The 144,179-nt window shown below is 44.6% G+C and overlaps 1 protein-coding gene across 1 annotated transcript; it reads right to left on the bottom strand.

Moving 5' to 3' along the window:
- Positions 1-40,994: 40,994 nt before the first annotated feature.
- PECAM1 (platelet and endothelial cell adhesion molecule 1) lies at positions 40,995-131,252 on the bottom strand. The gene is made up of 15 exons (XM_088444178.1): positions 131,055-131,252; positions 130,949-130,975; positions 85,372-85,665; positions 82,719-83,018; positions 81,286-81,549; positions 74,224-74,508; positions 71,319-71,609; positions 64,205-64,492; positions 58,874-58,981; positions 57,507-57,531; positions 57,328-57,398; positions 53,837-53,893; positions 51,529-51,597; positions 45,645-45,667; positions 40,995-42,271 (listed from the first exon to the last, which is right to left on the bottom strand). Exons 1-15 carry the CDS (start codon positions 131,086-131,088, stop codon positions 42,233-42,235), a joined length of 2,175 nt encoding a protein of 724 aa, XP_088300304.1. The 5' UTR covers positions 131,089-131,252; the 3' UTR covers positions 40,995-42,232.
- Positions 131,253-144,179: the final 12,927 nt, after the last annotated feature.

Here is a 144,179-nt window from a genome sequence, read left to right as displayed (position 1 = left end):
TAAATGTTATTGAGGTTAATAATACCATAGGAACAAAAACAGGCCCATTTTATGTGATTTTAGCTGCTTTTATGATTTTTTAAATCCAGATCTAAAACCGGAAAACAAAACACAGAGGTGAGGTTTTGGCAAAACCAATCCAGATCCAAAACCAGGGGGGGTCCAGATCCAAAACCAAAACATCAGGGTCAGCGCACATCTCTAATTAAAAAGAATTGCACCCGTATACTCCACATTTGCAATCATATACTACTTACTTAAATGCAATTAGTACTCTATAAATGCAATTATAAACCCCTCTACTATAGATGTGCACTGACCCCCGTGTTTTGGTTTTGGATCTGGATCTCCCCTGGTTTTGGATCTGGATTGGTTTTGCCGAAACCTCACCTCCGTGTTTTGTTTTTTGTTTTTGGATCTGGATTTTTTCTTAAAAAAATCATAAAAACAGCTAAAATCACATAAAATTGGCCTTTTTTTGTTCCTACAGTATTATTATCCTCAATAACATTTATTTCCACAAAAGGTTGCATCCAGCTAGCTGGCTCAAAAATGAGTGATAACTAGAGTTGAGGACTGTGCAAAAACGATGGTTGGGATACCCCTTGAGGATTGAAGAATTGATAGTTGGCGCAGCCACTGGCTGAAGTAAGAAGAGTTGATAATTGGTGCAGCCACTGGCTGAAGAATTGATAGTTGTTAGTTGGCGCAGCCCCTGGCTGAAGTAAAAATAGTTGATAATTGGTGCAGCCACTCGCTGAAGAATTGATAGTTGGCGCAGCCACTGGCTGAAGTAAGAAGAGTTGACACTTGATAAATTGGCGCAGCCCCTTGCTGGAGAATTGATAATTGGTGCAGCCCGCTGAATAATTGATAATTGGTGCAGCCTCTGGCTGAAGAATTGATAATTGGTGCAGCCCCTGGCTGAAGAATTGATAATTGGTGCAGCCGCTGGCTGAAGAATTGATAATTGGTGCAGCCTCTGGCTGAAGAATTGATAATTGGTGCAGCCCCTAACTGGCTGAAGAATTGATAATTGGTGCAGCCCCTGGCTGAAGAATTGATAATTGGTGCAGCCCCTGACTGGATGAAGAATTGATAATTGGTGCAGCCCCTGACTGGCTGAATAATTGATAATTTTTGCAGCCCCTGACTGGCTGAAGAATTGATAATTGGTGCAGCCCCTGACTGGCTGAAGAATTGATAATTGGTGCAGCCCCTGACTGGCTGAAGAATTGATAATTGGTGCAGCCCCTGGCTGAAGAATTGATAGTTGGTGCAGCCCCTGGCTGAAGAATTGATAATTGGTGCAGCCTCTGGCTGAAGAATTGATAATTGGTGCAGCCCCTGACTGGCTGAAGAATTGATAATTGGTGCAGCCCCTGGCTGAAGAATTGATAGTTGGTGCTGTTGTTTATTGACAACAGTAGCCAGCCAGCCGCTATGGTCAGTGTCAGTAATATATCCCAGCTCCCTTCCTGTGCACGCTCCACAGCCGGAATGAAAAGTGGGCGATCGAGGGACCTTTTATAGAATCCAAAACCCGCGGGAATCCGAAAGTGGGATTTTGATGTTTTGCCTCGTTTTCAGATCCGAGCCAGGCGGGAAAACCCAAGCCAACTCGGATCTTACTCGGATCCCCGATATTCGGGCCGGTTCGGATCTTTGAGAACCGAACCCGCTCATCTCTACCCTCAACATCCACATAATCCCTTAGCACAGTGTCCCCATACACCACTGCCCTCCGTATACTCATACATGCATATCACATATTCCAGTTAACCCCTTGTGCAATCTCCTATAGCGCAGGAGAGGGGAGAGTTAGGGGTAGGGTAAGTGGGGAAGAGATAGATGATATTTCCTCTGTGTCTGCAATCTAGATTGAAGGAGATAACTTTATGGAGGGCAGTATATGGTTATAAAGCCCACCTACCCTCCAAGCATGCTTAGCATTTACGAGTTTGATGATATTAAACACTCATCGCACTTTGGGACATATTTATCACAATACGCATTTTAAATGCAGATGTGATAAATACTCTTTTTATGCAAATTTAGTAAGAAACTCTTGCCGGAGACTCATTTTGGGTCCTAGACACCCACTGCATGCGCCTTTGGTGGATACTCTCCAAACAAATCCCAGATACAGTAGCCCACAGGCTGCTATAAGTAAACGCCATCTTCAGATGGTGTAAGCAGGGCCGGCTCTATGGGTGTTTGACCTGAGCCGTCAAACAGGGGCACCACCCATAGAGGGCGCATCCTTCCCCCAACATCCCGATTTCAGCAGGACAGTACTGTCTCGCTGTTCCACCAGTGGGCCAAAGTGGCCCGCGGGTGGTCAAATCGGGGGGGTTGGGGACCCCGGAGTCTGAATGTATGCTGCGCACATGCGTGCGGCATCCATTCACTGCCATGAGAGGGCTGGCGGAAGCCCAGCTAGTGAGGCTCCACCCAGCCTGACGTTATTTGGAGGTGTGCCATGCGGGCACGCCACTCAGATAACGTCACGTAAGGAGGCATGGCCTATGGTAATTAGGCCACACCCCCAATTTCATAAGGAGCGCAGAGCACTTGGCCGGCACAGGGCGCTATTAGCCCTGAATCCGGCTCTGGCTGGAAGCTATCGGGACCAAGCTCAGGAATGCTTAGCATTCTGGAGCTTGGTAAATCCACCAGCACACCAGCCCCCATAGAAATCTCTGAGATATATTGGAGATGTCTGCTGTGAACCCTCCATTGTACATATTGGGAATCCTTAATATTTCCGGTATCTCTGAAAAAGATATCCCACAAATATTAATTGATAAATAGGCCCCATGTATGTTGGAAAACCTGGCCTATCTGCAAGTACTTTATAATGCATCAAGCATACGCTGTGCATTTCCCACCCACACCACACAATATAATTTGAAATTAAAGTGCTCTAGCATTCGGGATGCATGTCATTGTTTGGTCAAATGTAAACATACTTAGTGAATGTCACTTGCTACTTTCCAAGAAATATGCTTAAAATGCCCATGTACACTATACAATACTTTTCTATATGCTTTTCAGACATGCGTGCCTGCCAAGATGCATTTAAAACTTTTATGGAACAGTTGGCAAACATGAAAAAAAATCAACATCTATGTATACAAGACCTAAAAGATTAAATTACCTCTCATTTTTTAACTAGCTCTCTTGGAAACTCTTGGGTACTAAATCCTTCCTAAGCCACTGTTACTTTGTATAAATTTACAATATCAGGATATTATAAACATTTCCTCTGGCAGTTATCACTGCTTCTAGTTATTGTTTTGTATCCATTTTTTTAAACCACATTTTTAACTTATTTTACACATTTTTTTTTTTTTACAGTTTCAATTATTTTAACTTTTATCTTTAGACTTTTCTACGTTTTTGACATATAATTCACACTGACGCCCTCCACAAAGTGAGACACCGCACACACGGGAACTAATACAAAAAAGGGGTGATATCATAGTTCTCGTTAAGTCTCACTTAAGTCTCACTTTGCGGAGGGTTGTGCTATTTGGCCCCAGCTCTCTACGTGGTTAAAGTGATTCACCGCCTACGGGTTAACAATGCAATTGGTGATTACATATGTTAATATTTTTATAGGAAGTCTTCTTATTACATCTTTATTATGTCCTTCTTAATATGATTTCATAAGTTAATATTTTTATAGGGAGTCTTCTTATTATGTCCTATTTAGGTAAAATTTCTGAAACCTGTAATATGATTTATGAGGGCTAATTTATTTTTCTGTATATGGGTAAAGTTATGAGTTTTTAAAAAAATATGTGCTAAATTTATGTATATTGATGGATTATGGATGGTTATTGAGAATTTTATTAATACCTATAATGAAAGTAAAATTTTAGATATTTTGGGTGTGGAGTTTATATGTGCCTTTTTAAATTTGGTATTATGGTAGTTTTTACTACCCTATTTTATATTAGGGGTGAGTGGGTTCGGTTTTACTCGGTTTTACTCGGATCTTTTTATTGGCTATCGCCGAACATGTGTTTTGGATAGCGAATGAAATCGAGCCGAAATTACGGTAAAGTGGCGAAAAGAACCGAGTAAAACCGAGTAAAACCGAACCCGCTCACCCCTATTTTATATATATGTATAAATAATACATAGTGGTATAAAGTGTTTTTGCACTCTTGTATATATACCTCATTATATATATTTATATATATATATATATATATATAGATAATCTATAGTGGTATAAAGTTTTTGCACTTTTATATATTAAATTTATGGGTGTAATCCCTTTTTCTTGTTTTAGCTAATGTTTTATGATTATATGACCATCCATTTCTATCTTAAATCGATATATGTTTTTAGGGTTATTAATAAAATAGTATGTATATTGTTCATTATTTAATTATGTATGTATTTTCATGGAGTATAATACGTGCAATTGATTGCCTTGGTATCCAGCATTATCTATTTATACACCTGATATAAAAGGGAGGCTAAGACTGGATTAGATCACACCCTGACGAAGTCCTTAGATGGCAAAACTAGTTGGGCATGGTTTGGTGTCTCACGTTGGACGTGGTGTCGTCACGAGCTGAGGGCCTGATTCAGAGCCACTCGCTACATGCGATCGCTTGCACGATGTGTATGCAAATTGCGTAGGCAGTGCTATCGCACATCAATGCATTAGCACGCCCAGTATTTCATAGAGAGCAAGCACATAGTGCATGCAGACACTCACCAGCCTGTTTTAAGATGCCCACTTGTGCTCATCATGTCCAGGAAGTGTATGCAACCATCAGTACATCGGATGCTATAGGAGCGCTTGAGGATGACCATACCCTGCCGCAAGCACTGCGAGCACTTCAGTGTAAAAACAAGCCAGGTGACATGTACTATGATTCTGTCTTTTAATTATGTACACCTCTAAAACGCTGTTGAGACGCTCAGGCACGCTTGCGTTTGCACCTCCATTCCCCCGTTTTAATGGCCAGCCTCTGTTACCACCTACAAACGGCTTCTCCTGTCTCTCACTCTGCTGGGCTGTCTATGTGCAGTGAGCGAATGCATTGTGAACTTTCGATAAGGTATGCACATGTGCACAATGCATGCACACTGCATACCATCGGCAGCAGCGAGAGTATACATCTTAGCGAGCGGGTCTGAATCAGGCCCCGAGTCCCAAGCTGTTTGCTGCACGGAGAGCCGGACGAGACTGCCGCTTTCTATTGTGTGGATATCCATCACCCTGGGTGCGATCCGTAGGCACTGGTGGGTTGAGTGTGAGCTGGCCGCTGTTTACTTTGATGTATGTGAGCTTATTACACTTTAGTAATTGTTATTTTTTACTCACGTGGATGCGCCTTGTCTTCTTCTTTTCATTTCATGATTGATACTATTTGGCCTGTGGTGAGGCAAATAAGAGGACGGCAGCACGTATATCGCTATTATTTGGGACTTTTTGATATTGGACTTTATTTGTATCTATTTTATGCTTTCAAGTGGATATGTTGCGCACTTGTGCATTCTAAATATGGGTAAATATATATTCACATTTTCCATCCTATGATGTTCTTTAAGGAAACTGGACAGACCATTTTACTTTGTATTTCTAAAAGAATAAAAAGTCAGTAAAGCCATAACCCACAAGTGATTACAAAATAATAACTTGTCCTCTTGCAAAAAGTACGACTTCCTCAAGAAGGATTCTCTTTTCATCTCTTGCTGAGAAAACATTTTTTGTTTGTTTGATCACTTCAGACGCACAATGGTTCGAATCCTCTGGTTTTCCCTGTTCGTCTTGACATGTAATACAGAGCATCATATACAGATCTATTTTACATACAATTAGATATTTTTATACAGTATGTTGTGTCCATGTTAGAATACAGAACCGAATTATAGCAGATATATAGAATTAATCATACTTCCTGTGTTAGATCATAAGTAGTTTTAAGTAGAAATATTATGATTTATATTTAACATATGGCAATTATTACATTATATATTATATTATATATATATATATATTTTTTTTTCTTTTTTTTTTTCTTGATTTGAAACTACAAAATATATAATTTTATACATGTAAAGTTTTGCTGTACATTGTTGAGCTCAAAAAATGTGTTTTATTTTTCAGTACTATTTAAAAATATTGGAACTGATATTTTTTTTTCTTTTCTGTTAGCTAAATTCTTTTATTTTTATTCTGCTCTGTTCCTTTGAGCTGATGCTGGTGAAGGACAATTTGCCAGTGATAAGTCATTGTGTTTATCCTTCTTACACTTTTGTTCTCCGTATGTTGTGTAACTATACAAGCAAGTGGAAATGTACTAGTCATCCATTGTGGTTTATACTCCATCAAGTATTAAATAATCTTCTTTATGATTTAAGATGGTTTAAGGGCTTAATATGGCAACTACTGTACAGTCTGGTCATTATTAACAATGTTGTATTAAAGGCAGGGGTGTTTCTAGAGAGGAGGGGGCCCATGTACAGTCTCCGACACGGGCCCCCTCCTCTCTGTCTGGCGGCCGGCAGCGCACTGAGCTGTGTGCGGCCAGCGCCGGAGTTATAGACTCTGGCCACTGGAGTGTGCCCAGAGTCTATAGATGATGCGCAGGTCACAGGAAAATAGCCGCGGCAGCCAGTTTCCAGTCGTTTTTACAGCGCCGGACCCCTGCGCCGACGTGGGACTCCGGAGAGGTAAGTAATACTATAGGTGCAGGGTGTGCGGTGCGGGGCCCCCCTGGACCCAGGGGCCCATGTGCCCCGCACACCCATTATAGATACGCCATTGACTAAAGAGACACAAAGACATTGCGGACACTACAGGGCATATTTAGTAACATGGTTCAAAGACCAATTTTTTACTGTAACCCATAATAATCTATCAGATATCATTTGTCCAGAGCAGTGAAGACCAGGGCTATCTCTTCCATTGGGCTTGTTGGACTGTTGCCTAAGGGCCCGAAGCTTGTAGGGGCCCACCAACCCACCCCCCCTGCAGCCGCAGCCAGTTGGTAAATTTGTGATATTTTTATAAGCCGGCCGCCGGTGCACTGTATTCTGATCTAACCTTCCCCACCCCATCACCCCACCCCCCAGTGACGAGTACTCACCTCAGTCCCAGTTTCACTTCATCCACCGGCTTCAGACCAGTCAGAAAGAGTCTCTCTGCATGTGTGGGAGGTCTGATGGGCATTGACCATTTACATTTTTTTCCTGTGAATTGGTGGGTAGGGGCCCAGTGCATTGCTTTGCCCAGGGCCCACACTGCTGTTAAGACCACCCTGGTCAAGACAAGACCTTGAAAAGTATTTTTTTTTGTTTGGAAAAAGTGTACCAAACCATAATTTCTATATGTCAATTCAGAAGTGTTTAGTCTTTTACTAATATCCTGTATGAGAAAGGGTCATGTTCTGCCAATTTTTAGAAGGAGGGAATGGATGTGTGGAGAGAAACTGAGAGACAAGGGTAACACCAAGGTATCTGGCTTGGGAAGTGAGGAGGGTGTGATGCTGTCAGCTGTTTGGGTGAAGGAGAGGAGTACTGGCACTAGAAGAAGAAAGCTGGGTGCAGGGGAGATAGAGGAGAGCTAGGTGCAAGCATGTGGTGGTGCCTGGAGCTGCCTCATCTAGGGATAGTGATTGTAATGTTGTAGTAAAGGACTGTAGCAGCAGGAGGGCGCAATATGTTAAACAAAGAGAAAGGAGTAGTTGAAGTAAGGCTAAGAAAAAGATCTGATCAAGCTTTTTTAGGTGCCACTGTGTGCACATGAATTTGGATGCAGGTGGCAAGGTGAGGTAAAAGTAAAGGAGACTCTGATGAAGGAGTGGGAAGGCTGAGCTGGAGAAGCTGGAAGTGGTACAGAAATGGATGAACACAAGGTCCAGGGAGTGCCCATCACAATGCCACTAGGGGATACCACATGAGGATGTAAGCATGAGGAATGTGGGGGCAGGAATGTCATTGTAGATGTCAATGGGGATATTAAAGTCCCCTGGAGTGATAATGGAGAGATAAGTGGAAAGGAAATTGAGAAGCAAGGCAGAAAGGTAATAAAAAGATTGGGAGTTTGGGAAGTGATAGATGAAATCAACATGCAGATTGAATTCTGAGAAGAGACAGATAATATGTGTCAGGGTGCAGCCTGAATCATGCTCCTGGTGAACATTGTTCAAGTTTTTAGGAAACTTTCTTGTATTCCTGGATTTTTTTTCTGGGAGGGTATTCTTGTGCATGTTTTTTGGTGTTTTTTGGTGTTCGGAGTCCACCCTGTAAGGGGTGGTACTGTCAGGATGCAGCCTGGGATCGGCCTTTACTCAATGCTGAACTGGTGTCATTAGGCTCTGAGGCATTCAGACGCCAGTTGTAGTGATGAGTTATGGCTGAGTATTCTCCCCAGGTCCTGCTAGGGCTTCCATGAGTGTGTCCTGGTTCCCGTGGTAGCGGGCATGGGCGCAGCCATGTTAGTTCATATCACCTGATCAGTTTCCTCCAATGGCAGCCCTGCGGTCTGTCAGCTGATCTCATGAACCAATGACCAACTGCCTAGGGCTATTTAGGTCTGACTCCTGCAACAGGAAGTAGCCTGATCAACTTCGCTGTTAAGACAGAATGCTGCTGTTTCCTTGTGACATCCTTCCCATATCCCAGTGGCTGTATTACCTTCCTCAGCATTCCTGGCTTCCTGTTGTCTTCTGCGACCTCCGTGTGTTCACCACCCGTGTCTCAGTGCAAGTCCGTTTGCACTCCCCGTGTGCCTCAAGTCGCATCTTAGTGTACTTAGTTACTTTGTCTCAGCGCAAGTCCGTTTGCACTCCTCGTGTGTCTCAAGTTGCATCTTATGTACTTAGGGCATTCGTTAAGCTGCGAACGCACGCTATGGGTGATTATCGCACATTTGCACATGCGTATGTGTCAAAGTACGCATGCATGAACCAGCCACTGCGGCCGGGAATCGTGCGCTCGTAGTACACAGACTGGCCGCTACTTTGAGTGACAGTGCCATTTGTGGGTGGTAACAGGGGAAGGTGCTTGTGAACGGGGGAGTGGTGCTGCGAACGCAGGCGTGTCTAGCCTTCAAAACAAAGTTTTATGGGTGTGCATAATTAGCAAAGAAGCATCATTATACACGTCATTTGGTTGTATTTCAGTCTGCAGTGATCGCAGTGCTTACTGTGTTGTAGGGTCTACCTCAAGTGCTGCATGCAGCTCCGATAGCTCTCAATGTCACGACATTTCCTGGACACACTTCCTGGAGATGATGTGTGCTATGAAAGAAAGGTGGGCGTCTTTATATTCCGGCGTGCGCTCACTGCCGTCGCTCTCTAAGGTATAGATGGCGTACATTCACCAGACCGCACACCCTGCACCCATAGCATTATTTACCTCCATGGAGTCCCACATCGGAGCGGGGGTCTGGAATTCTAAAAACGACTGCACCCCTTGCATTGTTTTGTTCTGGTTCACAGTTGAGAGAGATATCTCACTCTATTCCCAACTCTGTCTTTTACTTCACGGTTATCCTAACCCCCCGGCTCTCGACCTCCACAGAGGTATTCCTAGTGCCCAGGCATGACAATATGGAAGTATGGAGGAAAAGGAGCTGGAGGCTTTTGAAAGGCTGACTGGGAAGGTGCAGTCAGTGTATAGTAGGAAGCCTACCTAACCTTCTTGTTCGATCACTTGGTGGAGTACGGGTGAAGGGGAGACCCCATAGAGAGAGCAACAGAGGAAGCAATGGTGGTGGTGGGCAGGAAATTTCAGTAATGGCAAGGAGGCTGCAGCAATTAGAAAGACATATGTGGTTGATGGATGTGAGATTATTGCAGAGAGATCTGGAGTCGCAGAGTGTCCAGGAAGAGAAAAGTTGGAGAGATGAGATTGGAAGATCTGGAGGTATGTGTGGTGGGTGGGAATTTTTGTGGTAAAAGCAATGTAAACAGAAAGTGGGGATTGTGTTAGGCCTGGGATTGAGGGAGACATCTCCTGCACCCAAGAAGAAGCAGTGGGGGAGAAAAAAGATCAGGGCGGGAGACCTATGGTAAGAGGGTAATTCCATTTAGAGTAGGTGTTAAAGTGAAGGTAGTGAAAGGAGCAATGTTTGAAAATTACAGGCAAGAATTTAAGGGGAATGGTAGAGCTGAGATCATGGAGAGAAGAGATGAGGGAAGTAGGAAAAGGTAGGATAAATGTTTTGCATTGAAGAGTAGAGAGCCTGGCTGGGGGTAGAGCATGGGTGCATCTCCCCATTTCGGGTATATCCCCCACAGCCTCTGCCATGTACCCAGTACTGCTTCTTACTTTAGTGAAATCTTGTACTCTGTCAGTCTAGGAGTGTGATGCTGGGCTGTGATATCATAGATCAGCACCAGGTGCTCAGCATTTTGATGTATATTTTGAGGATGAGTCAGACTTATCTTTAGCTTTCTGGTTAAAATCCTGATTCAGAAGGGATGTGTGAACTTACCTATACCTATTTTGGGTACAAAATTACCCTCACCCCTCCCCTCCCAGTGGCAATGATTCTATTTGCAGAATGAATCTTCCACCCCCAGTGGTCATAGATCTCCCCCAGTAAGCAGAGGCCCTGATTCAGAGCCGGATGCTCTGACAGAGCGCTCGCTCTGAATCAGGGCCGTCCCTCTTACTGTTTGGAGCGGCCTCCTGGCCGCTCGCATAGCTGTGGGCAGGGCCGGACTGGCCATCTGGCACTTCTGGCAAATGCCAGAAGGGCCGATGGCTAAATGGGCCGGTTTGGCTGAGTGCAGGCTTACCGGGCAGTGCAACCTCCCGGGCGGTGCCATGCTCAGCAAGGATTTTTCACTAATGCGCGATCACGCGATTGCGTGATGATGTCATGATGCAATCGCGTCATGATGCGGCCAAGCGTCCAAGCCCCTTGGCAACGGGGGCATTGTAAATCTGGGCGGGAGGGTGAGCGGCACGCAGTATAGACAGTCTGCTGGCCTGGAGGTGGAACCGCACAAGCCACTCCTCATTCAGAGGAGCCGTACTTCCGGGTTATAGTGCCGGCAATGGAATGGTAGAGCTTATTAAACCCGGGCATCAGCGACAGAAGTGCAGCGGGCCGCAGCATCAGAGGACTGCATATGGAGACTGTTTAAAACTTTCTCTGCACACTCAAAAACTACATGAGGTATCTCTCTCTGCCATCTCCACCATTAGTTTCCTTCTGTCTCTCAACTCCATATTCCTCCTTCTCTTACTCTCTCTTCCATCTCCCCTGATTTCTTCTCTCTTTTCTGTTTCCCCTATTCTCCTCTCATCTCCCCCTATACCTAAACTGCCATCTGCCCTTATTCATCCTGTCTCCCCTATTCCTCCTGTATCCTGTCTTTCCCTATTCCTTCCCTCTATCTCCCATCTCCCCCCTATTCCTCCTCTCTCTCTAGCAGGTCCCCCTCTTTCTCCTATGTCTCTCCCATCTCCCCCCTATTCCTCCTCTCTCTCTAGCAGGTCCCCCTCTCTCTCCTATGTTTCTCCCGACTTCCACTATTCCTCCTCTGTCTCTAGCAGGTCCCCCTCTTTCTCCTATGTCTCTCCTGGCTTCCCCTATTCCTCCTCTCTCTCTAGCAGGTCCCCTTCTTTCTCCTATGTCTCTCCCATCTCCCCCCTATTCCTCCTCTCTCTCTAGCAGGTCCCCCTTTTTCTCCTATGTCTCTCCCGGCTTCCCCTATTCCTCCTCTCTCTCCAGCAGGTCCCCCTCTTTCTCCTATGTTTTTCCCGCCTTCCCCTATTCCTCTTCTCTCTCTAGCGGGTCCCCCTCTTTCTCCTATGTCTCTCCCGGCTTCCCCTATTCCTCCTCTCTCTCTAGCAGGTCCCCCTCTTTCTGCTATGTTTCTCCCATCTCCCCCCTATTCCTCTTCTCTCTCCAGCAGGTCCCCCTCTTTCTCCTATGTCTCTCCTGGCTTCCCCTATTCCTCCTCTCTCTCTAGCAGGTCCCCTTCTTTCTCCTATGTCTCTCCCATCTCCCCCCTATTCCTCCTCTCTCTCTAGCAGGTCACCCTCTTTCTCCTATGTCTCTCCTGGCTTCCCCTATTCCTCCTCTCTCTCTAGCAGGTCCCCTTCTTTCTCCTATGTCTCTCCCATCTCCCCCCTATTCCTCCTCTCTCTCTAGCAGGTCCCCCTTTTTCTCCTATGTCTCTCCCGGCTTCCCCTATTCCTCCTCTCTCTCCAGCAGGTCCCCCTCTTTCTCCTATGTTTTTCCCGCCTTCCCCTATTCCTCCTCTCTCTCTAGCGGGTCCCCCTCTTTCTCCTATGTCTCTCCCGGCTTCCCCTATTCCTCCTCTCTCTCTAGCAGGTCCCCCTCTTTCTCCTATGTTTCTCCCATCTCCCCCCTATTCCTCTTCTCTCTCCAGCAGGTCCCCCTCTTTCTCCTATGTCTCTCCTGGCTTCCCCTATTCCTCCTCTCTCTCTAGCAGGTCCCCTTCTTTCTCCTATGTCTCTCCCATCTCCCCCCTATTCCTCCTCTCTCTCTAGCAGGTCACCCTCTTTCTCCTATGTCTCTCCCAGCTTCCCCTATTCCTCCTCTCTCTCCAGCAGGTCCCCCTCTTTCTCCTATGTTTTTCCCGCCTTCCCCTATTCCTCCTCTCTCTCTAGCGGGTCCCCCTCTTTCTCCTATGTCTCTCCTGGCTTCCCCTATTCCTCCTCTCTAACAGGTCCCCCTCTTTCTCCTATGTCTCTCCTGGCTTCCCCTATTCCTCCTATCTCTCTAGCAGGTCCCCCTCTTTCTCCTATGTCTCTCAAGGCTTCCCCTATTCCTCCTCTCTAGCAGGTCCCCCTCTTTCTCCTATGTCTCTCCCGGCTTCCCCTATTCCTCCTTTCTCTTAAGCAGGTCCCCCTCTTTCTCCTATGTTTCTCCCGGCTTCCCCTATTCCTCCTCTCTCTCTAGCAGGTCCCCCTCTTTCTCCTATGTCTCTCCTGGCTTCCCCTATTCCGTCTCTCAAAGCTTCCCCAATATCTTCTCTCTCTCGGCTCTCCCTGTTCCTTCTTTCTCACTCCCTGTGCTCTCTCCCCCTTCTCTCTCTCTCTCTCTCTCTCCCTGCTCTCTCTCTCCCTGCTCTCTCTCTCTTCTCTTGCTCTCTCTCTATCTTCCTGCTCTCTCTCTCTCTCTCTCTCTCTCTCTCTCCCTGCTCTCTCTCCCTGCTCTCTCTCTCTCTCCCTGCTCTCCCTCTCTCTCCCTGCTATCTCTCTCTCTCTCCCTGCTCTCTCTCTCTCCCTGCTCTCTCTCTCTCTCTCTCTCTCTCTCCCTGCTCTCTCTCCCTTCTCTCTCTCTCCCTTCTCTCTCTCTCTCCCTTCTCTCTCTCTCTCTCTCCCTTCTCTCCCTTCTCTCTCTCTCTCCCTTCTCTCTCTCTCTAGGCTATCTCTCTCCCTTCTCTCTCTCTCTCTCTCTCCTCTCTCTCTCAGCTCTCTCTCTGGCTGTCTCTCTCTCTCCCGGCTTTCTCTCCCGGCTCTCTCTCTCTCTCTGTGGGTTCGCTCTCTCTCTCTCTGGGTTTGCTCTCTTTCTCTCTCTCTGGGTTCGCTCTCTCTCTCTGGGTTCACTCTCTCTCTGGGCTCGCTCGCTCTCTCTCTGGGCTCGCTCTCTCTCTCTCTCTCTGGGCTCTCTCTCTCTGGGCTCGCGCGCTCTCTCTCTCTGGGCTCTCTCTCTCTCTCTGGGCTCTCTCTCTCTCTGGGCTCTCTCTCTCTCTCTCTCTGGGCTCTCTCTCTCAGCTCTCTCTGGGCTCTCTCTCTCTGGGCTCTCTCTCGGCTCTCTCTCTCTCGGCTCTCTGGGCTCTCTCTCTCTCTCTCTCTCTCTGGGCTCTCTCTCTCTCTGGGCTCTCTCTCTCTCTGGGCTCTCTCTCTCTCTGGGCTCTCTCTCTTGGCTCTCTCTGCTCTCTCTGGGCTCTCTCTCTGGGCTCTCTCTCTCTCTCTGGGCTCTCTCTCTCTCTGGGCTCTCTCCCTCTCTATGGCTGTCTCTCTCTCTTCCTGCTCTCTCTCTCTCTCTCTCTCTCTCTCTCTCCCTGCTCTCTTTCTCCCTGCTCTCTTTCTCCCTGCTCTCTCTCTCCCTGCTCTCTTTCTCCCTGCTCTCTCTCTCTCCCTGCTCTCTCTCTCCCTGCTCTCTCTCTCTCCCCCTGCTCTCTCTCCCGGCTCTCTCTCTCCCTGCTCTCTCTCTCCCTGCTCTCTCTCTCTCCCTGCTCTCTCTCTCTCCCAGCTCTCTCTCTCTTGGCTGTCTCTCTCTCCCTGCTCTCTTTCTCCCTGCTCTCTCTCTCTGGCTCTGGCTGTCTCTCTCTCTCTCTGGGCTCTCTCTCTATCTCTGAGCTCTCTCTCTCTTACTGCTCTCTCTCTTCCTGCTCTCTCTCTCTTCCTGCTCTCTCTCTCCCTGCTCCCTCCTTTCTCTTTCCTGTCTTTCCTTTTCTTGTGTGTGACCTGCAACAGTGAAGTGCCAGTTTTACCTAAGGCTGTGTACACACTTATAGATATCTGTCCAATCTGTCTGGTGGGAAGGAAAATCTGGTCCAATTTCCAGCATCTGGGAGCAAATTTCTATTGTTATTTGCTCCCATACATTCCCAGATTTTCCTTCCCACCACATGGATTGGACAGATATATCTATAGTTGTGTACACAGCTTAACAGAACCAACGCAATACCAAATGTTTGACTATGGCACTTGTTTGAATCCCCTGCAGGATGTTCTCTGTGTATGTGTGTATGTGTACTTGTATGTTATTCTAATATTAATTATATTTGTAGGAGCATAGATTAAGAAATGGGAGGAGTCAGGAATAGTAAAGGGAGGGGTCTATGCCAGGAGCATGATGTTGACGCGAGGTGGGCCTGTGTGCTCTTAAAATGCCAGGGCCTATTTTTAGTCCCAGTCCGGCCCTGGCTGTGGGTGACCACCCTCATCTATAGCGAGCGGCCAAAATGATGGTCGCGATGGTCAAGACCATCGCGACCATCGGGCTTGCGACGAGACCCCTGTGGTAGGGTCTCGTTGCCGCAAACCCTGGAGTGCTTCTGGCTCTATCAGAGCCAAAAGCACTCCCACTGACATCACTAGTGATGTCAGTGGGGCCGGCCCCAGACGGTTGGCGTTCCCATTGGAACGCCTCCGTCTGGGCAGCCATGCCCCGGCACGCCCACCAAAGGGGGCGTGCTGTCAATCACCATCGACAGCACGCCCCCTTTGGTGCGAGACCCATAACGACGGCTTGGCCATCGTTATTCGGGTCTCGCGCATGCGCAAGACGGAGCCGCCTCCATCGTGCGCATGCGCACTTGGGCAACATCGACCCGCTTGCGAGTGCTCAGCGCTCTCGAGCGGGTCTGAATTAGGCCCAGAGATCGCACCTGTCAACATAGGCAAATTCAGGGGTGTTCTGGTTGCCTGGAAACCCCCCTCCCCAGCCCACACCATGACCACAATAGAAATAGTAATATAATAGAATTGTACTAGTGGTGCATGTTCTTTTCAGCATCACAAATTAAATAATTAGCACCAACTGTGGATCTTTTAACATGTGTCGGCCAGTAATAAATACACCTATTTACCAACTAGAACATCTGGAAAACATGCACGGTTAGGGGTGCACTGCTTTAAACCATCAATAGGGTTAATTATTAATGCTATATAATAATACACTATCCAGTGCATAAGGAGACCAATATGTACATATAGGTTCAGGGCAGTGCTAGCGTCACGATCCGGGCTGTCAGGCTGCCAGGGTCGCGGCTCTTACCTTGCCGGGTGCTCTGGCGCGGTCCCTCTGGCGGTGGATCTGGGTCCTGGGGAGCGTCGCTGGGCACAGGGAGTCTCCATAGACTGAGGGTGCCCATCTGGAGAGAGGTGTGACCAGGTGTGACTGACAGCACTTCTGTGCTGGAGACTGCTGGGTGCGGCCATCTTGGATTCTGGTCAGGTGTCTGGTTGGAGCCAATCAGGTCACAGCTGTCCAGGGTATGCTAGCAACCAATCCTGCACTACCTGAGGGTACTAAAGGGCTATCAAGAGGTCCTCTAGTTGCCAGTGCAACGTCTTTCACAGCGTATGCTGTGAGCTAGTTCCTGTGCTTCCTTGCTCCGTACGTGCTGTAGTTCCAGAGTGTCTCAGGGTAACCACCTCATAGCTCTGTACCACTCCAGCCCTGCATACCAGCTTGCCACCTGTACCCGCTACCAGCAGTGGACCGGTCGACCCCGGTCGCTTAGTACAGTCCGCGTCCCTTCAGCTGAACTGCTCTCCGTGTAACCAGTCACCTCGTGAGTCATACTCCATTAAGACCGGCTGCCTTTCAGTTGCAGCAAACTAGCCTCCATTCCACATCCGACTCCACTCTGGGTCCAAGCCCACGCCAAGCCGTGACAGCTAGGTTCTTCTGCTGCTCCCCCAGACTCCTGACTTGCTCCAATACTCTGGAATGGTGCCCACATCTGAAATAAAAACAATTCAGCTTAGGCAGGATGGCCCTACTGCAGCATTTAATGGCTTACTGTGATCACTGGTCCTGTATATGCTGGAATTATGACACACGATACACTTTGTATGACGCATATTACAGCTGGATAAGTGCTAATTATGCCCGCTTCATGGACTAGCCACACTTCAGTTCAGTTACCTTTTTTGTACTTTTATTTAACTTTAATACTTAGGCAAATGCACTCCAGAATGCCATTTGCACAGCATTCTGGGATGCAAATTTGGCAATGATGCCGGCGGTAAGAGCTACATAACTGCTGGGGCCTGAGAAAGTTCAGCTCATATGCACTATACATGTCTTAAATTGCCAGGAATGGAGGAGTAGATTCGGTTGCATGGGATGTGATCATGTCAATGATCGCCCAGCTGGCTGCATTCACATCACATGCGACCACACCAGGTAAGTGGTTAAGTAAATAAGATGTATAACACAGGGGCGGATCTAGACTGTTGTATTAGGGGGGGCGAGTTAATGATTAATTCCTCCCCCCCTCGCGGCAACCCCCCTCCCCCCCGTGACCCCCCCTCGCGGCAACCCCCCCTTTGCTTTCACTTACCTCCGCTTCTCCGGTGATGTTCGGTTAGCTGCTCTCCCATCCTGCACTGTGACCCAGTCAGCTGTTTAATGCAGCAGCTGACCAGGGTCACAGTGCAGGAGCTGGGAGACCAGCTGACTGGAGGGAGGACATCACCGAGCCTGATCTTCGGTCCCTGGACAGAGGTAAGTTGTTGTTTTTTTTTTTTAGCAGTGATCAGCGTGTGGTCTATTTAGACCACACAGCTGATCACAGGGTGAGAGGAGCCGGCTGTGATCGCTTCCTCCCCGGCTCCCGGGTCAGGTGACAGCCTGTCACTGACACATCCCCCTAACTGGGAGACGGTAGCTCCGTTCACAGCACAGCCCAGGCATTATCATCTCTCTCCTCTGAACTTAATGATGCAGAGGAGAGAGATAATAATGGTCGGACAAACTGTGCTGGGGGGGGGGGGGAGTCGCTCCAAACGCCCCCCTGGATCCGCCACTGGTATGACATTGTTTCCTTACCACTGATTCCTCAAAGATGAGTGATCTGGAAATGATGGTGTTAAAAGTTGGTAGAACAAAATCCTGCAGATTATGTATAGAACCGCTCAGGATGGACACCTCATTAATTAATCTTGTATCTCTTTTCAAGATTGCTCATTTTACAGTGGACATTTTTACTTACCTCTATATTTTTTTTTCAGTTGAAGCCCAAATTGCGTACTCCAGTCACCCTGTGCTATGACATAGGGCCTAATTCAGATGTGGACGCAGTGCCGATGAGAGATGTTTTGCTACTGTGCATTGCGAAAAGTCTTGGAAACCCATAGTTGTGTACAACTTCAGATGGCATCTGCGATCCCTGGACATTTGTGGGTGGAGACTGGGAGGTGACCTGAAGACATTGCAAAAAGAGGTTTCATGGGCGTGTCATGGGAGTTTCATGGGTGTGTCATGGGCGTGTCATGGGAGTGTTATGGGAGTGTCATCGGCGTGTTTTGGCGTGCGGCTGCATTCTCTTTCGCAGCACCACAGTCTCCATCAGTGGCCGTACAGTATTTTAAGAGAGTTATAAGGGTGGCTGTGCGCCAGACAGGGGCTGCTCTAGTAGTTGCTATTGTGACAGATGGTGTGTCGATGGTAGAAAGATCGGTTCCACCAGAGCAGTTGAGCATTGCTCATATACGCAAAGTGGGCTTTGCAGGGGCTTTCAGGTCATCACACGGTGGTATACTGGCATTTGCATATTTTCAAACTGGAGAATCTGAGAGATATCGCAGCTGCGCATGAACTGCGTGCTCCTCTGAATCAGGCCCATAGAAACCTATAGTGCTTACCTCTAACTGTAGTCAAATGATCAATGAAACCTTACATAGTGAATGCAAGAAATATAGGCTATATTGTATTTGTTTTACTTACCACATGGTGGACAAGGCTTTCTGCCTACAAGTATGGGAGCCCAAGGTACACCAGAAAAAAAAGTGTACAGTTCTTGTTGTTATTGCTGGTTTTGATCTAAGCTCTTTCAGAGCCAGAGTAACGTATACATTTGAGCCTCTGGTCTTAACTAGAATTTGAATTTCCTATGTAACTATGTCTCATCCTGGTTATGTGCTTTTCTCTTTTAGAAAGAATGAGAAAAATAAGCCTGATAGCTGAATCTTCCATCACCAGGATTGGGAACAATGAGACGTATTCGCTGTATCTCCCTGGCTGGATTTCTGCCCATCACTTACACCCTGTTACACAATGAAGCAATTAGGGAAATTACTGTGCTAGAGAAGAGAGATGTCTCATTCAACATCATTATTTATATTGAAACAAATCTTGGACCCTATAAATGTGCCGCTGATATCTATGTCACAGAGACTATGTACAGCGATGAGTTTACATATTCATTGGCTGGTAAGTAACATGTACACACCATAAAGTACACTGAGCTTGGATTGGCGATAAGAGAGTCTATTGTTACAAAGTACCACATATATATATTATATACTAAGTTATTACATTTCTTATGTGATGTTGTCCAAATCCATCCAGTGGAAGGCCCAGAATAGGCTCCCCGGGTCAAAGTTCTGTCCAGCGTCGCTGGGTCAAAGTTCTGCCCAGCATACACCAGCAGGAGGTCCGACCGGGGCCTCAACCCTCTAGTATGTCTTCTGGGATTCAATGTTTCCACTCTGAAGTTTTTGTCCAAATTATGTGATGTTGTCCAAATCCATCCAGTGGAAGGCCTAGAACAGGCTCCCTGGGTCAAAGTTCTGCCTGGCGCACTCTGTTGTGAGGTCCAATTGGGATCCCAACCACTCCATTAGGCATTTCAGACCAATTGCCACCTCTCTGTGAAGTTTCATCCAAGTCCATCTAGTGGAAGCTCCAGAACAGGCTCCCCAGGTCAAAGTTCTGCCCAGCATCCCCGGGTCAAAGTTCTGCCCAGCGTACACCAACTGGAGGTCCAACTGGGACCTCAACCAGCTAGTATGTCTTCTGGGATCAAATGTTACCACTCTGTGAAGTTTTCATCCAAATCCATCCAGAGGAAGGTCCAGAACAGACTCCTGGGTCAAAGTTCTGCCCAGCGCACACCAACCTGAGGTCTGACCAGGATCCTAACACCCCTATAACCTGGCCAGGATACAACTGGACCACCTCGCGTTGGTTTCATCCCAATCGGTGAAGGGGTGTTCGAATGCAAAACCGGACAGACAAACAAATAAACAAACAAACAAACAAAAAGATCAATGAATTTTATATATAAGATATATATACTAGCTGGGATACCTGGAATTGCCCAGGTTGAAGTTGGACCCTGAAGTACAACTGCAGCCTTTACATTGTCCTCGCCTATAACCCCATTCCATTGATCCTGAAAAGGAGTCCACTGTTTGCTAACATGCATGCAAGTAGTGGCGTAACTACATGGGTGCACGGGGTGCGGCTGCAATGGTGCCTGAGATGCCTTTGTGGCCCGCCGCTCCCCCTGCACTCAGTCATGCACACAAGGTGGGCCGGTCTTGTCAGGGATGCTGAGGGGGGGCCCGGGTGTCAGCGATGTTGATTTGGTGCAGGCCTGCCAGCTGATTACAGCTGGTGCACTGGCAGGCAGACATGGAGAGACAGTGCCATCGGTCTTGAGGCAATCAGAGCTCGCGCCCGGGAACGCCAATCATCAGTGGCGGCTCCTGATTGACTGCCAGACCATGAGCTTGGATTGACTCGTTACCGGTGCCAGATTCATATTGCACCAGCACTGTCTGTCCATGTCTGCTGCTGTCTGCCGGTACGCCAGCTGTAAGTAGCTGGTGGCCCGGCCCCAAATCCAAACCTGCTGGCTGCTGATGGTACACAGGGGGAGTCGAGAGGCTGCTGGAGGAACGCGTTGCTGGGGGGAGCATATTGTGTAAGGGGCATTACTGTGTGGAATGTTCTTGTAAATGCAGCATCTGGACCTCAGGACATCAGGACCTCTTCAGGGGTTCTTTTGTGCACACAAAGGATCCCGCATTGCATACCTACACCACAGTTGTAGCTCTACAGGTAACTCTTCCCTCCCCTCTTCACCTTGCTCCCAGCACTCTCATTAGGGAGACCCGGTGACATCACCCTGCACAGCTTTATGCAACACACAGGGTTCACTCTAACAGCAGATGCTGGATGCCTCTTATTTTCCTTGTGCCGGTGAGGCTGTGACTCTCATACCTTATTTAATGCTATCGGCCATCAAGGGACAGTAGATCACAGCACAGATCTGATTTCTGACTAGCTCCATGAAGGGAATATAATCTTTGTAATATATTGAATCCTTATGCCTGTACAGTAAGAATCATTCTGAATTTTCCAGTCTTGTGGATTCTTAGAAATTGCTATACTGCTTAATTGCAGAATATAAATGTGGTTATAAGCTTGCAGTGCTGTTCTTAATTGTCTAATTGTGTTCTCTATTTACTCTTTATGTTTACACTTATTTCGCCATATCACATACTTTATCATAATTTAAACACACGCTTTGTATGTTTTTTTGTGTTCCTTCAATTCAATTCAGCTTTATTTGGCCAAGTATATATAAATACATAAATATACAAGGAATTGGATCCGGGTTAACACATCCCTTGAGTTTACAACAACAATACCAAACAATCATACCACAGCAGCAACCCCCCATTCCCTCAATTATTTAACACCATGATAGTCTGTGGAAAAAAGCTATACAGATGTCTAGAGGTTCTCACCCGTTGTGACCTATACCACCTACCCGAGGGCAACATTTGGAACAGGTGACAACCAGGATGTGCGTCATCTGCCACAATATTACCAGCTCACCTATTAATCCTGGCTAAATATAGATCTTGAAGGTGGGGAAGATCAATACCAATGATCTTTTCCGCAGCCCTAACCACTCTCTGCAGTCTGCTCTTCTCACGTTCCCTAATAGAGCTATACCAAACAATAATTGATGTACAAAGAACAGACTGAATTATTGTTGAGTAACTTCTACTGACTATTGTGGAAAGACAGTGTTGTTTCTATAGATTGTGGTAATAGATGCCTTTATGATTATGTCCTATTTATGACCAGTATTACTAAATGCTCACTATACATGTACATGTGGTGACTCCACAGGCGTCCAACTGTTTGGAGAAATCTTTCCCTCTTTTACCCAATATGAATTTGTTCTACATATTCCTATGAGGTGTTGAGATTCATTTTATTGAAATTATTAAAAGTTACATTGTAACTAAAACTAATATTTAGAAATTGAAATAGAGCGTGTCCCTGATAGAGCGTACTTTTCTTTCTTCTCCTTTTGATGTATATATTCTCATTTTCATGTAACTGTTTAGCAGTTCTCTCAGTGAATCAGGAGGAGGAGCTTGATCATCATATTTGTGTGAGCTTGTCACTGAGTTACAGCATAAATGTCTCTTTCTTTCTCTTTGATTATGGAACTGACTGATGAGTTTCAGGATAAGAGGTCTACTCATACCTGTATGTATGTATGCACGCATGTACTGTATGCAGGGCTGATGAGACTCCTGGTGGGCCTTGGTGCTTGTGAAGTATGAGGCCACAGGAGGGGCTGCACCTACTCCCCCTTGTAAAATTGTATTACTACCATCGTGAACCATACAAAAACGTATGTGTTGACTATCAATTACTACAATAACATATAGGGTAAGACACTAGATAATATGCATTCCAGCCTGGAATACCTATGGCTATAGAGGCATCAAAATAGTTAAAGTACCAATGGTAACACCACGTGTCAACCATAACTGAAGTGCTCAAACACTAATGAGATTATTAAATCAAATCTAAATATAGTACCTGCAAGTGCTCTTGTTAGAGCCACAAAATGACGCTAGAGTGACTAAAAAATAGCCATGCTACTAAGCGCTAGGTAAACATTCCACATTCCCAATCAGTTTATGTATAAAGACAATAAATGCTTAATGGTAACAAACAGAGGGGCCCAGGGCCTGCATATACCACAAAGGCAACAAATGAAAGTAGTCAAATCTATTCCCAATGTGAAAGAAAACACACATAGTGCATACTTAACCACTACACATAAATATTACAAATATAGATATTAAATTAAAATAGTCAACACTAGACCTTCCTTATTAAACCAAGAGACATGTACTACCTGTGTATAAACATTTCACAATACAACAAAATGATTATGCATACTGTAACTAGATCAAAATGGTAACTGGAACCAAATATAATATATCTCATAAACCCATATCATCTCAAGAAAATATTTAATGAGTTAGATTCATTCATCCCATTAGGGGCAATAGTGTCAAGACTATTAACCCATCTGCTTTAGAGTTATTGTAACCGCAGGCCATGATCACCACCGCGCATGGGCGGGGGCACCCAATCAATAAGTTTACATATTATTGACGCCACCTGATAACCCATCTCCAGAAAGTGTGATGCATCTGGCTTGTCCAATGTTTTATTGGCCAGTGCTTGTCGAATGGGAGACCTATGATTGGCCATCCTCTCTCTCATGGAGATTTCTTGTATTCATGCCAACACAGTATAATCCGCAGGCTCACATGAGTATGTACACCACATAATCCATCATGCAGTGCAATGTAAAATGAATCCCGATGTTAATTCTACTATGTGGGTGTGAGAAAGTCAGCCTTGTAAGCATCCACCTTTAGGTGACACATCCACTACATCTATAGCAGCCAGGCTGCTGTTTGGTTCATAAAGTAGGTCTTAGAAGCATTTGCTTAAAATTTGGTCTTCATCTGTATGTCATCATGGGTGGACGCGTACCTGTAAGTTTCAATGCAGCATTCGAGGAGATAATAGGCCAATTCTGGTGCAGTGATTTCTGTAGAAAACATGTGACATTATCAAACTTTGTGGCAAAAATGATTCTTCTACCATCACTCTTACATTTACAATCCTGTGACTGATTGGCATTCTAGCTTTCTTCAAGCACCTCTGCACAGTCTTTGGTGAGTACCCTCGCTCATAGGAGCTGTACGATATCTTAGCCAGTTGCAACTCCATTGTATCCTCATTGGAATTATTTCACATCAATCTGAGGAATTGCGAGATGGTTTACAGATGCACAACTCCAACATTACTCATTATATATAATACATTTTGCAATAGCATTTTGCAAATAATAAAAGAGGTTTTGGCATAATCATGGCCATGGTTATGGGCCTACCCACTGCGCCCAGGTAACCTCTTAGGGTTATATATAATGAGTAATGTTGGAGTTGTGCATCTGTAAATCTTTTTTGTATGTTTGCAACAATAGTCTCCATAGGTAGCACCTCCCATTACATATATTTTCAGGGTGTGCAGTCTAGGGCCCCCTTTTCCACATATTATATTTAGTGTGTTCTTATGCACACTTGAAGGTATGAGACGCCTTCAATCTAGGCTAGCACCCCTTCCCACCTGTCCCTAATTGGTTTTAAGCAGGGATCTGGCATTTTGACTGCTCTTTAACAAGAGGCACAATCTAGGTAAGTCCTAAAAATGTTTATACTGTAGTGCAGCTCTGGGTTGATTTTTGGGGCGTGGGTCCCCTGGATTGCTTTGGTTGGGCTGCTTCAGGGCATCGCATTATATACACATTTTTCTTTTCTTTCACTTTTAGCACTTCCATTGTTTGTTTAATATATATGTATTATTTTCACATCTTTATTTCTCACCTCCCTACATGCAGCAGCAGCTGCTCTTATCTATCCTACACCTTTTTACACTCCACCTTTCCTTATTGGAGCGATGCCCTGGGGTGGCTCAGCTGGGCTGGTTTGGGGGTGTCCTGCACTCTGGATTTCAACCCCAGTATGTTAGGGACCTAGCCTCAGAGGTTACCTGGGCGCGGTGGGTAGGCCCATAACCATGGCCATGATTATGCCAAAACCTCTTTTATTATTTGCAAAATGCTATTGCAAAATGTATTATATATAATGAGTAATTTTGGAGTTATGCATCTGTAAATCTTTTTTGTATGTTTGCAACAATAGTCTCCATAGGTAGCACCTCCCATTACATATATTTTCAGGGTGTGCAGTCTAGGGCCCCCCTTTTCCACGAATTGCGAGATGGGTAAACTTTCTTTTAAAGCAGATGGGTGATGGTTAGAGGCCTGCAAAAACATATACCTATCTATGGGGCCTATTCATCATACCTTAAAACTCTCTGGAGGTAATTAAGTTTAGAACTCGCATGGAGTTCTACCTAATTACCGGAGGAATTTATCATTCCTCCTCCCCATAACTATCTATTTAAAAAAGCTGTCATTTTTGCGATGACAGCTTTTCGGGAAACAGATAGTTATCACTCTTTACTCTAACTTACCGCAGCTGGAATCCGTGCTGCACATGCGCTGTTACATTCATAAAGCCAGCGTATGCGCAGCACTGCCTACAGCGGCGGTAAGTTTGTGCCCCCCCATCCCCCTCCCCCCCGCTCACCTCCCCCCCGTCCCCACACTTACCTGCCCACTGCAGCGCCTCCTGCACCAGTGGCTGTGCTGTCATGTGTTCTCCCAGCAGCCCACAGTACAGTTTAGAAAAAAAAAAATATATTTTTTAAACTTTATTGTGTTCTGCTGGGAGAACACGTGTCTGCACAGCTCGAGGAGCCAGAGGACGGACCAGAGTGCTGGAGGAAGATGTCGGGGGACCTGCACACGCTGACACAGGTAAGTGTTACCTACTATATGCCACCTCACAGTGGTGAATATTAACTCCATCAAATTCCGAAAATACATAATTTTCTGAATTTGATGAATACCATAATTTCCATATCCCCATACTAATGTATGGAGAGTGTGGAAATTAAAGCAGGGGGACTTAGCAAGGAGATATCAGTGATATCACCTGTGCTAAGTGTGTTCATGAATACTAAAATAATGTTAATTAAGGAAAATGTCCTTAAAAACGTTAATTTAGTGTTGATGAATAGGCCCCTCAATCCTTTCGATACACTGTGGGGTACAGTCTACCATTTACCATAGACAGGGCCGGATTATAAGGGGGGTGACTGGGGCGGTTGTCCCAGGGCCCCCACACCTAAAGGGCCCTACACAGCAGCAGCAGCTGCACAAGAGCAGGCACCGTTATTAAGCCCCACCCACCTCGCGGCAAAATGCAGTGATTCGCAGGGGTCAATCGGCTGGAGGCGGAGCTAGTATGATGCATTTCCATTACAATTGTGTCATTTGGCTCCTCCCCTTTCCGATTTAGCTTAATAACATGGTGCCTTCCTGCCAGGTCCTCTCCCCATCCACAAAATGCAGTGCAGATGGTGCAAGGTAAGTGTGTGTGTGTGAAACCATGCATGGGAACAGGTAATGTGTGTGGATGAGAGATGCAGATCTTGTGCAGAGCGGAGATGTCGGGTTGGAAGATATTTTGGGAAAAGTGAAGAGATGTATGTTGGTGTGGTTTGCTTAATAGCCTTATGTGTGAGTGTAAGTATTTTATATTGAATATGGTAGAAGACCGGTAACCAATGGAGGGACTGACAGAGTGGATCAGCAGACAATGAACATTTGGCAAGGAAGATCAGCCTCACAGCTGCATTCCAAATGGATTGTAGCGGCAAGAGACTGTTTTTGGGAAGACGAGTAAGGAGACTATTGCAATAGTCAATGCAGGAAATAATGAGTGCATGGATTAGTTTTTGCAGTGTCTTGTGTAAGATAAGATCGAATTTGGCTATGTTTTTTTAGATGTATGTAACATGATTTTGAGACAGTTTGAATGTGGTTAACAAAAGTCAAGGATGACACCTAGGCAGCGGGCTTGTGTGGTGGGGTTGATTGTTGAGTTGTCAACAGTGATAGAGATATCAGGTTGGTAACTACTATTGGCCGGTTGAAATATAATTAATTATGTCTTGGATATATTAAGTTTGAGGTGGCGAGATGCCATCCAAGATGAAATGGTAGAGAGACATTCAGTGACACGGGCCAGCATAGATGGTGACAAATCAGGGGAGGATAGGTAGATTGAGAATCATCAGTGAACCCCAAAGTGAAAACCAAAAGAGCTGATTAGTTTGCCAAGAGATGTGGTATAGATTTAGAATAGCAGAGGACCTAAGACTTAGCCTTGCGGTACTCCAACTGATAAAGGTAGAGAAGAGGAGGCAGAATCAAAAAAGCAATCAGTGAAAGAGCGATTAGATAGGTAAGATGATAACCAAGAAAGGACCGTATCTTGAATACCTAGCGATTGTAGTGTTTGTATGAGAAGAGAGTGGTCAACAGTGTCAAAGGCAGCAGAGAGATTTAATAAGAATAAGAAGTGAGCAATGGCCTTTAGCCTTGGCAGTGACCAGATCATTTACTACTTTAGTCAGTGCTGTCTATGTGAAGTGTTGGGAATGAAAGTTTGACTGAAGTGGATACAATAAGATATGTGAGTTAAGAAAGTGTGTGAGGTGAGTGTAGGCATGTTTCTCCAGTAGTTTGGAGGAGCATGGGAGCTGGGAGACATGACAGTAATTTGAGAGAGGGTTAGGGCCAGAATTTAGTTTTTTCAAAATGGGAGTAATCACTGCAATCTTGAACAGTGATGGAAACATACCAGTAAAGAAATAGAGATTACAGATTTTAGTTAAGGGTGGGATGAGCACAGGAGACAAAGCTTTACCAATTTGTGAGGGTATAGGATCCAGAGGAGAGGAAGTAGAGTTGGAGGATGAGAAGAGTGTAGATACTTCATCTTCATTTGTGGGGTCAAATGAAGAGAATGTGCCAATGGGTTCAGGTAAGGAATTGAGCAGGTCACTGGCTGGGGAACAGCTCACCATTTCATTTTGGATATTACCAATCTTGTCCCTGAAATAGGGAGCAAGATCTTGTGCACTGATAGTAGCAGGTGGGTGGGGGGAGGGAGGTGTAAGAAGTAATTTAAATGTTTTAAAAAGTCGCTTGGGGTTAGAGGCTTGAGCAGAGATGAGAGATTGGAAATATGTTTGTTTGGCAGGGCCAGAGCATTACGATAAGAGTGGTAGATAGTCTTGTATATGAGGAAGTCACTTGGATTACGAGATTTACGCCACTAACGTTCTGCTTTACATGAGTGTTTTTGTAGGTGTCTTGTTAATTTGGAATGCCACGGTTGACATCTAAGTCTACGTGGAGTGTGATGGGTTGCTGGTGCTACTTTATCAAGGGCTATTTATATGGTCTGGTTCAGGTGTGAAACAGCAGTGTCATAGAGAAGTGAACTTAGAAATTGGTAAGAGTAATTGTTGCAGAGAGGTGGCTAGTTGTTGAAAATCAATAGCATTACTATCCCTCCGGGTTTGAGGAGGCTTGGTTGATTTGATTGACATTGACGTTGACGTAATGGAGGAGAGTGTGCAGGTGATAAGGTTGTGATCTGAGAGAGGGAAAGGAGTGTTAGTGAATTCAGAATCTGAGCATAGTCTGGTGATTACAAGATCAAGGCAGTGGCTCTTCTGATGAGTAGAGGAGTCAGTCCATTGGGAGAGGCCAAGAGAGAAGGCTAGAGAGAGAAGTTTGGAGGTATGAGGAGATTGTGGACGGTCAATAGGAATATTGAAATCACCCATGATGATGGTGGAGCTGTCAGAGGATAGGAAGTAAGGGAGCCAGGCAGGAAAATGTTCCAGAAATTGTTGGGTTGGCCCCGGTGGGCAATAGATGGCAGCAATGCGCAGAGACAAAGGGGTGAAAGTCCTAATAGAATATACATTGAATTATGTAAATGTGAGTGACGGTACCTGTGGGAGAATTATGTATGTAAAAGATTGGGACAGTAATATTCCTACTCCACCTCCTTTACTATTACCAGGTCTTGAGGTGTGGGTGAAATGTAGGCCACCGTGTGAGAGTGCTGCAGGGAAAGAAGTGTCTTTGTGTGAGGCAAGTTTCTGTTATTGCCAGAAGGTTGAGGTTATTTGAAATAAAGAGGTCATGGATGGATGTTAGTTTGTTGCACACAGAGCGTGCATTCCATAAGGCACATTTTAGTGGCTTGGAGGGTGATGGGAGGTACTGTACGTGATGTGTCTGAGGTTTTCTGTATTTATATTCCATTGTGAGTGGGGGATGGGGGTAGGGCCTGGATTTGGTGATATGTCAACAAATATAACGTTTGATGTAGAAATGACCTGCTCTCAGATGTTGTTCAATGTTTGTTCAACTATTTTTTTTTACCTGTTCAGTTTGGATACTTTGTGAATAGAATACTTTGTGAATTGAAAGCACAGCTCACATCCAGCACATCTCCCCCTGATCTGCCTATTAAGATATACTGTGGTTGATTTACATCAACCATATATCTGAGACAAATGTCCAGTTGACCTAAGGTGTTAAATTGCCCTGTGTTTGACTATGTAAACAACTTTGTTCGGATTGTTCAGAAAGTCATCTAATGGATAGTCGGCAAGGACCGCGCTGGATCCTTGCCGACCCCGACTACCCCGACTACCTGTGGGTCTTTGTCGACCCCGACTACCTGTGGGTCCATGCTGACCCCGACTACCTGTGGAACATGCTGGTCAAACTGATGACGATCGCCAGGTTCCACATGTTCACGGATAGGTCGTTGGTCTCCTGCACTGAATGACGTTCAGTGAACACCGTTTAGTGTGGGCACCGCACCCAGCGACCTGATGGACTGAACGCTAGACGTTCAGTTTTTCAGGTCGCCTAATGCATAACAAGGAAGGAAGATGGTTAGGTCCAGATGAATGGAAACTGTTTTTTTAACTGTTCAGTCTGGATACTTTGTGAATAGAATATTTCATGAATTGAAAGCACAGCTCACATCGAGCACATCTTTCCCTGATTACCATATCAACAAAAGATTCCTTAGTGCTGTCCATATCAAAAAAATCAACAAAAGATTCCTTAGTGCTGTCCATATCAAAAAAATATTATAAAAAAAGCATTTAAAGAATACAATATGAAATTGATATGGTGGAAATGTATGCATATTTTCATAAGCCACCTTAAACATATAGCATAAGATGGCATAAATAGAGGGGCGATGTAGTCAGTATCTCAGTGTACGGGATGCCGTCGGTCTGAATACCGGCACCGAAATCCCGACAGGTCAGCTTCCCGACACCAGTATCCCGACCGTCAGCATCCCGAAGGTAAGTATTGGGGTATTAGAGGGACATTAGGGTTAGGCACTAGGGGAGGGTTAGGCACCGGGGAGTGAGTGTTAGGATTAGGGTACAGGGAGTGGGGGGTCAGGTTTAGGCACTGCGGAGGGATGGTTAGGGTTAGGATAGGGGTTAGGAAAACCCATAGAGGGACTTAGGTGACCTGATATGCAATACCCTTGCTCTTATGCTGTGATGCTGTAAGTCTTGAGAAAGGACTGTAAAGAGTTAGTCAGTCGATCTTTCGGTCTTTACTAAAGACTGAAAGGTTGACTGGCTGGCATGATATTCTACTAATTGTTAGAACTCTGCTCTGTTCTGTCATGTTACCTGGTAGTATTCATTCCCCACCACTAGGGGTCACCGGGCCTTTTTTGTTGAGCTGCAGTACTGGTTCTTACCAGAGGTGCAGCTATTCTGACTCTGTTCTGTGCCCAGGTATCGGGTAATTTGACACAATCACCCATATGGACTACAACTGACACCTAGAAGTAAATAGATATTGAGTTCTCCCTAGTGTAACATTATAGGGAAAGTATGGTTAAACCAACATAAAGGCCTGTTCTAAAGGGACAATTACGATATGGCACTGGGTTGGTGGTGCTCCCAAAGTTTGTAAAGTACAAATAAATACTTATTGTGCAGATTCACAAAAAAGGATAAAAAAAACCTCTTTCTGGGGCACAGAACAGAAGCTCTGATTCAGAGCCGGACGCTCTGACAGAGCGCTCGCTCTGAATCAGGGCTGTCCTTCTTAATTTTTTGAGCGGCCTCTTGGCCGCTCGTATAGTTGTGGGTGACCACCCACAGCTATAGCGAGCGGCCAGAAAGATGGTCGTTATGGTCAAGACCATCGCGACCATCAGGCTTGCGATGAGACCCTTGTGGTAGGGTCTTGTTGCCGCAAGCCCTGGAGTGCTTTTGGCTCTATCAGAGCCGAAAGCACTCCTACTGACATCACTTGTGATGTAAGTGGGGCCGGCCCCAGACGGTAGGCGTTCCCATGGGAACGCCTCCGTCTGGCCAGCCATGCCCCCGGCACGCCCACCAAAGTGGGCGTGCTGTCACTCAACATCGACAGCACGCCCCCTTTGTAGCGAGACCCGGAGCGACGGTTTGCCCGTCGCTATCCAGGTCTCGCGCATGCGCACGACGGAGCCGCATCCGTCGTGCGCATGAACACTGGGTCAACATCGACCCGCTTGCGAGCGCTCAGCGCTCGCGAGCGGGTCTGTATCAGGCCCAGAGTCAGAATAGCAGCACCTCGGGTAAGGACCAGTACTGCAGCTCACATAACAAAAAATGCATGTGACCCCTAGTGGTGGGGAATGGATACTACCAGTTAACATGACAGAACAGAGCTGAGGGCCTAATTCAGACCCGGTCGCTAAGCTGCGTTCGCACGCAGCCGTCAGCAGCCAAAGTATGCAAATCCTGCGATCGCTAGCAAGACATTAGCATGCCCACTATGTTTTGCAGTGTGATCGCGGTATGAAATTAGACGCCAACCAACCTGACACAAGATACCCACTTTCCCTTAGTAACATACTTCATCTCCAGGAAGTGTATGAAACAATCGGTAACATTAAGTAACATCGGACCCATACACACCACTTGTGGCTGACCATACCCTACCGCAAGCACTGCGAGTGCTGCTGTGTGTAATTCAGCCATGTGATGAGTATGCTGACTATGCGTCTTAATTATGCATGCCCCTCAAATGGCGTTCCAACGCACAGACACACGTGCGTTTGCACCACCACACCCCTGTTAACATCGATCACTCCCTGTCACTACCCACAAACGGCACGTCCTGTCACTCATGCTTGTGGAGCATCTGTGTACTGGCTGCGATCGCTTCCCGATCTAAGTGACTGGTTAGCGCACACGCACTGCATCTTGTACGCATTCACAGATTGCAAACATTGACAGGCTGCGTGCGAACGCAGCCTTGCAACTGGGTCTGAATCAGGCCCTGAGTTCTAACCATTAGTAGAAATTCATGCCAGTCAGTCTATCTTTCGGTCTTTTAAGTGAACTAACTCAAGACTTACAACATTATTACTACATTTTCTTTTTTCTTTGCAGAACCGACATCACACTGGTTAATCCTGTCCATGAGACTTTTGATTTTCTTGGATCTCGTGGTTCTGACCATGGTAATAATGTTGGTGATGTTGAGAACCGGTATGTCTATGTTCACAGCAATTTCTGCTACTCTCTTTCACTGTAATTATACAGACACTGATTAATAACCTATGACCCCTATAAGATTATTACCACTATCTTACACCTGCTACTGTAGTAGGTAAAGAAATATAATGGAAACTGTACGCATTACTGTAAATTATATGGATGGTAATTAAGCAAAACACAGAAATGAAAGGTGACTTCTAATAGATGATAGTAGGGTGCATTATTCTTTATAACACACAAGTTTTTCCTTAAGATCACTGAAGAGATGACATCAGAACTCACCGATTAAAGTGATCATATCAGAACTCACCCTATATAATGATATTTTTTATTTGAATATTTACAGATATTACTGTTCATTCTGTATTTTAAAAAAAAAATTCATTTCTCTGTGCCCCCATAAAATAGCGCTACCCTAGTCATGCAAAGTCCTCTCCTTGTGTATGTCCATGTGCCCAAATGTGCAAGGACTGAGATGCCCACTGTCAGCATCTATAATCGCTGAAATATCGTTTGGTACCCAGGGGCATATTAAGAGAGAAGGGGGCCCGTGTGCAGTCTCTGTCTGTGGCCCCCCTCCTCTCTCTCCTGTGGCCGACAGCCCACTATGTCCAGAGTCTACTGCGCATGCGCAGGTCACCAGAAAAATGGTGTGGCAGCCATTTTACCTGGTGATTTTCCTACTGCACATGCCCAAAGCACCGGGAAAATGGCCATGGTGGCCATTTTCCAGGCAATTTGTAAGGAGCTGCTACCACCAAAGCGGGGACTCCGGAGAGGTAAGTATTAAAAATATGGGTGCAGGGTGTTCAGTGTAGGCCTCCCTGGAGCCAGGGGTCATGTGCACCGAACACCTTGCACCCATTATAGATACGTCCCTTTGGGTGCCTCTTTAGACCACTTGAGTTTTACATTTTTAGGAAAAGTCCATACTTTAAATGAGATGCCTTGTTTATGGCACTGCAGATACTTTGTGGCACCATATAAATAAAATCTAATAGTCATAATAATGCCTCCTTCACCATTCCAACCACCTAATTTGTGAGTAGTAAATAACTCTTAGGTCTCCTACCCTCTCAGTCATTACAAGCATTTTCATAATTAAAAACATTATTAAAAACTAATATGAAAAGCATTTCACATACAGTGTTGCTCTACTGAAATATAGAACTAATGGCATTGAATAATCCAACTGCATTGTAACAAAAAACACCAGTACGTATGGCAACACTAGAAAGTTTTGTAAATAATAGATGTCTATCAAAACAGTTTGCTTGCTTTACAAAAGCATGTAAAATGCATTCAACACAAACTAGTGGGCATGGGTCCTTACTGGGTGGTAATGTGATTATGGCCAAACACCTGCTATTCCTACAAACACTTGAACAATGAAACATCCAGCAATACTTTCTATCAGCAGAGAAAAACATGTAATATATGAATCAAGTCAGTCTTTTATGGGTTGGGTATGATATTTTTACAGTCATAATGTGGACATTAACTATGTAGACAGTGATGAAGTGGTGACTTACCTGCTCCCGATGGCTGCAGCGGTGTTTTCCGGGTCCCGATGGTCATGTGACTGTGACTTCCGGGTCAGACATCTGATCCTCTGGCATTCGAATAAGTAATTCTCCCCGATCCCTAACCCCTATACCTAACCCTCCCTCTAGTGCCTAACCCTAACCTCCCCCCACAGCCTAACCCTAAACTCCCCCGCAGCTTAACCCTAACCTCCCCCTGCAGCTTAACCCTAACCTCCCCCACAGCCTAACCCTAACCTCCCCCGCAGCTTAACTCTAACCTCCCCCCGCAGCCTAACCCTAACCTCCCCCTGCAGCTTAACCCTAACCTCCCCCCGCAGCCTAACCCTAACCTCCCCCCGCAGCTTAACCCTAACCTCCCCCCGCAGCTTAACCCTAACCTCCCCCCGCAGCCTAACCCTAACCTCCCCCCGCAGCCTAACCCTAACCTCCCCCCGCAGCTTAACCCTAACCTTCCCCCACAGCCTAACCCTAACCTCCCCCAGCAGCTTAACCCTAACCTCCCCCCGCAGCCTAACCCTAACCTCCCCCCGCAGCTTAACCCTAAACTCCCCCCGCAGCCTAACCCTAATGTTGACATTCTGACAATGTTGACATTGTGGTGTAGACATTATGAATTTCCACATTATCATTGTCGATCTTTTGACTACATCCATCTTTTATCTACAGTAGGTGTATTTTTACTGTCATCAAATATTTAAAGCACATTTTCAAATTAATTGTTTATTTGGTTCATACAAGAAGACAAATGGAATAGGTGACCTTAACAGTTTCTTGTATTTGAAAAACCCATTTTATATGCAATTAGTGATTCTTCTCTTTGGTGATTACAGGTATATGGAATCCTGGTGTACTGGAAAACTCGTGTGAAACAGACCTAAAGCCTTGTCTTGAAATAACTCCTTAAATTACTTATGGCAGATGCCGGCTTGTACCCTTATATAAAAAAACAATAATCATAACTTAAGACCAGTAAATAATGACAGACAACAGTATGCGGCATTTCAAATTTGGTCATAATTTATTGATAACAAATGAAACTAGAGAGATGGTGGCAGAGGAAGATGGGGCAGGTAGATCAGGATATACTGTCATGGCCCTGCCATGCAGCCACCTCAACAGTCTCAGAAAGGTGTCAGTGAACTGCCCGCGGGTGCATAGCTCAGAAGGCTACACTTTTCCCCCATAACCACACCTAGAGTCCATCAATCAACATGCCACTATGGAGGAGAGTGTGCCTGCTATGCCAACATTGTTTCTTATCTGCCAGACCACCTCCGCTACCACTACAAAGAAAAAAATCAGGGAGGGATGGTAATCAGCAACAAAGAGGCCTGAGTCATCACATACCAGCCTTAATATAGACTCCTAAGGCCCAAACTCCATCCACAACAGCTATTAGGTTGGTTGGAATCGCAGTCAAAGGAAAAACATAACTCAGTAAAGAGCAATGAATCTGGCAGAGTGCCAGAGTCTTTGCTGTTGCTGTTCTGGCACCATCTTTCTGCATACAGCATGGAAAGATGGCACCTCTGGGAGCACTGGCGGATATCTCATGGGTGCTAGATGTGCTGTGCTGGGCTGCCCTGGACCCGTGTGTGTGTGATACCCCTGGCTCTAATTAGAGCTAATGGACACAGTAATGTGGGAGGCTGCCACAAGTTGGAGCTGCAGAGCACTAGAAGGGACAAGCTGTCAAAAGAAAGGGATTTGTGGTTTGCACATGCACAGTGCAGTGAGGCAGATGATGAGGAGCGGAGATGGAGAGTGAGGTGAGGTGCCATAGGTCTTTGATCTGTGACTGGGAAAGCAACAACACTGCGGTGGTTCCAAGTGTCTGGGCCACTGAATACCAGCTGATAGAGTGCTGGGGAAAGCAGCTGAAATGGCAGCAGTGTATGAGAGATCTCAAGAGGCAGCATATCAGGGTTGGGAGCCAAAACAGAGATCTGTGAGTTAGGGGTCTATGGGCCTGATTCAGACCCGGACACTCACTTTCAAAAAGAGGCGGGATATTTAAATTTGCGGTATGAGGACGCCTCTATGTCTGTGCGAGTGTCCGCTAAATGCGCTCGCTATTTTTTCAAGACGCCCCTTTGCCGTTCGCAAATCACGTCATCTCCTGTTTTTATTAGATTAATCGGGAACATCGAACAGCATCTGAACTGCTCACAGCGCTTGAGGTACAGTAGGAATTACTTCCCGTAATCACTGCGAGCAGTTCAGGCTAAAAGACAACCAAGTGACGTGATCAATGACGCTCCTTTGCTAATTATGCACTCCCATTAAACGCCCTTTTGACCGTTGGGCACGCCTGCGTTCGCACAACCACTCCCCCGTTTTCAAGCACCTTCCCCCGTTACCACCCACAAACGGCAGATTCTGTTACTCAAAATAGCAGCCCCTCTGTGTTTTACGAGCGCACGATTTCTGACCGCAATGACTGGTTTGCGCATGTGCATTGCGAACCATACGCATGCGTAGTTGTGCAACCATCACTCAGAGCGAGTGTGCGGATGCTTACAAGCGGGTCTTAATCAAGCCCTATGTACTAAGCAGTGATAAGAGACAGAGTGAAAAGTGATAATTAAGTGATAAGGTGCCAGCCAATCAGCTCCCAACTGCCATCTCACAGGCTGTGTTTGAAAAATGACAGTTGGGAGCTGATTGGCTGGCAGCTGACCACTGACATCACTTTTCACTCTGTCTCTTATCACTGCTTAGTACATAGACCCCTTAATCTGATAAAGATGTCCCTACTGAAAGTGCAATGAAATATTGAGTAATTCTAATACCTTCTGGAGTCTGGGCTAGAGATATACTGTATAAATACTGACAGTGTGATATAGGTGCTGACTGAGCTAACATTAAACCAGTGGACTGAGGGCTTGATTCAGCAAGGATCGCATGCGTACGCAAACCAGCCACTGCCAATGGAACTGCCATTGCAGTGTCAATGCAGACCCATCGAAGAGTGAGTGACAGGAAGTACCATTTGTGGGTTGTATGGGGAGGGGGGTTTCGGGCGAACGCAGGCATTCCAGTGCCTTTCAACTGCATTGCAGGGGCATGCATAAATTAGCCACTGTGATACCATATGCAGCCTGAGACCTCATAGCGTGCGCTGAGTTAGCAATTCCTGAGTGAGGTCTGACCTGCCTTAACTGTGCTTACTGGTCCAATGTTACTTGATGTTACCGATAATTTTGCTATATTGCCAAAGTATACGGATGTGAGGAAGGGGAAGTGGCCGTCCTTATGTTAGGCTGCGATAGCAATTTGCATATCATGGCTGATATTAGCAACTGCATTTCCTGCGTATTAGTAGAATAGTAATCCTTGCTGAATCAGGCCCTGAGTCTATTAGTATAAAGAGAGAGGAAGCCATTCTGTAAAAAAGATTGATATAAGAGCTGATTAATAGTGCACTTCAACCTGAGCTACTGATACTCTTGAGTGCAAAAAAATAACTATGCTTTATAATTGGAAAGTGAACGCTACTATTCTCTGGAATCAAGATAGACCAGCATTATATGCTAATTCTGTTGCCTTTGCCTATTGTGGATTCCAATTACATGCATGTAATAGGACAGAGACCACCTAGCAAGAGAATACTTCAATGAAAGAGCACACAAAACTTTAGCAATCCACTTCCACTACAATTCCTTGAGCTAGTGATTATATATATATATATATATATATATATAAATCTTAATTGATTTTAACGAATACCTGCTGCAAGTAATTAAGGTCTAGTTAGGACCCACAGATACACAGTCTCAAAAAACAAAATAAAATCAATTGTTACTGCGCTGGTATGAATTGTTAATTTTGTAGTATATTTAGTAACAGTCTGCTCTCTATTATATACACAGGAGGGCTGTTTAATCATACCACATATATGTTTTAATAAAAAGCATAGACACATATGTTAAATAAGAAGAAAATTATCACATAAATAGCAGAAATAGTCTTATGAGATAATCAAATTGCAAATCTGCAACATAGTTGTTAATTTTCTTGTTAGTAGACATGTAACAGATATGTTGCTTATTTTTAGAAATGTTATCAAGCAAATCTTGCAAGCCGGTCAATTAGTCAGCAGCCGTTTAGGATATAAAGTCTGTTCAGTACTAGCATCCCAGTACATATAATCTAATTTCAGCTGGCCAATAGATCGCTTTGAATATATTTAATTACCTCCATTTCTGTGAGCTGAATCTGCTTGTGTACCCTTGTTGGTACCCCTTAATGATGATTAGTCCATTGTGGTAGCGTGGCCACGCTGCAGGGGACCGAATACTGGGTACTCATGGATGTGTTCACTTCATCAGGCAACCTGTGTTGACCACACACACAATTTGGCTGTGACAAGTATTAGTTGCAGAAGCCAGCCTGATACATTTTATTACTAGATAAATTAACAGTAGGACTTTTATATCATATTTTTATTGGAGAAAATATGCTTTAAACACATAGAGAACAGTTTCAAAGATTATTAATGTAGCAATATAACAAAGGGCCACAGGTCAAATATAAACCATGCATACACCCGCATTTATATATGAAGGCAATTGGCAATGCATATGCTTTGTTTCTTTCTGCAATATGTGACCATATTTCCTGAGGTACCTCAAGTGCAGAAACATTACAACACAACACAAATGGGAAGTGGTTGTGATTGTCTGGGAACTTCTCAATATCACACACCAAACAAACAAATATGTACTAAACATCAGAAATCCCCTCAGTCTCTGTGCATGCAGTCTATTAATCTTTGTCCTCAGAATGCAGGAAGGTGATGGACTTTTATTCCTAGGTATAACAGTATAACAAGGTTCCTTCAATCCAAATAACATAGATGAGATCCCCCTATTACAAGTATTGAGGTTTGCAGTATTCACTTGCCACTAGAAGCCCAGCTGGATATTTCACACACCCTGATACATAATTTATAGATATAGATATTACAGGGCTTATGACAAAATAAGGAAATAAAAGATTATTCTGAACAACTAGATTCTACAGTCACAATTTTCTATCATGTTATTTAGTGTCTATTTGGACAAGAGTTGTCACAAATGTATGATTTATATTTTGCCTTAATTTAATATAATAATAAAAGTTAAGTTTTAATATGTAAGTTATTACCAGAGGCCTGTGGACAAATGCGGAACGATACTTACTAGATATTCTAAGTGTGCCCATTATAAGAATACTTGTTCTCTTCTATTTTGTGTGTGGTGAAGTATTTTTATTTGGTAATCTAGACAACATGGGCAACAAACATGTAAATGGTAGTAAAGGCTGCAATGCGGTAATAGAATTAGATCACATGACTGAAAGCGCGTGTCACGTGATTTGCTTAAATTCTGCCCTAGGATGATGCCCCATTGACATTTGAGCCTTCTACAATTATTTGGATGCAGCTGAGGACTGGTTTCCTATCTTTACTACTGTGGCATGTGTATAAGGGTTTCTACTACTGTGTCATTATGTATATAAGGGGCACTTTAAAAATTGTTTTATAGTTTGCAGGGGGGCACGGAACACCCTAGCACTGGCTCTGCTGGCACTCTTCGCTATTAAAGTCCGTATACCTTTCTGTAATGAGATAACAGGACTTTATTCCACTACCATTAAACTGACAGACATCAGAATTATAAATGAATGTCCAAGGTGAATAACAAATTCATAAAGGATGAGTGCGATCCTGAAGGATTGATTTTGTCCAATTCACCATACACGACAGTAAATACTATGTTGTTTTTGCCTGTAACCTGTTCTGAGTATCCTGTGGAACACCAACCAGGTGGTTTGAAAACCACCAGTGCAATCTGCAATCACCGGCGGGTAATGATGCAATATGATCCAAGACTCTATTACATTCAAACATTGGTAAGCATATGTCATATTGAGTGTTTTTGGGCTCACACAGTCTACACTATATTTGTTTTCCAAATTTTTTGGTAAAATAATATGCATCTTGAGACAAAGGTTGGAAAAGTGCAGGGACACCCCCTATTGGATCCTGCAATATTCCAGGATCTTATTGTATGAGATCCAAAGGATTGAGCTGCATACTCCTAACCTGGATTGGACCTTTTTCATTGGTGCATGTTATCTTCACTTCTCTGTAGCACATGTACCTAGTCATCTAGGAGTCATCACCTGTGAGCTCTTGCACCTACCCTGTTCTGTGTACAAAAGATACGTCTCTCTAAAAAGGAACATGTTCACTTGCATCCAGCATGGCTGATGTAATAGTTTTCCACCAAGACCCTAACCTTTGCAGAGTTTTTATGTTGTCCCCATGTTTGTTTGGGTTTCCTCCTAATTCTTCAGTTTGCTCCCATACTCCAAATATATACCAGTACTGTAGGATAATTGGATTCTGACAAAAAAAATGAACCCTAGTGTATGTGTGTGTGTATGTGGTAAGCTCCACTCGGACAGGAACTGATGTGGATGACCAAAATATTCTCTGAAACTTTGCCTATGTGACATCGTCTCATCACACCCCTCCCTGTTCCTCCTCTTCAGTCGCAAGTGTAGTTGTGATTGACATTTGTGTGACCATTATTGGGGCATGCACAGTTTGAATTGATGCAAGATATGCTACACAAATGGGAATCCTTTCAAGTCTACATAAACTTCACGTGTCAGCCAGAGGCAGCATATGGTGTTTGTAGCAGAAAAATTCTAAGACGACCTATTTAATAGATTTTTTAACAGAATCAGTTATATAATTCTCCAGTTGTCCGTCTAGCACAGACCCCCTCTCCTCACAGTTCTCACTGTCTGCCTGCTAAACAAAACAGCTTCACTTCTCCCCCAGCCAGCACTGTATGTGCATGTAGACAACAGTGTCCTGCAATTGTCATCTGCACACACTTACAGCCCCCTGTGATCGCTTCCGCCCTTGCAGGGGAGGTGAACAGAGATGAGGGAGAAGGAGGAGAAGAGGGACAAAGATGAAAGAGAGGGAGGGAGACAGAGATGAAAGATGGAGAGGGGCATAGAGATGAAAGAGAGAGACAGGCAAGTGAGGGAAAGGAGGGACAGAGATGAGAGAAACAGACCAGGTTCGGGCATAGATGGGAAAGTGGTGGAAGACACCTGTCTGCACTTCAAGCTGTAATCCCCCCATCTAATCGCAACTGTCTTGTGTCCCCACCCAAAACCAAGAGGCAGATTGGGACAGAGATGATAGAAGATGGGGAGGGGGACAGCGATGAGCGAGAGATGGGGGAGGGTGACAGAGAGAGTTGGTGGGGGGACAGAGATAAAGAGAAATGGGGCATATGGCTGGAGAGATGGGGGCATGAGGCTGGAGACTCAGGTGGCATGAGGTTGAAGAAACACAGGTGGGAGCATTACGCTAGAGGCACACAGGGGGTGTTTGAGGCTGAAGAGAACAGTGGCAGTCACACTAGCTAGCAACCCGGCGAATGACAGGCTAACAATAATAATACAATATGATGGGTAAAAGGTTACAGCAGTCAATGTGGGAAATAATACAGAACATTTTTTTTAAATACAGTGTATTCAAGCAATTTTTTATGTACTGGAATAAAAAAAACAACATATAAATGGGAGACCTATGACTGAGGCTGAATGCTCATATTTACAATAGTCATGTAGCAAGGACATGCAATTGATTAATTGGTATAAAATCTTTATTTACAAATCTTTGTTTAAAATAAAGCAGTCAGTACAAATAAAGCAATACAGAATTTCTAGTGGTCACTAGTTCTAAATACGTAAGGGAAGAGCCGTAGAGAAGTAGTCAGACATATCAAAACAACAGTTTATGGAATGTGAGAAAAGACGATTCATGTAACCATAGCAACCAGAGTCTATGTGTAACTTTCCTAGTGCAGTTTAGGAAAGCACCAGAAACATGTCCTCCAATATGTTTAGCTTCCAGGATGCAATTATCACCATCACTGTAATCTTTGCATGTATTTATAAGGACATAATACCATTTTTAAATATTTGGTCCATTTTGTCAAGGTTTCCTCCACATGGAGCCATAAAGATAACCAGATGGTTGCTGACTGCTGTGAGAACAAATATTGGGGTCTATGTACTAAGCCTTTGAGAGAGATAAAGTACCAACCAATCAGCTACTGTCATTTTTCAAACACAACCTATAAAGTGACAAGTAGCATCTGATTGGTTGGTGCTTTATCTCTCACCACTTATTCTCTCTCCAAGGGGTATATTTATTAAAGCAAGAGTTTTAAGATGTGGTGATGTTGCCCATAGCAACCAATCAGAATCTACATAACATTTAACTAGCATCTTCTAGAATAATCTGATTGGTTGCTATGGGCAACATCTCCACTTCTAAAAACGGTCACTTTAATAAATTTGCTCCCAAGGCTTAGTACATCTCCCCCATTGTTTGCAAAAACCTGTGCTACTAATAAGGATCTGATACGTTTTCCAAGTGTTGACCAGATGCTACGTCACTAACGTCAGAAGAGATAGTAATTGATTCTCTATCATTAGACATATCTCTTATCTCATAACAAACTTACTGATCACACAAACTGGTACTCAGTGCTGTTATTATATTAATAATGACAGGACTGAGTAGTGGTATATTTGGTAAAAAGGAATGAAACTTATTGCAACTTTTGGTTATTTCCTATTGTAACTCCCATGCTTATGTTGTTGGCAGGTTACAGGATTGGCGGCAGGCACGTCAGTGTTCAGCAGGCTGAGGTACTAGTTTACAAAGAGTACAGCTTTATTTTTTATAAATAAGTCCCATGAAAGAATGTAATAACACCTGCTGCATCCCCTTGTCTAGTGTTTCTCCTCAGCACATCAGCCATTATGTGTGATTGTTAGACTCGGACGCGTCTTCTATTCTCTGCAAAGGAAAAGAAATAGGTAGAGTAGTTCACTAGAAATATAGGTATGTACTTGTTTGTTATATACATACACACACCTCTATATAATGGACAGGGGGCTATGTTAATTTCTTGCAAATTTTAACAGGACTGTTAGCTTCTACCTTTGGGGACTTTACAGTGTATCCCAAAACGTATTATACTTTGAATTTTGCTTTTTTTTTTTAAATTAAATTCTTTTAACCAAATGAGACTTTGCAGTTGCAAAAAAGGATAAATAGGCTCCCCTATTGCCTGCAACATTATATCTAATACTATGGTATAGTCCAGTGGATGTAACACTAAAGGGAAAATGTATCAAGCCTTCAAGAAAGATACAGTGAAGAAGTTGCCATAGCAATTAATCAGCTTCTATCTATCTATCTATCTATCTATCTATCTATCTATCTATCTATCTATCTATCTATCTATCTATCTATCTATCATTTATCTAGCACAGTCTATAAAATAACAGAAGCTAATTGGTTGCTATGAGCAACTTCTCCTCTTTGTCTCTCTGGAAAGTTTGATACATCATCCCATAAGTGACATTTTGGCAGAGAGCTGAATCAGCATGTTACTTCTCGTCAGTATCTGTCCCTCCTCTTAAGAAATTGTGATGTCACTGTTCGCGCTTCAGCTTATACTTGAGCTCTCCTCTTTACACCGCTCCTAGGTTGCCCAATACAAAAGATTCAAACTCTGGCGTCCCTCTTCCTGATCCTCCCTTTAAGCCCCATCTTCGTTTTACAAATGGCGTAAATCACTCTTTTTTATTGTAATGTCGCTGTCGCGACTTCATTTCATTGAAATACTTGATCCTCCCCCCATTTTGTTTCTTTTTATGTACTCTCTTTCTTCAGCTTCTTAATAAAAATAATAAAATTATTGTTAAAAAAAGAAACTGGGATGTCACTATGAGGGAGATATATCAAAGCTTGGGGACAGAGAAAGTGGAGAGAGGTATAGGGGGAGATTTATTCAAGCTTGGAGAGAGATAAACTACTAACCAATTTCAAACACAGTCTGTAACATGACTGTTAAGGTGCTTACACACTAGACGTTCTTTTTTTAACGATTTGCCCGATTCCGATGCATCGGAACGACGAATTGTCAAGGCGTACGCACTCTGTGTGTCATCCCTCGCATCTTCAGGTTGTCCCTACATGTAGCTCAAACCGACAATCTCGGTAACAATTTTGTTAAAATCGTGCAGTGTCTACGCACTGCCAGACGACCAAGCGATATGTTAACATTATAAAGTTAACGACCAAATGACTGAAAGAACGCATGATATATCATTTGGTTGCACAGTGTGTATGCACTAGATCATTTGTCCGGGAGTTCAAAGGAAATCTGGAGGACCATCACGTCGTCTAGTGTGTACGTACCTTTAGAAGCTGATTGGTTAGTACATTATCTCCAGGGCCATAGCGAGTGTGTAATGCTGCTGAAAGCTGCGAGGACTGGGTACTGAAGGGGACGTGGCCAGATCCAGGAGGCATGGTCACGTCCCCTACATAAAAGATCATAGTAAATACTATGCTCGGTACCCCTCAGCAGGTGGCCTGGGCCCCTTTAAGAGGCCCAGGTAATTAGTACCTACCCCCCCTTTCGTTTAACCCTGCTGAAAAGTAAGTGCACTTGCAGATTTACAGCAGAAGCATTGTTTGCAATTCTGTAAGTGTGCCATTTAATGTATATATATATATATATATATATATATATATATATATATTATTGTAGGTCATTATCACTTGCTGTTTTGCTATAAATAATACTACTCTTAGGAAAAAAAATGCACTTTGATTTTTTTTTGAGATTTTGTTGTAAACAATTGTAGGTTGGTAACTAACCAGCTCAGACAGACACATTTCTGAGCAAAGTTGCCATAACTAATCTTCAGCCAACTTTATTTCAGCCACGTCTGGAAAAGTATTTCTCCCTTATAAGCCCAGCTGGGATGCCCAAACAATACAGCAATATATCAATGTTACCAAACACAAATAAACACATTCCTAATTTTATTCCTAGTTTAAAGTAAACATATTCCAAGAGAATGGCAGAGAAAAAATACAATCTGTAACTCTGCAATAAGTTCTCTATAAAGTTAAAATGAGTTACTAAGTAAGGAAATGGGAGTGATTTCCTTCCTGCATTTAATGGACAGGTTTCTCGGATAGTTGAAGATGTGGCCTTTGAAAACATATTTAAGGAAATATCTTAACAATGACAAGCCATCTTGGCCAAGATTTACTAATTTCATATTGTTTATATGTCAAATGAAGCGTTGAGCCTTTCATTCTGTCTCTATAAATTAAATAATATAATCCAAGGAGTCTCAATTTATAGGGGTACTAAGCTTAAAGACATTTTATGTTATATAAAGGGGTGAACTGAGCTTTTTTTTTTTTACTAAGAAGAACCAACCATAAAAATAAATGATAATAAAAGCCCACAGCACTCTGTCACATTTCCGCCCCACATTTTCAATCACTACGGGTCATTCACGCACCACAAAAAAAAAAAAAAAAAATGTGGGCCCGCAATGCTTCTCAAATCATGTAAATGTAAAAGCAGTTATTTGTCAAGCACATTTTAAGATGCATGTCCACTTCCCACTGCTTGGAACCTTCTTCATAATAGGGGATAAATCTATATTTGAAGGTTTCTGCAAATATCTGAAAACAGGGTAAATGTCTCTATGAAGTCTACTCACCCTGTTTAACCTAATTTATGTCTTCGACTAGTCATGAAAGTAAGGAAACATCGAAACTTTTGTGTTTTAGTTTGCACTATTTGAATTAAAGCTGAGTGGTTCAGTTTTGAGAGATCTCAGAATAAGGCAAAATGTCATCTTTCACAGACATTTCTGCCGAGCTGTCCGTGAAGGATGATGTTTTGCCTCGTTCTGAGATCCAAAATTGGTGGGAAAATCTGAGCCAAAACTGGACTGTTCAACTCTAGTTTGAATGTATTTTATTCCAATGATCAGAGTGCACTAGAATATGGTTTCTCTGCCACAGTGCAACAGGAAGGTGCAAATTCACACTATAATATAGGGAGGAAATATACCAACCTGCACAGAGCTGGCTCAAAATATATTGAAGTGGTATTGGCCAAATGCCCCTATGAACAGCAAGGAACATCCCTAAAGGCTGTGCCGGACAGCCTTTAGATTTCCCCCGAGGAGATCTAAGAGCACCTGCTCAAGGCACACAACACCACCAAAGAGGACGTAAGCTGCTCCTGGGATATTTTGTGCTTAGTAAATAAGGCTCAGTATTTTTTCTTTTACTTTATCCCCAAAATTGAACAGAGTTGTACATTATTACATGTTACAAATATGCTTACATTGATGTTGGTTTCAACAGCATCTATAAAAGAAAAAGAGTTACAGGGTTTTAATCAGACTTTGGAATACTAGATTATTTAATATACAGTATTGTATAATACTAAATATAAATTAATGTTTGAGATTATCTAGTTTCTTAGCTACGTAGCATTCCCTACTTTTAGTATAATAACTGGAAGATTTCTTATTAACCCCTTCATAGAAAACAACAGTTAACAGTGACAGCTGCAAGCGTTAAGGAGATAATATACAACACACAGATTGGATCTAGCAATTGGTTACCTGCCATAACAAAGCATTCGTTAAAAAACACAGTCCACATAAAGCCACTGTATTTTTTCATATTGATAAATCAGTGTAGTTTGCTTCCTTAGGGTACAAAGACTCGTTCAAACACGTACTTTAAAGGAAAACCACCACACCAAGGCATTGTGGGCCTGATCCTGAGTTACACGCAAGTCCAAATGTAGATGGATCCTGTGGATATGGATATGTGCAAACTCTGCATGTGCCATAGATGGCAGTCGCTGACTGTACTTGTGCAGGATTGAAAGTGCGGATGGATTGATCTGTCTGTTTTAGAGAACATGTATAATGTTTAGCTGGGATTAGTATGGGAGGTTGGCTGTGATGATGTGCAAGGCGTTGACAGCCTCCAAATTCTCCAGATCTCGCTCCGGTTGAGCATCTGTGTGATGTGCTGGAAAAAGTCTGAGCCATAGGGGTAAATTTACTAAGATTTGTGTTGGTCCCGATTTGTACAGTTTTTGAACTCGGATAGGATCAATCAAAAACGGACATTTTTTTCACTTTAAAAATCGGGAAATTGCCAAGCTCCTGGTTTTGACAGGATCGAGGTGTTTGATGGTGTATTTGATCGATCCTGTCCGTGTTGAAGCCCCAAGTTCCCTGCCCAACTTTCTCTCCCTAACAAGCAGCCTACACATATCAGAGAAATACTGTATATGCAGGCTGTTTGTTTTTTTTGCGAATGTTAAGGGTTAATTTTTACAAAAAAATTGACATGGGGTCCCCCACCAAAAGCATAACCAGTCCTGGAATGGCAGACCTGGTTCCTAAATTTACGGGGAACAAAACATGTAGGGTTCCACCATAATTTAGGAACCAGCTGCAGGTGCCAGTCCTGGTTTTAAATATAGGGGGGAAAAATGCGTAGGGGTCCCCCTATATTTAAAACCAACACTGGACCCAAACCGATCGGGGTGTAATGCCACAGCCAGGAGACCCTATCACCAGGTCTCCATGGCCAAAGCATTCGCACCCCAAGCCGGTCAGCCCAGGCCGGGGATCTCATGGGAGGTAGGGAGCCCCCCAAGAAGGTTTCCGCCCTCTCCCGAAACCCCAGGCTTGGGCTGAAGCCCAGGACTCTTCCCCGCACCACTGGAATGGTGGGTACGGGGGTAATAATGTGTTCAATTGTTCCAAACTATTGTATTTTACAGTGGAACTACAAGTGCCAGCAGGCGGCCGGCACCCGTAACCCCACTGTAAAATAAATAGTTAAAAAAAGACAGAACACACACCGTAAATAGTACAGCTTTATTACATACCTACCTCACTCACACATACTCCCCTTGTCCCACGTAGAATGTGTGTACCTGAAATAAAGATCTGATACTCACCTCCATCCTCACGCTGCTCGCTGTAGAATCAGGGCCATCTCTTCCATTGGGCTTATTAGGCAGTTGCCCAAGGGCCCGAAGCTTGTAGGGGCCCACCAACCCGCCCCCCTACAGCCGCAAGTACTCACATCGGTCTCCAGACCAGTCAGACAGAGTCTCTCTGCATGTGTGGGAGGTCTGATTGGCATGCAGGAGGGTTTCATTTTATTGACCGTTTAAATTTTTTTCCCGTGAATGGGTGGCTAGGGGCCCCAGTGTATTGATTTGCCCAGGGTCCACACTGCTGTTAAGATAACCCTGTGTAGAATCCCCGTCATGTGCATATTTCTGTGTTACACTGACCTGCTCAGGATAAACTCGCTGTCCTGAAGCAGGTCTATTGTTTTTGCAATTTATCAAGCAGTAATATGTGTGAGTGAAGCACTCACACTCTATTACATTGCCCGAGTTCTATATAGAGAATGGGAAAACATCTAGATGCGAGATGCTTTTTTGTGAGTTATAGTAAAATCCGAAAAATGTAAGTTTTACTATAATCGCAGCCTATACATTTGCGAGTGAGTAAAAAATGCGAGTTTAACGTTAAACTCTATTTTTAACAAATTCTCAACCTATTACATTTGGCCCCAATTCTTTTGGTGAACTGCAAAACACTCAAGCAAGGAAGAAACATTCCTGCAACATTGTAACAAATGAATAATAGAACGAAACAATAAAAACACACAGGATAGTGTATCATAAAAAATAACACAGTCAGCTAGATCTAGTTACAAAAAAAAATACAAACTGCCAACAAACCTGTTGAAGCTGTGATTTTCATGGAAAACTCAACAAACAACTACATTTAAAGTGACTGCATATCCACTTACATACATAAACGTGATATTTTTAATTATTGGAGGAATAAATAATAAAGAGTCACATGCAGACAAACATATTTAATTCACATATTTCTAATTTCACTTTCTATCTTTTAATATTTTGCTCCAATTGCTTCAATGTTATTTGTATATTTTATTAAAAATAATAAACATCGCAAGCCCTGAAACACCCAATTTTAATGTCTGTGGTCAGTTCAGATCCGCCGGTGGACTCCACCACCAATCCACCACCGGATCACCATTGACTCTTACGACGCCCTATGGCTGGTGCAGTGTTTCCTTCTGAACATTCTCTAAACATGGTATCTGTGGCTACGGCCCTGCATTTGGGAATGCAGCCCTGTTCACTGATGCCCGTAACATTCCCATATCATGCCCAGGAGATGCCCTTAATTTGTGATCACTTCAAGCAAACCACTGCTGCATTGCACAGTCCTTCAGAGTAGTGACTTTTAGACTATCTCTGCCCCAGCACATCCCAGCCCAGAGATAGGGACAAGGCGAGAGATAGAGAGGGAGAGAGATTGACACAGGAAGAGAGGCAGACAGAAACAGTGAGAGATGCAGAAGAAAGAATGAGAGGGAGAGAGTTTGTATGGGTGTCAGGATAGATGGAATAGAGCAGTCAGTAATATGAGAGAGAAACTCTCAGAGCAGGTGATATTAGAGAGACAGAACAAAGAAGACCCAGGCAAGGCCGGGCATAACTTTTAGTAGTATATAAATCCAGGACAAGTAAAATGAGAAAATTATTCATTCTGATTCCACAGGCCAATCCAAGAAGGCTTATGACTTCATTTTTAAAAGTGTCAGAGAAGTTACAGCAATACTTTTATAAATACTTTATATGTAATTTTATACCATTTTACTACTTTCCACACTTCTATACACGTCCCCCATGGTGTAAAATAATGTCAATATTGCAGAGGTTTTTAGCCTCAAACATAATGTAATAGTTTCCAACGAATGTTCTCATTCTTGTTTGGAATAGCTCATGTTTGTTTATTGTCCATCCCCGGTTCTGTGATCTATCAGACCTGGGATCTAGGAACATGAAAACTGAACAGTGTATTCTACAGCCAGACTTGCATGATAGTGCCCTTATCTGAGCCAAACAGTTTTCCTGTTCATCCATCAGGAAGAGCGGGAGCTTTTCAAACAATGAAGTGTTTTAACTATTCCAAAAATAACTACTAACTCTGTTTTGAAGGCAGGCAGGTGGAATAAATTATACTCTGTAATGTCAACATATCTGTAAACTTGGCTGTTAATTATTACGCTGTGTTCCTGATCAGTGTCAGGATTATATTTGTGTGTCATATGAATGGCAGAGCAAACCGAAACCTTAGAAGAATCCTTTATCATACTTTGTGATGTCTCGTATGGTAGTCAATTGGGTAGGAAAGAGGGGGATGCATCCACCATTATATGAATGATAGTGCAGCATTTACCCTTAAGAAAAGTTTTGCAACTGCATTCAGGCCAGGAGACAAGGGGGGTACTAGGGGACATATGTACTGGGATCCATGCTTCCAAGGGGCCCCAGCACAACCCCCCCAGCCAAGATCCTTGGTCTGCTCTGCACTGAGTGCCACAGTGACTCAAACAACAGGTGAAATGGCTCAAGCTGAGCTGCACATGTGCAGCAGCTCTTTCCATGGTCCTTTACACCACACACTGGGCCATACTGAGGGCAGGAAGGCACGTGGGGTCCTGGGAGCAGTATGGCAGTTCTATAACTGAGCGATTAGAGTGGTTCCCGCTGCCCGGCAGGATGGATAATACTGCGCCCTGTCTGCCCCGGCTCTTAGATCTCTGCAGCTGTTCTGGGCTCAGCTGCAGTGCAGAGCACATGTTGGGACATCATGAACACCTCATCCCCATCCGTGATGAGGAGCTGTCGTGTCGAAAGAGAAGCTGCATGGTACGACCATGGAACGATGAAAAAGAATCAGAAGAACAGAGGAAGAAGATAGAGAAGCAGAGAGAAGAACAAGAAAGATGTGAAAAGGGGATGGGAGTTTGAGGAAGAGGTTAGCTGCTGTATTCTGATAAGCTTACATTTCTTTGCGAACACTTTTGTTTCAGATGCTGGTTGCAGGAGGATGATGAACTGGATGGGACCCGGTTGTCAGACTCAATGGATGAGTGAGCCAGGATAGGTAAGCTAACTAATAGTTACATATTGTGAAGTAGTACTATTAGCATAATAGAATTGTGGGCACATTGGGGCATATGATGTGATATGGGGGCACACTGGGGCATATAATTTGATATGGCGCACACAAGGGCATATGATGTGATATGGGGGCACACTGGGGCATGTGATGTGATATGGGGGCACATTGGGGCATATAATGTGATATGGGGGCACACTGGGGCATATGATGTGATATGGGGGCACACTGGGGCATATGTTGGTATATGGGAGCACACTGGGGCATATGATGTGATATGGGGGCACACTGGGGCATATGATGTGATTTAGGGGCACAATAGAGCATGTAATGTGATTTGGGGGAAGATTGTGGCAAATAATATGAATTGGGGACACAATAGTGCATACAATGTGAATTAGTGGCATTGTGAGGGGTATAATGTGAATTGGGGTCACTGTGCAGCATATAGGGTGATTTTGGGGCACAGTACCGCATATAATTAGAGATGTGAGGTTTGGTTTTGACTCGGATCTGCCCACTAAGTTCTGGACCTAAGAAAGAGGCAAAATGTCATCTTTCACAGACATCTCGGCACAGATGTCTATGAAAGATGACGTTTTGTCCGTGAAAGATGATGTTTTGTCCGTGAAAGATAATGATACACTATCCAAAAGCAAAAAGTTAACTCTGAAATGTAGGCAGCAAATTGCTGCTAGTGATCTACTCCATGAAAGATAGGGTTCTGTATGCTTCTTATTCATTGAATGCTAACTGGCTGCTGGAGTTCATAGAAGGAGAAACTGATGGAGGTCTAGTAACAGATTATTACCTAAGCAAGTGGCAACTCTTTAACACATCCAGAAATGAATAGGCAACAGCAGGGACTGTAAGAACAAGACAGTTTTGCAGCAGCAGTAGCATGGAGGTTATGCAGAAGAGGTATGTTCCTCTGGCAGCAGCATTCTGCATGTGGGCACGCTACTACCTGTACTGCAATGTTGAGAATAGCATGGATGGGCACAGACAGGCAGGTGGATTTTCTCTATTAAATTATGTATTTACAAGATAATGACAATAGCTGCTCCATCATGGATACCAAAACATCTTATGTTCATGAAATGACTTCCAATCGAGAGGTTGATACTCTGTAAACTGATATCAGTGTAAACATTATGAATACAAGGTAAAATAAATAATGACCTTCATGAGAATGTGGGGTGGGATCATCTACTTCTGTGTAGTCTTCATCATGGTTTGGCTCATTGTTTCCTGGAGAGGAAACAAATATAGAACTTGTCCATAATCCCATAAAGAAAAAACATTCAATTTACATATTTACTAATGTTATTCATACAAATATGGGATATTTATCTGGAACCTTTATACTGAAAGTTCTAAAAACCAGAAAGAGAAGAAAATAAATAATGTCTGGTGCTTTGTGACATCTACAGATATGATCACAACTCTGCCTCCTGCTACAGTCACTGGGAAGAGCTCTGATAAACAATTTAATAGGCAAAGGAAAATCTGGAATTTTTTTTTCTTTTTTTGTAAGTAAATCAGTATAATAGCAGAAAATCCCTTATCCTGAAAATACTGTAACAAGCATTTATGGATAATAGATTTTATATCTATATTTACCTTTGATAGTTATTCTCTAATGAATTATTACATGTCTCAAAAACTTCCATGCTACAGTAACTGAATAATTAAGTTATTAGGGCCTGATGCTGAGTTGAATTTATGCCAATTTGTATAATCTAAGTTAACAAATTTGCACTACACATGGTCATAAAAAGAAAACATGCGGGAAATGCATAGTGACACACAACTGGCCCTTACACCTCCTTACGATTGGATAGTTGGACTAGAGGAAGGAGACAGCAGTCAGATGCTAACTGTAGATACACCGGTCAGTAGACTGATAGCGGACATATAGTGTAGGGTCATATAGTAAAGGCAGCTCCCAACACTAAGCTATGAATGGCTGGGCAGGTGGGGATATAACAGGGAAGCCCTCAGCGTGGGGTTCCCTGGCCATAATGTAAACCAGCCCTAGCATATTGAACACAGGGTTGCTAAAAGCTCTAGGGCTCTTTCTGCACCCCTAGCTCGTAAATATCTTTAGAAAAATAAAAAAATCAAATAGGACCCTGGTGACCTGATGCTAGAGGTACCATGTTAGGAAATGCAGAGCACCCTACACTAGGTATTTTGTTTCTGACATTATACAGCACGATTTATGCACGATTAATGAGCGATTGAACGATTACGATGTCAAAATCATCCAATCACTCATTTTAATCGGCAAGTGGATATGCACCTTTAGACATGGAGCTATCTGTCTCACAATTTGCCATCAGGAATTGTGGAAATTTTGGGGTTGCATCTTCCCTATTTGAAAAAAACGGGGGGTGGGAGGGGGCGGCAAATGCTCTTTCTGGCCTAGGGCACCTTTAAAGTCTAGTTGCGGCTCTGCATCTTGTGGTCATCTGTGCCCTATGCTTTATCCATGGCAGGCTTCCTTCAGCCTACACAGGAGGAGAGCTGGGAGATAAGCAGGCAGATGCCTCTGGAATCAGCTCTCTATGCCAATTTACCTGCTGAGTCACTATGCTCAGTGCCACATTGAATAAAGTGCTCTTTCCCAGCCACAATACAGAGTACGATGCTAAATTAATTTTTTTTAAAGCAATTCTTCTGTTAACACTGCACAGATCCATGCTTATAATGATCATCATGGTGCTAAATATCAATGTTCCAGTTGTTTAAATGTGTGAATGGAGATAGTTTTCATTGAGCAAACAACTAATTACTTATGCAATGGAAGGATGGAGTTGCTTAAGTAAAAAGGGCATTGCTACAGTGAATAGGGGTAATAATTATGTTGATTATGTATTTCTTTGACACCAATCTATTCACTCCACAGCACCATTATATGCAATAACTGCCCATCATGTAATGCCCAGTAAAAGACAAGCTTGCCGTACAGGAAATAGCCAGCATACCATAGCTAGCAAATTAAAGGTCCAGTATTTCTTTTCTTACAGTTATGTACAATGTAAAACTGCACAATCCAGTTATAAACTGTACTGGAAAATAAAGGTTCCAATGCCATCTATGAATGCATGGCAACAATACATGTCAACAAGTTTAGCCGGTGCACAGAATCATAGCCAAATCAATGCTTTATGGGAGCTGTAAAAACAATGCTTAGCTCATCGCCTCACCATCCAGGGAACCTTGCAAACATTGATAAGGTTCTAATCCTACAGGGAGCACCAAGCACCTGTTTTATTAAAATATTTTACTGAAAACAGCCTTGTCTCTTAATCTGAGACTGATTGCAATTATATTATTTATAGCCAGAAACATTTAGCACAAACATGGAAATATTTGGTAATAAATCCAAGCACAAAAGTGATCCATGCAGGGGCAGAGCCCCAGTCAACAATTAGATCCTCATCCCATTTCCTGCCTGACTCAGAAGAAATAAGTATATTCATACCTATATTTTCCTCTGCTGTTTTCAGAATATGGAGCTCATCTTCATTTTGGATGCTGCCTGTAATGAAGCGGTAATATAAGACAGGATCTTGTTCCAAAAAAAGCGGGTTACAATATTACATTTATTTCCTTACCTGGCTAGGTATTTAGATGTTAAAAATTATATTTTTCAGGCAAATTTGTTTATCTGTGTCACCCTTAGATTCAACAACAAAATTGCTATGTGGGAACAGTTATGTCCAATACACAGAACCGAACTTACATGTGTAGTGAATGGTTGTTTTGTGTGACTACAATTATGCACAAAATGTTGTTATTTTCTTGTCTTAGCTGCCACTGATTTTTTCTGTGGTTTATCTTTCTCTCTGTCTCATTTGCCTGTTACTTTTCACAATGGTTATTAGGTACTGTGGTAGCACAAATTCACAATGGGCCTGATTCGGAGATGGCTGTAATGCATTTGCAGCATCTCTTGCAATAGTGATAACATGCACATGGAAATCTCAGCCTTCCCTCTGTGCTCCACGCTGTGATGGAGTGTACGAGCAGTGAGACGCCCACTCTCAGGCTTCATGGTCTGTGCATTTGCGATGGAGATTGTAAACACTCCAACATCGATCCCACCATCGACATTTGCAGCAGGCTAGGGTCTTTTTGCGATTGGAGTCCTGCCTGTGACACTCCCAATGTGCCCATGAAACGACCCTTTTTGCAATCAGTTTAGGTCACTTCTCATTCTCCTCCCTGAAACTCCCAGGTATTGCAAACACCTTCTCAAGTGCTAGCGATGCCGTATGCTACTGCGAACAACATAAGACACTTGGGAGTTGCGTGTGCATAGTAAGGGATTTCTAGACTTTCTTTCATGCACAGTAGCAATTCATCACTGAACTCCCTTTACATCGGTACTGTGTCCATCTCTGAATCAGGCTGAATTATCTGTGGCCAGTACACAGCTACAGGCATGACTGATGCATAAAGTGAAGCCTTGCATATTAGACTCTACATGTGAGTAACAAATCAGTAAAACAGAAAATAAAATGTTAACTTGATATGCTATAAAGGCTTATACACAAAGGGGTCGATTGAATTAGTCTTGCCCCGTGAGTCTGAGCGCATCTATATTACGCATTAATGGTAGCTCCGGACTCACTCATTTTTGTTTGCAGCCTCACAGGACTGTGTACAAAAATGCGTGAGTCTGAAACGAGATCGGTCCATGAAGGGGGGCGAAATGAGGTGCCATTGCTGGCATTTCCACGTCATTGCAATGGCACCGTCCCCCCCTCGTGGCTAATTGAATCAACCCCTGACAGTCTGTAATTAAAAAGAATATATCATAAACATACCATGATAAGGTTCCTATATAATCTTATTTTAAAGCTTGATCCTACAGATATTATATATCTCATTGACAAAAGTCAATTTAGCATGACCTTGAATTGCCATTAGCTACATTTTATATTGCAATCGTATTAGATTTGATTGTCCAGTCTAGTTACACTGCCATAGCTATTTCAATAAGTAGTTCTTTAAGATATGTATTGTATTAAGAGAAGAGTATTTTTGTAATTTATCATATTATACACCCAGCAGGTCACATCCTTATTCAGTGACATACTGTAGCAAGTACAATCATCTGTCTTGTATATATTAATGCATAGCTCATCAACTCACCATCCAGGGAACCTGGCAAACATTGATTAATTTCATAATCCTACAGGGAGCACCAAGCACCTGTTATTCAGCCTTATCTCTTAATCTGAGACTGAATGCAATTATATTTGTTATAGCCAGAAATATTTAGCACAAACCTGGAAATATTGGTAATAGATCCAAGCACAAAAGTGATAGATGCAGGGTCAGCCGCACCTGGTTAACAAAGAACTCCACCCAAATTAAATGTTTAATAGTAAACTCCTCAGGCAACAGAAAGCATTAGGATGGGGGATTGAGGTCTGGAAACCTGCCATATGACAGGGCAGGTTCCTCTGCTCCCCTAGCAACCCAGTGTCTCCTTCGTGAATCTCCTGTTGTAGATGAATGAAGAATTTCGAGTTTAGGTCATAACAAATTGGGCCTGATTCAGAGGTGGACACAGAAGTGGTTGCGTCTATTGGCGTTCATCCTTCTCTGGTGTACATCCAGGCATATGAATGTGTAAGGACTGGGACGCCCACTGTCAGTGTCTGTACATGCTGTAATACTGATTGGGGTGTCTTTAGATACACCATTGGTCGCATCATTGAACCCTGCACCATTCCTATGGCAGGTGCAGTTTATCCGTCCGAGTATGGCCTCCTATGTGAGCGGTTGAGCGTCTGTGTACGCAATCAATTTCAAGACAGGCCTGCGACACACCCGTAAGGCCAATCATCTCCATGCGTGTGCTAAGTCACCTCCCTGTCACTGCCCACTATAATTTCAATACAGTTCTCCGTGCGAGCATCTGAAATTGTAAATGTGACTCTGTAAGGGCACAATCGACACGAATGCGCAGTGCAACTTACACATATGCACAGTAGCAAAAAATGTATACCCTCACTGTAAAATATAGCGAATACCACATATTCAACTAGGGGGCAAGGCCAAATGATGCAATGCTCACAGAATCATGTCATTAGGCCCAGGGCCGTAGGGAGGGTGGTGCGGCCAGTGCCTCCGCACAGGGCAGAATCCTCCAAGGTCACCGGCCACACACTTTCCGGCTCCGGAGGTCTGCAGGAACAGACCTCCTACAGTGCTACACGGTGCACCAACAACGCCGATGAAGTTCCCCGCCCTCCACCCATCCCTTAGAGAAAAAGGTGTATGCCCAGGGGGAGGAGGGGGGCAGGGGGGGAGCAAGAGAGGCGGCTCTGCTGCACAGGGTGCACTGCCGTCCTGATACGGCGCTGATTAGTCCCCGTCCCCGCCCGATGAACCGCCGATCCCCCCCAAAGATTCTCCCCATTCTACCCACTTCACTTGGAAGTGGGCGGAATGTGGGAGAAGTGCCTACTCTTCCGGGGGTGCGGGGGGTTTCCCGAAAAATCGGGGAGCCTCCCACAGGTACCGGGAGAGTAGGCAAGTATGCAATGGAGGCGGTTGCTTACTGGGCACCAACCCTGAAGGGGCACCTCACCTCCACTGTTCCAGCGCCCAAAGCCCCTGCTCCGTTACTGATTCAACAGGAGCCGAGGGGTGCTGTGGCAGAGACTTGCGGCAGGGTGATGCTGGTACACATCTCCACCATTTGCCGGCTCCTGCACAGGGGTGGCAGGACGAGCCATTGTCCAGAGGCAATACTGTTACGCCACTGACCTGTGATATCATAGCAGCTCAAATGACTGCATATCAGCTTTTGACCTGCATCAGATCACAATAGCACAGTGGGAAGTTGATACAGGAAGATGTCTATACTTTCAAGCTACACTAAACAATGTGTTTTGGCTTACTGTTCATGTCTGAATTTTTCATATATGGGGCTTAGTGGTTCTTTAAATGTCTTACCAACATAGAGGTTACCAGTTTTCATTTCCACTGAAGACTTTTCATTGCTTGAATTAACAGCTTTTGTTGTTCTGGAAAACAGTGAGACAATAAACATACCCATTCACTGGAAAAATCATTAACATTTGAACTGTTGTCCCAGTGTTCCACATTAAGCCAAAAAAAATGACATGACATACCTATTATCAATGGATATATCTTTGCCTGTGAATAAAATGGAAAAGAAAGTCTTAATTCTTCTAGTGGTGTATTTTTGTCCCCACAATCTTGCTCCTTCCACTGTCTAAAGCTGCGCATCCACTAGACGATTAAAATGAGCGATTGAACGAAAATGACATAGTTATCGCTCAATCGCTCATTAATCGTTCATAAAATCGTGCACAAAAATGTCAGAAACCACCAGTGCATACATGCCTACCCTCCCGGTTTTCGCGGGAGGCTCCCGAATTTTCGGGTAACTCCCCGCACCCCGGAAGGGTAGGCATTTCTCCCGTATTCTGCCCACTTCCTAGTGAAGTGGGCAGAATGAGGAGAATACCCGCGGCGATCGCGGGTCTCCGTGTAGGGGGCGGGGCTTAAAACGTGATTCTACATGAATCACGTAATTTGGCCCCGCCCCCTATGCAAATTCTAGCCAATCGAGGCAATTTTACCACGAGGGGGCGGGGCTTAATTACGCAAATCGTCAGGCCCCGCCCCCCATTGCCTCCCTCCTGCTTCTCTTACCCGGGCTTCTCCCGGGAAGAGATCTTTAAAGGTAGGCAACTCTGCACCAGTGATGTGCGCTCCCACTGGTCGTTTTCGACATCAATCATCGCCTGAACATGCCGGTCAATCAGCTAATAACGACAGATGGTGCATGTTCGGGGATGAACTGCACTGAACGACATATCGTGTGGGCACTGCACAGTATAATCAACTACTGCACTATAACGGTATCCTTATCGTGCAGTCTTTCCTTGTTGGCAAGTGGATACACACCATAATTCTCAAACCATGGCTTCTTGCTTTCCTCTGTTCCCCTCTCACACAGTGTGCTGTCCTCACTAATACAATCACACTGAATCATTATCATACACACAATCACGAGTGGATAGATCACTGCCTCCACATGTTCAACACACTCTTCTGAAATGATCTGCATTGCTGTGATCCTTACAATAAACTGATGTCGTTCTATTCCCTCCCACTTAAAAACTTTGGACATTTGGATAACAAAACGATGCTCTGATACTAGTCTCTAGTATCAGATACTAGGACATTTAAAAGTTATTCTCACATTTGTTACATGACACATGTCAAAAATATATGATTCAGGAAACTTAGTTACCATTAAATTAAGAAAACAAAACACAAAAATCCCTTAAATTAGTAGTGAAAGTCTGCATTGCCAAATGTGACTCACAGACAGGCAAAAGGTTGGGCTGAAGTGTAAGATGATTTCAGTAATCCATGCACATTCTGATTCCTGCACATACTGTAATTACTAACAAGTGTCAGATATATGGTTGGTAGATATATCTAAATCAGGAGAAAGGTATGTTACCTTTTTTCTTCTTGTCCAGGTATAAGTACAGAACAATAGCTACTGCGGCCACAATAATGAGAATGGTAAAGGCACCGATGATCGCTTTTTTCCAGGTGGCTAGTACGGCTGAAAGCAGAGACACAGCAATGAAATCCCGACTACAAATGTCTTACTCTGGAATTATTAAAAGTTATAAACTGTTGGCACAAAAAAGATTTTGAAAGCAAAATTTCCTTTTTGAAAAGAGACAGGCAAATTCATTCAACTGACTCAGTAATTGGCTTTGAAGTTTCATGCAGCTCACAAATTATGTGCGAGTTGGTACAGTTTGCTAAATAATTTAAGCCCATTGGAGAATTAGTTTAGCCACATTTCATGGACTGTAAAGAAGCCAATTAGCAAACGTCAGTCATATGCATATTGGACCTCATTCAGAGTTGGTCATTGCGGCCGCTCGGTCGTAAGGTAACAGGGGCCAGATATGCAAATGAAGCGCTCACAAGTTGCGTTGTTAAGATGGGATCGTTAGCTGGACAAGCGAGGGGAGGATGCGGCCGGAAGACTAAAAATACGCCCCCTTCTCGTTCGCATTTCACGTCATCTCCGGGCATATAAGGATTAATCGAGACCATCGGGAACCATCGGAGCTGGTCGTAGAGCTTAAGGTTGACCATACCCTCTCTTAAGCACTACGATCAAGTCAGTGTAAAAACCTCCCATGTCACATGTGCCATGACACTACTTAGTTACTTATGCACTCCCATAAAACGCCGTTTGCATAGTCAGGCACGCCTGCGTTCGGATTTCCACTCCCCCGTTCACAAGCACCTTCCCCTGTTACCACCCACAAATGCCTCCTCCTGTCACTCAAACTAACGACCTGGCTGTGTTCAAGGAGAGAGCAATTTCTGATCGTAATAGCTAGTTTGCGCACACACATTGCAAATTTTACGCATGCGCAGTTTAGCGAACATCGGTGGCATACGACCGAGCGGCCGAAACGACCGACTCTGAATGAGGTCCATAGTCTCATTCTACCTGGATTGTTCTAGGGGAAATATCTCTACGTATTTTTATTTTACATCCACCTTACTTACTCCTATATAGATTTTTTTTTCTGTTGTATATCTTCATTACTTCACCTTTTCCTTTATTACTGTCATAAGAGCCTGATTCAGAGCTGTAGGCTAATGTTACAGCAGCTGGGAATTTGTACACAGCTACTGTGCGAAAATATGCAAATGCCGCAGAAGCTGGGAGGTGTACTGAGATGCTCACAGACAGGGCCGGATTAAGGTCTGTGGGGGCCCCGGGGCAACAAACATGTGGGGGCCCCTATTAAACATGGATGAACTGGGGGTTTGTCTAGCAGTACATTGACAAACAACGATAAGCTAAGCTTAGCACTGTTTGTTAAATAATGAAAGAAGGACATAACCTCTTTAGCAAGTGATATAATCCCTTTTATACTGTCTCCCCAGAGAGACCAAACTTCAGGCACACACAAGAAAAAAAAACACACAATATACATCCACATGATAAAAAAAACACACACATATAGGCACTTACATGAAATATTACTCACCAGTTGCGCAATTTTATCCATATTACACTGCACATAGTGCCCCTGATTCACATTACACCACATAGTAGTGTTCTTTATTCATGTTATGACATACAGTAGTGCCCCTTATAAACAATGCCTACAGTAGTAGTCCCCCTAATACACAATGCCCACAGTAGTAGTGCCTCTTACACAATGCCCACAGCAGTAGTGTCCCTTATGCAATGCCCCAGTAGTGGTGCCCCTTATGCAGTGCCCTCAGTAGTGGTAGTGCCCCTTGTGCAGTGCCCCCAGTAGTAGTAGTGCCCCTTATGCAGAGCCCACAGTAATGGTGGTCTTTATGCAGTGCCCCCAGTAGTGGCAGTGCCCACAGTGGTAGTGCCCCTTATGCAGTGCTGCCAGTAATATCAATACCCACAGTGGTAGTGCCACTTATGCAGAGCCCACAGTAGTGGTGCCCTTTATGCAGTGCACCCAGTAGTAGTGCCCCCAGGAGTGGTGCCCATTATACAGTGCCCCCTATGCAGTGCCCCCAGTAGCCATGCACCCTGTAGTAATGTCACCAGTAGTAATGCCCCCTGTGGCAGTGTCCCCTGTGGTAGTGCCCCCAATAGTAATGCCCCCTGTATAAATGCCCCCAGTAGTAATTCCCCAATAGTAATGTTCCCTGTAGAAATACCCCAAGTAGTAATGCCCCCTAAGTAATTCCCCCAATAGTAATGCCCCCCGAATAATGCCCCTAGTAGTAATGCCCCTCCCTGAGTAATGTTCCCAGTAGTAGTACCTCCAGGAGTAATTCCCCTGTAATAATGCCCCCAGTAGTAATGTCCCCTGTAGTAGTGTCCCCTGTGGTAGTGCCCCAAATAGTAATGCCCCCTGTAGTAGTGCCCCCAATAGTAATACCCCCAGTAGTAAAGCTGCTTGCACAAAAAAAAAAAAAAAACCCATATACTTACCTTAAGCCCCGCTCCTGCATCTGATGCCGTCCGGTCCGCTTGGCTGCTCCTCTACACTATGGGAGAGACGTCATGACGTCTCTCCCATAGTGCACTGTGAAACCCGGAAGCCGGAGCTGAGAAGTGAGCTCCAGCCTCCGGCTGTGGGGAGGGAGCCGGGCACCCGCTGGTTACAAATTCTCAGCGGGTGCCCAGCAAATAGAGCCCCCCTATGGGTTAGGTGGGCCGGTGAGGGCGGAACTGGTTCAGTCTCCTCAAGCCCACTTTAACCCCATTGGGTGTGTGGGCCCTTTATGTGTGGGGCCCAGGGATGACCGCCCCTGTTGCCCCCCCATTATCCGGCCCTAGAAAAATCCTTAGAAAATCCTAGCGGCTGCTTCCAAAGAAGCGGCATCGGCCGTGGATCCTTCAATAATCGGCCTTCCCAGTAGCCCTATGGTCAGGCAGAATGGCTGCATGTACCGACACGCCGAAGCCATGTTTGCTGCATATGGGATCGCAGACGCAGGCTGTAACACACCCCAATATGGTCGCAACATGTCTGTGTTTTTGCAGGCACTCCCCAAATGCACCTGGACTGTCAATCCCTTTGTGAATAAATCCTCACTGCGAGTGACATGGGTAATTTTACTGATAGTCGCTCAACTCCATAGATACCAGCATAGAGAATCAGGCCCTTAAACCCTAGCCCATTGTTTCTCTACCTGTCACTGTCTATAGTGTGTGGTATATTTCCTCAACATTTACAATATCAGCATTCATTATGTTCATAATGTTGACATTGACCATGTAGACATTCAGCATGTCGACATTGATGTTATGTCGATATTGTTGAAATGTAATTGAAACTATTCATTTTACTGTTATTCTGTCCCTAACCCTATCAGTAACCTTAACCTTAATAGTCACCCTAACCTTAAAGGTAACCTTAATAACGTAGATATTTGCGATATTGACATTCTGTCAGTGTTGAAATTTTACAGGTGTCGACTTTAATGATGTAGTAATTTTAACCATGTCAACATCCCGGATGTTAACATTGTGAATATCGACATTCTCAACTAAGACATTCTGACTGCACATCTGCCCATATAGGTGTTCGTATACAATGCAATGCTTGCTATTGCTAGTCTTACAGATATGTGGTTTTGCAGCACACTGGATAAAAAGTGTCATTGGCATAATTAGCTACCTAAGTAGACAATATATTATTGCGATCTCAACTTTTTTTTTTTACAACAGACTGACTTGTGAGAAAAAATAATAATAATTCTGCATTATTCACTGTCACTAGTTGGTTTGTCCATCCTCTGTAATTGAAGCCCTTATTGTATTGAGAAACCCAAAAATCAAGTTTATTGTATTCACTATAGGTCACATTATAGAGAGTGACAACTTACTGTACCTAAAAAAAAGAAATGGTTTGCAGGCTCAGTAGGGCTTGGTAGTCTGTACTGGGAGGTCAGTATGTGGAGTTGTTACGGTTTAGTCTTTTTGTATTGTGAAAGTTTATTATCTTATATTTAACTTGGCATCCTTCCATGTACAGTAGGGATAACCATAAAAGGTGCACCATTGATGGTGCCATTGGTGCTTAACATCTATGGTATGAAACCATTGATGGTTTGAATCATCAATGGACATTACGGCTGGCTGGTGGCAAGCCAATCAGGAAAGGGGCGTGGGGGTAGAATGGCATGGCATGATGGTGGGGCTAAGCAATCGGCCAATGAGTGAAGGGGGAGGGCCTGAGCAATGCAGCGGGTGGCAGAGCCAAGCACAAAGGGTGGAAGAAGAAAAAATAAACCATTGCTGAGTCTCTGCCATCAATGGTGGAAAACCATTCACAATCAGTGGAAAACCATCAATGGTCATCCCTACATCCTTGTTATGTTATAAAGGTTACCTGTACTGGCCACAGAACAGTTTATCCTACAATCTTCCCTTCATGTTAATGCTTGTGCAGAGGAGCATATTCTGCAACAAGACAGGTACTCCAAATTTGTTAGAGTGTAGCATAGTGAAAAAATAACCAATAATCTGACATACAGTAATAGCATACTGTTTGGCTGCCTCCTTTGTCATGCCACAATTTGGGTTATAGAAAATTGAAAAAAAAAACCAGAAGGACAAAAAAAGCAGTAAGCTCAAGTGGACATCATTTTGCTTCAGGCTATTTCTGACTATTATTTTGAAGGACATTCTCAATTTTTAGGGTTCTCTTGGGCAGAAAAACTTCAATTGGGGTGTTCCTATCCTGAAGAACTACAGGCAAGCCTTTTTATGTTATTCATAAGTATGAGAAATATAATATTTTTATTATTACTGAATTAAAGCTATTTTTAATATACTAAACAATATTATACTGTGTCTCTGTTTCATTGACTGATTAGGACGTGATTATTTGATATGGGGAAAACACTGTTCTACAGATAAGCTGGTATCTTTAATTGTTAATGTCATGTTGTAGCACAATTATATTATCAAATATACAACACTAAGGTACCTTATTCACATTGTATAGTAAAATTTTTGCACTACACTTTGCTTTAGCACCTCTTGTTAATGCTTTACTTCTGTGAATATTAACAATAACAGCCATTCAGCTAATCTCATTTTTTAACATAGAAACCACATCACCAACTTTCTAAAACAAAATAACAGAGCTCAAAAATTGCCAAACTGACAAATATAAAAGTATCCCTCTTCCACACTACCTCATATAGCTGTTTTGATCTCAACCACTTAAACCTCGATACAAAAACAGCCATTGACTTATGTGGAGCTACAATTAAGAATGACATTGTTATATAGTTATTAATATCTGACCTTTTGCTTCTACAGGTCTGCTCTCGATGTCTTTGTTGGCTCTATTGGATGCAGTGCAGAAATAGGCTCCATCGTCTTTATTGCTAAATGATAGGACTTGAATGTAAGTATACATTTTGTCTTTCACAGTCACGTTGTGCAAAAGCGTATTGCTTCCCTTCTTGACATAAAACTGGAAATTGATTGGCAAAGTTCCATTCTTTACAGAGCACATCAAATATAATTCTCCCCCCTCTTCCACTTCACCATCTGGTGGGATGATAGTGAGAATTACATCCTCAACAGGAACTACAGGAAGAAGAACAAAATGGGCAAAAGAAGATCAGTCATGGCAAGTAAATCTCTCTTGGCTAGAAATACAGTGAAATGCAGACCATCAAATTTTAAAACAAGCAAGCTATTATTAGAACGAGGTAGTTGGTTTCAAAGATTGAGAGTTGCATAAGAGAAGTCTTTCAGTTGCAAATCCTATAATGCTGAAGAAAAGGACAGTAGAGAGTCAGCAGTGGAGTACCTCCAGACATTATGGGCTGGATTTCAGTATACTGCACAGGTGCCAACGAAAGAAATCTAGCGCATACAACAGATCAGATCAGGTATACTGTATGCTCAGAAGGAGATCGTTAGTGCGCTAAGCATTTTGCATATCTCAAATTGAGGTCTGTATTCATGTCCTAATTTGATTGCTATCACAAATTGACCTAAATCTTCTACTGTTCCTCATTTACTGCCTCTCTCTAAAGGTGCCCATACACGGTACATTTTTTTGCATGATGTGTATGATTTTGATCAATCGTAAAGATCAATCGTGCACATCGTGTGTTGTTTTGGTATGTTTGCGATGCCGATGCGCGTCCCTGCCGTCGTATAGTTGGATTATACATCTTAAGAAAAAACGTAAGATTGCGATCTATTGTGTAGGATGTATTATGATGTATGTATGTATGATCGTAATGATCAATCGTACACCATTTGACCACATCGTATGGAGACTTTCAAAGGAAGAATCGCAAGAGCAATCCTACAACGCATAGTGAGGTTTCTAATCGCACCGTATATGGCCGGCTTTACAAACCGTATGATAACTTTTGATTATATTGTGATATGGAAATGAAGTGTTATCTGCTTGTAATGTACTAGCAACATAGGGTCTGATTCTGAGTCAGACACATCTTCCATTCGGCCTCGGCATCCTACTTACTTCCTTATGCTAATGCAGAATCCACCCGAGTATAGGGAAAATCCATACAACTGCCTGTGGAAGCCTCTCTCACCCACTTTGTTTATGTCCGCATTTGCAGCCATCATAATTAACATCTGGAATTGCTAGGTGCAAAATATCCATCAGAAACAGACATACCATCTCTGTCCACACGCTACATGCCTACAACACTCCCATGAGAAGGGGCAGCTCCGTGTGAAAGCATGGTCATTACCCATTTACCGGTTGGAAACACCCATATCGCAGAGAGTGTGGTCCATTTGTAGATGCATCAATACGTTGGCACTAGCGATCTCCCTCAGTGAGCATACAGTATGCCTGCAGTAATCTATTTCTTTCTTTGGCACATGTGTAGTATGCTGAAATCTGGCCCATAATGACTGGAGGTACCCCATTGCTGCCTTTCTACTGTCCTTTCTTTTATTTATATTAATTATACATTAATATATACATTATAGGATTTGCAATTGAAAGACTTCTTTTATACAACTCTCAATCTTTGAAACCAACTATCTCGTCCCTATATTCCAACAATGACAACCTACCACCCTCTCGTCTTATTAACCTTGTTGGATTCCCTCCAGTTCTTATCTTGTATAGCTTTTTTTATCATTAAACCAACTATTTCATCCATCCAGATATCTCCATATTTCTCAGTTTCCCTGAGCTCTCACATCTACTTTGTCCCATTGATTTAATCTGGGCTTTAGTTATTTACATAAAATACACTCACAGAAAAAGACCCAATATCATAAAAATGAATCTGGCAAATTGAAAACCTACTAAAAACTACCAGAAAATGTTTCTTTATCGGCACAAATAAAACAAAGTCACTTGATGGGTCCCAGGAAAGAAACTCTTCTTCTGCTGCCCCTCAGTGAGAGAATCACCTTATGAAGCAGAGGAAGAGTTTCCATTTTTATACTAAGAGTGTTATGCTATGTGCATATTGTTTATATACATGTGTAATCTTTGACCAACTCTTGCTAAAGAAGCTGTGTTATGGGCCTGATTCAGAATTGTACAGCCGCAGGGAAATGGCATGCAGTACTGCACAACTAATATGTTAATGCAGCAGGAGGTGTCAGAGGGTAATAAAACGCCTCCTGACGGCATCGCAAATCCCAGTACTGCATCCTAAGACGCAACATCGGATCATCTGCGAGAACATCGCCCATCTGAGTAACCCTTAAATTACTCAGATTCCCCCTTGCAGCTCCATAGCCGAGGCCAGAAAGTCTGCGTCAGAAGTCGACATGCTCCCGTTTTCTGGAATCGAGGCAGCATCGCCCCCAGCCCACCCCCAAATGCCCGCAGCCTGTCAATCAGGATGCGGTACAGCGGGCACTGTGTGTGAGGACACATGACCTTATCTGTATATGAGCACAATGGGTCCAGTGCATGAGCAGGCACCCAACCATCGGAGATGTACTGTATGCAAACAGGTCTGTGTACATCGCTGAATTAGGCCCAATATTCACGATGAAACAGATTGACATAGAAGACCATCCAATAGACAAAATGCTACTTGACAAGTTTTAATGTAGTAAATGCCTTCACAATGGGGTGTGTGGTTGGAAGTAGTCACAAGTATTCATCTCTTCTCACCTCCACTTATACATCCAGGTGCAAATTTTATGTTTGTCCTTACTCTCCATGCCTGTCTTGATTATGGGGTAATTGGAGTAAGACATAATACACAGTACATCTCCTTTTCTATGTACCATATATATCTATACTAAGAAATTAGGATCTTGTAGTATTGTGAAAAAGCAGATCACCATTCTGCTCTGGACTTTTTTTTTTTTTACAACTTTGGGATATACTCATCATATTTTGGACTATACCAGGACTTTTGGTCTTCATTTTTTGACATTGTACAATTTGATCCTTGTACATATGATTATGTTTGCACTTATTTGTTCATATACATGGAAAGATAGACAAAAAGTGTTTACAAATTAATATAATAACAGGTTTAATATACTTTAAATGCTTTATCTGAGTCCATGACTGGACATGTTAACAATGGGGATATAGGGGCTCTGCACATGAGTTTGGCCCTTTAAATGTGGCTCTAAAACTATAAACTACCCTCCTTCTGTAGCCCCTGCTGGTCTTCAGTAAATTAATATAAGTATAAAAAATACGGTTGTACTCTTGCATTCTATGGGGGAAACTGGAAGCTATCTCTGTGTAAGGGTAAGCTCAGCTCTTGCAGTATGCAGCACCTTAAGTCCAAGACTGGTTTTGAATACAGATGCAAACTTTTTATCATTTGTAAAATCTTGTCAACATGTGGACCGAAGACTAGTTGACTGCCTGGCATTGTCATTCAACCACTCTGGAAGAATGTGCCATCACATTTTCATTGACAGGCTGACTTGCACCTATGTAAGCCTAACAACTTTCCAAAATTATCCACCTTCCAATTGTCTGCATGGTAGCTGACAAACCTTTCTCGTGGTTCATCATAGTTAACCAGAAGGTCCCTCATCCTACACCACACTTCACATGTCCTATGAACTTAGGTTTTCAAGGCCATGACAAAGTCCAGACAGTGAAGAGGGCCCTTTTCTTCCTGAGTCCTAACACAGTCTAAATTGAAGACCCCATGTTTAGTCCAAAGAACAGCCCAGTCTTCAAGAGATGTGACATTTGAAGACCTACACTGAACAGCCACCAGTCCAGAAACTTTCCCAGTTAGCTAAAGAGAAACGGTCTCCCAGATAATGAACTTTTACTTAACTGAATCCAAGGGTATACAGGAGGATACTGTGAGACTGCCAACACCAGATTGAGAATCCAATGAGCTATTGGGGTGTGATGGATGGAGGTTGCACATACATTACTTCCCGTAGGAAAGTCTTCACCTCTGGTAAAAGTTTAGAGAGGCACAAAACCTGTACCTTAGGACAGCTAAGTCTAAAGCCCCAATGTTGACTCACCGATTTTGGAATCCCTTGTCCTGGAGCAGAAGCACCCAATACATTTACCTACAATGTAACACTGAAGTGTGATGTCCCCATCGCTGAAAAGCTGATGTCTGTTGTTACAAATACCAATGTCCAATCCCGAATACTGAAGAGGTGAAGATCCCTGTTGAGGTTGTTCCCCTTCAGCAAGCAAAGGAGTGTTGGAAATTATGTGTGTGCAGGTATTGATACTGCAAAGTTATATAGGCACACACCAGCGGATGACTGAAACTATGAACATCCCATTTACTTAATCAGTTATGTTGGTTTATTTATAGATAACTCACTGTTACATGCCTACTGGTAATGGGGTGTAGTGGAGCGGGGTCCTATACAGCTCGCCAGCTGGTGAGTGTATGCTGTTTGCAGGATGCTGGAACAGCCTAATGCAGGTATACACTGGGGTCTCTCACATGGAGCTTAGCAGGAGACTTCTGTCTCCCAACATGTCATTCTACACAGTACTAAGAAGGCTGCAGTCACATGTGCAGGAACACATCAGTTTGGAGGACAGACCTCCCTGCAGACTCTGGGCCTGATTCAGCTTTGGGAATAGAGTGAGAAATAGCAAGTAACTGTGTACCTGGACAAATCATATTGCAATGCAAGGGGTGTAAATACATAAATTGTTTGCATGTAGGGTAAATACTGGCTGCTTTTGAATATAGCGCACAAATGCTGGACAGCTTTATTTTTACACTGCAATTTACTGTAGATGTCAGTTTAGACACGCACTTCCCAAATCTAAATCTTTCTGCACATTATAAATCTGCCCCACCTGCAGTGCAATATGGTTTTGCGAAGATGCTCATGTACTTGCTATATCTCACTCTATTTCCAAAGCTGAATCAGGCCCTCTGAGTCTTATGCTGGACATACACGGTAAGATTTTCTGTCCAACCAACCAACTAGTTGGTTGGTTGGTTGGAATGAAAATCTGGTAACGTATGGGAGTAAATGATGATCAGCAATTTGCTCCTAAATGCCATAAAATAGATTAAAATGGTCGTTCAGACAAGTTTGTTAAATGTTTGCTCTAAACAATTTGTTCAAACAACAGTTTTTGTCAATTTTTCTGCGTTTGGGAGCAAATTGCTGATTGTCATTTACTTTCATACCTTACCAGATTTTCATTCCAACCAACCAACTAGTTGGATGGTTGGACAGAAAATCTTACCGTGTATGGCCAGCATTAGTGTCCAGCATGTATGCATAGCAAGGAGCACTTGAGTGGATGCATGTAATTGCACTACCTCAGAGATCAAGAATATCTTCCATATCTTCCTTCTTCAATTTTCCCATGGGAGGGGCAGAGGAAGGCGGGATCACTGCTCAGCTCCCTGGGAAGTTCAAAAAACTGCCTAAGCTCTGCAGTAGACTGGGGCAAGGGGCGTTCCACAGGCGAGTGTTGTAGCTATTGGTCCCCTGACTCACATTCCACACAATGGGTATGATCCACCCTGACACTTGAACATTTGTTGGTGTTCCTCCAATCAAATTTGAAGTGCCCAAATGCCTGCCCTGAATCTATATACCCTTTATGTACCAGGGCACCACATAGAATAAAAGAGAAATTGGTATAGAAAGATTAAATAAAATTGTTGGTTATCTATGAAACAATGTTGTTTTAGGAAAATCTAAAGAGATCTTAAGTTTCTCCATGAATGAAAAACATTTAAAGTAGAGATGAGCAGGTCTGGTTCTCCGGGAACGGACCCACTCGAATTTCGGGGATCCGAGGGGATACGAGACACAGCTCGGATCTCCCGTCTGTCATGGCTCTCAGCCAATCAGCATTAAGCCCATTGAATATGGGCACAGGAGGAAGTTAGGAAGATGCCGCCCGCCCATCCTCAGCTGCATAACACCACTGGCACCCCCGCTGCCGACCCCCACTGGCAGCATCCCCCACTGCCGACACCCCCGCTGCCAACACTGCTGGCACCCTGCCTTGAGGTCACCACCGGCACCCATGCACTGCCGACATCATCAGGACCCCCACTCTGAGGACACCGCTGGCACCCTGCATTGAGGACACTGCCATCACCCCTGCACTGCTACCCCGCGTACTGAGGATACCGTCAGCGACCCCACACTGCCGACACTGCCGACACTCCCACACTGAGGATACCACCGGCACTCCTGGACTGCCAACACTGTCAGCACACATGCACGGAGGACACTGCTGGCACCCCCGCTCTGCCGTCACTATGCACTCAGGACACTGCCAGGACCCCCACTCTGCCAACACCACTGGCACTTCCGCATTGAGGACACCACTGGCACTCTCGCATTGAGGACACCGCCAGCACCCCACACTGCCTGTCACAGTAAGTGCACTATTGGTGTATCCAACCCACACTGTATAACACACTGTATCCGTGGTGGAAGATAAACTGCCACATGTTAGTGCCGCCCACTGCTGTTGCTTAGCTTAGTCAGCCAGCTAGCTGGATGCAACCTTTTGGCCCTAAACTAGATGAAAAAAAATCAATATTGTGAGGTGGTCAAAATTGTTTGGAAATGACTGGAAATAAATGTTATTGAGGTTAATAGTACTGTAGGAGCAAAAACAGGCCCAAATGATGGGACTTTAGCTGTTTTTATGATTTTTTTAGAAAAAATACAGATCCAAAACCAAAACTAAAACACAAAACACACAAGGGCAGTGTTGCAAAACCAATCCAGATCAAAAACAAGAGGAGATACAGATCCAAAACCAAAACAGGGGAGTTGGCGCATATCTCTAATTTAAAGATTACTGAGCGTTTTAAATACAAATCTTCAAATCTTGCCTTTTCTATTTAATAAACTTAATGTATAGTCTTTTACTATGTGTGACTGTCTGCCCTTTTCTTACCAAGTTAAGTGCATTCAAATATTTCAATGTCTGTAAGTCATATAAGAAAAAACTTACTGATAACAGTGATATTTACAATGTTGCTGAACTCCTCTGACTTTTCATTTCTGTTGGCTGCATGACATTGGTACTGTCCTGAATCATTTGACTTGGTGACATTCACTAGAAACTTAACTTCCATGGTGTTATGCACCATCTTTGTCTCAAGAAGTTCATTTCCCCGATACAGGGAATAATTTATAGGAGGAGTCCCAGACGATGATTTGCAGGTCAGTTCTAAAGTATCTCCTGGTACCACCATCCTGTTGTCTTTAATAATATGTTTGAGATTGGGCTTGGTTACTGGAGCTGAGAGAATAGTAAACAAAAAACAAAAAAAGAGTTGAAATAGCAGAAAAACATCTCAATGACTTTGTGTTAAAGCTGGAAAGGACTTGATGGAGTCTAAAATTGTATGAGAGGTTATAACTAATGACACTTTGAAATTCAGTTTAAAATAAAAGAGTACTTTCACTGTCTAAAGAGGTTCCATAACAAAAAGTAATTGAGAATAAAAATCATATTACAATATTAGCCCATGTTCCATTATCAGTATAACTCTACTGTGGTCGTTATTGCCCTTATATGTTGACATCTGCAGATTATATAGCCCTGTCTGAATTAAGTAGGGAGTAGGGACATATAGAGACAACCAAATCAATGAGATCAGCTGCATGTGTGGGGATAGAGACTACTTCCCAAAAACATAATTATATTTTTACCAAGAATATTACTTATATATAATCACTATACTACGTAGCCCTGTAAAGATAATATTTAATTAATTACATCAGTCCCTCACTACCCTGTTGTAGCAGTCTACTTCAGGGCCATAACTAGGGTAGTGCGACCAGTGCTATGGCACAGGGCACCGCAGGGCAGGGGGTGCTGTTTGGGCCTGTCAATTTTCCTGTTTATTATCATTCTTACTTGTAACGTCATCTTCTTTTTACCCCCAGTATCTCCTGGCTTCTCCTATCGCTTCCCTGGCCCTTCCCTATGAGGCCAAGGCCCTTTTACAGGTGCACTATCTAATGCCCCTATTTATAAAATGGGGGGGTGCCAATGCTCTCTCTGGCACAGGACACCAAACAGTCTAGTTACGGCTCTGGTCTACTTTCCCTATACACACACACACAGGAAACAAACACGGTGAGCACTGGCAGTAATATTACAAATTCCTTATAGATGTGTCCACATACATCTAGCCTCCTTGCGCGTTAAACAGCCCTTCTAGTTGCACCATGCCGCGGCACTACTTGGCAGTGCCGATCTTCTTTTCATGCTACTTTTTCCCTTAAAATGCATCTTATCTGCAAAGCCTTACGAATAGGACACATGACTAAATTCTATGTGTGGCTGCGGCTGCATCTGCATGCGAAATGCTACGATGTGACACATCTGCTACGATGTGACAGCCCCTGCACTACATGGAGAAAGAGGTGAAATGTGCCGCTCTTTAAGTTAAAACACTGCACATTACACTTCCTCCTCCATGCGGTACAGGGGCTGTGCAGCCTATTACTATAAAGCACAGTCCCTGATAGTCCGCAGCTGCCACTTAGGTAAGGGTAGTGGCTAGATCCCCTTCCATAGCCTTAGGTAAGAGGGAGGGGAGGAGAGGGAGGGGGATGCGGCGCTGAAACGATTTTATGTTGCCCCCCCAACATAAAATCATTCCGACGCCCCTGCACATCTGTATGTGAAAATGCTTTAAAATGTGATTATGATATTATTTATTACCAGTTATTTATATTCCGCAGCGCTTTATTTGCCCATTCACATCAGTCCCTGTCCCAGTGGAGCTTACAATCTATATTCCCTATCACTTGCACACACACATACACACTAGGGTTAATTTGTGTTGGGAGCCAATTAACCTACCAGTATATTTTTGGAGTGTGGGAGGAAACCAGAGTACCCGGAGGAAACCCAAGCAAGCACAGGGAGAATATACAAACTCTGCACAGGTAGGGCCGTGGTGGGTATCGAACCCACGACCTCAGTGCTGTGAGGCAGTAATGCTAACCATTACACCGTCTGTGCTGCCCATTATTATTATCATCGTTTATTTATATGGCACCACAAGTGTTGGAAGGACAAGGACATGGATAATATACATTGATACATTGGTGGTCATAACACCCAATTAAGCAACAGAGCATAAGCACCAAGTGTTAGGTGTCCTAGTGGTGAGTAAGAAGTAGATGAAAATAAAGTAAGGAGAAGCACAAGAGGGTAGATGGCCCTGCTTGCAAGAGCTTACATTCTCTAGGGGAGGGGCAGACAGACAGGCATGATACACATGGGGAGGATAAGGAGGAGGGAGCATGTAGTAGCAAGTTAGGATGAGAGCTGGAAAGCATTGATGAAGTAGTGGGTCTTGAGAGCCCGTTTGAAGGATTGTAGAGAGGTGGAGTCTGATAGGGAGAGGGAGAGAGTTCCAAAGGTGGGGAGCAGCACAGGTAAAGTCTTGGAGGCGGGAGTGGGAGGGAGTAATCAGTTGGCGTGAGAGGCGGTGTGTATTTGTTAAACGAAGAGGGTAGACAGGAGAGTGAAGGGAGATGAGGTCAGAGATGTAAATGGGGGAGGAGTGTGTGAGGGATTGGTAGGCGAGTGTGAGAACCTTGAATTGGGTTCTAAAGGGGAAGGGAAGCCAGTGGAGGGCTTGTAAGAGAGGGGAGGCAGATGTAGAGCGTTTGGAGAGAAAGATTAGTCGAGCGGAAGCATTGAGGACAGACTGGAGAGGAGAGAGATGGGAGTTGGGGAGGCCAGATAGGAGAAGGTTATGATATGATAGTTTATATTCAGTTTCAATGACCGTGGTTCTTTAATCATTTTATAAGACTAATAACAATGCAAAGTCCCTTATCTACAGCACTTCATTTGGGATATATCTCGAATGCACAAAACCAGTACTCACCATAAACCTGGATCAGCACTGGATCACTAGTTTTAGTGATGTTGGATATTCTTAGTTCACAGAAGTAGGATCCACTGTTATTTTCTTTTGCTGTTAGTTGGAACTTTTCTCCTTTTTTTACAAATGTTTTTACTCCTTTGTTTACTATGTAATAAGTCATCTCTTTGTTTGAAACTTCTGGTGATAAGTCAGATACAGAACATTCCAAAGATAATTTGTCGCCTTCTTTGATGTACTTATTCTTGTTGTTTGGATGTAGAATAAGACTTGGTCTTGGAAATAGTTCTGTAAATAATTGGGATTACAGCCTTCATTTACATTGAAAGAGAATGAAAGGTACATGTTGGAATTATGTGTGTACAGGTTAATGATGTGGCAGAGTTACATGTACACCAGCAGATGCGCTGAGATATCGAACAGCCGACTTGCTTAGCCAGTGGAATGGTTTATTGATAGAGAAATGCATACAGCTGTGCTCACTGTTATACACACTGGTTCTCATGGAGCGGAGTGTCATACAGATCAGTAGCCGGTGAGTATAAGTGGGAATCGGTTAGCGGTGCAGGGTGACTGAAACGCCTTGAGGATGCAGTATAGTGGTAGTCTCACAGAGTTCAGTTGAAGAAATGCAACTTTCACTCTAACACACTGACAAGGTCCCACCTCGCATGCGCAGTACTAGGTTCGGTGGCCATCTTTATGCAGGGAATGAAGCCTCCATGGAAGAGCAATATGGAGTCTCCATCTTCAACAGTACAAGGGATATAAATCTTGACAAAATACAAATATTTTATTATATAGTAGCAATATGGTATACAACCTTTGACCACTAATGAGTTTGGTGAGTGCTTCTCAAATCCAGTCCGCAGCAGACACTAACAGTGCATGTTTTCCATATCTCCTTGCTGGAGCTCAGGTGTATTCATTACTGACTGATAGTGGCATCACAAGGGGGGTTTAGGCCGCACCCGGGTGTCATCCGCCGAGGGGTGACACCAAGGTGCTGACTCCCCCTCAGTGACAGGAGCCGGGTGCTGCACTGTAGTATTTAGTGCAGCACTCGGCTCCTGACACTGTGAGGGAGCCGGCACTGCATACAGGACAGGGCAGTCCGCACCTCCTGAACTTTCCCTGGGACCCCCCAGTAAAAAGCACAGGAGTCCAGACTACGGGGTTCGGGCCGCGAGGCCACACACCTTCCCACATGGCCATTCCCCTGTCCGCAGGGTCACACCCCCTTTTCGGCAGCGCACGGCTCCTCAGCGAGCACAGCATCCCTCCCCGCAACAGGTGACACCGTGAGGAGGGACGCCACTGCTGACTGACACATTTTAAAAGATCCACATGTGGTTTTAATTATTTCATTTTTGATTGTGTGATGAGACCTGAAAACATGTACTGTGTGTCCCAAGGACTGCATTTGAGAAGCACTGATCTATGGATATTATTGATATGATCTTTTGGTGGAACTTTAGGGTGACCCCAAAAGGTTGACAGCGGATGTGAAAGTGGATGTTAGGCCACACAGATGTCCTATAGTAACACATTCCCCCCCCTCACCTGTGTAGCAGTGACATGCGGTGAGGTAAATGGCTTGCGAAGCACTGGCTAGAATCAGAGCCAGATTTACAGACACATATATGAACCCGAGGGTTCATGTGGGCATTATACAAAGGTGCAGCAGCATATAGTGCAGGAAATTTGGTGTGTATTGATCAGTGATGTGTGGAATAGGTAGACAAGGGAGGCAATGCCTCATCTGCCTTTGACTATAAAAATGATAGAATAATACAAAGAAGATATTTATAATATTGTCCTTACATTTTTCTTATAATTATTATAGTAAAAACTCTGGAGTATACCTAAGAATGACAGGAAAGGCTCTGCCTCACCTCACCGCACATCACTGCTGTGTAGTAACACATTTCCCTCCTTCACCCCATAATAACACATCTGACAGTCCCCTCTTGATCAGTGCAATTGCTCCCCCCCCCTCCCTACCCCTGCACATTATGCAGGCAGTGGCAACAGCCTCCGTGGACCCAACGCAGCCCATCACACAGCAGCGTGTGCTGGGCTGAGGAGAGTTGCTGAAGCTGATGACAGGTCAGGAAGGGGGAAGGGCAGCTCCCCCTCTCAGCGCCACTGAGTACTGTATTATTACTGATATTTTATATTTACTTACATTATTTGTATTCCTTTTTGTATAAGTACTATGTATTTACTTTTTTTGTAATTTTGCTTGTCATATATCACCTGATACAGTAGCGATATTAATTAATGATCTTCAATTTATTCAGCAGTAAAGGTGCCCATCCACTAGCAGACATGAAAATGACTGCACGATTGCGACATTGTAATTGTGCAGTCGTTTGTCAGTCTGTGATGAGCCTGCACTGAACGAGCAGTTGTTCAGTGCAGGCTCATTAATCATCTGCAAACATGCTCAACCTGACATTATTGTCAGGTTGACCAGCATGTTTGCACAATGATAGATGTCTAAACGACCAGCGGTCATGCGCATCGCTGGTCATTTTAGACATTTTTGCAAACGATTGAACGATCGTTATCGTTCAATCACACAACTTAATCGTCTAGTGGATGGGCACCTTAAAAGTATTTTTTGTGAATATTGATTTTACAGGATACCACAAATCAGCATCCAACAAAGCACATATTGTAGGCATCAGCTGTGAACTTCTAGGGGTAAATTTACTAAGAATCGAGTTTGGTTGTGTTTGCAAACTCATGCGAGTTTAGCCTGTTTTTCAAACTCGCAAATTTACTAAGACCAAACAGGTGCAAGTTTGGAAGTGAGTTTTCTCTTTTCACTGTTAAAACTCATGCGAGTTTGCAAACTCAACTAAACTCACCATCGGCCAAACTATGAAGTACTTTACATGGAAAAGATGAAACTCGCAAATTTACTAGGAATCGAGTTTACAATCTCGGGTGAGTTTGTAGCAAACTCACTGTTAAATTGAAGTTTTAAACACTCACCTCCTGAGCTGCGAGTTTGGCAGAAACATACACAGATCAGTGTGATATGTGTATGTTTCTGGCTGAAAACCTAATATTTTTTTTTTATTTGTTAAAAAATTACATATGGTCCCCCCCATAAAGCTTACCAGCCCAGACTTGCCAGCCAGTCCTGGTACCTAAAATTATGGGGATGAAAATGAATAGCGTTCCATCATAAATTAGGTACCAAACCTGGCAGGTTTTAATTATAGGGGCCAAAAATTGTGTAGGGGTACCCCTATAATTAAAACCAGCACTGGACCCTTTCTAGCGGGGGGCTGATGCCACAGCCAGGGGAGCCCATTCACCCGGCCCCCCAGCTGCAGTATCAGTCTTGACCGCTAGTCAGCCCAGGCCGGGGATTACTGGCATTACTGTAGCATGTTTATACAGTGTATTCGGGGCCCTATTTGGATTACTGCGGCGAACATCGTGGGACAAAAGGTGAGTATTGGATTTTTTTTCTCAGGTACAACCATTGGATACTTTACGTTGAGAAGGGGACGTGAACATCTGTAAGAAGGTGAGTATGTGTGTGTATGTATGTAATAAAACTTTATATTCACGGTGTGTGTGTCTTGTTTTTTTTACACATTTCATTACAGGTGAACTACAGGTCTCAGTAGCCCCTTAATGCTCTGCATGCTGATACTTGTGGTTCTCCAAGTACCAGCATGCGGAGGAGGCTTGCCGGGACCTGCAGTTCTACTGTAAAGACAATGTTGTTAATTCTGTTTTTCACACTACATCTACACTATCAACCCGCCACCCACTGCCCAGGGGTGGCGGGGCTAGCCCCGGGCTATCAGCCTAGGCCAGGGGTGCCCTCCAATAAAGGGTCCCCAACTCCCCAGGGATCCCTGGCCTGGGCTGACTAGCGGTCAGGACTGATGCTGCGGTTGGGGGCCCCGGTGAATGGGTTCCCCTGGCTGTGGCATCAGCCCCCACTAGAAAGCGTCCAGAGCTGGTTTTAATTATAGGGGTACCCCTATGCAAATTTTTTACCCCTATAATTAAAACCAGGACTGGCCCTGCAGCCAGGTGCTGGTTCCTAAATTACGGTGGACCCCTACTAATTTTGTTCCCCGTAATTTTTGGTACAAGAGCTGGCTGGCAAGTCTGGGGCTGGTTATGCTTTGGGGGGGGACCTTATGTCATTTTTTTCTAACTTTTAACAATTATTTTAAAGGTTCAATACACAAGCAGCCTTCACATATTTCACTAATATTTGCAGGCTTCGAGTAAGTAATCTCATCTAAACTCGCATCTAAACTCGCAATTTTGGGGAAAAAAACTCACTTTGCTTCACCATCGGAAAACTCACTTTCAGCTAAACTCACTTAGCAAATTTGCGAGTTTTAAAAGGGAAAACTCTCCCGAGTTATGGTGAAGCAAAGTGAGTTTAAACACAACCAAACTCGATTCTTAGTAAATGTACCCCCTAGACCTCAATGAAAACTTCACTTGTATTTAATTAAAACAAAAATAGAGCAAGTGGCGCCCTGTTTTTGCTAGTCAGTCATTCTCCAGCCCTAAGCTGTAATCATTAAGAAAAAACTGTTATTTTAATTTAGCATTTAAGTCCTGATAAACATAACGTTCAGTGTTTAAATTTATGGCCACTGATTGCTTTTCCACCAATCTCTGTCAAAACAAAAATCAGTATTATGCCCACAGGGATGTGTAATCTGTTTAATGGTGTTACTTGATTTTTTTTTCTACCTTAAAGGGCTATTAGGCCTAAAATATATAGTCTGCCTAATATAAACACACTGCTAGAAAGATTCACAAAATACATATTTAGTACCTCTTTAGAACTTTTCTAAAAATGTAATTGCTGTGCATAGCAAAAAAAATATTCCCCAGTTATTACAACACTTCACTTTCAGTAAAGCTGGCCATGGATCCATGTGGATGGTTAATTTGATAATTTATACCTTTCTGGCCCAAATTACTGTCTCTGCTGTCTATCCTGATAATCATTGGATATAACTCAATCAGTTGTTTCTTTATACTGGTGAAAAATCTGATTTGATAAGGGCATTGATCTGCTAGCGTGTACAATCTTTTTCCAACCAAACTTTTTGTACACCATTTCATCAGAAATGCAAGATGGCTGTACTGATTAGTCCTTAGGTGTGTGACCTTACCTAGCAGCCTAATTTTTAACCTAAACAAAATTACATTTTGTACTCCTGCTCTAAGTTGTTAATGCAATTTCTAATAAGTTTGCTATGCAGCAGTACTGCCATGACCAAAAGTTTTGAGAATGACACAAGTATTGGTTTTCACAAAGTCTGCTGCTTCAGTTTTTATGATGGCAATTTGCATATACTGCAGAATATCATGAAGAGTGAATTGCAATTAATTGCAAAGTCCCTCTTGCCATTACAATGAACTTAATCCCAAAAACAACATTCCACTGCATTTCAGCCATGCCACAAAAGGACCAGCTGAAATCATGTCAGTGATTCTCTCGTTAACACAGGTGAGAATGTTGACGAGGACAAGGCTAGAGATCACTGTCATGCTGATTGAGTTAGAATAACAGACTGGAAGCTTTAAAAGGAGGGTGGTGCTTGAAATCATTGTTCTTCCTCTGTTAACCATGGTTGCCTTCAAGGAAACATATGCAGTCATCATTGCTTTGCAGAAAATGGGCTACACAGGCAAGGATATTGCTGCTGGTAAGATTGCTTCTAAATCAACCATTTATCAGATCATCAAGAACTTCAAGTAGAGAGGTTCAGTAGTTGTGAAGAAGGCTTCAGGACGCCCAAGAATGTCCAGCAAGCGCTATGACCGTCTCCTAAAGTTGATTCAGCTGTGGGATCGGGGCACCAACAGTGCAGAACTTGCTCAGGAACGGCAGCAGACAGGTGTAAGTGCATCTGCACGCACAGTGAGGTGAAGACTTTTGGAGGATGGCCTGGTGTCAAGAAGTGCAGCAAAGAAGCCACTTCTCTCCATGAAAAACATCAGGGACAGACTGATATTCTGCAAAAGGTACAGGGATAGGACTGGGGTAAAGTTACTTTCTCTGATAAATCCCCTTTCAGATTGTTTGGGGCATCTGGAAAGACGCTTGCCCAGAGAAGGAAAGGTGTGTGCTACCATCAGTCCTGTGTCATGCCAACAGTAAACCATCCTAAGACCATTCATGTGTGGGGTAGCTTCTCAGTCGTGGGAGTGGGCTCACTCACAATTTTGCGTAAGAACACAGCCATGAATAAATAATGGTACCAAAACATCCTCCAAGAGCAACTTCTCCCAACCATCCAAGAACCGTTTGCAGCATGATGGAGGACCTTGCAATAAGGCAAAAGTGATAACTAAGTGGCTTGGGGAACAAAACATCAACATTTTGGGTCCATGGCCAGGAAACTCCCCAGACCTTAATCCCATTGAGTGAGAACTTGTGGTCAATCTTCAAGAGGCGGGTGGGCAAACAAAAATCCACAAATTCTGACAAACTCCAAGCATTGATTAGGCAAGAATGGGCAGCCATCAGTCAGTATGTGGCCCAGAAGTTGATTGTCAGCATGCCAGGGCGAATTGCAGAGGTCTTGAAACAGAATGGTCAACACTGCAAATATTGACTCTTTGCATAAACTTAACGTAATTGTCAATAAAAGCCTTTGACAATTATGAAATGCTTGTAAGTTTACTTCAGTATACCATAGTAACATCTGACAAAAAGGTCTAAAAACACTGAAGCAGCAAACTTTGTGAAAACCAATACTTGTGTCATTCTCAAAACTTTTGGCCATGGCTGTACAATGCCTTTCTGTTCCTTTGTATACTATAATAAAAAAGTGAAAGTAGAGTTTTTGAAATCTGAAGTTTATGTAATATATGTCGAGTGCCCTCCCACATTTAGGTGTTATTGCTAACAATTGGTCACCCGTCTTGGCGTGCAACTTTTTCCTGGTTATTAAAATCATGGATGTTACATAAAAAAATGGTCAATGTAGTTCTTTCTGTATACTGTATATTATATATATTTAATATTTATATATATTTCTGTAATATTTTCTGTACCTGTTATGAGTATCATGACAGTGCTGGATTTGGAAACTCTTTTTCCCTCAGCTTTACACGTGTAGTTACCCATGTCATTTACTGTAGCAAATTGATAATAGGATAATGTCTCAGTTGTGGACATATATACAATTTGGTTGCCCTTCTGCAGTGTGATGGTCACCTCCTCCGGACGCCTTTGAATGGAGCATTCAACCGTCATGTTCTTTCCTTCCGTAAAGTTAAGTGATGGAAGGACTTTGATTTTTGGTATGGTAAATGGAGCTGTAGGATAAAGCAATCTCGGTGTATTATAAATACAAAAATCAAGCACAGCAAACAAAACACTAACAAGAGAGTATGTACAATACATAGATGTGGACAGGTTGAAAGGTGTAGTAAACCCATATGTGTGATCACTTTAAAATCGTTAGTGAACTTGCAGGAGCATTATCTGTCCACACTTAGGAGATAGCGATGTACAGGGAATTCATGCACATGGTCAGTGGGAGATGGTTGTACAAATATAAGAACAGAGAGAGATACTGTATATATGTAATACATATGTGATGACAGATAGCTCTGTATAAATATTCTGTACAGATGAGCAGATGCATATAGTTTGTGAACCCATGTGAATGGGAAAATAGAGATGTATGTTGAACACATGGGTGTGGACAGATAGAGATATCTAGCAAATCTGTACATATGGACAAATTGACAGTCTGTAAACTGATATGAATAGACAGCTGCAAATGCTTAGTGAATACAAGTCTGTGGCCTGTAATGAACATATGAGGGCAAGTATAAAGTATAAATATGTTGTGAACCTATATACTGTACTATGAACAAATATAGATATATGGTGACCTCATATGTGTGGGCAGATGCCCAGCAAATTAAGGTGTGCAGTAAAGGCCTCTACACACTAGACATTATCGTAAGCGATTTGGCCAATTCCAACGCATCGGAACGAGAAATCTTTCATATCGTCCAGTGTGTACGTACAATGCTGATGCCGACGCACGCTCCTGCTGTTCATTCGTCACATCCTCAGATCTTTTGTACATGCAGAAAGTCTGAGGATGTAGCTAGCGATGCTATGCTGCCAAATGCAGCATGGCCCCTGCTACCGCCCCCTGCCGTCGCTCCTATGATGCCGACATCGGCAAGTGTGTATGTACTTGTGGATGCCAGCACCCCTGCCGGGTCCATCACGCACGATAGATCGGCTGGGTACACATCGTCTAATGCGCACCCAGCTTTAGACTGAGGTACATGGTGATTCCATATGTTTGATCATATATTAAACCAATTTGTGTGGCATATAAATATTGTACTGAGATCCCAGAGGTGTAAGCAGATAGCAGAAACTTTCCTATGGCTATTATTGGTCTTTGACCTAACTATACTATAAGGATGTATGAGGGCAGGGAAGAATGACCCATACCTACCCAACACTGTCACAGTCTGATGTTTACTAAGTGGTGATTCCTCGCCTATGACAACAAGTTTCACATGACATTCAAAATTCAGAATATTCTCCCCTGCCTTTATTTCAAATGTGGCGTTAGCAAACTTCTTGTCGCTTGTTAATTTGCTCTTCCGGTCTTTCTTTTTTTTCTCATCCTGATTATTCTTGTAGAAACTGAATAACATGGGCGGCTCCTCTTCTAAAGCCTCACATGTGACTGTTACTTCATCTCCTTCATTTGCCTCAGTCTTGGAAACAGTAATTGATGGTGCAGATAGCTCTAAGAGGGAAAAGCAGAATAGTTTTGATTCATTTATAAACTACTCACGGTCTGGTTATATTGCCCCAAAACAGGAAAACATGTAGTGTTCATTCTAGCACCCTGCACCTGTCACAACCCGTGCAGTTCCTCTTTCCTACCAGGGGTGTCATTCTCTGCTCTGGTGAATCTAGCACACTCAGGTCTGTATCTCAGCAGTTTGTTGCATTAGCTGAGCATGCTAGAAGCACCAGAGCAGAGAGCGACACTCAAGACAGGAAATAGGAACTGCATGGGTTGTGACAGGTGCAGGGTGCTAGAGTGAACACTAAACATGTGTTAATGATCAGTTGTATACATGTGACTCGCTGCGACATACATGTGAGTTTTCTGTGTACCTTCCATTTGTTGAGCAGGACCTAATTCAATTTAATGCATATACTTTTTTGATACATTTTTGAAGCACTTGTGACTCATCCACCAGGAACAAATTTGATAGAATGAAGTACAAGTTGAGTGTCCCATATCCAAAATGCTTGGGACCAGGGGTATTTTGGATAACGGAATATTCCTTATATTGGAATAATTGCATATCATAATTAAATATTTTAGGAATGGGACCCCAATATACACACAAAATGCATTTATGTGTTATATACACCTTATACACACAGCCTGCAGGTAATTGTATACAATAGTTTCAATAATTTTGTGGCTCAAGCAAAGTTTGTGCACATACATGAAATAAATTTATGTTTCATTTACACCCTATACACACAGCCTGAAGGTAATTTTATACCATATTTTTAATAATTTGTGCCTTAGACAAAGTTTGTGTACATTGAACCATCAAAAATCAAAGGTTTTATTATCTCAGTCATGCTAAAATTATTCCGTATTTCGGAATATTTGGATATGGAAGACTCAACCTGTACTGCTAACAGCATTGGAAGAAAGGTAAAAACATAAAAAACACACGGTACATTCATTTTTGATGCACTAAGCAGGTATCTGTGGATGAAGTCTTAAAAGTACCTTCCTATACCATCCTTCATTTGATGTATAAACTTTGTTGCATAAAGCGGCACATGTGTGGAATGCGCCCTTACACTTTGGCCCAAAGGTAAAAACCTGTGAAGCTATATTGCTGAAACCATGTTGGTGCCCACAAATGGCAGGCTATTAAATGTGGGCCTTTATCTTTTCTTTTTCCAATTTTATAATTATTATTATTTTTTTTTAAAATAAGGATACCCCCTTATAAATCACAATTTCAATTGTCAGAACTAACAGATTTACTGTAATCTATGGAAAAGTATTAACTGAAGAACTGTCCACAGTGCCATAAGAAATGTTAACAAGTACCATAAAACACCAGGTTAATGCACGGGCAAACACAGGATTTCTACAGGGTTTTTTTCTTGTTATAGGAACAATGAGAATCTGCTGCAATAAGCCATACTTACAGTTGAGTCCTAAAGTATTGCTTATTCAGACAGTCTTATCTAAGAAAATTAATAGAATATTTAAATGGATTGGTGTATCTATAATGGGTTCAGGGTGTGCGGTGTACACAGATCCCTGGACCCAGAGGGGCCCACAGGGCACACCCTGCATCCATAATTGTACTTGCCTCTCTGGAGTCCCGCGTCGGTCGGCACTGAAGTACAGCCAAAAATCACTGGGAAAATGGTGCAGCTGTCGTTTTCCCTGGAGTTTTGTGCATGCATATTAGAGAATTCTCTGGACACGTGGCGCAGGCACCATGTTCCTGGAGACCTGCACATGCTCAGCAGACTCTGGCACAAAGGCACACCGGCCCCCTCCTCTCTTAATCAGCCTTTATTTAAAACAGAAGAGTAGTCAAGCTGCCCATGGTATCTTCGGCATTATATAGTGTGGGGCAGAGCCACAACGATGCAATCATGCAGTCACAATCCCTACACCACCCACTTCTGCCATGCCCCCCTCCTCGCCATACTGGCTGCCCGAGAAGGGTCAGACCAGAAGTCGGCAGGTGTGGAAAAAGGGTGTCCTGTACAATAGGAAACTCCCCTATGGGTGCCCCTGTATAGCATTATAATATTTACATGAGAACAGAATCACATTGTTTAAAAAACATCTACACTGAATTAATTGGATTTGTTACAAAATATAAGGTTTTGTTGAGCAATTATTTGCAAGCAGTACAACATTGTATTTTACACTGTTTGCTTTGTCTACACATTACAGTATTTAGACTATTAATCCACTAGGAACAAATGACATTACTGAGGGAGGAACTGCATCCTTGCTCAGCGATGCCTTTAGTTCTTAGTTATAAACTGCATATTGGACCAGCCAGCCAGAGTGTTACCCTCCAATATGTACTTACTGGTGACCTTGACTGATAATTCATCGCTCTTTTTTTCTTTGCCTCCTGCAGACACTTTACAATGGTAGAGTCCAGTATTGGACACCCTGGCTATTTGAATAGTGTATATCTCCTGTTTCTTCATGGTGGTCACATGGTGAATCAAATTGTCGTCTTTATAAAAAGAGATTGTACTATTCAGCACAAAGTGTGTTGTCCAGCCAAAGTCCACAAAGCATTTCAACTGTAACTTCTGTCCATTGGTCAGTTCGGTGGATGGGATGGCAGACAGCGTTATATTGTTGATTGTGAAGTCTTCATAAAAACATAAAGAGAGGTTACACTGAGTTTACCATTAAAGTAACAACATTGTTAATAATAAAACTACGTTCCCCCCTAAACCAAGTAGGTCTCTTTATTTTTAAGATAAACTCTAACAAAATCATAATTTAAAATAAGAGCAAAAATAAAATCAGGTTTATACAAGACATACAGTAGAGTAAATTTAACCTGGCAAAAAATGTAGATCTAGATAAGGTACAATAGGCCTATATCTGGGTAACATATAGGTTGAAAGACTCTGAACCAAAGGAATAGGAAAAATCCACTGATGAGAGTTAATGTTAATAGTGGACGGCACCACAACTTTATGTGACAGGATCGGTGAAGCTATGGAATGTTTTTTTTGAAGGAGACGTGACTACTGATTTGATTAAGGGCATTAAAGTTTGTGTGCATACCTCCCAACATTTCAAGTAAGACATCTAGGACAAATATTTGCTATGTCCCTGATCCCCTCAACCATAATCCCAATCCACCAGACCACATACACTATTTTCAGCAGCCGCCCCCACAACTAGCAGCTAAGCATGCTTTTTTCAACATTGGTTTATTGAGTCTATCCTATCATGATAGGCAAACTTGGTGTAATGTGAAAACAAAAAAAGACAGGCACTCTGCAACAAATAATGTATAAATAAATAACTGTGTCAATATATGCATCAAAGGAACTTTTTATTTGCACCACAGAGCTATACAGGGTAAACTCCTTAGTGTTATGGTTGGTAATTAGTAATTAGTGGACTTAGGGCTTGATTCAGCAGTGTACGCAGATCGAACGATTGTTTACCACTGCGCATGCATATGCACCACACTGTGCATGCACTACGATCGCACTGCAGTTACGGACGCACTGAGGGATCCATCGCAGAGTGAGTGACAGGCTGTGAGCGTTTGGAGGTGGTGACAGGAGTGGTTGGAGAAACGCAAGCGTGTCTGTCCATTTAAATGCCATTTCATGGGCGTGCATAAATTAGCCACTGCGATTGCATACACAGCTTGAGTACTCACTGCATGTGACGAGACTTGCAGCTTCTGCGACAGGTCAGACCTGGTGTAAATTGTGCGTGACGGGCCGATGTGCGTCGATGGTACTGATGTGTACGCAGGAGTGCAAGGTAGTACGAATGTGAGAAAGCCGTAATGGGCGTCTCTATGCCAGCTGAGATGGGGCAGGCATTAGCATACTTTCACAGCTACATTCTGTGCAAATTCCCAGCTGCATACGCAATTGCAATTCTTACTGAATCAAGCCCTTTACTAGGACTCTGAATTGTGTTATTCATGCTAACCTAGCCCCTGTGCTAATCAAATATAAAAGGGCTTTTCTGCTTTATATAATAATTAACGTAAATTATCTAGCGAATGGAGCAAGCTACTGTAAATAATAATAATGATGTCAGTCGTTTGATACAGCAAAGAGCTTTCAAATTAATCTTATGTGTTATGTACAGGTGTGTTTTATACACTTTTCATACTTTTTTGTTGTTCGGTTTACATGGCAATTGTTTTTTGAATTGACAATGTCATGTTTAAGGAATACTAACAACTTAGGATCTCATTCAGAGCCGCTCGCAAAATGCGAGCGCTTGCTCTGAATGAGGGCGGCCGCATCTAAAAAATGATCCGGCCTCCTGGCTGCTCGCTAGGCTGTTACCACCCACAGCCTTAACGAGCGACCAGGATGGGGCTTGCGACGAGACCCTTGTGGTAGGGTTACGTCTTCCGCAAGCCCCAGAGATCTTTCGGCTCTAATAGAGCTGGAAGCTCTCCCACTGACATCTCTGGTGATGTCAGTGGGGCCTCACACAAACGGCAAGCGTTCGCTTGGGAACGCCTCCGTTTGTGAAACCACCCCCCCACCACGCCTACAAAATGGGGCGAGCTATCGATCAACATCGACAGCCGCTCCTTTTGTAGTGAGCCCCGGAGCGAGATAATTTCTCTCTCACTCCGGGGCTTGCGCACGCGCAGTGCGGCCGCTGCGCGTGCGCACAGCCAAACATCGATCCGCTTGCGAGCGGGTCTGAATGAGACCCTTCGTGCGGTTTCCTATTTCCAATATTTGTACACATTTTGGGATTGACTATCCTGTAGAGTTGTTAATTTGTTACATATTGAATAAGATCAATCACTCCCCTATTTCTCTGATTATAATGTGTACAGTAAGCTTACATGCCAACGTCAAGGCATCTCCTGTAGGTGAAACGACAGCATCTATATAACAAAAAGTGTACTCAGTATTTCTCTGTGCAGATCTTCCTGAGTCTCCATTTATAAAGTGTGCAATAGCAATGAAGGGATGGGTCTGACTCACAAAACAAATTAGCAATGAATGCTATAAAAAAGGAGCATTACTATTTACTTGTATACACAAATTTTATTCATTTAAAGTAGTATGCCTGAATAACACAAGTTCCCTATTTGTTTTACACACTGTGTAATTTACAGTATGTGTTTGCCTACCTGGTACAATGGGTTGAGTATGAAATACCGGCAGTCAGGATGCCAGCTGTCACAGACAGCGGTATCCTGATGCTCAGTATCCCCCCCACGGCTAACACCTAACCCGGCCCCGCTATAGTTTTGTTAGGGATGCCGGCTGTCGGGATTCCGGTGTCGGTATCTAAACTGGCGTTGGGATTTAGACGCCTATGTTTAGTTCCGGGTCGGGATGCCGACATCGGGATTTCAACAGCCGTCATCCCGTCCGTCGGCAACGTAACTACATCCCGGTACAATTACCTAAATCTAGCCTTGCTACTGCTACCATTATTTCTTTGCTTTTGAAATAAGAATATATAACTGATTGATAGATGTGCTACAAACAGTGGCGGATTTTCACCAGTGAGCCAGTTTCATTCTGTGTGCAATGGCTGCACTGGCACTGGCTCCCAATGATAAGGACTATCTTCTAATCACATACAGGACAGGCAGTCCCAGGAGGAGGTGTTTTCTTCCACTGGGACTACTAGTCCGGAAACTGATTAACAGAGAGAGTTTTCAGTGGGAAGTTACTCCCCTGTCTTGTCATCAGCCTAACCTGACACTTAGGGGTTACAGCTGATGCAGTCTCTAGAAGCCGGGCTTGTGTGCATGTGCCGGTCTACTGGTATTTGTACACATACGCCGGTCCCGGAGTCTGACACAGAAGGTGAGAGGACCCTCATCTTATACTATATAACCAAAATATTCTGCAGAGCTGTACCATATTGAATAGGCCAACATAATAATTCCAGAACATACACATCCATCTTCCATTCTCCGATATCACAGTCTCATTTTCCTCTCCCCAGCATGTTATCACCAAAGCTCTTCTACCGTTGCTCCAGGTTACTTCATCTTCTGTTAATTTTCTCCAACCATCACAATTTCACCCTTCAGCCAGGTTATCATTTTCTTTTATATTAACTTCAGATTCTTGTTGTGGTATATTTTATATTTAACTTATTATTAATGTGAATTATTAGTAGAGATAAACAGTTCGTGTTTCAATCATGAATTGATCTTGGACAAGGCATTGAGGAGTTTACCAATACACCCAATACTGGGTTTAATCAATGATATGACTGTCCAAGTTAAAACATAAAAAATAGTAAAATAATGACAGTACACACACAGCATAGATATTTAAATGTTATTACATATTAAACACACTCCACATACTAATCTTCTCCCCTGTGACCGATCCCCTTCTAAAGTAGTAATCCCAGGGTTTTTCTTAAAAAAAAAAAATACTCTCCTACCTCCTGGCACAGGTTGATCCTTTTCTCCAGTAGAGTCCCGGCCTTGGCAAAATAACAAAACACCTTATGCCGTACCACGGACACTGGAGAGATGTATGGGTTTCCACATACATCTCTACCCCGGTAAATGATGGAGCCCACGTGGGTTACATCATTCGCTGAGCCCCCAGCCAATCAGAGGCCACTCGAGAGTAAGCAGCCGCTGATTGGCTGTAAGCCGCATGGCTGTCAATCAACAGCCACGTGGGTCACAGCCAATAAGCGCCTGCTTACTCTAGAGCTGCCGCTGATTGGCTGTGACACGCGTGGCTGTTGACTGACAGCCTTGCGGCTCACAGCCACTCAGTGGCCACTAACTCAACAGTGGCCTCTGATTGGCTCGAGGCCTGGCGAATGACTCAAACCACCCAGTCTCCGTCATTTACCGGAGTAGAGATGTATTTTTAACATTTAACTATTTTGACTAATTACAGGCTCGCACTGATCTGTTATGTTTCTCGCATCTCGCAGGCAGATGAATTGTTTTCCCGAATTTGGACACGAGTTTTGTCTGTTCTCGTGAGTGTTATAAAACTAGTTTATATGTAAATTCCCTAATCCTATCTTTATTAGGGAAAAGGCACTCGAGTTTGGCTCATTGTAAATGAAAGCGTCTTTGCTTACTCTCCCCACTTTTTCTGTAGCAAACGAGAATTCACTTGCGAGTTTAATGTTAGTAAATTTCCGAGTTGTAAAAAATGGCCAAACTCTCACGAGAATGCTAACCCGACCAAACTTGATTGTTACCCCTAATAGTGGAATCTAATGGATACGAAGAATCATTGTTGATGTGGATTCTCACCCCAATGATGTAACAAACCTATTTTCATGTGGTCTATTTCTCGCTATCTGGTAGGCAAATTTGGACATACTGTATACTGTATTATTTGGATTTTTTAAATGTGTTTTTACTCTAAGAGTTGTAATAAAGTTTATTTTAGAACGTACTGCACAAGACTTTTCTTCTTTCGTCCCTTTTTATGATGTGAGAAAAATCTGAGAGGAAATCTGAAACGGGGTGTGAATCAAATTGAAAGAAACTACTATATGTTGGTCATATACTTATTGCAAGAAAGGTTATTATCTTGCAGTGTATTACTGTCCAGTGGGGTGGAAGTGGTACGTGTGATCTGAAAAGTTTGAGATTAAAAAAAATTACTGGTCTCTAATTACTGGATTGTAAAATCTTATTTATTTGTTTATCTAGACTAATACTATACACCAAGTTTAATTTCCTTACAAGGGTGTTTTTAATATTATCTTTATATTTATACTACACTATGATTTGTATTTTCTTTTTATATTCATATACAATGGATCAAGAAAAATAGAGTTTAATCATGGACCATCAGTTGAGTAACAACTAAGTGTTAAGTAATATCAATTCCTTTTGTCTTTGTTTAGTTTTTTGGTACTTGTGTACTTTACAGACTCAGGGCCTGATTCAGAGCCGCTCGTAAGCGGCTGCTCGTTCTTTCCGAGCGATGTTTGCACAACTGCGCATGCGTACGGATCGTAATACGCATGCGCGAACCAGTCAGTGCGGCCGAAAATCGTTTGTTCGCTAAATAGCGAATGCCTGCTATTTTGAGTGACATGAGGAGGCGTATGTGGGTGGTAACAGGGGAAGGTGCTTGAAAACGGGGAGTGGAGATCAGAACGCAGGCGTGCTTAAAGGTCAAAATGGGCGTTTTATGGGTGTGCATAATTAATACAGCAGCGTCATTGACCACGTCACTGGGTTATTTTATAGTCAGAACTGCTCGCAAGATTGTGGTAGGAAAAACCAACCACAAGAATAGCGAGCAGTTCATACGCTGGTCGATGTACTCGATTAATCTAATAAATAGCGGACATGACGTAGGAAGCGAGCGGCCAGGGGGCGTAGTTTTCCAAAAAACGACCGCAAGTTTTGTTCGCTCGTTCAGACCTAGAGGCGTGAACAGACCGCAAAGAGCGAACGGTTCATTTGAATAGCCACCCCTTTTTTCTGAACGAGTGAGCACAAATAGCATCCGGCTCTGAATCAGGCCCTCATTGCAGAGATAACCCAATGAATGTTTTAAATGGTACTTGTGTAGTTTACGTACACAAGTACCGAAAGTTGTCCCCGCCTAAAGAAGAAAGTTGTCCCCTCGCTGGTTGTCCCCACCTAAAAAAGAAAGTTGTCCCATGCTTCAGGCTCTCTACACTCGCCACAAGGTTCTATTCCCACTTGGATGGTTGGGAATGACGCTGGACACTGGTTGCTGACGTCAGGGTCCTCTCAGTGAAGGGGATTTAAACATTACCATGTTTGATAATAATAATGAGTGTAGGACACTTGGGTTCTCTCTGCAATAAAGTACTCAAGTACCGTTTTTTTCTGCTACCATGCCATAAACCACATTATTTCTTGCTTTGCCTTGCATGCAACACATTCCTTTTCACTTATCATGCAATTTTCTCCAAAATCCTTCTTGCCATGCTACACACTCCTCTTTATCTACCATGACATTTTCTTCCCTACCATGCTATTTCTCTATCTTCCACCTACCATGCCATAAACTATGTCATATCTACATCTTCCCTCCTACCATGCCATTTCTTCATCTTCCCACCTACCATGCCCTAAACCAGTGGTCAGGGAACAGGGGTAAATTACCCCACATGGGGTAAAAATGAAATCCTGGGGGTAATGGACGGACAGCCGGGCATGCATATGAATCATTCTATAATATAGAATGATTCTTATGCATGCCCGGCTGTGCCGCAGGGAGGCTGTAAGCCGGACGCCCGCTGAGATGTTATTATAGGTATAGGTACTTGCGCTACCTTCATCCTTTCCTTTTTCTATTATCAGCGGGTGCCCGGCTCCTTCCCTGCAGCGCCGCTTTAGCCGGAGGCTGGAGTTCTCTTCTGAACTCCAGCTTCCGACTCTCTCCATGCGCACTATGGCCCTGATTCAGAGCCAGACGCTCTGACAGAGCACTCGCTCTGAATCAGGGCCGTCCCTCCTACCTTTTGGAGCGGCCAAAATGATGGTTGTGATGGTCAAGACCATCGCGACCATCGGGCTTGCGACGAGACCCTTGCGGTAGGGTCTCGCTGCCGCAAGCCCTGGAGTGCTTTTGGCTCTATGAGAGCCATAAGCACTCCCACTGACATCACTAGTGATGTCAGTGGGGCCGGCCCCAGACGGTAGGCGTTCCCATGGGAACGCCTCCGTCTGGGCAGCCATGCCCCCGGCACGCCCACAAAAGGGGGCGTGCTGTCAATCACCATCGACAGCACGCCCCCTTTGGTGCGAGACCCATAATGACGGCTTGGCCGTCATTATTCGGGTCTCGCGCATGCGCACGACGGAGCCGCCTCCGTCGTGCGCATGCGCATTTCGGCAACATCGACCAGCTTGCAAGCGCTCAGCGCTCGCGAGCGGATCTGAATTAGGCCCTATGGGAGAGACATCATGGCGTCTCTCCCATAGTTCCGAGGAGCAGCCGGGCGGACAGGACGGCGGCTGATGCAGATGCAGGGATTAAGGTAAGTTGGTTTTTCTTTTTGTACAAGCGGCACTACAGGGGCATTACATGGGGGTACTACTACAGAGGTATAACTATGGGGGCACTACTACAGGGGCATTATATGGGGGCACTAGTACAGGGGCATAACTATGGGGGCACTACTACAGGGGCATTATATGGGGGCACTACTATATGATTTCCTTCCTTTCAAATCAAGGGGGTAACGTCAGCATATATAAATATATTTTGGGGTAAAAGGTAAAAAAGTTCCCTGACCCCTGCCCTAAACCATGCTATATCTCCATCTTCCCTCCTACTATACCATAAACTATGCCATATCTACATATTCCCTCCTACCATGTCATAAACCATGCTATTTCTCCATCTTCCTTCCTACTATACCATAAACTATGCCACGTATTCTACATCTAACATTCCATATCAGCGATTTTTTTTTTTGCTGACAACCGAATACCTCTAAACAGGGGAATGAGATTGTATTACCGGCAGCTGTTTAGCCGCTGGTTCAAATCCCGACAAGAAGAGACAGGGAGACTGATATCCCAACAGGCTGAAGTAAGTAGTCTAACCCTCCCCTCACCCCCTAACCCTAACCCACCTTTAGGGGTGCCTAACCCTAACCTCCCCCTGTTAGTGCCTAAACCCAACTGCCCCTCCCTGCTCCCTAAACCTAACCCTCCAAGGGAGTGCCTAACCCAAAGTCCCCCTGGAGTGCCCTAAACCTAACCCTCCCCCCCCCACGGCTGACAGAATGGGCGCCCGTACTTACCTCGAGCGGACCCGCGGCATTCTGTACTCCAGCATCAGTATTATGACAGGTGTCTTGACGCCTGTCATAACTCCTTAGCCGGCGTTCAGGCGTTGGGATTGTGACCGGCGGCCTTGCGGTCTCCGGTCATATAACTAAATCCCCTGAACGGGAAGTAGTTATGAGAGTGGCGGCCACGATGCCGCCGGTCTTAATGCCTACACTGAAATCCCGACAATGGACTTAAGATAGGCGTTGAAATACCGATGCCTATCTTAATCACAACGCCGGAACACCGAAGGACACCAGACCGAATTAGGTAAGTCCGGGGAGCTCTTAGCGTTAGCCACAGGAGGGAGCGTTAGGTTTAGTGAGCATAGTGGGGTAGGGTTAGGTTTTGGTGGGAGGGAGGGTTAGGGCTAGGCACCACTGGGGGGGGTTGGGGTTAAGCACTAAGGGGGAGGGTTAGGTTTAGGCACAAAGGGGGGGCTAGGTTTAGGCACTAACAGGGTGGGTTGGGGTGCGGGGTGGGGAGGGTTAGGGTTGGGCTACAAGAAGGGAGGGTTATGCGGGGAAGGGGGGGCGGGTGAGTATACCCCTGTCGGATTACCAACCATCGGATTGCCGCTGTCAGTATTCTGACAGGAGGCATCCCAACAGCCGGCATTACATACCCATTCCCACCTGAACTTTGGTGTTTCAAGTCAACACTTTTAGGGTTCCGAGTAGAACCAAGACCCGACTCGGGTCTCTCGGCAAGTTAGGAACTTGGATCTAAAAACTGGATCTCATGTGTTTTGGATTGCACTTATGTCCATCCCTTGTGATTTCAGGTGCTGTGAGGTTGTTAAAATAGATTGGAAATGACCGGAAATGAATGTTATTGATGTTAATAATACTATAGGAACAAAAACAGGTCAAAGTTACATGATTTTAGCTGTCTATCAATTTTTAAAGAAAATCCAAGGCCGAAATCAAAACCGAACCAAAACACTTGAGGGTGACATGTCAAAACCAAAACATGACGGTGATTTAGAACCAAAACCAAAACACGGGAGTATGCTCACATCTCTACCATTTTCTTGCTTTACATACAACATATTACTTTTCACTTATCATGCAATTTTCTCCAAGATTTTTGATACCATGCCACACATCCCTCTTTATTTACCATGAGATTTTCTTCTTTACCCTGCCAGTCTCGCCAAACGTGATGTCAATGTTTGGTGCGAGATTTGAACCCCGCCATATAAGAGGGTCTCTGGACACTAGACAGTGCCAGAGTACAGTCTCCCAAACCATACTCCAGCATTCCTACCTCTAGTGATCCCTACTGCTCGTTCCTGACCCTTGGCTTTGCTTGTAACCTTATTCCATCTCCTCCCTGACACTGCACTTGGTATTCTGGTTTTGACCTTGACTATTTACTGTGACCTGTTTCCATCTAATCCCTGGTACTGCTTCATCCATTTGGTTCTGACCTGGCATTTTGACCATGAGAACACTTACTACATACGCTACTATGCTCCAGTGTACACCTGCACTTGTAATAGGGAACCAAGTCAGAGGACCAGATGCAGTTAAGTCCAAACCTCCTTGCAGGGGGTTCTGGTGAATACTGCTGGCACGTTAGACTCCGCACCTCTGTACTGGGTCTCAGTCATTCCCAAAGTACAGGCAAGCATCTACTATCTATCGGAGAGTTTGTGACAAGCACACATTTATTTTCTACTTCAGGGTCCATAGGGTCCACAGGGTTGACCTTGGGGTATAGCTTGGATCTGGATCCACGGGCACCATACAGTTAAAGCTTTAGCTCCCAGGATGCACTTGGGTCCTCCTCTATACCCCGCCCCCGAGCCACAGGCACCTTAGTTTCAGTTTGGTGCCGGCCGAAGTCGGTTGCACTGTGCAGTGGGGCTGCAGGAGCAGCCCCTAAGCTTTATTTTTATAGAAGAGAAGTTTTTTAATTTTTTTCTCTATGGCTTTACACTTAATGCGGCAGCATAGGACTGTCCTTCTGGACGTCCATGCTGCCGCTTCAACACCCCGCTGGCGCTGCGACGCCAGTACTGCTCTGGGGATCGCAGCGGGACCCCGGAGTTATTCCTAGCATGGCTCCGGGACCTCCCTCTGACTGCTGCCGGACTCTACGGGGAACAGGTAAGCCGCGAGCAGCGCTCTTAGTGCCGCTCGCAGAGATAAATACAGTCAGTTGCCGCCGGTCTCTGGGGACAGACCGGCGGCGCTAGTAGCGGCGGCGGGCTCCCCCTCATGCAGGCATACCCCGCGCTCCGCTGGACCACCAGGGTATAAGTTCCGGAGGGGAACCGGCATCCCTGGGGTTAAATACTAGCCAGGGGAGGCAGCCTTCCCTGGTTTAGCGGCTCCGCCCCTCAGCTCAGCGCGCCTTTTCTCATGTGTACTGGCGTCGCTGAGCTGCTCCTCTGCTGGCCACTCCTCCTCAGAGCTCTCCGACTAACGCAGGCTCCCAGGAAGGTGCATGGTCAGGTCCCCCTGTGTACCTCTCCCCACCAAAAGGACAGTGTACACGGCGCTTTAACTCCCCCCAGACACTGAATCTGGGTGGTTGAGGATAGCGATTGGTGCAGTAAGTACAATCTTCCTGCATTGTATGTGACTTTGCTAGTGCTGCTGTCTGTACTTATTCTCTAATTGCTGTCAGTTTATATCTATCCCTTTGCTTCTCCTACAGCCCGAAGGTGTGTGGGGGAGGGGCGTTTTCTATTAACCTCACTTTTATAAATCATGTATTTGTGAGGTCAGTCACATACTGTTGTGTGCTACACAGTACCATATTTTTGGGCCTGTTTGTGTTGCATGCTGGTGAGTGCGGGGGTGTTAACACCGTATGTCCTCTGCTGATAAGTATTTATTGCATAATTACTGTATCGTGTCTGATGAGGAGACTGAGCTCTCCGGGGCTCCTGTGTTGCTTTCCTGCAGACGCTGTTCTGCTGGTGTTAATGGGGGGGATTTATATCACAGTGCCAGCTGGCACCAGGCCCCTCTATACCCCCTATGCAGCAGGACCCCCCTTGGGCGATGTTTTCACAAGTGCTGACATCTATTGCAGATGTCGATCCCTACAGTGACCCCTTCTGGGGCATTGTCCCAGCACTCTATCTCCCATTCCCCGGATATTCCGCAGGTATTGCGGTCTCCCTCCGGGGCCCAGACTGTGAGACAGTATTCGGGGCTGCCTGTGTATGTCCAGTCTCCCCCTGTATCACAACAGTCTGTAGTGCCTTTTCAGAGCTTCCCTCAGTCGGCTCCTCCGCCTTGGGTGGATGTTCTCTCCAACTCGGAACAGAGTTTGGCGGCCTCATCCTCGGCTTTTCAGTCATTTTTGCAGGGTGATGTGCCACAGAAGGCGACCTAGCGGCCTGTTGTGAGTTTACTCACTGTGCAGGTATCAGAATCGGATCCCTCTTCAGATGATGGAGAGGTCCATGAGGATTCTGATTTGGGTGCTGTGGGACAGGAGGTTGAGCCTAGGTCCTCCATTAATGTTCCAGCATTAGTTAGGGCGGTGCGGGCTATTCTCAATATAGAAGAGGAGGCACCGGTCCCTAAGTCGAAGTTTCCTGACTTCAGAAAAGCAAAGGTTACTTCTAATTAGGGATGTGCAGGCTCGGTTCTACTCGGTTCCGTTCGGTTTTTTTACCGAATCTTATTGGCTATCCAAAACTCGTGACAGCTGAAACCCAATAAGATTCGGTAAAAAAAAACGAACGGAACCGAGTAGAACCGAGCCTGCACATCCCTACTTCTAATGTGTTCCCTCTGTCCGATCAGTTGGCGGATCATATGGCGGCGGCCTGGCAATTACCCAGCAAGAGATTCCAACCGCAGAAAGGGTTGGCTTCTCATTATCCCTTTCCTGAGGATCATTGCAGGAAATGGGAGACTCCACCGGCGGTGGATTCACATGTCACTCGCTTGGTTAAAACCGCTACGCTACCATTGCCGTCTATTTCCTCTTTAAAGGATCCAGCGGACAGGAAAGTGGAGATTTGTTTGAAGTCCATTTACTCGCTCTCCGGAGCGGTGGCGTGGCCATTTCCTGGGTGGCTAAAGCCATTGAGAACTGGGCCAATGCCTTGGAGGATTCTCTTACGGACGATGTTCCGGATGTTCAGAGAGCATTAGTGGCACAAATGAGGGATGCCGCTTCCTATATTGGGGAAGCGTCATTGGACGCAAGCATGTTAACCTCTAGAGTTTCGGCTGCGGCTGTGTCTGCTCGGAGATCCTTGTGGCTGCGGTCCTGGAGGGCTGATGCGGACTCTAAAAAGGGTCTGGAGGCTCTCCCCTTTAATGGAGATTTGCAATTTGGTCCGGATTTGGACAAAATAGTGGATACCTTGGCTAAGTCCAAGTCGGCTTTCCTCCCTTCGGCTTCTGCGCCGGCTAGGGTGAGGAGCACTGCCGTTCGGTCCTTTTGGGTTCAGGGTAAGGCCAAGGGCCAGTCCTTCCCGAGACATTCAGCGACCAAAGCCTCATCCAAACCCAAGAAGCATGTGGAATGCTTGGCGCCCCTCTTCCAAACAGTAGGATAAACCTGCTGCCTGACGGGACGGGCCTCTCCCTGGGGGACCCCAGAGTGGGAGGCCGACTTCTCAGATTCGCCCAGGGTTGGTTCAGTACCACCACGGATGCTTGGGTTCGAGAAGTAGTCTCTCAGGGGTACGCCCTGTTGTTTCGGTGCAGGCCGCCCCACCAATTTTTTTGCACGAGTCCTTCGCTGGACGAGTCCAAAGCTTCGCATCTCTGTTTCTGGTGCAGAGACCCAATGGGTCTCATCGCCCTATTCTCAATTTCAGGTCTCTGAACAAGTACCTCAGAGTTCCCAGGTTCAGGATGGAAACATGGCGGTCCATCATCCTGGCGATGGAACCAGGGGACTTCATGGTCTCCCTTGTTATCCAGGACGCCTATCTCCATGTGCCCGTGGCACCGGCACATCAGCGGTACCTGAGGTTTGCTATCCTAAACCATCACTACCAATTTTGGGCGTTGCCTTTCGTTCTTTCCACGGCTCCGAGGGTTTTCACCAAGGTGAGGGCAGTCATGGCTGCCCACCTTCGGGGTCAGGGTATACGGCTGCTGCCGTATCTGGACGATCTGCTGCTGCTGGCAAGTTCCCCGGAGGTGCTTCTTCATCATCTACACCTGACAATTGCTTGTCTTCAAGCACATGGGTGGTTAATAAATTGGAAGAAGTCGTCTCTGATCCCATCTCAATGGATGGTCCATCTGGGAGCACTTCTGGACTCCAGTCAACAACAGATTTTCTTGACTCTGGAAAAGGTATCCTCCCTACAACTGAGGATACACGGTTGCCTAAGCAGTGGCAGGGTGTCAATACATTCGGCAATGAGTCCTGGGGTCCATGGTGTCGGCATTCGACATGGTGGAGTTCGCCCAGTTCCATTCCAGACCCCTGCAGGGGCAGATTCTTGTGGAATGGAACGGGTTGTCCCGCCGGATCAGATCCCAGATGCTGATATTGTCCCCGGATGTGCGCCGGTCCTTGGCGTGGTGGCTGCAGTCAGCTCATCTCAGCCAGGGTCGGCCCTTTTGTATTCCGGACTGGGTTCTGCTTACGACAGATGCCAGTCTCCGGGGTTGAGGGGCAGTGACCGGCTCATTGTCTCTTCAGGGCCGTTGGTCGGCGGAGGAGGCCGTACTTCCCATAAACATTCTAGAGCTACGGGCAGTGTACCGTGCTCTTCTGGCGTCAGGCACCGTTCTCGGAAGAGCAGTTCAGGTGCGATCAGAAAATGCCACCACGGTGGCATACATAAATCACCAGGGAGGAACTCGCAGTTGAGCTGCGATCTCGGAAGTGTCCCAAATCCTGACTTGGGTGGAGTGCCACCTTCCAGCAATATCGGCAGTCTTCATCCCGGGAGTCCTCAATTGGGAGGCAGACTTCCTCAGCCGTCACGACGTGCATCCCGGGGAATGGTTGCTTCAACCAGAGGTGTTTCAACTTCTCGTGGACAAGTGGGGACTGCCGGAATTGGACCTGATGGCCTCTCGTCACAATTACAAGTTGCCCATATACGGCTCAAGGACAAGGGACGCGGGCGCAAGCCTAGTGGATGCGTTGTCAGTGAAATGGTCGTTTCACCTAGCGTATCTGTTTCCTCCAATCTCCCTGCTCCCTCGGGTACTCAGAAAGATCAAACGGGACGGAGGCACGTTTCTGCTGGTGGCTCCAGCGTGGCCCGGATGTCCTTGGTACTCCGATCTCAGGGGCCTTTCTGTAGACGCTCCGTACCTTCTGCTTCAACGTCGGGATCTGCTGTCTCAGGGTCCGTGCCTTTACCCGGATCTGGGTCGACTGTCTTTGACGGCATGGCTCTTGAGACAGCCGTCTTAAGGTCCCGGGGCTTTTCAGGCTCTGTCAACAGTACCATGCTTGGGCATGTAGACCTGCCTCTGCACGGATTTACCACAGAGTGTGGCACACTTACTTTCAATGGTGCGAGTCTAGAAGCAATGACCCTCAGGTGTTCAGTGTTTCTAGGATCTTGGCATTTCTGCAGTCAGGTCTTGACCTGGGCTTACGGCTTGCTTCCCTAAAAGTTCATGTATCGGCCCTGTCAGTGTGGTTCCAACGAAGGATTACCTCACTGCCTCACGTTCACACCTTGTTCCAAGGTGTGCTGAGGATCCAGTCTCCCTTTGTGCCTCCAGTGGCTCCGTGGGACTTGGCGGTGATTCTTCGGGTCCTGCAGGGACCTCCTTTTGAGCCTCTTGAGTCGGTTGACCTCAAGTGGTTAACACTTAAAACTGTGTTTCTCCTGGCTCTGGCTTCGGCCAGGAGGGTATCACAGTTGGGGGCACTTTCCTGTAGTCCCCCCTTCCTGATTTTTCATCAGGACAGGGCTGTGCTTCGCACCCGTCCTGAGTTTTTGCCTAAAGTGGTTTCTAAGTTCCACATAAATAAGGAACTTGTGGTACCAGCTTTTCAGGCTCCGGGTCTTCCGGCTGGCGAGGCTTCGCCGGACGTGGTCCGGGCTCTCAGAATTTATGTTGAACAGACGGCCTCTGTTAGGAAGTCCGATTCGTTGTTCATCCTCTTTGGTTTCCATAAGAGGGGTTGGCCTGCCAACAAACAAACTTTAGCCTGTTGGCTTTGTTCTGTTATTAGGGAGGCTTATATACAGGAACGTTTGCCTGTTCCAGCCTCGCTTAAGGCTAATCCCACTCGGTCTGTAGGCCCTTCTTGGGCTGCTAGACATGGTGCCTTCGCTGTTCAGCTGTGCAAGGCAGCCACTTGGTCTTCAATTCAGACATTTTTGAGGTTGTATGCGTTTGACACCTTTGCCTATCAGGATGCATCCTTCGGGCGCAGGATTCTCCTTTCTGCTCAGGAGCGTCCCTGCCCTTAGTTGAACTGCTTTAGGACATCCCCAAGGTCAACCCTGTGGACCCCCTATGGACCCCGAAGTAGAAAACAAGAGATATGGTAAGAACTTACCTTTGTTATCTGTTTCTACGAAGACCATAGGGTCCACAGGGCGCCCGCCCTGACGCACCTGGCTTCAAATGGGCTGTGGTACTGGTCTCGGGTGTTTCCGTCTCCCATTTCTGTGAGTATGGTTTCTTGTGTGTTCCAGTCTTCCTTCTCTCTGTTTAGTCTCCTCCTTCGGCCTAGGCTACTTACCAACTGAGGTGCCTGTGGCTCGGGGGCGGGGTATAGAGGAGGACCCAAGTGCATCCTGGGAGCTAAAGCTTTAACTGTATGGTGCCCGTGGATCCAGATCCAAGCTATACCCCAAGGTCAACCCTGTGGACCCTATGGACTTCGTAGAAACAGAGATAATAAAGGTAAGTTCTTACCATATCTCTTGTTTTCTCCTACCATGCCATTTCTCCATCTTCCCTCCTACCATGCCATTTCTCCATCTTCCTTCCTTTCATGCAATTTCTTCATGTTGCCTCCTACCATGTCATTTCTCCATGTTGCCTCCTAACATGTAATTTCTCCATCTTCCCTCCTACCATGTCATTTCTCCATCTTCCCTCCTAATATGCCATTTATCCATCTTCCCTCCTTTCATGCCATTTCTTCATGTTGCTTCCTACCATGTCATATCTCCATGTTGCCTCCTACCATGCCATATCTCCATGTTGCCTCCTACCATGCCATTTCTCCATCTTCCCTCCTACCATGCCATTTCTCCATCTTCCCTCCAACCATGTCATTTCTCCATCTTCCCGCCTACCATGTCATTTCTCCATCATTCCTCTTGCCATGCATTTCACCATCTTCCCTCTTGCCATGTCATTTCTCCATCTTCCCGCCTACCATGTCATTTCTCCATCTTTCCTCTTGCCATGCATTTCACCATCTTCCCTCCTACCATGTCATTTCTTCATCTTCCTTCCTTTCATGCCATTTCTGCATGTTCCCTCCTACCATGTCATATCTCCATGTTGCCTCCTAACATGTAATTTCTCCATCTTCCCTCCTGCCATGTCATTTCTCCATCTTCCCGCCTACCATGTCACCATCTTCCCTCCTACCATGTCATTTCTCCATCTTCCTTCCTTTCATACAATTTCTTCATGTTGCCTCTTACCATGTCATTTCTCCATGTTGCCTCCTAACATGTCATTTCTCCATCTGCCCTCCTACCATGTCATTTCTCCATCTTCCCTCCTAATATGCCATTTATCCATCTTCCCTCCTTTCATGCCATTTCTTCATGTTGCCTACTACCATGTCATATCTCCATGTTGCCTCCTAATATGCCATTTATCCATCTTCCCTCCTTTCATACCATTTCTTCATGTTGCCTCCTAACATGTCATTTCTCCATCTTCTCGCCTGCCCTGTCATTTCACCATCTTCCCTCCTTTCATGCCATTTCTTCATGTTGCCTCCTAACATGTCATTTCTCCATCTTCCCTCCTAATATGCCATTTATCCATCTTCCCTCCTTTCATACCATTTCTTCATGTTGCCTCCTACTATGTCATTTCTCCATCTTCCCTCCTACCATGCCATTTCTCCATCTTCCCTCCAACCATGTCATTTCTCCATCTTCCCGCCTACCATGTCATTTCACCATCTTCCCTCCAACCATGTCATTTCTCCATCTTCCCGCCTACCATGTCATTTCTCCATCTTCCCTCTTGCCATGTAATTTCACCATCTTCCCTCCTACCATGTCATTTCTCCATCTTCCTTCCTTTCATGCCATTTCTTCATGTTCCCTCCTACCATGTCATATCTATATGTTGCCTCCTAACATGTCATTTCGCCATCATCCCTCCTGCCATGTCATTTCTCCATCTTCCTGCCTACCATGTCACCATCTTCCCTCCTACCATGTCATTTCTCCATCTTCCCTCCTTTCATGCCATTTCTTCATGTTGCCTCCTAACATGTCATTTCTCCATCTTCCCTCCTAATATGCCATTTATCCATCTTCCCGCCTACCATGTCATTTCTCCATCTTTCCTCTTGCCATGCATTTCACCATCTTCCCTCCTACCATGTCATTTCTTCATCTTCCTTCCTTTCATGCCATTTCTGCATGTTCCCTCCTACCATGTCATATCTCCATGTTGCCTCCTAACATGTAATTTCTCCATCTTCCCTCCTGCCATGTCATTTCTCCATCTTCCCGCCTACCATGTCACCATCTTCCCTCCTACCATGTCATTTCTCCATCTTCCTTCCTTTCATGCATTTTCTTCATGTTGCCTCTTACCATGTAATTTCTCCATGTTGCCTCCTAACATGTCATTTCTCCATCTGCCCTCCTACCATGTCATTTCTCCATCTTCCCTCCTAATATGCCATTTATCCATCTTCCCTCCTTTCATACCATTTCTTCATGTTGCCTCCTAACATGTCATTTCTCCATCTTCTCGCCTGCCCTGTCATTTCACCATCTTCCCTCCTTTCATGCCATTTCTTCATGTTGCCTCCTAACATGTCATTTCTCCATCTTCCCTCCTAATATGCCATTTATCCATCTTCCCTCCTTTCATACCATTTCTTCATGTTGCCTCCTACTATGTAATTTCTCCATCTTCCCTCCTACCATGCCATTTCTCCATCTTCCCTCCAACCATGTCATTTCTCCATCTTCCCGCCTACCATGTCATTTCACCATCTTCCCTCCAACCATGTCATTTCTCCATCTTCCCGCCTACCATGTCATTTCTCCATCTTCCCTCTTGCCATGTCATTTCACCATCTTCCCTCCTACCATGTCATTTCTCCATCTTCCTTCCTTTCATTTCTTCATTTCCATTTCTTCATGTTCCCTCCTACCATGTCATATCTATATGTTGCCTCCTAACATGTCATTTCGCCATCATCCCTCCTGCCATGTCATTTCTCCATCTTCCTGCCTACCATGTCACCATCTTCCCTCCTACCATGTCATTTCTCCATCTTCCCTCCTTTCATGCCATTTCTTCATGTTGTCTCCTACCATGTCATTTCTCCATCTCCCCTCCTACCATGTCATTTCTCCATCTCCCCTCCTACCATGTCATTTCTCCATCTTCCCTCCTACCATGCCATTTCTCCATCTTCCCACCTACCATGTCATTACTCCATCTTCCCTCCTTTCATACCATTTCTTCATGTTCCCTCCTATCATGTAATTTCTCCATGTTGCCTCCTAACATGTCGTTTCTCCATCTTCCCTCCTAATATGCCATTTATCCATCTTCCCTCTTTTCGTGCCATTACTTCATATTCCCTCCCACCATGTAATTTCCCCATCTTCCCTCCTATCTACAGATTTAGGGGTTTATTTAGAAAGAGTTGGGTTTAAAATCCAGGGCTTCCAATCGTGTTTATGCCCAAAATTTAAAAGGGCAATGCTTCTACAAGCAAAACATGGCATAAACACGATCGGAAGTGCTGGGTTTTAGAAACCAACACTTAGTAAATAAACCCCTTAGAATCACCAGATACTGAAGTTATGACTGAACCAGTTTATAACTAATTTATCATATACCTCCTAACATTGCCTAGTTCTGAGTCAGAAGCAACGCTGATGTTGGACGCAGTGAAGCGATTTATTTTTTCTACGCATGCATCCAGATAGCATGCATATGGAGATGGAGTTATGAATAAGACACACGGTCAGTAATGTTTTGAAAATGTATTGGGCACTTCTGGGCAGTGACAGAGAGGTGGCTTAGTGCATTCATGGAGATGGTCCGTCTTATGGGTGTGTTATGGGAGTGTTGCAGGTGCTTCGCTGAAACCAGAAGTGTACAGAGACACTCAACTGCTCACATAGCAGGCCTTGCACAGACAAAGAAACTGCACCTGTCATAGGGCAGATACAAGTTGTGATGATGCACCAATCCGTATTTCAGTTGCAATGAGTGAGGACAGTGGGCGCCTAGTCCCTGCAAATTTGAACGCGCATATGTACACCAAGGAAGCCTTTGTTGTGACATTAACATAGTCACAGACGTGTGACAGGCAAAAGACGCAGATACAGACGTGTCTATTGGTATAAATCATTTCACTGATCAGTACTAGACTCATAAAGGAATTAATATAAACCTAAGGAATTATGGGTCTGATTCACTTGAGCAATGCTGAACGCAGATTCCTGATTGCTTTCCCCTGCCCCATCCCACATAGTGCTTCCCCTATCCCACATAATGCTTCTCCCCCACCTTTTCACATAGTGCTTCCTCTTGCCCCATCCCACATAGTGGTTTCCCTTGCCCCCACTCCCACATAGTGCTTCTTCCCCCATTTCACATAGTGCTTTCCCCTGCCCCATCCCACATAGTGCTTCTCTCCCCCATTTCACATAGTGCTTCCCCCCATTTCACATAGTGCTTTCCACTGCCCCCACTCCCACATAGTGCTTCTCGCCCCCATTTTACATAGTGCTTCCCCCTGCCCCATATCACATAGTGCTTTCCCATGCCCCATCCCACATAGTGCTTTCCCCTGCCCCATCCCACAAAGTGCTTCCCCCTGCCCCATCCCACATAGTGCTTCTCTCCCCCATTTCACATAGTGCTTCCCCCTGCCCCATCCCACATAGTGGTTCATCCTGCCCCCACTCCCACATAGTGCTTCTCTCCCCATTTCATATAGTGCTTCCCCATGTCCCATCCCACATAGTGCTTTCCCCTGCCCCATCCCACATAGTGGTTTCCCCTGCCCCTACTCCCACATAGTGCTTCTGCCCCCATTTCACATAGTGCTTCCCCCTGCCTCAGCCCACATAGTGCTTTCCCCTGCCCCATCCCACATAGTGCTTCCCCCCCATTTCACATAGTGCTTTCCTCTGCCCCATCCCACATAGTGGTTTCCCCTGCCCCCACTCCCACATAGTGCTTCTCCCCCCATTTCACATAGTGCTTCCCCCTGCCCCATATCACATAGTGCTTTCCCCTGCCCCATCCCACCTAGTGCTTCCCCCTGGCCCATCACACATAGTGTTTCCCCCTGCAACATCCCACATAGTGCTTCTCTCCCCCATTTCACATAGTGCTTCCCCCTGCCTCATCCCACATAGTGGTTTCCCCTGCCCCCACTCCCACATAGTGCTTCTCCCATTTCACATAGTGCTTCCCCCTGCCCCATCCCACATAGTGCTTTCCCCTGCCCCAACCCACATAGTGATCCCCCTGGCCCATCCCACATAGTGCTTCTCCCCCCATTTCACATAGTGCTTTCCCCTGCCCCATCCCACATAGTGCTTCCCCCTGCCCCATCCCACATAGTGCTTTCCCCTGCCCCATCCCACATAGTGATCCCCCTGGCCCATCCCACATAGTGCTTCTCCCCCCATTTCACATAGTGCTTTCCCCTGCCCCATCCCACATAGTGCTTCCCCCTGGCTCATCACACATAGTGCTTCCCCCTGCCCCATCCCACATAGTGCTTCTTCCCCCATTTCACATAGTGCTTCCCCCTGCCCCATCCCACATAGTGGTTTCCCCTGCCCCCACTCCCACATAGTACTTCTCTCCACCATTTCACATAGTGCTTCCCCTCTGCCCCATCCACATAGTGCTTCCCCCTGCCCCATCTTACATAGTGGTTTCCCCTGCCCCCACTCCCACATAGTACTTCTCTCCACCATTTCACATAGTGCTTCCCCTCTGCCCCATCCACATAGTGCTTCCCCCTGCCCCATCTTACATAGTGGTTTCCCCTGCCCCCAGTCCCACATAGTACTTCTCTCCACCATTTCACATAGTGCTTTCCCTTTGCCCCATCCCACATAGTGCTTCCCCCTGCCCCATCCCACATAGTGTTTTCCCCTGCCCCATTCCACATAGTGCTTCCCCCTGCCCCATATCACATAGTGCTTTCCCCTGCCCCATCCCACCTAGTGCTTCCCCCTGGCCCATCACATAGTGTTGACCCCTGGCCCATCCCACATAGTGCTTCTCCCCCCATTTCACATAGTGCTTTCCCCTGCCCCATCCCACATAGTGCTTCCCCCTGCCCCATCCCACATAGTGCTTTCCCCTGCCCCATCCCACATAGTGATCCCCCTGGCCCATCCCACATAGTGCTTCTCCCCCCATTTCACATAGTGCTTTCCCCTGCCCCATCCCACATAGTGCTTCCCCCTGGCTCATCACACACAGTGCTTCCCAATGCCCCATCCCACATAGTGCTTCTTCCCCCATTTCACATAGTGCTTCCCCCTGCCCCATCCCACATAGTGGTTTCCCCTGCCCCCACTCCCACATAGTACTTCTCTCCACCATTTCACATAGTGCTTCCCCTCTGCCCCATCCACATAGTGCTTCCCCCTGCCCCATCTTACATAGTGGTTTCCCCTGCCCCCACTCCCACATAGTACTTCTCTCCACCATTTCACATAGTGCTTCCCCTCTGCCCCATCCCACATAGTGCTTCCCCCTGCCCCATCTTACATAGTGGTTTCCCCTGCCCCCAGTCCCACATAGTACTTCTCTCCACCATTTCACATAGTGCTTTCCCTCTGCCCCATCCCACATAGTGCTTCCCCCTGCCCCATCTTACATAGTGTTTTCCCCTGCCCCATTCCACATAGTGCTTCCCCTGCCCCATCCCACATAGTGCTTCCCCCTGCCCCATCTTACATAGTGTTTTCCCCTGCCCCATCCCACAGTGCTTCCCCCTGCCCCATCTTACATAGTGCTTCCCCTCTGCCCCATCCCACATAGTGCTTCCCCCTGCCCCATCTTACATAGTGTTTTCCCCTGCCCCATCCCACATAGTGCTTCCCCTCTGCCCCATCCCACATAGTGCTTCCCCCTGCCCCATCTTACATAGTGTTTTCCCCTGCCCCATCCCACATAGTGCTTCTCCACCCCATTTCACATAGTGCTTTCCAATTAAAGTGCTTTCCCCTGCCCCCACTTCCACATAGTGCCGCCCCCCCCCCTGGGGTCCTCCCAGGCAGGCTACACTTACCTGTAACAATGCTGGCAGGAAAGTAAAAGGCACTCAGGCCAGGGCTGTCTTCTGTCTCGTCTGTCTGCTTCTTCATCCTGTCCTGTTTGACAATGCTGCCGGGGACTGAACAGGCTGAGCCCTAAGATGAGGGCGGGGCTACCTGATGACTTTAGCAGTTCAACCTGGAGAAGTCATAAGGCAGCTCTGCCCCCACCCCAGTGCTCACTCCTGTTAAGTGTCCAGTCCCCGGCAGCAGGCTTCTGCTGATGCCGGCTGGCCCTGTGAGCAGTCCAGGTGTTAACTGCCCCCAGTCCTCAGCTCCTCAGACTTCCCTCACTGCTCATGCTCACAGTGTGGGCGGGTGCAACGTGAGAAAACCTCATTGCTGGGGTCCTTGGTGAATACTGCTGGCACATTAGACTCCACACCCCTGAACTGTGACTTGGTCAATCACAAAGTACAGACAAGAATCTACTATCTATCTGAGAGTTTGTGACAAGCCTACATTTATTTTCTCCTACCATGCCATTTTTCCATCTTCCCTCCTACCATGCCATTTTTCCATCTTCCCTCCTACCATGCCATTTTTCTGTCTTCCCTCCTACCATGTCATTTCTCCATCTTCCCTCCTACCTTGCATTTCTCCATCTTCCCTCCTACCATGTCATTTCTCCATCTTCCCTCCTATCATGTAATTTCTCCATCTTCCCTCCTACAATGCCATTTCTCCATCTTCCCTCCTACCATGTCATTTCTCCATCTTCCCTCCTACCATGTCATTTCTCCATCTTCTGTCCCACCATGTCATTTCTCCATCTTCTGTCCCACCATGTCATTTCTCCATATTCCGTCCCACCATGTAATTTCTCCATCTTCCCTCCTATCATGTAATTTCTCTGTCTTCCCTCCTACAATGCTATTTCTCTGTCTTTCCTCCTACCATGTAATTTCTCTGTCTTTCCTCCTACCATGTAATTTCTCCATCTTCCCTCCTACCATGTAATTTCTCTGTCTTCCCTCATACAATGCCATTTCTCTGTCTTTCCTCCTACCATGTCATTTCTCCATCTTCCCTCCTACCATGCATTTCTCCATCTTCCCTCCTACCATGTCATTTCTCCATCTTCCCTCCTATCATGTAATTTCTCCGTCTTCCCTCCTACAATGCCATTTCTCTGTCTTTCCTCCTACCATCTAATTTCTCAGTCTTCCCTCCTACTGTGTAATCAAGCTAAAATAAGATAAAAAAAAAGGTATTTACAGGAAGGATTAAACATTGATATATAGAACTGAAAGCTTTCCTGTAAATACCTTTTTAGCTATTTTTTTATATTCACCTTTTATGAATAATTTTCAGTCATCCTCACATTACTTTTAATACACAATTTTATTTAGCCATTTTTTATATTTCATTCTTTTCTTTATATATTTTTAATTTTTATTTTTGAAGCTGTCGAAGCTGGATAATTGGCTGAGACAGAATCTGTTAAAATAAAAATTTGCACGACACCATTTTGCGAATGGCAACAAGACGCCATTTTGCGAATGGCCACACAACGCCATTTTAGCGAATCCCAAAATATCAGTGCATATGGTGATGCTATTATCTAGCGTTGTACGATTCCCACGCAATAGAACAATGTTAAAAGTCCCCATTATATAAATACATACATTTACTAAAACATATAATATGAACAACCCTAAAAAACACGTACCACGGTGTACTCCACAAATACGTAGTCGCACAATGCTAACTAGCGTCTTTTCTTAATATCATTATACTTACACATTGCACACTTACATAGAAAGGTTGACCCAGCATTAAGGTTAATATCCAAGGTTATATTCATTATTAATTATGTAATAAAGTGACTGTATTTATGATCTCAGGTTTAGTACATGATAAACAGACCGTGTTTGGTGCCATTCTGAACCACTGTTTATTTGCAGATTTCCGGTTCCATCGGCAAGGAAATCGCAACATGCGTCTGGGAATTATGGATCATAGAGAGATAGGCATTGAAATGTACTCTGTTCATGTAATGTAATTAGCCAGTTTAGACTTGTTCTTCTTCAGCGGGAAAATGGACACAAAGAAGCTGTTGGAGGCTGAACTATTACAATACAAACTGACCTATGAACTGCATCATAACAGGAGAACCAGGAAGAAGAACCAATGGGATTATGCCAACTTGTTCTATTGTATTGCCTATTTCTCCAAGGGTTATATGCAAGCACCCTGAATCTGCTAGTCAGTCATCTTTTCTTTGCTGTTGAGGGAGGTTTCATAGTTGATGCCGGGAATCTGGATTCAGAGCACATGCGTATGTATTCGACTGTACCTAGTGATTGTATAATCTGATTGCGCTAATTGTATTTAGATCACAGCATGTAACTATCTGCTTTTTGGTGAATAATGTCTTTTTGTGCTTTGGAACCACATTCAAAGTCTGGAAAGCAATTATTTCTTGTGCGACTTATAACGCTAAATAGCGTCATTTAGGGTGTATAGATAGGTAGGAATTCATAGTTGGGGGCTCGTAGTGAAATCATGCTACCATTCACACGGTAACACATGGTTATCGATCTCTCAGCAAAGGGTGGAGGCGCCATACCCAGGAAAGAATGCATTGTGCCTTCGAATACCTGCTACCACTTTGTTGCTGAGAGACCGCTATCCGTTACTGTGTGAGTTCAAGGAGTGCTGATTAGAATCCAGGGACAAGGAAGGAAAAAGTTTGTTTTCCTTCGTTGATAAAATTTCATGTTAAAAGGGGAAGTCGCACAATAGCATATATGTATTTTACTGTATTGCTGCCATGTGTTTAAACAAAGCCATTGAGATTGCATTGTGATATTGATAGCATGATAGCATTGTTTTAAATATCTTAGTCTGTGCTGCCATATCAGGGAAAACATTTATTCTTCTGTACAGAAAAAGGTGTGTAACAGTGAACGTGTGTTGGTAGGGGTAACATGTTCCCTAGCTAGGGGTATTGTAAGACCCTTAGGGGCTAGGCGCCTGGTGTCAGCCTAGTGGTTCGGCAGTAGATACCGGAGTTTATACACACAGCAGGTGTAGTTGTTGTTGTTTGTGTTAGGTATCGGCTCTCAGTGTGATTGTGGCATCCAGTGATCAGTTAGGGTTATTGGGCATTGTGATTGAACCGCACGGTTGTGGCATATCGTGATTGTGAACTGAGTTGTGGTAGACAAAATCACTGAAAAGGGTAAGTGTTACTGGAATGCTTAAATTCTAGCAGTGCAAAGTACTCAGAAAGGGCTTAGGTTTGTGGAAGCAACTTGGTTATTCTACCATAGGTGTGTGGGTGCGGCCTGCTAAATCGTCCACAGGTAAGTGAAAGTAGCCTTGACATTCTTTCACCGATTTAAATCTCTATTGAAAAGTTTAGTGTTTTTTTTCCCCAAGATGGGAGCCAAACAAACGGTAGAGATGTTATATGATGTGCTGCTCTTGGAAGCACCGATTGGTTTGGCACGGCATATAATGCATACAAGGTACGTTGCATATGATGAGAATGAGTGTGAAATGTTTTCCCAAGGTTGGCAGCTTGGATAAGGAGGTATTGAACAATGTCCAAGACAGCAACTGTATGGTGAACTCTCAAAGAAAAAGATAAAGTATAACAATTGTTTAAAGTTGTGGCAGCACAAGGGGGATACGTGGTTTAGGGGTGTGCACGTGAAGCAAACCAGCGTCGCGCACACGACGCAGATTAGTGTGCACGCAGCGCTAAACAGCTACCTTGCTGTGCGTGTGCGCACACACAGCATGGTAGCATTGCGGAAGGTAATGTAAGTAGTTCACGCGCACCACCCCCTGCCTATGCGGATGGGGGTGAAGGTACAGTCAATGTAAAAAATCATAAAACTTTAACATGTAACCTGTAACCTCTCTTGAGTAATTATAAGGAACATGCTGAAAACACAGGCAGGTACGGGACCTTAGAGGGGTTAATAAGGTAGTAGAAAGCCAATTCCCCGTAGTGCCAAATCCAGCTGTCATTCTCATGCAGATCCCACCAAATGCAACCCATTTTACTGTCATTGACCTCTGTTCTGCATTCTCTCTGTCCTTCTTCATCCTGACTGTCAGTACCTATTTGCATTTACATACAGGGGGGTACAATATACATGGACACGATTTTCCCAGGGCTTTATAGACAGTCCCAGTATCTTCTCCCAGGCCTTACACGACTGTTTACAATCTTTTCAATCTGCCAATGGATCTGTTCTAATACAATATGTGGACGATTTATTGTTGTGTTCTGATTTGTTTATGTTATGTCTAAATGATACTAAACTTTTATTGCTTCATCTCTCGCAAACAGGACACAAGGTTGCTAAGGACAAACTACAGCCATGCCAGTCTAGGGTTAAATACTTGGGACATTGCCAAACCCAGGGGTTATGACATCTGACCACTGACAGGATCAAGGCCATACAGACCATGACACTGCCACATAACCAACAGCAAATCCGTACCTTCTTGGGAATGTGTGGATACTGCAGAATGTGGATCCCAGGTTTTTCTATTTTGGCCTTGCCATTACAGGACTTAGGGCCTGATTCAGACCCGCTCACGAGCGCTGAGCACTCGCAAGCGGGTCGATGTTGGCCCAGTGTGCATGCGCACGATGGAGGCAGCTCTGTCGTGCGCATGCGCGAGACCCAGATAGCGATGGGCAAACCGTTGCTCCGAGTCTCACACCAAAGGTGGTGTGCTGTCGATGTTGAGCCCCCTTTGGTGGGCGTGCCTGCCCAGATGGAGGCATTCCCATGGGAATGCCTACCGTCTGGGGCCGGCCCCACTGATATCAAATGTGATGTCAGTGGGAGTGCCTTCGGCACTCCCGAAAGCACTCCAGGGCTTGCGGCAACAAGACCCTACCACAAGGGTCTCGTCACAAGCCTGATGTCGCGATGGTCTTGACCATCGCGACCATCTTTCTGGCCGCTCGCTACAGCTATACGAGCGGCCATGAGGCCGCTCTAAAAATGAAGAAGGATGGCCCTGATTCAGAGCGAGCGCTCTGTCAGAGTGTCCGGCTCTGAATCAGGGCCTTAGTCTCTTCCTCAAAGCCCGATCTTGTCATACACACAGAGCAGGCTCTCCTTAATCTTAAGGACATGCTGACAAGAGCACCTGAATTGGGAATACCTGATTATGAAAAACGTTTTGATTTATACTGTACGGAAGCTGATGGTTGTGCAGCAGGTGTCCTCACACAAAAACATGGTGATGCCAGTAGGCCCATAGCATACTACAGTGCACAATTGGACAATGTGGCAAGATCACTCCCAACGTGTTTAAGAAGTGTAGCAGCAACTGCTCTATTGGTCAGTAAGAGTGAGGATGTAGTATTAGGCCATGATATGATTGTCTATACTCTTCATACTGTATCTGCTTTGCTAAATTCTGCCCAAACCAGACATGTCTCCTCAGCTAGGTTCACAAAATGAAAACTATCCCTAATAGCACCTGCAAACATCACCATTAAGCGGTGCAGTATGTTAAACCCAGCAACGTATTTACCATCAGTGCCACAGGATGCACAAAGGGTGGAGAGAGGTTAGTCGCTTGCGGAAGGTGAGTTCTTCAGGTATATTGATGCACATGATTGTATGGAATATCTGAATCAGACCTTTACTGCAAGACCTGACATACGGGATACACCTTTAGAAAATGTAGATGTGACATTTTACACGGATGTCATAGACAGACTGACACTGGAGAGACATAGACAGACTGACACTGGAGAGTTATGTACAGATTATGCTGTTGTAAATGATGAAGACATCATAGAAGCCAAACCTTGGTCCACCTCACTCGGCCCAAGTGGGGGAGCTGGTGGCACTAAGAAGAGCGTGTGAATTAGCATAAGGGAAATCTGCTAATATCTACACTGACTCTAGTTACGCCTTCGGGGTGGTACATGATTTTGGTGCTCTATGGCGTCTGAGAAATTTTATGACAGCAGCAGGCACACCAGTCGCACATTCCAGACATATAAAAGGACTACTGACAGCGATATAATTGCCTAAGGCCGTGGACGTAATTAAGTGTAAAGCCTATACATGTGAGGATGATCTGGTGTCACTGGGCAATAACAGGGCAGACAAGGCTGCCAAATGTGCAGCAGGTTTAAAAGTGAACATGCCAATTAACCAGATGATGTTTCATTGATATGCAGAAATCAATTGAGATGCAAAATTTGTGTTCCATTCAGGAAAAGGCAGTCTGGAGGTCCAAGGGATGTGGGCAAGAGTCCTCTGGACTCTGGAGAGATGGACAAGGTAAGCCAGTGGCTCCCAAGGCGTACTACCCAAGCATGGCTGAGGCAGCGCACGGTCTGACTCACTTGGGAAAGCAAGGTATGTGCAAGTTGGTGAGAGCATACTGGTGTGCACCAGGTTGTTCTTCTCAAGCGGAAAAGAGCGCAATGTCCTGTTTGACCTGCTTGAGGAAAAACATTGGGAAAACAATTCCCACCGAGCCATCCCACATTCCTCCGACCGATGGACCTTTTCAGGTAATACAAATTGATTTCATCCAATTACTACCCTGCAGGAATCTCAAGTATGTATTAGTGTGCACTGATGTGTTTTCTAATTGGGTTGAGGCATACCCAGCTGCCACTAATACTGCTGCGTTTACTGCTAAGAAGATTGTTCAGGAGTTTGTATGCAGATACGGTATCCCTAGAATTATCGAAAGTGATAGGGGTACTCATTTTACAGGTGATGTCTTCCAAAACATGTGTAAGTTGATGGGTGTTAATAGTAGACTTCACACCCAATATCGACCACAAGCCAGCGCCAAGGTGGAGAGGATGAACGGTACCATTAAAAATAAATTAAGTAAGATCATGGCAGAAACTGGACTGGGGTGGCCAGAAGCACTACCACTTGCCCTTTATAGTATCAGGACAACTCCTAGACCCCATCTCAATCTGTCCCCCTTTGAAATACAATCTCATTTGATTATAAGTCTGCAGGAAGATTTGAAAAGTAACAACTAGGTAACTGTAAGGTATCTTATAACAATGAGTAAACAGTTAAAGCAGCAACAGCAGAAACTGAAATTGTTGTCCCATGATATGCCAGAAACAAACTGCCATGATCTTGAACCTGCAGAATTTGTTATGATCAGAAATTTCTTGCATCCAGGTTGTTTGACAGATCGGTGGGAAGGTCCGTATCAGGTGTTGCTGACGAGTACAACCTCCTTAAAAGTGGCAGAGAGAGATACCTGGGTCCATTCCACTCACTGTAAGAAGGTCAACCAACCGGTGGAGAGACAAGGCGGAATCGAGGCAGATAACGTAGACCTGTCAATTGCGAGCCTGTTCTAGGAGGGTTAAAGGTTACAGTGAGATACCCGAGCTAAAGAAATTTGTAGATCATTATTTTCAGCAATGGAGTGGTCTGCTGTGGTCATCTTTGTGTTTTCTCCCAGAGTTCTCATCATCCTGGGTTATTTCAGGATCTCTGGTTTCTGTGACAGAGGACAGAGGGCCTGATTCAGAGCCGAATGCTCTGACCAGAGCGCTCGCTCTGAATCAGGGCCCTCCTCCATGAAAATGGAGCGTCCTCCTGGACGCTCGCATATCTGTGGGTGACCACCCACAGCTTATGCGAGCGTCCATGATGATGGTCGCGATGGTCAAGACCATCGCGACCATCAGGCTTGCGACGGAGACCCTGCAGTAGGGTCTCACTGCCACAAGCCCTGGAGTGATTTTGGCTCTATCAGAGACAAAATCACTCCCACTGACATCACTAGTGATGTCAGTGGGGCCGGCTTCAGACGGTAGGCGTTCCCATGGGAACGCCTCCGTCTGGCAGCCACGCCCCCCGGCATGCCCACCAAAGGGGGTGTGCTATCAATCAAATTCGACAGCACGCCCCCTTTGGTGCGAGACCCGGAGCGACGGAGAGCCCGTCGCTATCCGGGTCTCGCGCATGCGCACGACAGAGCTCCCTCTGTCATGCGCATGCGCAGTGGGGCAACATCGACCCGCTTGCGAGCATCCTGCGCTCGCGAGCGGGTCTGAATGACCCCCAGAGGACGGAGCTGGGAACTGAGGGTGATATCGATGGAGTGGAGTTGGGAGAAGGAGCAATACAGTCACAAGGGTGGTACCTGACCAAACCCAGTACAGTAATTGTTAAGAGATCTGTTATTCTGGAAACTCGGAGACAGTGTGAAGGTCTATCGTCTGAGGATTATTGTATGTGTGAGTTTTGTGGGTCCGTAGTCGATGAGAGATGCATCCAACGGTGCCAGCCTAGGTATAACCATAACCAGTATTGGGGTGGGTAACCTTTAGAGGATTATCATACTATGGTGGGCAAAGTTTTAAACCAGACTGACTGTTGGGTGTGTTCTCATGTGCCTCAGGGACAGCATAATGTAGGGTTATTGCTGTTCCGTTAAATGTCTCTGAGGTCTTAGAACTGCAAAGAGGGGATGCACCGGATGGAATATTTCTTAAGTCCAAACCACCTCATTTTAAACTCCACCAGTACCAAGTAGATAAATCACTTTTATGTTTGAACATCACCAACTTCAATGAACCAGGAAGTTGGGAGGTGACGGGGAATAACCAGACGATGACCTTCTCACTAAGAGCTGATAGTGAACCTATAAATCTTGAACTCTTATAACAATTAGACTAGGCTGAAGACATTTCCGGTATAAATATACACTAAGTTCCACCAAAGAAATGGTTGGTAGGGTGCCAGAAGGGTATTGAGCCAAGGTACTACAACCAGAAACTTGCATGAGTCAAATGGGAGAACCTGAAATAGGACCACTTGCTAGGGAAATGTGTATGACGCTAATGAGGTTTACTACCCCTAGATGATGTATTTTTTATATGTGGTAGAAATGCGTATAAGTGGCTCTCTCTGAGTTCCGAAGGTTTGTGTTATCTGGGAAGAGTACTCCCAGAGGTTATGACTCTTACACATGGTGAAATGCTTGGTATTCATAAAAACACACCATCACCATATCTTCACGCACAGTATGAACATAGAGACAAAAGAAATATGATACCTGGTGATGTACATAAAGCCACACAATTGATTAGTGAAACAACTGGCTTTCAAGTTTTAGCCACATTGGACCCCACCAGGATCGCTCGGGCTACACTAAATTTTAGATATATCCAAGATCTTGCTAAATTAATAGATAATATTACTATATATGATGACACGTTTAGGTATACAGGTAGGGAGTTACAAGCTTATATGAAAGAACTTGTGCAACATAGGTTAGTGTTAAATTATTTAACAGCTGTCTATTGTGTAACTTTGGCCACCCAATTTGGTGTAAAGTGTTGCACATATATTACAAATGATACTAGTGACCCCAAGGAGGTGATAGACCGGAAGATGGATGAAATTCTGCAGCTGAAATGGCAATTTCGGAAGAACCATAATGCTTCAGTGGCTGAAGGTAGAAGAATGGGTTTCATGGTTGAACCCAGTGAAATGGTTCTCCGGTCTCGGAGAGTGGGTCCAGGAAATAGTAGCTAGCATAGGTAAACTCCTGATCCTCATATTGGTTGTCATCATAGTAATTGGATTATGTGTCAAATGTGTTCCTACTGTGTTGAAATATGGAAAATGTAAAGATAAGGTAAATCAAAGGAATGAAATTATGATGGTGGTCAGTAGTAACAGAAGAATACCAAGGTAAATGAAGAACTGCATTACAACCCTGAACTAGAATGTACCATCAGATGATGTATAAATTTAGCCATGCATGAAATGTGTTATTAAAATGTTATTTTAAAACATCTTATATAATGTAAGTCCCTATGCCCTTCAAGACTTCCTTTATAGGTTAGGTGCATCCCCACATCTTTCCCATGATCTCCCAAAATCCGCGGTGTGCGTATAAGGGTAGTTTTATGTCCCTCCCAGAGACACATTATTGATGGTTTAAGAACCACCTTGTGCCATCCCATAATATAACATTAAATAATATGTCATAGTGTAAGCCTAAATTAATTTTTCAAATCAGAGTGTGATAGTGTGTTGTTTGCTATCAAAGGGTGGACTGTTGAAGCTGGATAATTGGCTGAGACAGAATCTGTTAAAATGAAAATCTGCATGATGCCACTTTGCGAATGGCCACACAACACCATTTTAGCGAATCCCACAATATCAGTACATACGGCGATGCTATTATTTAGCGTTGTGCGATTCCCACGCAATAGAACAATGTTAAAAGTCCCCATTATTTAATTACATACATTTACTAAAACATATAATATGAACAACCCTGCAAAACATGTACCACGGTGTACTCCACAAATATGTAGTCGCACAATGCTAACTAGCGTCTTTTCTTAATATCCTTATACTTACACATTGCACACTTACATAGAGAGGTTCCCCAGCATTAAGGTTAATATCCAAGGTAATATTCATAATTAATTATGTAATAAAGCGACTGTATTTATGAGCTCAGGTTTAGTACATGATAAACAGACCATGTTTGGTGCCATTCTGAATCACTGTTTATTTGCAGATTTCCGGTTCCATCAGCAAGGAAATCGCAACATGCGTCTGGGAATTATGGATCATAGAGAGATAGGCATTGAAATGTACTCTGTTCATGTAATGTAATTAGCCAGTTTAGACTTGTTCTTCTTCAGCAGGAAAATGGACACAAAGAAGCTGTTGGAGGCTGAACTATTACAGTACAAACTGACCTATGAACTGCATCATAACAGGAGAACCAGGAAGAAGAACCAATGGGATTATGCCAACTTGTTCTATTGTATTGCCTATCTCTGCAAGGGTTATATGCAAGCACCCTGAATCTGCTAGTCAGTCATCTTTTCTTTGCTGTTGAGGGAGGTTTCATAGTTGATGCCGGGAATCTGGATTCAGAGCGCGTGCGTATGTATTCGACTGTACCTAGTGATTGTATAATCTGTTTGCACTAATTGTATTTAGATCACAGCGTGTAACTATCTGCTTTTTGGTGAATAATATCTTTTTGTTCTTTGGAACCACAATCAAAGTCTGGAAAGCAATTATTTCTTGTGCGACTTATAACGCTAAATAGTGACATTTAGGGTGCATAGATAGGTAGGAATTCATAAAGCATATATATTATAAATCAGTTTGTGATCCACATCTCGGGAACATGTGCTTGCCGCCTTTCCTGACGATTTCGGAAATGAACCTCCATTTTTCAAAATAAAGTTTTTACCCTATTTAAAGAGCTAAAAAAATGCCAATATACATCATTGAAAAAGAATCCTATGCTGTGCGAAACGTGTTGGTTTGAAGTGGGACCAGGCAAAAGGGCACTAGCTGGAGCTAGTGGGACAAAGTGACATCGACCGACGGGCACCTGATGTCATCAGGAAAGCCCACACAGACCGCCGGCAGCCGCTGTAACTGGGTGAAGATCACGGCAGGACCAGCCCATCCTCCAGTAGGTTAAGGTTAGGCATAGTTGTAACAGCTAATCAAGGTACCCGGGACATTACCAAGTGGACCTCCACCCCTCCCAAGCCCCGGATCTTTGCTCCCCAATTTTTCCTATAAAGGCTATAAACATTACTAACGCACATACAGTAAATTGCACCTTATAACTTGCTTTATATGTTGATATTTTTATAGTATATGCTACTTTTTATTATTTTTAACCTACTTTATATTGCTCCTTTTGATCAATTTTTTATGTTTTATTGTTCTAGTAGCGCTTAGTATTAGCTTGATTACATTGAACCTCTATTTTTACTGAGCTGATTTAACACAGGAGTGCACCAATACTATTTCCTTGTACCATATTCCCTCCTACTAAACCATTTCTCCATCTTCCTTCCTACCATGTCATTTCTCCATCTTCCCTGCTATCATTTCATTTCTCTGTCATTCCCCTACCATGTCATTTTTCTGTCTTCTCTTCCACCACGTAATTTCTCCATTTTCCCTCCCACCATGTAATTTCTCCATCTTCCCTCCTACCATGTCATTTTTCCATCTTACTTCGGACCATATAATTTCTCCATCTTCCCTCCCACCATGCCATTTCTCCATCTTCCCTCCCACCATGCCATTTTTCCATCTTCCCTCCCACCATGCCATTTCTCCATCTTCCCTCATAACATGCCATTTCTCCATCTACTTCCTACCATGTCATTTCTCCATCTTCCCTCCTACCATGTCATTTCTCTGTCTTCCTTCCTAGCATGTGTTACGGTTTTCCTAGGATACCCTGCGTAAACCCCCAGAACTTAACAGATGAGATCTTTTGCCACAGACAGCCACCTATTGTTCCTTTAGAACTAGGAACGTTCACAGGTATTTAGGCGGCCGTCTGGACTTAAACTTGGAGTAGTAGGGGTTTACAAAAATCTCCCAGGACTACCAGAATAAAATATGACACCAACAAGAGCCGGTAGCTCAGATGCGGCTAGTGCAGAATTGGTGGTATAGATGCGGCTAATGTAGAACTGGTGATATACAGTAGATGCAGCTAATTTAGTACTGGTGGTACAGATGTGGCTAATGTAGAAATGGTGGTATAGATGCGGCTGGTATAGCCTGTGGAGTTGATGCAGCTAGTAGCTGGTAGAATTGATGTGGCTGGTATAGCCTGTGGAACTGATGCAGCTAGTAGCTGGTAGAATTGATGTGACTGGTATAGCCTGAGGAATTGATGCAGCTAGTAGATGGTAGAATTGATGTGGCTGGTATAGCCTGAGGAATTGATGCAGCTAGTAGCTGGTAGAATTGATGTGGCTGGTATAGCCTGAGGAATTGATGCAGCTAGTAGCTGGTAGAATTGATGTGGCTGGTATAGCCTGAGGAATTGATGCAGCTAGTAGCTGATAGAATTGATGTGGCTGGTATAGCCTGAGGAATTGATGCAGCAAACAGCTGGAAGAATTGATGTGGCTGGTATAGCCTGTGGAATTGATGCAGCTATTAGCTGGTAGAATTGATGTGGCTGAATGTCGATGTGCATCTTGATTAGCCGTGGTGCAGCTACTAGAGCCGGAGGATTCAATGCGGCCTGGTGACCAAGGTGCGACTTGGTTAGCCGTGGTGCGGCTACTAGAGCCAGAGGATATGATGCAGCCTGGTGACCAATGTGCAGCTTAGAGAGAAGCAGGACCAAAGTCCAGAAACAGGAACATGAAGGGCACGGACCCTATAGATGGCAAAGACATGAGGACGCTGTCACGTAAAAAACAGAAAAAAGAACAATTAGAACTACAGACGATCATCCCGTGTTCACAGTAACTCTTGGCGTCGTCCAGGGTCCTGATCGCCTTGCAACCGGTGGTACAGTTCCCGCACGGCAGGCAGAAGTGGTAGATATGGTCACTGAAGTGCCGGTGAGTGACAAGTCGCACTGGCGTCTTGTAACAGCATGCCATATCTCCATCTTCCCTCCTATCATGTCATTTCTCTGTCTTCCCTTCTACAATGCCATTTCTCCATCTTCCCTCCTACCATGTCATTTCTCCGTCTTCCCTCCTACAATGTCATTTCTCCGTCTTCCTTCCTACCATGTCATTTCTCTGTTTTCCTTCCTAGCATGCCATTTCTCTATAGCCCCTCCTTCCATACTACACATCCCTCTTTATATCCCATGCCATTTGTTCCATCTTTCCTCCTATAATCACATACAACTCTTTTACCTGTCATTGCATCTTTACATCTGTCTTCCTACCATGCCACACTTTCTTCTTCATTTATCATATTCCTCTTCATCTGCTATTTTGTTCTCTTTGTCTACAATCATTGTGTCGCTTTCACACCTATGAAGTCATCATTTTCTTCTCTTCTTTCATTCCACGTACCCCTCCTTCTCTCCTTATATGACACCCTTAGGCATGGGATTTGTTCGGCATCCCGGTGGTCGGGATGCCGACGCTTACATTACCTGCACCGAAATCCAAAAGTCGGCATCCTGACCACCGGGATCCCAAAGATAAGTAACGTATTTGGGGGAAGGGTTAGGTTTAGGGGTTAGGGTTAGGCACTAGGGGGAGGGTTAGGTTTAGTCACTAAGGGAGAAGGGTTAGGTTTAGGGTGTGCGGGGAGGAGAGGGGGAGGTTAGGTTCAGGCACTAGGGGGGGAGGTTAGGGTCAGGCACCAAGGAAGGTGGGTTAGGGTAGGGAGAGAGGTATGGTTAGCATACCGACCAAAAAGTGTCAGTATGCTAACCCTGTCGGGATTCCGAGTGCTGGAATCCCATACCCAACCCTTAGGCACCTGTGTCTGCATATAAATCTTCCGATTGTGTTTATGCCCAAAATTTAAGGACAATGCCTCTACAAGCAATACACATCATAAACACAATCGGAAGCGCCGGGCTTTTTAACCCAACACTTAGTAAATAAACCCTTTAAAGTCACCAGATACTGAAGTTATGACTGAACCAATTTATAACTAATTTATCACATAAATCCCAACATTGCCTGTATCTGATTTGGAAGCAATGCTGATGTTGGATGTAGTGGAGCGATTTATTTCTCTTCCGCACGCATCTAAGTAGGGATGAGCGAGTTCAGTTCCCTGAAAACCAAACCCACCCGAACTTTGGGGATCCGAGGCAGATCCAAGTTGGCTCGGATCTGAAAACGAGGCAAAACGTCATCATCCCACTGTCGGATTCTTGCAGGTTTTGGATTCTATAAAGGACCCCGCCATTAGGATACGCCATAAAGGATCACCGCCATTTTTCATTCCGGCTGTACAGAGTGAAGACGGAGGGTGCTGAGACCTGTGCTGTGCTGTTGCGGACGTTGACGCTGTGCATAGGGGCTGGCTACTGTTGTCACTCAGGGGTTGGCTGGTTAATATCCATATACAGTAGGGGCTAGCTGTTGTCCTGTCCATAAGGGCTGGCTGGCTGTTGTCTATAGAGGGGCTGGCTGACTGTTGTCCTGTCCATAGGGGCTGGCTGGCTGTTGTCCTGTCCATAGGGGCTGGCTGGCTGTAGTCCATAGGGGCTGGCTGTTGTCCATAGAGGCTGGCTGTTTTGCTGTGTTGTCCAGGGGGTGCTCTGTCCTTCACGGGTGCTCTTCACCCACCCCCAGTGTGAAAAAAAAAGAAACAATTTTTTTCATGTGCAAATGTTAGCCACACCTGTCATTAGCGTAGGTCATACTTGCCAACTCTCCCTGATTGTCAGGGATACTTCCTGAAACAGTAGCAATCTCCCTGTCTCCCTGAAGAGCCTAGCAATCTCCCTGATTCTACCTTACCCCTATTATTCATGTTATATATAAACATAAACAGATATATTTACATTCAAATGGGATCATTAGTATAATTTCCCTGCATTGGTAATAAGGGACAGTAATCCCTATGGCTACATGTATTTTCTGTAATATATCAGTGTGTTTTCTTCAAAAAATAGATCTTACTAACTGCTTTTGGTCTCGTTTACATATGGATGTAAGTCAGGTTTATGGCACGCCTCTCAGATGTAGCAGTACGTGACACTTTACTGCCACGCTCATAGGTGTTGCTTTCACAATCTCCCTGAAATGCTTTTTCCAAAGTAGGCAAGTATGGCGTAGGTGCGCAGGGGTGCTGTGCTGCTGTCTGTCAAGGGGCTGCTGCTTCAGGGGTTCACCCCCAGTGTGAAAAAAAACCCACAATTTTTTGGTGTGTGCGTGTTAGTCTGCCACACCACAACTGAAAAAATAAAAACTATTTTTTGTGTGCATGTTAGCCACACCACCAGTGAAAAAATAAAAACAATTTTTTTGTGTGCATGTTAGCCACACCACCAGTGAAAAAATAAAAACAATTTTTTTGGTTGTGTGCATTAGCCACAACTGAGCTGCACTATAATTGCTTGGTGACACTGCTGTAAGATCGGGTACAGGGTATGCAGTGCAGGGCTTCCCTTCACTCATGGGCCCATGTGCACTGCACACCCTACACCTATGATAGATAGGCCACTGATCATCCTCTATATTTGCATTAATTTCAGATAAAGCATAAACCTTCAAACTAGGGAGCATTGTGTCAGATAACAGAACAATAGGACAGTCATAGAGGTATATTTTCGATTTTGTGATCAATTTTAAAATCAACTGAATGACAGACATCGACATTGTGTTTCAGTGTCTAAATTGCAGATTTACTAACAGTTGGTTTTGAATTTGTTTTAAAAATCGACGTCAATGTCAGACGGATATTGTAGGTGTAAATGCCGTCGGGTTTTGATCCTACAGTTTAGAACCGACAGCAAATACTACTTAAAACAAGATGGCAAACATGTCCAAAAAAGAAGCACTGCACAGATCACTATGATCTATGCAGGCTTATTAGGATTGTGAGTCCTGGGTAAAATTGGGCCATTTGGGTGGCAATTTTGTCCCCTTTGCACTTAATTGGATTGAGCCCTAAGAGTTATCCCCCTGCTCACTACTACCACTAAGTGAAAAAAATATATACTTGAATATACTGTATGACCCAGTATGTGTAATCTCACTGTTTAAGTTAAGGACTCTCCTATTTGCAGTAGTGACATGAAGTGACAGAGGGCTTATCATATATTTGCAAAACCATTTTATTAATGAATAGGTGGCAGTTTTAATTAGTATGTACAGGGGAGGGGGGTGTGTATCAAAGTGTTATGTAATGAACCAAGAGAGAATATTAATCAAGGAAAAAACAAATAGAATTTTCCATGGGTAGACCACCTATGGTTACATAGACATAACAAAATCGCACTGACCGTTAGATTTTCAATACAACCAGAGTACCTTCAAACAGCAAATTCAAGATGTAGGAATTTTCCTGGAGTACCACAGTCTTGAAATGATAAGACACTAACATCATCAAATTCCCAAAAAAGTTCAACAGGTATATATGAGTAGTCTGTCAAATTTCAGAGAAGCTGCTTGATCTAGTGGGTTTACTGTTGGGTGTCTTTGGACCCATGTAGGTGCCTGAATTTTTTGAGAATACTGTGGATTGTTCCGAAAGAGAGTTAAAGGTAGAATAAATGGAAGTAGAGAATGCTCTCCAGCTTCCTCTCCCTACCGTAAGTCTACAATCAATTTCATTGCCTAGTTGCATGGTATTTTCAAACTACTAGAAGAAGGGTAGTGAAGGAATGTATGAAAGGGAAGAGTTATTACATTGAGAACTAGTAACTTAACATTGAAATACTGCACAATGCTCTTCAGAAAACCGCCCATCCTGTTTCAATGAGAATAGATTAGTTCTGTGATGACGTATCTGGCTGGGTTAATGTACAGAAGTCCCAGGGCATCAATGAATGAATGCGCAACAGACGTCCTAGAGCCTCAATAGATTTGCAACTGTCTGTAATATTTGAAGGATTGAATGCTCCTAGAGAACCTGTCCAAAAGGTTTACTTTAGATGCAGGAGATTATCCAGCAAGAATTTAACATGATGAACAACACTTTTTGACTGGAACCACTAGCAAGGCTTACATTTGGTCTGTGAGTCAAACTGGGATTTCTAACAAAACTGCAAATAGCCCAGTATGATGCAATGGTGACACTGATAAATCAGCCACTACAGATATTGGGCCTGATTCATCTTGGATTGCAGTTGCTAATACGCATGCAATTGGCTGATTGCTGCGTTTTATGTATGCATTGCAGTGCGCGTACTGGCCACTACAATCGGGATTCCCATCGCAGAGGCTACGCAGACCCATCGCAGAGTGAATGACAGGAAGTGCTGTTTGTGGGTGGTGACGGGAGGGGTGGTCGTACGAACACAGGTGTGTCAGTGCGTTTGAACGCTGTTTAAGGGGCGTGCATAAATTATCCACTGCGATAGCCTACGCAGTGTGAGTGGCTGTTAGCAATTTCTGAGTAAGGTCGGGGCTTGTGCAACTGTCCGTGAGGCTGCGATGGTACTTGATTGTACTGATGGTTTCGCTATTCTGCTAAGCATTATGGATGTGTGTAAGGTAAAGTGGGCATCCTTGTGTAGTGCTGCGATGGCATAGCGATCGCAATGGATTAGCATACTATCGCAGTGAGTCTGCATTTGTCATCGCTATTGCAATCGCACTTGCGATCCGTAGTGAATCAGGCCCATTGTTTTTCTTTTCCCATAGAATGGAATGTGTTCCCCTGTATTTTGTTTGCCCCTAGGTCTTTTGTCTTAGCAATCACTGTAAGGTTAAGAGAGATTATTCAGACTGGGCCCCATATTCATCAGCCTTGTGGCCAGGCCACCGGTGACTAAGTCTACAGTATGTATTATATTTACTAACCGTAAGTTTAGAAAATATGGCAAACCCACCAAAACTGCAAAATTACCAAAGCCAAACCTGACGGGAGTCTAAAAAACCGACTGTGTTTAGAACACTTTAGAACATCGAATGCGCAATCGATAGTTTTATATAGAAGATTATAGAAGCACCCAGATTTACTAACGGTCGATCGGAAAACAATCACAAATAATAGACATGCCTGTGGCAGGCAAGTTTTGGAGTAGAACTGCACAGATCATTAGGATCTCTGTGTAGGCTTCTTACTGTTACAAATAAAGGAAGAGTTAAAAATAACAAAAATAATGGTGTGGGATATCCCCCAAAATCTTTAACCAGTCCTGGACCTTTGAGCCTGGTTTGGTACAGGAAAATAAGTGGAAAAACCAGCCAGGAGGCTTACACTTTAGAAAGGAGACACAAAGCATAGGGTCCCACTTAATGAAAAACCAGCCCTGGGCTGACCAGTTTGATTCTGATTTTACATTATGGCAGTGGGACCCCACACTATTTGGCAGTGGGACCCCACAATTTTATGGTATCCTACCTCCTAGCAAAAGGATTATTCATGATAACAGGTAAAACCAGCCATTGACCAATCAGAGTGTTCAGAGGTTCCCGTCATGTCTTGGCAAATGGTTGGCTTGGAACTATACATCAATCAGAGTGCTGGTTGCCATTTATAGGTGAGACATCTTCTCAGTACAACCACACATCATCTCCAGCTTGCTAGGATCTATGGGTATCACAAAATTGGTAAATACTCCACTTGGGTATGCATTATGTTGCCACAGTAAACTGGTTTCTCCATTGCAGGAGCTATAGGGCTATAAAAACAGCGTAGGAAAACCCAACTTTTTGGTTACAATCAAAAGCAAGTACAGATGGTGCATATTAAGGATATCTATTTAAACAAAGAAATATCCTCTCTCTGCCAGGTCTAAGGGGAATTTCTCCTTGAACCTCTAATTTTCTACACAGTCTCCTGCACACCCTTCACGCCATTGACCATAGTAGGATTATTTTGTCCTTTTTGTACCGCCAGCTTTACATTCACGCTTCTTCTATCTATTGTGTTCACACAGGACTTTGGGTCTCATTCAGACCCAGTTGCAAGCACCGATGTGCTCACAACCGGGTCGATAGTTAGCCCTGCACACGCTCAGCGGCCGCACTGCGCGTGTGCAAGCCCCGGAGCAAGAGAGAAACTCTCTCGCTTTGGAGCTCTCTACAAAAGGGGCGGCTGTCGATGTTGATTGACAGCTCGCCCCGTTTTGTAGGCGGGCCAGGGGGGTGGTTTCCAAAACGGAGGCCAGTGCGGCCTTCCGTTTTGTGGGCGGCCGCACTGACATCATCAGTGATGCAGGTGGGGAGTTTCCTGCTCTTTCAGAGCAGGAAGCTCCCTGGGGCTTGCAGCTGCTGAGACCCAACCTCAGGGTCTCCTTGCAAACCCCGATGGTCGCGATGGTGTTTACTGACCAATCAGAGCGACCAGGAGGCCGCACTTCAAAAATGAAGCGGCCGCTTCTTGCGAGCGCCTCTGAATGAGAGCCTTTGTCCTTGGCCCTCTTTTACAACTCCTAATAAACATCTTTGGTCTCTAATACCACCTCTATGCTGATGACACACAATCTATCTTTCCTACCTAACATCTCCCCTTCTCTCCTGTCCTGTCCAGATGTTTAACTCCTGTCCAGATGTTTCTCTCCTGTCTTCTATTTGATGTCTCAATGTGTTACCTAAATCTCAACATAACTACAACTAAGTTCATCCTCTTCTCTCTCTCTAGAGTTTTCAATACTTCCCCACAACACTTTCCTCACATGTCATTCAACCTCTGTTACCCAACTCTGTCAACCTTTGTCCTGGCTTTCCATTCTCTGCTGCAGAGGTTCCCAACTACCATTACAGTCCTGGTTTTAAGGTTGTCCATGCTTATCCAGATGGTTGAAGCAAATTGAATGAGGTAATAATTAAGGCCCTCATTCAGAGTCGATCGCAAGAAGCGATCGCTCACTCTGAATGAGGGCGGGCACTTCTTGTTTTGAAGTGCTGCCTCCAGGTCGCAAGCTAAGCTGTGGGTTACCACCCACAGCTTAGCTTGCGATCAGGGTGATGGTCGCGATGGTCACCCTTAGGGTCTGGGCACTCGTAAGCCCCAGGGAACTTCCTGCTCTGTTTGAGCAGGAAGTTCCCCACTGACATCATCAATGATGTCAGTGGGGCCGCCCCCAAACGGCAAGCGTTCCGACTGGAACGCCTCCGTTTGGCCGGGCATGCCCCCGGCCCGCCCAGCAAACGGGGTGAGCTGTCACTCAACATCGACATCTCGCCCCGTCTGCTACGAGACCCCTAGCGACGGAGCGCCCGTCGCTAGCCGGGTCTCGTGCATGCGCATGATTGTGCCCGCTCCATTGTGCGCAAGCTCTGTGGGGACCAGCGACCCGGTTGCGAGCGCATCGGCGCTAGCAACCTGGTCTGAATGAGACCCTAAGTCACCTGTGCTCGAGCATGGATATCCTTAAAACATGAGCTGTAATGGTAGAGTTTGGGAATCTCTGCTCTACTGTATTCAATATAAATGTCTCACCATCACTTGCAAAGCTCTCAACCTCAACTCTCTACCATACATCTCACTTTATCTCATTCCACATTTCCTTCCTCAATAACTGGCGCTTCAACTCCAAACTGATAATTACGAGCACTTCCGCCTCCAAGACTTCTCCTGTGCCTCTCCCCACCAATCACCTTTCCACCAACCTCAAATGTTTTAAACACTCCTTAAAAACCTACCAGTTCTTTGTAGCCTACTGTATAAGTCTTCCATCTACCTCCATCTTCACTGTGCCTGAATCAGTATACTTACATTCTCAGTCCATTTCACACCTGTCTCTCTCAACTACACATTAGATTGTAACCTTTCATTAACAGGATGTTATCTACTTATCTCCTGCTCTATCTTATATTCTCCAATTTCATCTACCTGTGTGTAACTATATATTTTGTCCTCTGTGTTCCTTATAACACTTTTCATATACCTTGCCAATTACGTATTATGCACAGTTTTAAGCTTCTTCACATACCGACCAACTTTCTCTCAGTCGGAATAATACAGAAATTGCATAAACTGTACCATGATAGCAATAGACGAACATAAAATGATGCAGAAAGTGAGAGGAACCCAATTACTATTGTTACACATTCTGCAGTACTTACTAATATTTATAGTGTGGCATATGAGACAGTACCCTGAGTAAACTGTACCAAAAGGGCATCATTATAATTACAAAATCATGAGATAACCAAAAGCTGTTGTGAAACTACAAGTCCCAGCATGCTTTACTAGTTGATCAGTGGAAGGGAATGCTGGGACTTATAGTTTCCCAACAGCTGGAGAGCCACATGTTGGCTAGGCCTGTTCTAAACCAATGTTTCCCAACTCCAGTCCTCATTGACCCCCTAACAGTGCATGTTTTCCAGATCTCTTAGTTGGTGCACAGGTGTGTTCATTAATGGATGTCACATCTTAAAAGATCAACAGGTGGGGCTAATTATTTCAATTGTGATACTGAGGAGATCTGTAAAACATGCACTGTTAGGGTTCCCAGATAACTGGAGTTGGAAAACACTGCTCTACCTTAATCTAAAGCGTTAACAATCAAGTAAATGGGACAATAAGTGTAAAATGTTTAGAAATATAATGACAATGTTCATGAGGTTCAGTGGAATGTGGTAAGTAGCTTTATTTGCAAGAGCCTACAAGCTTACTAAGTATATGTGGTATATTCAATAACCGTCAGTTTTGAAAAAATGGCAAACCCACCAAAACTGCAAATTTACCAAAGTCAAACTCGACGGGAGTCTAAAAAAACGACTGTGTTTAGAACACTTTAGAACATTGGATGCGCAATCGATAGTTTTATATAGAAGACTTTAGTAGCACCCAGATTTACTAACGGTCGACCAAAAAACAATCACAAATAATAGACATGCCTGTGGCAGGCAAATTTGGGAGAAGAACTGCACATATCATTAGGATCTCTGTGCAGGCTTCTTACTGTTACAAATTAAGAGTTAAAAATAACAAAAAAAAATGGTGTGGGATATCCCCCAAAATCTTTAACCAGTCCTGGACCTTTGAGCCTGGTCTGGTACAGGAAAATAAGTGGAAAAACAGGCCTGGGGTCCAGCACCAGGATGAACCAGCCAGGTGGCTTACACTTTAGCAAGGAGACACAAGCATAGGGTCCCACTGACGTAATGTATAACCAGCCCTTGGCTGACCAGTTTGATGCCGATTTTACATTAAGGCAGTGGAACCCTCACTATTTGGCAGTGGGACCCCACAATTTTATGGTATCCTACCTCCTAACAAAAGGATTATTCATGATAACAGGTATGACCCGTCATGTATTGGCAAATGACAACACACAAATGTTAGCTCAGTAGAATAGAGCAGTTCCAAGAAAAATAATTTGTGTACTCACCGAAAGGCTGACTGATGATGGACCGAACTGATGAAGTAAAACAAAACTGGTTACATTTCAGAAACAATAGTTTCATCTGTTTATAATAGTACTGTACCATACTTACATCCCAATGTGAGCAAAACTAAAGATAAATACATCTCGACATTGGAAAAAAAACTCTTGCCCACAATCCAGAAAAAACAAAAAACCACAAAAGGTAATCCACAGAGTAACACTGTCCACAACGTTAGCAATAGATCCCCGTATTGCAAGTGCAGTGGCTAATGCGAATGAGCTAATTAGTTCCCTAGTGCAGGTCTGGGAATACGAAACAATATGTGAATATCTCTGCTCACAGGCAGACTCACAGGAAATTGTGGATATGACATTTTTCCTGAACCGACTCTTCCTGCCTCAGTCCTTAAGATTTATTCTTAAACAATGTGATAATGGCATTACTGCTACCGGAGGGGATGTGCTCCTTGATTAAATCTAATGAGGACATTGGATAGTTCTGCAGTGAGAAACCAAAGAAAGCCATTTGGTAGCCAAAGAAATGAGCTTCGGGGGCCACCCAGTGACAGGATTAAACATGAGTAGACATAGCTATTATAAATACAGAAATGATTGGGCTTAAGGTGGCCATACATCAGACCCCGGATTTTGCGATCCGGCGATGAGATTGGAAGTGCCAGTGTTTCCGGGCGGAAACGCCGACCTCCCACCATCGATGTTCTGCGATCCGTCGCCGGATCGCAGACATTTTCCATTTTAAATGTCGGCGATTTGACGATCGCGATCATTTTTTGATCGCGATTGTCAAATCGCGAAAATCCAACATGGTGGATTTCTGCAATCCCGCGATGCCGGGTTGCCGCATCGCGGAATCGCGGCAATCCATCGCTGATGGATGGGCCTCAATACTTAAGTGTATAACATATCTTGGTACTTCAGTATTTCAGTTTCCGCTATGACAGTTTAAACTCTAATGGGGCCCATCCATCAGCGATGGATTGCCGCGATCCCGCGTTGCGGCAACCCGGCATCGCGGGATCGCAGAAATCCAACATGTTGGATTTTCGCGATTTGACAATCGCGATCAAAAAATGATCGCGATAGTCAAATCGGCAACATTTAAAATGGAAAATGTCTGCGATCCGGCGACGGATCGCAGAACATCGATGGTGGGAGGTCGGCGTTTCCGCCCGGAAACGCCGGCACTTCCCATCTCATCGCCGGATCGCAAAATCCGGGGTCTGATGTATGGCCACCTTAAGCCCAATCATTTCTGTATTTATAATAGCTATGTCTACTCATGTTTAATCCTGTCACTGGGTGGCCCCCGAAGCTCATTTCTTTGGCTACCAAATGGCTTTCGTTGGTTTCTCACTGCAGAACTATCCAATGTCCTGGAACCTCAGGTTTTAACAAATGACGGATTTTGTGGCTTGTAGCCACTGCTCGGACTCCTGGAGGTGGTAGTGGTTCTTGCGCACAGTCCTGGATTTTAGAGCAAAACCCCAAAGTAAACACCAACTATGGCCCGTATTCAATTATAAGCGAAAAGCTGAGATCCGCAAAAAGTATCGTCGATTGCGACTTTTCGCCAAGCGGAAACTTATCTCCGTATTCAATTCCATCCGCTTTTCGCATACGCGGAAAGTCAATGCAATGTAATAGGCGAAAAAGATTGACCTCTGAATAACAGGAGAAAAGAAGTACATTTTTTTATTTTGGGGTGAAGAGGTGGGGAAACCACTCAGAACCCTTGGGACAGCCTCCAAAGGATAACTGCGTAAAAAAATCCCTAATAAAATGAGTACTTTGAATTTGGGGTAAAACAGTACAAAGTGGGGGTACAAACATAAAAAGTAGTGAAATAAACTTTTTTGGGGTCTGCAAGTATGGGTGAGGTGTTTTTTAAAACTTCACTTTAGCAACTTTTAAATATATGTTACAAGTCCAGTCCAGGACTTGTCTCCTGCCAGTATTCCTCCTGCTCCAGACCATGCTTAAAGGTTGCCGGTTACTAGGAGACCAGGGTCAGAGGATTTCACATGTTTCCTCCTAGTGTTGCCTGATTGGCAGCTGATCCTATTTGAACTTCCTGGACTGTCGCCGCCCTGTCGGCTATAGAGTTTTCATGTGGAACTTTTAGTTATGCAAGCTGCTCTCTGTGCATCCAGACTTCCAGCTATATTTTCTACATGCTGCGTGTATTCTGCTCACTGGCTTTTAAGTGACCCAAGTACCCTGGGTCCAAGCAATGCTGTCTCCAGGGCCCTCCAGGCCATACAGCTATCCTGCTTCTATATCACGGTTCAAGCATCGCTGTCTACAAAGCCTCCAGGCCATACAGCTATCCTGCTTCTATACCACGGTTCAAGCATCACTGTCTACAGAGCCTCCAGACCATACAGCTATTCTGCTTCAATACCACGGTTCAAGCATTGCTGTCTGCTGAGCCCTCCAGGCCATACAGTTATCCTGCTTCTAAACCACGTTTCTAGCTACACTGTCTACTAGGCCCTTCAGGCCAAACAGCAATACTGCTTCAACACCACGGTTCAAGCACTGCTGTCTACTAGGCCTTTCAGGCCAAACAGCAATCCTGCTTCAACACCACGTTTCAAGCACCGCTGTCTACTAGGCCCTCCAGGCCATACAGCAATCCTGCTTCAACACCACATTTCAAGCACCACTGTCTACTAGGCCCTCCTGGCCATCCAGCAATCCTGCTTCTACACCAGGTTTCAAGCATCGCTGTCTGCTAGGCCCTCCAGGCCATACTGCAATCCTGCTTCTATACCAGGTTTCAAGCATCGCTGTCTGCTAGGCCTTCCAGCAATCCTGCTTCTTCACCACGGTTCAAGCATTGCTGTCTACTGGGCCTCCTGGCCATTTAACAACTTTAGTTTGGTCTGTAAACCTATAGTATATTCTATTGACTGTCCCATGGTTTCAGCTCCTTATTGCACCATTGACATGTTGTATTTTCACTGGTCCATCATATCATTTATTTAGTAAACTGCCATGATTTAACTATACTTCTTGTGTTTGTTCTTTGATGTGCCACGTATCTCCAACACCTCCATCTTGGTCCTAGTAATTGCTAGAGGATTGTAACAATATGCTAGCACCCATTTTCAAGTACCCCAAATTTGACAGGACTACTTATTTTCTCCAAAAGAACTGCTTAATGCCATTCTTCACCACTTGTGCAAAGACGCTAATTAGAGGCAATTGTACCAACTTAAGTACCCCAAATAATTTCATTAGGGCTAATCGGGCACTACTACATTGAGCCCCAATCTTTCCACATGTTTTTGGGGGTTCAGGCTGACTTCCCCCGATTCTGATACCACTTTTCGTTATGACTTTGCGTATTTCCGTTTTCGCCTTTTTGGAATTGAATAAAGCGAATCATGGGTACGCGCACGATAAGTTTCCACAACTAAAATATGCGATGTAGGCAAAAAGTCCAGCAGGCAAAACTTTATCGCGTGTGCGAAACTAATTGAATACCGCCCTATATTTGATACCTTGATCTCTCAGCTGCCTAGACACATTGAATTATTTTCCATGCTATGTCTTGATAGAATTAATTAGTAACCCCTTTGAATCCCATGGTGGTGAGGTTCATTCTTAAGCTAGGTACACATCTATACAATCGTCAGACCGTTCTTTCAATTCCTGACCCATACATGAGATATCTTTAGAGATGTTTTCTCGGAAGAAAACCAATTGCATCTGAAGATCAGGTTTCATGTGTGGTTTAAAATTCATCAGATTTGATGGTCCAATATCGTGAAAAATGTGAAGTGTGGGTCTCATTCAGAGATGTACACAAACCCAATGGTTTACATACATCTCTGATGGTGGGAGGACTGAACATACGCAGGATATGTACTGCACATGTGCAGGCCTCCATCTGTCAGTCTGCTTGCAGTGAAAGCAGCAGGGTGATTGACATGCTGCAGCCATTTGGGGTGTGGGAGGGGGCGGCAACAGGACCCATTTTCTAGGCATGCTAAGGCCAGGGTCTGTGTCTTCCAACTCAGATTTCCTGGCCCCTGGCTGAGCAATTCTGCTGCGAAATCTGAGTAGGCTTCCGCTTACTTAGATGGACGATGACTATGACCAGACACCCCATTGACAAGGTGGGAAGAGTTTAGGCCTATCTGTCCTGCCACATCACCTTAGCCATTCCCATACCCACCTAGGCACTTTCCTCGATTTCCCCAATTTGAAAGCTGGTCTGCTACCCCCTTCCCCTTCGTCATTTTGGGTAAAGCCCATTTTCCCACTACGGCCCTAACTGTGTGGAGTTTGTATATTCTCCATGTGCTTGCGTGGGTTTTCTCCGGGTGCTCCGGTTTCCTCCCACACTGCAAAAATATGCTGGTAGGTTAATTGGGTTCCAAAAAAAATCAACCCTAGTGTGTATGTGAGCATGTGGTAGGGAATATAGGCCCTGATTCAGACCCACTCGCGAGCGGCTGTCCGCTCGCAAGTGGGTCGATGTTCTGCACTGAGCATGCGCACGACGGAGGGAGCTCCGTCGTGCGCATGCGCCAGACGCGACGAGCGAAGGAAAGTCCTTCGCTCGTTGTGTCTGATCAAAGGGGGCGTGCTGTCGATGTTGATTGACAGCATGCCCCCTTTAATGGGCGTGCCGGGGGCGTGCCTCCCTGACGGGGGCGTTCCCACGGGAACGCCTCCTGTCAGAAGCCGGCCCACTGACATCACTAGTGATGTCAGTGGGAGTGATTTTGGCTCTGATAGAGCCAAAATCACTCCGGGGCTTGCGGTTGAAAACCTCAACCGCAGGCTTCGGCTCGCAGTTTCGATGGTCGCGATGGTCACGACCATCGCGGCCATCAAACTGCACACTCGTATAGGCTGTGGGTGGTGACCCACAGCTATACGAGCGTCCAGGAGGACGCTCCATTTTTATGGTGGTCGGCCCTCATTCAGAGCGTGCGCTCTGCACAGAGCGTACGGCTCTGAATGAGGGCCATAGATTGTAAGCTCCACTGGGGCAGGGCAAATGTGAATGGACAAATAAAGCTCTGCTGAATATGTGTGCGCTATATAAATAACTGATAATAATAATAATAATCTTCAATTTACAGTTTGGAGTTTGAACATCTTCATTCTCTAATTTGTAGTTTTTATTTATTATTTATAGTTATGTTTGCGTTCTTTATTAGTTATTCATAGTTAGGCTTGCTGTATATTTTAATATATAAATGTTTTTGGTTATTTATTTGTTAATTTAATAAAACAATGTTTGACTTACATATGTGTGTTTACTTTGGGCTTGATTCAGAGATGTACGCTAACCCTAGCATTTCAGATATGGAAATATATATATACACACACACACACACACATATATCTATATATACCTATATATATATATATATATATATATACATACATACACCTATATGTACATATATATATATATATATATACTAGGGGTGAGCGGGTTCGGATTTCTGAAATCCGAACCCCCCGAGCCCTCCCGATCCGATCCGAATCAGGCTCGACTTTTCCCGCCTGACTCGGATCTGAAATCGAGGCAAAACGTCATCATCCCGCCTTCCGAGTCTCGCGGGTTTTGGATCCTATATAAGGTACCCGCGTCGGCGCCATTTTCTCACTCGGCTGTGGACAGTGAAGAGGGAGGGTGGGAGTTAGGGCTGTGTAGTGTAGTGTAGTGTAGTGCTGCTGTTGTCCACTACTTCAAAGTCCATAGGGGCTGGCTGTGTTGTGCTGTGCTGCTGTTGTTAATAGGGGCTGTGTCCACTACTTCAAAGTCCATAGGGGCTGGCTGGACTGTGTTGTGCAGTCAGTTCTCCATAGGGGCTGTGTCCACTCCAAAGTCCTGTGCAGTGTCCCAGTCCTAAAGGGGTGCTGTAGTGTTGTCCAGGGGGTGCTCTGTCCATCAGAGGTGCTCCCCCCAAGTGCTAAAAAAATAATATATTTTCTGTGTTTGTGAATTGTGTGCACAGTAGCCGCACGGGCATCAACAAAGTAGTGCCAAGCGTGCGCCTGTGTCATAAGTAAAGGGCCGGCTGGCTTGGCCGTTAAAGGGTGCTGTAACCCCCGAAAGTACACTCCAGTCCAAACCAAAAAACAAATTATTTTCTGTGTTTGTGAATTGTGTGCGCAGTAGCCGCACGTGCATCAACAAAGTAGTGCCAAGCGTGCGCCTGTGTCATAAGTAAAGGGCCGGCTGGCTTGACCGTTAAGGGTGCTGTAACCCCCGAAAGTACACTCCAGTCCAAACCAAAAAAAAAATAATTTTCTGTGTTTGTGAATTGTGTGCGCGCGCAGTAGCCGCACGTGCATCAACAAAGTAGTGCCAAGCGTGCACCTGTGTCATAAGTAAAGGGCCGGCTGGCTTGACCATTAAAGGGTGCTGTAACCCCCAAAGTACACTCCAGTCCAAACCAAAAAAAAAATTATTTTCTGTGTTTGTGAATTGTGTGCGCAGTAGCCGCACGTGCATCAACAAAGTAGTGCCAAGCGTTCGCCTGTGTCATAAGTAAAGGGCCGGCTGGCTTGACCGTTAAAGGGTGCTGTAACCCCCGAAAGTACACTCCAATCCAAACCAAAAAAAAATTATTTTCTGTGTTTGTGAATTGTGTGCGCAGTAGCCGCACGTGCATCAACAAAGTAGTGCCAAGCGTGCGCCTGTGTCATAAGTAAAGGGCCGGCTGGCTTGACCGTTAAAGGGTGCTGTAACCCCCGAAAGTACACTCCAGTCCAAACCAAAAAAAAATAATTTTCTGTGTTTGTGAATTGTGTGCGCAGTAGCCGCACGTGCATCAACAAAGTAGTGCCAAGCGTGCGCCTGTGTCATAAGTAAAGGGCCGGCTGGCTTGACCGTTAAGGGTGCTGTAACCCCCGAAAGTACACTCCAGTCCAAACCAAAAAAAAAATTATTTTCTGTGTTTGTGAATTGTGTGCGCAGTAGCTGCACGTGCATCAACAAAGTAGTGCCAAGCGTGCGCCTGTGTCATAAGTAAAGGGCCGGCTGGCTTGACCGTTAAGGGTGCTGTAACCCCCGAAAGTACACTCCAGTCCAAACCAAAAAAAAAATTATTTTCTGTGTTTAGCCGCACGTATATATCAAATCGATATAACATAAATGGAGGACGAAACTTTCTCCGATAAAAATAAAATAGAGAAAGATCAAGAACCACTTCCTCCTAGTGCTGAAGCTGCTGCCACTAGTCATGACATAGACGATAACATGCCATCAACGTCGTCTGCCAAGGCCGATGCCCAATGTCATAGTAGAGGGCACATACAATCCCAAATGGCAAAGTTCAGGAAAGTGACCTTGAAAAAGACATTTAAATCAGCTGAAGAGAAACGTAAACTTGCCAATATGCCATTTACGACACGGAGTGGCAAGGAACGGCTAAGGTCGATCCCTAGTATGTTCATGACTAGTGGTTCAGCTTCACATGATGATGGAAGCCCTCCTCCCACTAAAAAAATCAAAAGAGTTAAGCTGGCAAAAGCACAGCGAAGAACTGTGCTTTCTAAGAAGATATCACAAATCCCCAAGGAGAGTCCAAGTGTGGTGGTGGTTGCGATGCCTGACCTTCCCAGCACTGGACGGGAAGAGGTGGCTCTTTCCACCATTTGCACGCCCCCTGCAAGTGCTGAAAGGAGCACCCACAGTCCACTTGCTGATATGCAAATTGAAGATGTCACTGTTGAAGTACAACAGGATGAGGATACTGGTGTAGCTGGCACTGAGGAGGAAGTTGGCGAGGAGGATTCTGATGGTGATGTGGTTTGTTTAAATCAGGCTCCGGGGGAGACAGTTGTTGTCCGTGGGATGAAAAAGCCCATCACGGTCATGCCTGGGCAGAAGACCAAACATTCCACCTCTTTGGTCTGGCAATATTTCTATCCAAATCCGGACAACAACTGTCTTGCCATATGTACCATATGTAAAGGTGAAATAAGTAGGGGTAGGGACGTCAACCACCTAGGAACATCCTCCCTTATACGGCACCTGCAGCGCGTTCATAAAAAGTTACTGTCAAGTTCAGAAACTTTGGCTAAGACCGTAAGCAGTCCAGGGACACCTAAATCCCGTTGTCCTGTTGTATCCAAGCGCCTGCAAACCACACCGTCAACTCCCTCCTCGTCAATTTCCTCCTTAGTCAGGATCGGAAGTAGTCCTGCAGGCCATGTCACTGGCATGACTGACTCTCCTATCCGGGATTCCTCTGGAGGATCCTGCATTGCTACGCCTACTGCTGCCGCTGCTGCTGTTGCTGCTGCTGGGAGTCGTTCATCATCCCAGAGAGGAAGTAGGAACACCACTACTTTTACTAAACAATTGACCCTCCAAGAGTCCTTAGCGAGGAGAATGAAGTACGACAGCAGTCATCCTGAAGCAAAACGTATAACTGAGGCCTTGACTGCTATGTTGGTGTTAGACGTGCGTCCGGTATCCGCCATTAGTGCAGTGGGATTTAGACAATTGATGGAGGTAGTGTGTCCCCGGTTCCAAATCCCGTCTAGATTCCACTTCACTAGGCAGGCGATACCGAGACTGTACAGAAACGTCAGAAAAAGTGTCCTCAGTGTAGTGAAAAATGCCGTTGTACACAATGTCCACTTAACCACGGACATGTGGACAAGTGGAACAGGGCAGACTAAGGACTATATGACTGTGACAGCCCACTGGGTAGATGTATCACCTTACGCAGCAACAGCAGCAGCGTCACCAGTAGCAGCATCTCAGAAACGCCAGCTCGTTACAAGGCAGGCTACGCTGTGTATCACCGGTTTCAGTAAGAGGCACACCGCCGACAACCTCTTAGAGAAACTGAGGGAAATCATCGTCCAGTGGCTTACCCCACTTAGACTCTCCTGGGGATTTGTGATATCTGACAACGCCACCAATATTGTGCGGGCATTACATCTGGGCAAATTCCAGCATGTCCCATGTTTTGCTCACACAATAAACTTGCAGGAGACGCTTTGGGTGGCCCGAAAAATTTCTGGCCACTTTCGCCATTCAGCGACTGCGTGCCGAAGACTGGAGCGCCAGCAAACACTCTTGAACCTGCCCCGCCATCACCTGAAGCAAGAGGTTGTGACGCGGTGGAACTCAACCCTCTATATGCTTCAGAGGATGGAGGAGCAGCAAAAGGCCATACAAGCCTATACATCCACCTATGATATAGGCAAAGGAGGGGGTATGCACCTGACTCAAGCGCAGTGGAGAATGATTTCCGTGTTGTGCAAGGTTCTCCAGCCCTTCGAACTTGCCACACGTGAAGTCAGTTCAGACACAGCCAGCTTGAGTCAGGTCATTCCCCTCATCAGGCTTTTGCAGAAGCAGCTGGAGAAAGTGAAGGAGGAGCTAAGACGGAGCGATTCCGCTCGGCATGTGGGACTTGTGGATGAAGCCCTTCATTCGCTTTGCCAGGATTCCAGGGTGGTCAATCTGTTGAAATCAGACCACTACATTTTGGCCACCGTGCTTGATCCTAGGTTTAAAGCCTATGTGGTGTCTCTCTTTCCGGCCGACACAAGCCTGCAGAGGTGCAAAGACCTGCTGGTGAACACACTGTCAGCTGAAGCGGAACGTGACACGTCAACGGCTCCTTCTTCATTTTCTCCTGCAACTGGGGCTGCCAGGAAAAAACTTAGGTATCCTAAGCAACCCGCTGGCGGTGATGCAGGGCAGGCAGGACCAAGTTTGGACATCTGGTCCGGACTGAAGGACCTGGCAACAATTTCTGACATGTCTACTGTCACTGCATATGATACTGTCACCATTGACAGAATGGTGGAGGATTACATCGGTAACAGTATCCAAGTAGGCATGTCAGACAGTCCATACCTGTACTGGCAGGAAAAAGAGGCAATTTGGAGGCCCCTGTACAAGCTGGCTCTATTTTACCTGAGTTGCCCCCCCTCCAGTGTGTACTCTGAAAGAGTGTTTAGTGCAGCCGGGAACCTTGTCAGCGAAAGGCGTAGGAGGTTGTTTCCACAGAATGTGGAGAAGATGATGTTCATCAAAATGAATTATCAGCTCTTCCAGGGAGACCAGCCTCCAGAAGGTACAGAGGGACCTGTGGTGGTGGATTCAAGTGGGGACAAGTTAATACTTTGTGAGGATGAGGATGTACACACTGAAGAGGGTGAGGAATCGGTGGATGAGGAGGATGAGGATGACATCTTGCATCCGTAGAGCCAGTTTGTGCAGGGACACATTAATTGCCAGCTTGTTTTGTGGGGGCCCAAACGAACCAATCATTTCAGCCACAGTTGTGTGGCAGACCCTGGCGCTGAAATGATTGATTTGTTAAAGTGTGCATGTCCTGTTTATACAACATAAGGGTGGGTGGGAGGGCCCAAGGACAATTCCATCTTGCACTTCTTTTTTTTCTTTGCATTATGTACAGTTTGGGGCCTAGTTTTTCTAACTGCCATCCTGTCTGCCACTGCAGTGTCACTCCTAGATGGGTCACGTGTTTGTGCCGCCCACTCGTGTCGCTTAGCATAGTCATCCAGCTACCTCGGTGCAACCTTTTGGACATAAAAACACTATTGTGAGGTGTGAGGTGTTCAGAATAGACTGGAAATGAGTGGAAATTAAGGTTATTGAGGTTAATAATAGCATAGGAGCAGAGCAACCAACAAATTCTGTGATTTTAGCTGTTTTTATGCTTTCTTTTAAAAAAATACAGATCCAAAACACAAAACCCAGAACCCAAAACACGGAAGGGTGGTTTTGGCAAAACCAATCCAGATCCAAAACACGAAGAAAGATCCAGATCCAAAACCAAAACACAAAACACGAAAAGTGGCCGGTGCACACCCCTAATATATACATACATATACAGGATGGATGGGCGGCACTCAGACCGTCTTGAAATAAATAAATACACACAGGATCTATTATATATCTATATATATATTTAATATGTGGGGAGGTGGAGGTGAGGCCGGAAGGAGTGGGCGGGGGCGCTGCTAGGGTGGCAGAGTACTTAGCAGCAGCCGCGGCTAACAGAGCCATTGCTGCTGCTGCTTCTACACAGTGATCAATGTGATCGATGTTGTTCCGGAGCCGCAGCGGGAGGGTGTCCCGCTGTCGGCCTGGATGCATAGCAGTAGCTGCTTACTGAAGTGAGTGGGGCCGGCTGCCCGATCACTGCTGGCCACAGTCAGGGCCGGATTAAGGCTATGGGGGGCCCGGGGCACATCAGACAGGGGGCCCTGTTACAGAGGTAGGCAGATGAATTATCTCTCTCTCACTCTCTCCCTATATAAAATATGTATTTTGTTACCATATAATGTGTGTGTGTGGGTGTATGTTCTGCCGTATATGCTCCCAGATGGTATTACTATACCCCTCACCCCACATAGTGAGCCTGATTCTGAGGTGGGTGCAGCTGTGGTTACCAACGGGGGACTCATATTGGAATTGCACGGAGATCTATGCAATTTCAAAAGGTGTTCCTGGCCAGGGACTTAAATGGCAATGGGCATTTTGGTGTTAGACGCAGTTTCACTGGCACCGCCGCAGACATTCTGAGCAACCATAAGGTTGCTCTAATGTCTGATGGTGCAGTTGATGTTCGATTGATGGTGCGTCTTCATGTGCGCATCGCCAGATTTGTTTTGCGGCCGGTGGGTGTCTCAATAAGGTGCCTACCGACCGCGGCATTAGCATCAAGATGCTGTAGTGGCTGCGACTTTGTCACAGCTGCTACTGCAGATCCATCCACCTCTGAATCAGACCCAGTATTGCTACACCCCCACCCCATCCCCCAGATGGTAATAATAAACCACCCATAATATTACTGCACCCCTACCCAGAAGGCAGTAATATCCCCCCATAATATTACTGCACCACAACCCAGATGCCAGTAATATACCATCCATAATATATCTGCACTCCCACCCCATCACCCTGATGGTAGTAATATACTCCCGATAATATTATTAATACACCCCCCATCCCATTAACAGTACCCCCACAGACAACATTAATGCACCCCACCCCCAGACTGTATTAACATACACCATACACCTTCTCATCCACTGTACTTAGCTCAGCAGGAAGATCATGTGTCCTGGTTTCAGCAGACTGTCACTGCAGAGCTCGGAGGAGGAGAGAGACAGGCTGCCCTACACAGACAGGGGACACGAGGGAGAGAAGAGGACTGGGTGGTGGGTGGAGACTAGGGGAGGAGAAGGCTAAACACAGAGTAGAGTGGGGGCAAGGGGCGGGGCTTAATGGAGGCAAAGGGGCGGAGTCTCAACCAGGAGGCCTCAGAGGAGAAAGAGGCTTGCTTACTGCAGTGCACACACAGCCCTGCAGTGCACACTGCATAGTTTATTGCCCGGTACACTGATATCCCCTCCCTTCCTCCCAATCATCTCTTACCTCCTCTCCCCCCTCAACCCGACCCCTGTGAGTGGCATACAAAAAAAATATATATATATATATATATACACACACACACGTATGTACATATATATATATATAATATATATATACACACGCATATATATATACAAATACATATATATATATATATATACACACACGCATATATATATATACAAATACATTTATATTTATTTTTTTTAAAAAGATTGTGAGACTTTGGCGCCCTCTAGTGTGTAAGCCGATGAACCACTGTATTGTAGTTAGAAATATTTCTTTTCAAGGAAAAACTCCCATATAGCAGCATCCGAAAAAGTAAAAAAATATATTAAACATGTATTAGTGAAAAATATTGATAAATACCATCACCCACACGTGGTATATAACTGTATCAGCAGCTCACTCTGCCGTTAATAAATAAATGTGCACTTGTGTCACTCCTCTAATAAAAGTGCTTACTGCGCAAAAAATACAAAAGTAAAATAGCAGCAATATATTCAAAAGTGCACCATGCTTTGTGCATAAAGAAAATCACAAATACTGAATACAAAGTGCACTGTGTCTGTGCAAAAAAATCTCTATGCCAATAGTCCTTTTCAACCAAAGGATAAAGTGGAAATGCTTATATCAGCCGACTTACATAATATCGTCCTGCCATCCGCACTGTCACTCAAATGGACCATATGGTTTGGACAAATGGATATGATACCAGTAAGTAATACAAAAAGTACATTTAATAAAAATAAAAAGCAGGAGGGACACAATGCTCTGGTCCTGGACTTCCCTGGTAATTTATGATTGGTG

The sequence above is a fragment of the Taudactylus pleione genome, unplaced genomic scaffold (assembly GCF_031769625.1).
Source record: "Taudactylus pleione unplaced genomic scaffold, aTauple2 ptg000351l, whole genome shotgun sequence".
Taxonomy (NCBI): domain Eukaryota; kingdom Metazoa; phylum Chordata; class Amphibia; order Anura; family Myobatrachidae; genus Taudactylus; species Taudactylus pleione.
Note: the sequence above shows the minus strand (reverse complement) of the source record. Positions and strands in the feature narration are given on the sequence as shown.

Bases quoted from the DNA above. Each gene is read 5' to 3' on its own strand.
- PECAM1 (XM_088444178.1), bottom strand. From the start codon at position 131,088: ATGTATTTATCTTTAGTTTTGCTCACATTGGGAT. The intron at 58,982-64,204 runs GTCAGATATTAA...CTCTGCTTTCAG, and splicing joins CAGACCTGTAGAAGCAAAAG to CCGTACTAGCCACCTGGAAA. The intron at 53,894-57,327 runs GTAAGACATTTA...GCTTCATTACAG, and splicing joins AACTGGTAACCTCTATGTTG to GCAGCATCCAAAATGAAGAT.